General features: G+C 39.6%; 2 protein-coding genes across 2 annotated transcripts in view; both read left to right on the top strand.

Annotated features, from left to right (window-relative positions):
- MYOM1 (myomesin 1) overlaps positions 1-13,664 on the top strand; it is a gene marked incomplete at its 3' end in the record, with an annotated part of 128,597 nt that extends 114,933 nt beyond the window's left edge. Inside the window, exons 33-37 of the mRNA XM_084252679.1 lie at positions 6,153-6,316; positions 8,379-8,415; positions 8,923-8,945; positions 10,563-10,618; positions 13,371-13,664. Coding sequence (XP_084108805.1) covers positions 6,153-6,316; positions 8,379-8,415; positions 8,923-8,945; positions 10,563-10,618; positions 13,371-13,664 — 574 coding nt within the window. The remainder of the gene's footprint in view (positions 1-6,152; positions 6,317-8,378; positions 8,416-8,922; positions 8,946-10,562; positions 10,619-13,370) is intronic.
- A 50,178-nt stretch (positions 13,665-63,842) lies between these two features.
- On the top strand, positions 63,843-121,295 carry LPIN2 (lipin 2; the record flags this gene model as incomplete). The annotated part of the gene is made up of 20 exons (XM_084252037.1): positions 63,843-63,941; positions 86,600-86,800; positions 93,103-93,198; positions 95,541-95,842; positions 101,485-101,592; positions 102,254-102,377; positions 104,852-105,191; positions 107,463-107,562; positions 110,644-110,831; positions 113,055-113,148; positions 113,527-113,596; positions 114,379-114,468; positions 115,164-115,249; positions 116,188-116,332; positions 117,224-117,372; positions 118,140-118,226; positions 119,369-119,521; positions 119,881-119,995; positions 120,716-120,819; positions 121,151-121,295. The coding sequence occupies 20 exons, from the start codon at positions 63,843-63,845 to the stop codon at positions 121,293-121,295; spliced, it is 2,796 nt and encodes a 931-aa protein (XP_084108163.1).
- Positions 121,296-121,896: the final 601 nt, after the last annotated feature.

Genomic DNA, 121,896 nt, shown 5'->3' on the forward strand with positions numbered 1-121,896 from the left:
TGTGTATTCAGTGCCTGAGAAAGATTCAGGTATTAAGAAGTACTTCTCTGCCTCTATATAGGTATGTGGCATAATCGGGAAAACACTTGAAGTGGGTTTTAATTTTGATTTTACTCCTGACTTCCCTTGGATATTCAGCAAGTTTAATTTTTTCAATCTCAGGTTCCTCTCATATAAAAATAGGAGTAATAACACCTACTCTATCTCATAACACTGATGGATACAACAAGAGAAAGAAGTCTATGGTCTTTGTAAACCATCAAGTGCTTTACAAATGTAAGGAACTATCTTGTGTGTTAGCCAGAGATTAAAGAATTAAAATGGATTTATTACAGCAAAGCACAAAACTATCTGTCTTTCTAACACTCTAAGGTAAATATATTACTGAGGTTAAAGTCTTTGGATAAAGAGGAATTCCTTCACTCTACATCTTATGGCATTTTAATTTTTAGTGTCTTTTATAGAATGTAGTTTATAAGAAAATACTGAATATTTATTTGGACATTGAAGGATTTTTGGTGGAGATTTTTGTTTTTCTGTTTTTTTAAATTGATTTTGTTTATTTTTTTAACATTTTAAAAATTTATTTTTAAGTCAATTTTTAAAATTTTATATATTTCTTACATCATTTTTGCACAATATATGTATTTTCATCTTGGTTACAGTCCCCATACAGTTCCCACCACCATTGTTTTGATTCTACTCCCTTTTCACGCCCTGTAGTGTGTCCCTGGTTTATACTTGCTTGTTGATTTTGATTTTAACTTTATTATAATTAGTTTTTTTCCTGGTCCCTTATTTAGGTTTTCTCAGGTTCTGGTATGGGTGAGACCATCCGGCATTTCTCTTTATCCTTCTGGCTTATTTCACTGAGCACGATCCCTTCCAGCTCCATCCATGTTGCTGCAAATTGCATGAGTTTATCTTTTTGATGGCTGAGTAATATTCCATTGTGTATATATACCATATCATCTTGATCCAGTCATCTACTCCTGGGCATCTGGGTTGTTTCCATAGCTCACTCATTGTAAATAGTGCTGCAATAATCACAGGGATGCAGGTGCCCTTTTGAATTGATGTTTCTGTGTCCTTTGGGTAAATAACTAGGAGTGGAATTGCTGGATCATATGGAAGCTCCATCTTTAGCAGACTGAGGAATCTCCACACAGCTCTCCATAGTGGCTGGACCAGTCTGCACTCCCACCAGCAGTGCAGGAGATTTCCTTTTTCTCCACATCCTCGCCAACATTTGTTGTTGCTAGTTTTTTTAATATGTGCCATTCTCACTGGGATAAAATGGTATCTCATGGTAGTTTTGATTTGTATTTCCCTGATTACAAGTGATGTTGAACATTTTTTCATATGCCTGTTGGCCATCTGCATTTCTTCCTTGGAGAAGTTTCTTTTTAGCTCTTCTGCCCATTTTTTTTGACTGGGTTATTTACTTTGTTTTGTTGAGTCTCATCAGTTCTTGGCAGATTTTTGTCATCAATCCTTTATCATTAGTGTTGTGTGCAAAAATGTTCTCCAAATCAGTGGGATGTCTCTTTTTTTTGGTTACTGTCTCTTTTGCTGTACAGAAGCTCTTTTTTTTATAATAAATTTTATTTTTATATTCCCCATACAATTGCAAGCCCCCCATTCTGACCCCAATCCCTCCCCTTCCGCCCCCCACCCCCCAAAAATTGTCTCTGGTTCATAGTTTTTTGTCGATTTTGATTTTCACTTTCTTATAGTTATTCATTTTCCAGAAGCTCTTTAATTTGATGTAGTCTCAGCTGCTTATCTTTGCCTTCGCTGTCACTGCTTTGGGTGACATGTGTTTAAAGATGTTACTGAGATGTATGTCATGTAGTGTTTCGCCTATATTTCCTTCTATATGTTTTATGGTTTCAGGTCTTATATCTAGTTCTTTAATCCATTCTGAGTTGGTTTTTGTGCATGGTGTGAGGTAGTTGTCAAGCTTCATTCTTTTGCACGTAGCGACAGTTTTCCCAGCATCATTTATTGAGCAAACTTTCTTTGCTCCAGTGCATATTCTTTGCTCCTTTGTCAAAGATTAGTTGACCATAAATCTGTGGGTTTATTTCTGCATTTTCTATTTGGTTTCATTGGTCTGTGTGTCTGTTCTTGTTCCAATACCATGCAGTTTTGATGATTATGGCTTTGTAGTATAGTTTGAAGTCTGGGAGTGTGATACCTCCATTCCCTTCTTTTTTTTTTTTCAGGAGAGCTTTGGCTCTTTGGGGTTTTGGGTGGCTCCATGTGAATTACATCAATAATTGTTCTATTTCTTTGAAGAATGACATTGAAATTTTGATTGGAATAGCATTGAATCTATAAATTGCTTTTGGTAGGATGGCCATTTTGATATGTTAATTCTTCCAATCCATGAGCAGGGATGTCTTTCCGTTTCTTTGTGTCTTCTTCTATTTCCTTTAACAGTGTTTTGTAGTTTTCTTTGTATAGGTCCTTTACTTCTTTTGCTGGGTTTATTCCCAAGTATTTGATTTTTTTGTTTCAGTAATAAAAGGGGTGGTTTTCTTGATTTCTTCAGATTTATTGTTTGTGTATAGGAAGGCTACTGATTTTTATGTGTTGATTTTGTATTCTGCTACTTTACTAAATTGATTGATTAGTTTGTTTAGTTTTTCTGTGGAGTTTTTGGGGTTCTCTCTATATATTATCATGTCATCTGCAAATAGTGATAGTTTGACTTCTTCCTTCTCCCTATTTGGATTCCTTGTACATCGTTCTCTTGTCTTATTGCTCTGGCTAGGGCTTCCAGTATTATATTGAAAAGCAGTGGTGAGAGTGGACATCCTTGTCTTGTTCCAGATCTTAATGGAAATGCTTTCAGCTTTTCACCATTGAGAATGATATTGGCATGGGCTTGTAATATATGGCTTTTATGATGTTGGGGTATGTTCCTTGTATCTCGAGAATTTCAAGAGCCTTTATCATAAATGGGTGTTGTACTTTGTCGAAAGCTTTTTCAGCATCTATTAATATTATCATATGGTTTTTGTATTTCTTTTTGTTGATGTGTTGGATTACACTGATTGATTTTCAGATGTTGAACCATCTTTGTGTCCTGAAATAAATCCTACTTGTTTGTGGTGAATTATCTTATGGATACATTGTTGGATTCTGCAAGCTAAAATTTTATTGAGGATTTTTGCATCAGTGTTCATCAGAGAGATTGGCCTGTAGTTTTCTTTTTTTGCGTTGTCTTTGTTGGGTTTTGGTATTAGTGTAATGTTGGCTTCATAGAATGTATTTAGTATTATCTCTTCCTTCTCAATTTTTCGAAAGAGTTTGTGAAGAATAGGCACTAGTTTGTTTCTGAATGTTTGGTAGAATTCATTTGTAAATCCATCTGGTCCTGGGCTTTTTTGTTTTGGGGGAGGGTTTTGATTACCATTTCAGTTTCACATAGGTGTTCTATGTCTTCTTTATCTAGCTTTTGGTGATTGTAGAGTTGTAGAAATTTGTCCATCTCTTCTAGATTGTTGAGTTTGTTTGCATATAACTGTTCATGGTAGTTTCTGATTATTCTTTTGATCTCTGCTGTGTCTGTTGTGATTTTTCCTCTTTCATTTGTGATCCTATTTATTTGTGTTTTTCCTGATTTTTCCTTTGTGAGTCTGGCTAGGGGTTTGTCCATTTTATTTTTTATTTATTTATTTAATTTTTTAAAGATTTATTTATTTATTTATTTATACAAGCACTGGGTACAGTCAGAAGCGCGGGAGGGTGAGAGAATTCACCAGAGCCAGAGTGGGGAGCAGAGCAGGCAGAAGGACCGAAGTACACTGCTGAGGGGAGCAGCGGGCGACAGGAGAGGTCTGTGTGCCATGTGGGACCCTCCTCCAGTGGCCATGGCCGGGGAGCAGCCAGGGATCGAACAGGCGCTGCAGAGGCTGCGGGCAGCTTCGCAACCCAGTGCTCAACCCCTGCGCCACCGGGGAGGCCCCATTTTATTTATTTTTTAAAGAACCAACTTTTGGTTTCATTGATCTTTTGGATTTTTTTTTAGTTTTTATTTCATTTATTTCTGTTTTGATTTTTTATTATTTCCTTTCTTCTACTGGTTTTAGGGTTTTTTTTTTTCTTGTTCTTTTTCTAGTTCTTTGAGATGTGAGATTAGGTTGTTTCTTTGAGTTCTTTCTTGTTTCTTGATGTGAGCCTGTATTGCTATGTATTTTCCTCCTATTACTGTTTTTGCTGCATCCCATACATTTAGGAAATTGGTGTCCTCCTTGTCTTTCAACTCAAAGTATTTTTTTAATATCTTCTGTGATCTCCTCGTTAGTCCAGTGGTCTTCCAGTAGTGTGGGTTTCAATCTCCATGAGGTAGGAGGATTCCTTGCCTTCTTTTTATGTTTTATTTCTAGTTTGATGCCTTCATGGTCAGAGAAGGTAGTTGGTATGATTTCAATCTTAGTGTATCTGTTCATGTTTGTCTTGTGTCCAGTATGTGATCAATCCTGGAGAATGATCTCTGTGTGCTTGAGAAAAATGTGTACTCAGATTTTTTTGGGTGTGGTATTCTATAGATGTCTGTTAAGCCCAAGAGGTCTAGATCCTTATTTAGAGCTTTAGTGTCCTTAGTTATTTTTTGTCTTGTTGATCTATCCATTGTTGATAGTGGTGTGTCAAAGTCTCCCACTACATATGTGTTTTCTCTGATGTCTGTTTTCAGAGGTGATAAAGTTGTCTCTTTGGTGAGCTCCTTCTGGGATGTCGGAAGCTCTGACTGTGGGGACATCCCTTTCTCAGTTCCACACAGTTTTGGTGAGGTCCAGAGGTGAAGTTCCTTATTGTAAAGGTGGTGCATCTGGGACTGTGCTCCCTTGCCCCCTCGGTCTGCCCCAGCAGTGGCTGGATCCTCCTCTGGGTTCCAGCTCCCAGAGTCGCGGGGCTTGGCTTGGCTTGTGAGGGGATTTAGCTCACCTCTGACTATGGGGACAGCCTTTTATCAGTTCCACACAGTTTTGGTGAGGTCCGGAGGCAAAATTCCCTGTTTCAAAAATGGCGCATCTGGGTCCTTGCTCCCCTACACCCTTGGTCTGCCCTGGCGGTGGCTGGGTCCCCCTCTGGGCTCCAAATCCCAGAGTCATGGGGCCTAGCTTGTGAGGGGTTTTAGCTTACCTGTGACTGTGGGGACAGCCTTTTCTCACTTCCTCAGTTTGTTTATTATAACTGCAAATGTAGTGCATGTTTGTTTTGGAGATACAGTTATAATATCATTTTACAAATTAGAAAATTTATATCATATCAATTTTCCTAGCCACTGTAGGAACATTTGGGGTACTTCCTTCCAGTCTTTTCTCTATGCCAATTGTTGTAATAGTTTATGTTTATCTCTTTTCTCACATGTTTATAAACTCTTCATAAAGTTCCTTTGACTATCACTGAAAAGACATCTACTTGACCTTTTTCTTAGTTTATCTGTAACAGTAACAATTCTAGGTGGTCAGATTACAAAACAAAGGGTCTATTTCTTTTTATACTCTTGTAAAAGAATACATCCCATGGATCTGCTTGTTACCTCCATGGAATACTGAGAAACTCACATCCAGGGACAGATGTTTGTCTTGGCAGCAACTCTGCTTTTCATTTAACTGTTAGCCTTACTTCTAAGCACACATTTCCATCTGTGTGAAATAGCTTTGTAGTCACGTATGTCAATAGATGTCAGCTACAGATAAACCTCCATAACTGTTTTTGACTAGCTAATAAAATCTGATTTATAGACACAGACCAAGTGCATGAAATATGCAGTACCACAATATGTACACTGTGTTTTCACTTTAAAGATTTCCTTAATCTTACAAATAAACCCAAGCAAAACCAAATATAATTAATACCACAGTAGTATTGGTGTTGCTGTCTGCCTGTGATCCCAGACTGCCACTGGGAGTTAAATATGCAGACTGTTAGACCCTTTGACACCCTCGACCCCAGGCCTTAAAGTCCAAGGTCTGTGCTTCAGGGTTCATGATTTCTCTGAAGCAGAATAACACATGTGGATTTCATGTTATTTGAAAGTCTATAAAACTTTATGGTAAGACCCTCCATAAGAGATAAAGTAAAGGTCAGTTCTGGATGAAAGCAAAGACTAATGAAAGTTTCTTTGATTCCAACAGCGGAACTCCTATTAAATACACAGACAGAGTTAAGTGTGGGGTCACTGGGGAGCAGCTCTGGCTGCAGATCAATGAACCCACTCCAAATGACAAAGGGAAATATGTAATGGAGCTCTTTGATGGCAAAACTGGACACCAGAAAACAGTGGATCTTTCTGGACAAGGTAAATGAATATTCTGCACAATAGAACTTAACTGTGGAGTGGACTTTTTAAAAAGCCTGAAGGGGAGTAAGAGGTCATGACGTTTGGCTTTGAAAGATAATGAGAGACTTTGATAAAGTTGCTTAAACTCAGCTGTGGTGGTAAAGCAATAATTCAGTGACAAAGAGGAGACAGTAAACGGAGAGAAAGCACTGCTTTTTCAAGATGTTTACAAAGAAAGGCAGCTGGATTTACAATCACTTGAGAAAGAAGAAACATTGAAAAAGAATCACTTTATGTTGATTGAAATTTGAGCATGTTCCAATACTTCACGAAGTCAGTTGATTTGGAAGGACTGAAGATGTGAGGGAAGGGGAATCATTGATGAAACCAAAGTCCTGAAGAATGAAAGGTTTGAGATCAAGGGAAGAGGGAATTTGGTAACTTTGGGAGGAAGCAAGGATACCCTTTCTTCAGAAACTAGAGGAAAATAAATTTGAATAATCAAAGACAAATGAGAATAGAAAGAAGTTGGAAAAATTGCGCCCTATGACCCTCAGATTCCTGTTCATCTGCTGAGACAATAAGGGGTTTGGGGGAGAAGAGGATACAAGATAATAAACAATGCAGACAATGTCTTTCCATCTAAGACCAATAATGATGTAAAGTTACTAAATTCTTTAAGTTAAAGATGCATAAATTAATAAAAAGTAAAAAACATGGCACCATTTCTCCCTTTCCTAATACCATAGTCTTCCTTTATATATTATTTCCTAATGAAATAAAATAGTCTGTATGAAGTTATAAAGGAGACAGTGGCTTGATTTCCCCCCCTTCTTATATATTAAAATACAATCTAAGTATGCCATAACTCCTCATTTTTTTAATCATCACAAAGTAAATTCCTAACTTAGAAGCAGCTACCTTGAGTTGTTTTGCACTGACCCTCATACCCCTCTCCCTACTCACCCACCATGACTGCAAAGACTAGTTAAAGGATCTCTCTGCAGGGAAGGAGAGTGGCTACCCCCAAGAGACTCACACACATGCAGTGATAAACACTTTGCAGTCCATAAAACACTTTGGACACAATAAAAAAAGAGAAGTGGTAGATAAATTTAAACTTTTTTAAAAATCATTTTGGCCCACCAAAGCTTATTTAATTTCCCTCTCTCATATTCTGGGTTTTCTCACCAGTATTTTTGCTGCCACCAAATACAGATTATCTCTGTCATGCCCACCTCTAGCTCAGTGTGGCCTGGACTAAAAGAAGTGTGAAGGAACGTGAGTCTCCTTTGGTCTAACTGGTCTACCTTGAGAGACTTTAAGCTTAATTTATGCTTACTTTCCTCATTTGTAAAAGAAAGTTGGCAAACTTGTGTTATGTAAGTATTTTCTAGACTTAAAATGTGAGCCTAAGACCACCAAGTTGCTTAAAGACAAGGTGAGAAAGATTTTAAAAGCTGCCTTTTTGCTGAAGTCTTCAAAGTGGCTTAATTCTGTAGGCTCAGGGGAAAGAAATTAGAACTCTATAGCTCTTATTTCCTTGTCTATCTCTAATCTCATCTCCAGTAGGACATAGAAACATTGCTTCAGGCAAGCACTGGCACAAACTGTGACTATAGTAACTCTTGCTCTTTCATACAAATAAATGGGCCAGACAACATAACATGTAACTGTCTAGCTAAGAGGCTATGGCATGTGGTATGACTAATTAAGAGAAAAGCTTTTCTGATGCTGGATGCTTATTAGACAACCAACTTTTACTTGAAACAGAACTTTGTTCCCATTTTATCTTTGGTGGAACTAATCTTTGCCTTTCTATTAGAAGGGATAAAGGTCTCTCACTGAGTTGAAACCTTCCAAATTCACTATTTCATATTTTCTACCTAGAAAGTATTTACGTCTCTTGTTAGGTCCATCAAGTTGTAACGTGAACTCACAGGCACAGTCTCAGTCAAGTCAGCCTAGCTGTGTCTGGGCTGGTCACGTTGACCTGATATTGTGGTTTTTTAATCAGTCCCTTAATGTTGTCAATTCTGTGTAAGAAAATTCTAACTTCTCTTTTTCTTCCTTCTTGAAGCATATGATGAAGCCTTTGCTGAATTCCAGAGATTAAAGTAAGTCCCTTTTTCCTAGCAACTGCCTATGTGTGCTCCCTCACCTGTGGGTCAGAGAGGGGCTTTTATTTTTTTTTTTAATTTTTAAAGGTTTGTTTATGCATATAAGAGCTGTGGTATAGGCCAGAGGTGTGGGGGTGAGAGGATTCATCAGAATGGGGAGCAGAACAGGCAGACTGACTAAAATATACTGTGGAGGGGAGCAGAGGGCGAGACAGGAGAGGTCTGCAGCACCATGTGTGTTTCTCCCTGGCTGGCCGGGGATCGAACTCGTGCTTCAATGGCTGCCCATAGCTTCATAGGTTGCGTCTTAACCCCTTGTGGCACTAGGGAGCCCCAGAGAGGGTTTTTATCTCGGCCTTTGCAGTAAAAGCATTTTCCATTGCTTCATAGAGGAACAAAATTGTCTCTGAGGCAATGAAATGCAGTCAGTGTTAGCTACTTTAAAGAGGCACTAAAACAGAATTCTTCTTTCTTTGTGTGTCTATTTGTTTCTTTCAACTACAGACAAGCTGCCATTGCTGAGAAAAGTAAGTAAACCTTGCACTCCGGGCATACTTTCAAAATTTGATTTTGCTGTTGTGCTTAGAGTTGGAGGAGAGTAAAAGTTCTTTCTTTCCTTCTTTTTTTTTTAATATTAAGTGCTCTACATGTTTTTATTTAGTCTCTTAAGTAAGGATATATATGAAAGGAAGGTCTCAAGTCACATTATAAGAATTTCACCCAACTCTTGCCTTGAGCTCCCACTCAGACATCTTGAGAAATGTACTGACTAGATATCACACAACAGGTGATTAATCACTTGCAGCAGGCACAATGTTACCAGAAAAATTTATATACATTAAAGAAAAAATAAGAAACTTTGTGAATTTCACATTAGGTAAGTTACTGACACTGGTGTCCTGACAAGTTTTCCCACATATTCCCAAGACCTCCTGTAGAGTAGAAGATGCCAATAAGGCCTCCTTTTGTTTCAATGGACACCACCTGAGTGAACAAGCATCTGACTCTCATATCTATATACCCAGAATTATGCTTGCTACTAACTTCTGTCAAATGTTTGTGTCACATATAATGACCTAGAAGAGCTCAGAGTCTTACAGGATCCCAGGGGTCATGAGCTAATCCATCACAATAATCCAGGTTCCTTCTCAGTGTGGGAAGCTGACTTTGAAAATTGTTTAGGGTTAAAACTGTAGAGTCAATCTAAACTCAAAGGAAATGACTCAGAGGTTTCAGGATGGGATTTTCACCTTTGACATGCACTGCTTTCCTCCCACCTTCCTCCTCCCCTTTCCCTGCCATCTGCCATCAGTTTCCCCACCCCCAATCCCACCTCGGTTTGGAGACTACAGCTAGTGTAAACGGGGCAGAGACCAGCGCCAGGGGCATGGTTAGGAGCGTCTCAGAGCCCATGGGATGGGAGGGAGCATTTACTCCTTGTTCACAAGCAAAGCTAGTGTCCACAGTAGTTGTTGGCCTCTCCAGACTCTTAAAATTTCCTGTGGGCAAAAGAGTCTACCTCCCTTCTGGTTCCTGAAATCTTTCCTGAGATTGCTGATCACAGCAGCTTAGAGTTGAAAGAGAACTTAGAGCCCTTCTAGTTTTGTGTTTTTAAAATTTTATAAGGCCTGGAATACTTAATTCAAACTACCAAGACATGAGAAAGGGAAGATCTCTAGGAAAGGTCTCAAAGAAAACCCACACCTGCATGGCCCTCCAGATCTCCCTGGCACAGAGCCTCTGGTTGTGAAAATTTTCCTATTCATAGGGAAGCCCATGCAAGTGGTCAAGCTGGGCCTGGAGGCTCTTCATGGAGGTCTGCTCTACCACCCTGAGCAGAACTGCAGCAGCACCAGGGCTGAAAATAATCATGAAAATAGGGGAGCAGGTCTTGATATGACAAAGCAAGCTCAAGCTGATGTTTTAGGTAGAGATATGGGCACCTGAGTGCATGAAATATCTGTATGAAGGATTAACATGCAAAACCAATTGATTATTTTCTTATTTTGCATATTGAAGGCAGGTATAATATAACTGTAACAAGCAGAAAACTCAATTGAAAAATTAGTCCCTGAAGTGGTTGATAAATGTGATCTTTGGCTCTCATCATTTTAGTGACTGACCACAAATGTCTATGCTTACAGATCGTGCCCGGGTGTTGGGTGGGCTCCCTGACGTCGTCACCATCCAGGAGGGCAAGGTAAGCATAGAGTAAGTGCTTTTCTCCCCACTTCTGCCACTTGAAATGGGTTTCAGTGCCCCAGACTTTGCTGCTTCTTTTAAGATATACTTACCAACGTCTTCACTTTATGGCATGGTTGTTCATAATTGACATGAGAATTGCCAAGGCCATGGTTTAAAATGCTGCCTATTATTCAATCATCTTAATGTTTTGTAGGCCTAGCATGAGGATGCATGTTTGCTGATGTGGGCATATTTAAACCACTTAGTATCTTTCCAGAGTTACCCTTTAAAATCTTAAGATGTGGAAAGTGTTTAGTGAAAACTATGTCACAGATATAATTAAAGAAAGGAACAACTTAAATGGCTGTCCTATTAAATACCTCATCTTTGAAAGGAAATATGCTATTCCATGAATTTTGATAGATTCTGCTTCTGTCAAAAACTTAGTTTTTTCTTTTGTTTTTAAACTGGGGTTTCCTCACTTCATCATAGTCTCTGAAAAGTCATGAGTACGGTTTCTAACTTGGATTCACTTTCTTCATCCCTATGTTTCATTAAGATAAGTTTAATATCCCAGTCATGAGGAAGGAGCATTTGTAGTGGAACAAAATCTTTTCTTACCTCTAAAAGGGAAACAAAAACATATAATAGGTGGTTGGAACTAAGGTGATAAAACAAGATGTATGGGAATGCTCTGGCCAAAGACAAGTTTCATTTGACTCTGTTTCTCCTTTCTGGGTGGGAAATAATGACCACAGTTGACTTTAAGCTCAACTGTGTATGTTTGCTTTTGTTTTTAAATTATGTTTTCCATTTTCCTCACTTAATGAGATTCAAAATATTCAACTTAACTGTGTCATAGTAAGACTTAGGAAAGAGAATGTATGTAAAACACTTGGTTACTTATACATCAGCTATTAAGTATGGATAATAATTTTCCATGATGCTTAAAGTATTTGGTAGTTTGGTTTTGTTAACAGTTAACACAGGTAATCACAGTTACCAAAATCACACCTGCTCTCCTTGGATAAGTTTAATGGCAAGAGCTCAACACATACTTTTTTTGATGAAATGGATTTGTAGAATAATTAATCATGGAAAAAATCAGATTTCTTAAGCTACCCTCACTCATACAGAAAAGGCAAAAAATGATCATGTAACATGCTGTAGAAGAGATATTTAGAAAGATATCCTTCCCTCTGTATATTGTGAGACCTACTTTTCCCCCTCAAAATATGTAGATTTCAGTAAGAAAAATGGAAAAATGGAATTTAAAATGTGAAGTTAATTCAACATCATTGGCCATCTGTGAAATGCAAATTAAAACTCCTCCGAAATATCACAACACACCTTTAAGAATAGCTGTTCTACTATGGAGCTGTTCTGAATTCTCAAAAGGGCATTATGGTACAAGCAGTCCGTTTTTGACAGAAATGTTGTTATGTTGCACATGACTGTACATCCAGCATTACATGGGACAAACTTCTTTTTATTGAAGTAGCATTGCTTATAATATTATATTTGTTTTAGGTGTTCATCGTTGAGAATAGCATGTGTATATACTACATTAAGTTAACCCCTAAAAGTTCAAATCTATCCTCCAAATCTATGCCATTGTCCCCTCCATCCCCTGATTTACTCATCCTCCTTCTCCCTTTGAGACAAATGGTTGAGAAATGCAGTAACTTAGATGAATCTGCAAGGAAATATACTACATAAAAAAGGCAATCCTGAGAGGTTATGGATTGTGTGATGTTATTTATATGTTTTTGAAATTAAAAAAAATTAGAACTGGAAAACAGATATGCGGTAGTCAGCAGTTAGGAATGGGGGTGGGGTGGAAGGTGGGAAGTGGGGGGGGGTGGTTACAAGAAGGCATGTTGAGTGATACCTGGGTCGGGGGGCGGTAAGAAATATTCTTTTTATTTACTGAGATGGTGGATACACAAATCTAGATATAGACTAGACCAGATGAGCACAGGTGAGGCTGGGGAAGTTAAAGAATATCAAATGGACATGTCAATGTCAGTGTACTAGTTGCAATGTTAGACTATAGTTTTTTAAGATGTTAACTGGGAGAAGCTGGGAAAAGATAAGGATCTCTATTATTTCTTGCAACTGTTTATGAATCTACAAGTATCTTTAAAAATTTTTTTCAACAAAAAGATAAAGTTAGAGGCCTAAGCATTGCTCTTTTAGAATTAGGGATTTCAATCCAGCTGGGAACATAATAAAATGTTAGGAAATAGGAATACATCTTGGTAGAGCACCTTTGCAAGTGTGACAGATCGGGTGGTATTTGGGTAAAAAATAAAAGGTGGAAGATAAAATTTGAAAATTCGTCACATTATCTGAAGCAACTGTTGGGTTTCTGCTTCTGGGCTCTGCAAGCAGATGAGATGCAAAAGTGAGCAGGTGGTAATTATGACAATGAGATTTCTCTACTAAGAGTCCAAAATGCCACATTAGAGCAAGAGGCATCTGTGAGTTTATAAAAACAAGAGTAGAGATGGGACCTCAAAGCAATCTCCTTCATGTGACTTTCATGATAAATATTCTGATGCCAGAAAGCCAAGGGCCTAAAGAAACCTACTCATGTTTGATTTTGAACTGTAACCCCCATTGGCATGCAAACAGAACAATTTATGCCTGATCTAGGAGGTTTATATTTATCCTTCCTCTGATCATGCCAACCTTCCTGGAGGATTCTTGAAGTTGCGTGTTAAAGCTGACTTATGTCCTTTGTTTTCACAAAACCTGTTTTGCAGGCACTTAATCTCACTTGCAATGTGTGGGGCGACCCGACTCCAGAGATCTCCTGGATGAAGAACGAGAAGCCCCTGGTCCCAGATGACCACTGTAACGTCAGGTTTGAGGCCGGCAAAACCGCATACTTCACCATCAATGGCGTGAGTACCTCCGACTCTGGCAAATACGGGCTGGTTGTGAAGAATAAGTATGGCTCAGAGACAAGCGACTTCACTGTGAGCGTGTTCATCCCGGAGGAGGAAGCAAGGAAGGCCACTTCACAACCCCAGAAAGGCAACGCGATGCCCAAGTGAGAGGATTGTGCCGGAGTGTGTGTGAAGAGTTGTCTTGTGTGCAAATGGTTTGGGCTAAGGGTAAAGAAATCCTCATGTTTCCTACTCCCTGTTTTGTGCTCATTTAGTGGGGGGTGGAAATTGTCAAATCATTGATTCATATAAAAGAGTACCAACTAATGATATATTAATTTTTTTTCTTTATCTACAATTTATGTGTTAAGAAAACCACTGTTAGCACAGCTATTAGGAAACAATTTTAAGGAAAAGACCAGAACTGAGCTAGAGGGACATGGGATGATGGTCAGAGTGCAGATGAATGTGTTGTGGAACAGTTTGGACTTGGCAAGGCTTTTGCCAGTAAGCTCCATGGATTCCGACTATACTTCAGCAGCCTGTCAAGTCAGAGACAAGTTGTTTAGCCAACAGTATGTCTCATGTTGTTTTGAAAGTGATGTGCATTTTGTTGGTGGTCTTGTGATGTGGAACCTCTCAGTATTAATAAACAGTTCACACACCTCTCCTCTTCCCCAGCCATGTTTCTTCTGTTTGACTTCTCATTTGGGTGGCCTCTTCTGTCTCTTTCTCATCACTTCTTGTGTCACATCTTCTGATTTAAATTCCTTTGGTTTAAGTTAGTACTTTCATAACATGTCAACTAAGTCGTCCCAGGTAGATTGATGTTCAGAGGTATGAAATTGCTGGCACTGTTCAGCTGGAACCCTACTCTACAATCAACTTGATTCCACTGTTAAAATGGAATCAAAGTAAGTGAATATATGTCAGTTAAGGATAAGATGATGTGGGGTGTCTAGTGCCAGAACTGGCAACTAAGGGCTCAAACCAAGAAGAAAGTTCAGAGCACTGCCATCATTGAGACCTGTCCTTCCTTGCAGAGCTTTCACAGACAGTATTCTGCCTTTAGGAATGTTGTTTCTTCCTCACTTTTACACCCCAACCAGCACACACACACTCACATACCAATGGAGGAAAATAATAAGAGTGAAAGATTCCCCCCTCCTTTCTCCTGCTAAGGATCAGGGATGAGACAACAGATTCCCTTATACAGCTTGAAAGGGCATCTGCACATCATCTTGGCAGTTTGGGACTAGTGATTGCCTCTTTTTCTGACTGCTGCTGATTCTTTGTTCAACCAAGTGCCCCATGTTACTGCTATGACATTAAACATGAAGCAAGAGCAAGACACTATGCTCTCACTAGCAGATATGGCAAGTAGATGAACCTGCTGAGGATTGAGTGGACTCTGCAGAAGACCTTGAGCATTCTGAAGTGCTCCTTCTTCAGCAAGAGGGGTCCTCTGGATCAGTGGGCCCAGAAGAAAACTGGACACCTACAAAGAGCCAAAGAGGAGAAAGGAGTCAAAGGGGGGGGGAGGGGCAGATCTGTTCAAGGAACTGTACAAGGGATAGGTTCCTAAAACTCTGCAAAGAACCCCAAATGCACCTCTCATAAAAACTAGCAGCAGAATTCCCAGTGTTGGAAAAAAAGGAGGGAGATGTGTTCAGGCAGAATCTCAAACTAGGATTCTGCACCTACTGAAAATATTATTCAAAAATTGAGGCAACACAAAGACTTTATCTGATATACTGAAGCCAAAAGATACTGCCAAAAGATCTGTGCTGCAACAAAATGTTAAATTAGTCACAGAAAACAAATGGTATCAGATTGAAATTTACATCAACAAAGAATGGAAAGTGACAGGACTGGTAAACCCATGGGCAATCAAGAAGTACGCTTCTCTCATTTTTAATTTCATCTCTTTCCTGAGGTACCTCTGCCAGAGATTTGCTTGTCCAGCCTTGTACCCAAAGCAAGCTTCCCCAGCTAATGCTGGCTTTCACCAGTGTTCTTGGTTTTGATGTCAATCCCGTGAAATGCACTACCAAGGAATAGATGTAAGCGCTGCTACTGAGAGCACATGCCATGCCTCCAGTCTCAGGAAGTCCAGTCCTAACCAGGACTAGAACACGCAGGAGACTCCTTCAGTGTGTGTGTGATAGAGGTGGCCGAGATGAGAGAGGTATTTGGAGGTAAAATGGGCATGACGCTGCTTAGGACTGTCTGCTCTCCTGCAGGCTTGAGCAATGGGGTGATGATTGCATCCTCTGAAATGGAGAGACAGAAAGAGATTTATGTGGGGGGTGGGGAATTATGGTAAAATTATGATTTTATGAAAGATCTGCAGTAAAAGGAATTATTGCTTTCAAAAGCTATTGGCTACAAAGAGCCCTGACAGCAAGACAAGGCAATATGGGTGACTAGAAATCAACCAAGGATAATGTCTACATGATTGCTGAGATTGAATTCATGGAACAAATAAAAGAGAGAGTGTGAATTAAACTGCTGGGAACTCTGATTTTTTTTTTACAGTAAGTTTTAATAAACAAAACAAAAATCTTTCCATCTTCATAGTGCATTAATAAATTTACATTAGGGGGCTTCCCCTGGTGGCACAGCGTTTGAGCGCTGGGTTGCGAGGTTGCCCGCAACCTCTGCAGCGCCAGTTCAATCCCTGGCTGCCGGCGAGGGTCCCACAAAAAAATAAAATATAAAAAAAAATAAATTTACATTAGGGCAGATTTTACAGATTTTGCAATAAAATCAAGTTCTCCCAGGCATAGAATCAGCAATGTTCCTTACTGTTTTGGCAGTTAACTGATCACTTCCGGGTACTCTGTGGTATTTGTGGAACAAACTAACTTTATATTGTTATTATTACAGGCTGTATGTTCTGGTTACTTCTCTGTATCGATTGCTATCAACTGAAAAAATGACTCGTAGTACCATTGACCCAGTCTCAAAAGTGTTTGTTATGTTCTACTCCGTTGCCCTGCTTCCCTTATCTACAGCAAGATATTTGTATAAAATACACAGGTTTTATGGCAGATTATAAGCTTGAAACACAGTGACCACCACATCATATATTCAGACAGTTGCATGTTGACCTCTTTCTCAGAAATTTAGAGATGAAATGACATAAGAAAAGTCTTAGATGATTAAAAATGCTCCTGAAGAATCAACTCATATATGTACATTGAAATCTCAATATCTAAAATTTACATGAAAGTTTCCAAAATTACTTAGCGCACATAGTTACTAACATCTAAGTGGTTTTTCACACTATGTTTTGACATACTTTATTGTAGTTATGTTAACAAGAAGGAATAAAAGCACAATACTTGTCACAAAGCTCACACACAAACATGGGTCATAAAATTTAAAACCCAGAGACAGGACTTATGCCCTGCTATCCCCATTTCAGGGCAAAAATCTCTATACTGAAAAAGGGAGAGAACACTGTGTAAGTGTTCACTTAAAACAGTGACAATAAAATATATTCTGCTTTTAAGGAATTCCCCTCCTGGTCTTGAGTTTCTCTGGTCTCCCTCTGCCTCTCTCTAATCTAAAAAGGAGAAAGGGCATAGACTGTAGGAACGAGTCTTCCCCCTGAAGAGTCATTAGTGCTGTCAGGACATCACACAGAAGTCACCCACTCTACTGCCACAGAGTTGGTTGTAAGTCTGGAAGAAAAGATGCCTCCACTGCCCAGCGCTGGGACATGAGAAAGAGGAGTCTTTTCAGAGACCAGGAGACTATCCCAGAATCAAAGAATCTATAGATTAAATTTTGATTGCCCCAGGGTTGGTCTTAATTAACTAAACATATCCTCCCTACTGAGCAGCCAAGGAGCTACCTTGGCCTTTCCAACTAGGTCACCTCTCAATTCTCTTCTGTCTTTGCAGCTTAATATTCCCTCCTGGAGAGAGCTAACCATGTCTGGAACCCTCTTTGCTCTCAGACTTCTACCAGTACAGGTGCCCTGTGAACTTTCAAGTTCCAGTCCCCATTCACCAGAGTGTCAAACATGAAGTGCTTCTTCCTGTCATACCCACAACTAGGGCAGTTTTGCCAAGAGGAACTTTAGTTTCCTCAAAGAGAAAGCTGTGCAGAAGGAAAAGAGAACAGCTTATTGCTGGGGCAGAATCAAGAAATCTGAAATCTTGCCCTCAGAGAAAGTTTTAGCAGTGTTGAAGTAAAGGCAAGAAAATGATGGTTTTCTTCCCAAAGCTGAAAGAGAAAGAAATTACCTGTATCTTATACTATTTTTTATAAATAAAAAATCTAAACTATGGCTTATTCTACTCATTCATTCATCCAACAAATATTTACTAGGCCCTGTTTCTCACAGGCCCCTCTGCATGACAGGCTTGCCCACATGGTGGTGCTCATCTTTTTTTTTTTAAAGATTTATTTATGCATACAAGAACTGGGGTACAGGCCAGAGGTGGGGGGCATGCTGAGAGGATTCACTAGAGACAGAGTAGGGAGCAGAACAGGCAGACTGACTAAAAAACACTGCTGAGGGGAGTAGCAGTGAGACAGGAGCTATCTGCTGCACCACATGGAGGTTAGCTCCTTGGTTGGGGATCGAACTCATGACTCAATGGCTGGCGATAGCTTAACACCTCTGTGTCTTTAACCCCTGGACCACCAGGGAGGCCTCCATCAACCTTTTAACTCCCTGCTTTCTCCACAAGTCTATGCCCAGCACAAGTGGAAAATCACAGGCAGCTCTGTGACCTCTAGACACTCCCAGAAAACAAGGGACTAAACTGGGGTGAACACTGTATTTTTCCACCTCACTGGATAAACTATTCAGAGAAATGAGAGATACTCAGTGTGTTTGCCACTGGGAGGTGAGGGGAGAAAAGAGAGAAAAGAATATTTATTCACTTCTATGCATAACTTTGTGTAGACATTTTTAATCGGACCTTTTCTTAAGTTTATATTTCTCCAGGCTTTTAATATTTATTTTGTTCCTTATCTAGACTACCTTATGGTGTTAACATTTTTTAATTATTATATACTTCTGATGCTGTTAAAGAAGGTCTTTGTGTTAAAATATAAGGCACAAAAATATAAATTCTGTAAGTAAAATCATAATGAACTATTTTAGAAAAGGTAATAAAAATTTTCTATTGTATTTTAAAACATGGTCAAGCTAAAACCTTCCTCAAAAAAACATTTTGATTTCTCTAGTTTTGCTAGAATCTGAGTCAATGACATTTGAGCAACTTTATGAAGTTGAAACAAATTCATTTCTGACAGAGCAAAAATGCAGTCAATTTGTCCCATTTCCACTCTTTAATAACATGAAACTAAAATAAAGGGCAAAGTGCATGCCCACATGGCTGAAGATAAGTAGGAAGTATTCAGACCTCTGTTGATCAATCATTTAAAGCAAAATAAGTCAAGAGACAAGGGAAATTTTAAAAAACACACCTTATTTCAAATATTTATTTTAGTGATATGTTATAGGGGTAAAGTTTTATATTACTTTTTTATGTGAGCAATTGTCTGATTAATAAAATGATGCAACAAATTTTAAAATGATACAAAATATGATTTTCAAAACTACATCAAAAGGTGAGTGTATTTAAACATATTCATGGAGTAACAATTCACACTATAGCATATTTAATGAACTGACAACACAGAAAGCAGTTGAGAAAAAGTTGAGGAACTTTGTCTGGTAGGAATTAGAGCCGAGGTGTAAGAACTCCCAAGGGGTTCCATGATCATGGTCCAAAATTATCTGACTCTGCTCAGTGTTGTATCTATAGAATGAACATGATAGGAACTCAGGGATCTTGGTTTAAGGTTCCTCAACCGTGGTCACATTGTAGCACGTATGCTGAGGTACTCTCTGGTCTAAGCAGTGGCATGGGTAGGTTCATTTACCTGTAAGTGATAATTATTCAAATCTTGCATCCTTGGTGATCCTACTACTCTATACTTCTGCCCCAGTTTTTCAGTTTCAGCCATTACCCAGTCAGTTATATGAGGGATGCACTTGGCATTCAAACAGTCCATCATTGAAGGCACTAAGTCCAACTTGGCTTTATTTTTTTTAAAGATATTTATTTATGCATACAAGAGCTGGGGTACAGGCCAGAGATGCAGGGGGTACAGGCCAGAAATGCAGAGACAGAGTGAGAAACAGAACAGGCAGACTGACTGAAACACACTGCTAAGGGGAGCAGCAGGTGAGACAGGAGAGGTCTGCTATGTGGGTTGCTCCCTGGCTGGCTGGGCATAAAACTCGTGCTGCAGAGACTGCAGATTGCTTCACAGTGCTTAACCCCTTGCACCACCAGGGAGTCCCCAACTTGGCTTTAATGGAAAAGTTGATAAAGTTGGAATCAACCAGGATGAGGGTCCAGTGTGTGTGATATTGGAAAAATAAGCAGGTCGTGTATTGGGGGACTTCTCTTTTCCTGAGGGCACAGAGATCTTTCTTTTCTTCCTTTTTTTGGTTTAAATCTATTTTTTTCTTTATTATCCGCTCATTCCCTATCATCTCTGGGTGGTCTGTGAACCGAGAGCATCCCGGACACTCACAGCCTCTGAGCTCTGAGACTTAGTAGTAGAATTCACTTCATGGACTCAGACCTCCTTGCATCCCCATGTTCACTTTGCACTCTGCTTCTTCCAGAATTACCTTGCTCGAGCTTACAACATAGCCCAGTCAGACTGGAGGACACCTATGATGGGCCATGTCACCAGCGTGCCCTGACCCAAGAGGCATGGAAATGGCAGAACCAAAATATAACTGTAGGCAACAATAAGTATTTCTTGAAGACCTGCCATTCACAAAGCACTGTGCTTAGCACCAAGACTGTATTAGTCTTATCAGATTGTCATAAAACCATACCATAGACTCGGTCACTTAAGCAACAGAAATTTATCTTCTCAAAGTTCTGGAGAGTGGAAGTCCCAGGTCAAGGTTGCAGACGATTTCGTTTCTAGTAACAGCTAACCTCATTTTCCCAGAATATGTCCTATTACTTCCTCTCAGTTGGATAAAATTACATAATTAGAAAAATACCTTCCATCAAGTTGCTTCCCATTAAAATGTAAACCCGATGGGGAAGATGTCCTGTGCCAACTCAAGCAAGGAGGTCTCACACGCTCCTTTCTTTATGTATTTAGAAGCAACTCAGCCAAAGGCCCTGTACAGCCAGCCAACCCACTAGTGCACGCCACTGGGCAAAAACAGCACCGCCCCCAACTTTGTTCACCCATAGCTGAGAATTAATGTCAGATTATTACCAGAAAGAGATTTTTATGTGGAAAGGGGCAGACATACCAAATACCTCAAACAGAAGGGTTAGTCTTCACAATTTGCCTGGTCCTCACATTGTTTTCTGAAAGCTAGGGCATAAAAATTTAATAGACAGAAGGGCCTCCCTGGTGGCTTAGGAATTAAGTCTCAGTGCTATCACCCTATCACCTCTGTGACCTGAGTTCGATCCCCGGCTGGTGGGGGAGTTGACCCGCATAGGGCGCAGCAGACCTCTCCTATCTAGCCCACTGGTCCCCTCAGCAGAGTATTTCAGCCAGTCTGCCTGTTCTGCTCCCCACTCTGTACCTGGTAAATCCTCTCACCCTCCCCCACATCTCTGGCCTGTACCCCAGTTCTTCTATGCATAAATATATAAATCTTTAAAAGAAAATTTATGAACAGGAATAAAAAGCAGAAATATGGATAGAAAATCCTTAAAGTGTTCACCCTTTGATGCAGAAATTCAACAATTTATCATAAGGAAATAGAGATTATGTATGATATGTTCAAATATTATTTGTACACTTGCTATCTATTAAAATATCAAAGCATAAATAACAACTTTAATACCAAAAAATACATCAGTTAAGAAAACTATAGTAATCCACTGACGGAATGCTATAAAACAATATTGATTGGTATATTGCTGATTGGGAAAGAAAGTGCATTCCCTTTTTAAAATTTAAAATCAGGGCCTCCCTGGTGGTACAGGCAGTTGAGCGCAGTGCTGTGAAGCTGTCCGCAGCCTCTGCAGTGCGGGTTCCATCCCCACAGACTGTGGAGCAACCCACATGGCTCAGCAGACCTCTCCTGTCTCGTCTGATGCTCCCCTCAGCAGTGTATTTCAGTCAGTCTGCCTGTTCTGTTCCCCGCTCTGTCTCTGATGAATCCTCTCACCCTCCCACACATCTGGCCTGTGCCCCGGTTCTTGTATAAATAAATAAATCTTTTTTTAAAAAATTAAAAAAAAAAAACTTAAATCATAGGTAAACTAATGGAAAAACATAGAGGGATGATGACTACATTTGTTATAAATAAAACATTCATTTATTCATTTATTTCTCAAAAAATACAGACTAGGCCTTCCACAATGAATGGTCCAGGCCTTAGTGATAACCATCTAGCACAGAAGAGGGGGAATGCACCTCTATTCACCTTTTCATTCTTTACTCATTAAATGTTTAAAAGATGTTCATTTTTCTTTTCAAAGATTTATTTTATTTATTTATGCATAAAGAGATGGGAGTGTAGGCCAGAAATGTGTGTGTGTGGGGGGGGGATGTAAGAGGCGGCGGCGCGGAGGCGGCTTCCCTGGCGAGCCGGTGCCGCGGGGCTGCGAGGTGCCGCCTTCCCCGACAGCAGAGTTCCAGTTTCTCGGTTTTCTTTTTAAAAACGAAGGTGTGCAAAGTTGGGGGGGGGATGTAAGAGACAGAGTGGGGAGCAGAACAGACAGACTGACTGAAATACACTGCTGAGGGGAGCAGCAGGCAAGACAGAGAGGTCTGCCACTTTATAACTTCCATCTCCTGGCATGTAGTAGCTTCTCCATAAATATTTCATCATAAATAAAGGAAATGAATATAAGACAAGAAGCGTTCAGAACGTGCCTACCGGGTAATACGGACAGATTCCAGGAACAGGAGGTCATTCAGGCTGAGATGGGCCGGGCTTCAGAGGGAATGCTGTGCAGAGACTTCCTCTTGGTTTACTTCCCACACTAGTGTTAACCCTCTGTCCTTGCTTTCAGGACTTTATCAGTGTTATTTAACTTGTCCTCTTTGCATCTAGCACTGTGTCTTGCACAGAGTAGACTTTCAGTTCTTGCTTACAGAATCAAATGCAAACTGAGCTGTGATTGGTATTTTGTGGATGTTTGTTTATTGGGAGCATAAAGCCTGCTAAATATAGGAATTGCTGCTTCTGCTTCCTGTCGTTGTCATCCTTGGCCTCATCAATCTGCCCAGCTCATTTTGCATCTACTGGGGCAGCATGGTATATTCCCTCTTAACCTTTGTCCCATTACTTAGTGTGGGCCTTGAAATAAGTACCTGATGAACATTCCTGCACCAGAATGGCATTTCCCACCCTGCCTGCTCACAGATGGAGCCTTTGCCCTCTCTGGCTTCCTTCCCAGGATGCTCAGTATCACCTTTCTAGATCTTGGCTATAGTCCATCAGGATTGGGGCTTTACTTAAATGGTATTGAGTAAATACTTGTCCTTATTTAACACAACCTGCATAGTTCACCCACTTCAGCAAGCAGGAACTAGAACAGACTTGTTGACAACCCTCAAACCTTCTAAATATGTTATTCTGGAATTTACCAACTACTTCTCCATAACAGATACCCTTCCAAGAAGTAATCTTAAGGCCGCCATTAGACGGTGTGGGTGAGGCTGCCAGGACTATGCAGCTGTACAAAAAAATGTCAGAACAGAAGTCTGGCTTTTATGTCACAAGTGTATTTCAAAACTTTTCAGGGGCCTCCCTGGTGGCACAAAGGGTTAAGCACAGCACTTTGAAGCAACCCGCAGCCTCTGCAGCACAAGTTCAATCCCTGGCCAGCCAGGGAGCTACACACATGATGCAGCAGACCTCTCCCGTTTTGCCTGCTGCTCCCCTCTGCAGTGTATTTCAGTCAGTCTGCCTGTTCTGCTCCCCACTCTGAGGTCTCTGGTGAATCATCTCGCCCCCCACACCTCTGGCCTCTACCCCAATTCTTGTATGCATAAATAAATAAATCTTAAGAAAAAAAACTTTTGCTTTTCAGTAAATCTTTATCCCTGAGGCTAAATAGTGTCAGAACTTATTTTCTTTCCTTAATAGGAATCCTGCTGTTATGATTGAAGAAATACAGCACAGAAAATACTTTATAGAGTCAGTCACCAGGCTGACTGAAAATCTGGCCCACCACACCTGACAGGAACAGAAGGCGAACTTTGGGATCTCTTACGTCAGATTCTACCTTATCTTATTAAATATTGCAATGTAGGTGGGGCTTTTTCCACCTCCTTGAGTTGATTCAATTCAAATAAGTCTTGCTACATACAATCAAAAGTCATTTGTCTTGTGCTGAAAGTTTGAGTGGTTAAAGGCCCTTCGGTCCAAAAAACTAAGGTCTCTGTGTATGTCAAGTTTGCTCTCCCAGTGACACTGTGTTATCGCTGATCCTCGTAGGACAGCTAGCATCGTTTGAAGTGTGTGAAGTCAGTTCTTTTGCGTGGAATTTTCTTGCTTACATTGCCAACAAATTTTATTGAAACTATTTTTTTTTTTTGGTATGAAATGTGTTTTTAAGTCTTTCCTAGTTGGGAGTGGCACTTTGGTGCATAGAAAGTAAGATCTGCAGCCTGTGGAGCAGTTGCAACTCAGGTTACTTTATAGTTGGGCAAACTAAGGTTGGGGAGGTAGAGCACTTCACTCACAGTCATGTGACAGGTAAGTCTTGAAGGGCCTCTAAACCCCTCACCCCCAATTATTTTCCTTCCCTAACTGCAATGAGGTTCTGGTATTCAAATGCCCAGAGTCCTTGGATGAATTTACCACTTGTTGCAATGAAGAGAACAACATCCTTGACTAGGATGGTAGTGAAATGTCATCTACCCAGACATCTAAGGATTTCTTCTCTTGTGCTCCCCTGAAAAATTCAACTTCCCATGATTCTCTCCAAAGAGTCTAGCACTATTTCTGCACACACTATCATTTGAGGAGAATGAAATTTTGTTCTTAGAACGAGCAAAGGAACATGAGGAAGAAGGGGGAGAAAGTGATGATCTATTTCTCCAATAGTAATGGCTCCCAGTGTAATGTAACTATTCAGAGTCCCCCTGGAGGTTTGTCAAGCAGAGAATTATCTTCATTGTTCTTTCATTTTGTATTCCACACCTTCCTTCTGCGCATTCCACCTAAATCCCACTCATCCCGCTGGTTCCTCATCCTCCGGCTTTGATGCTCCCACCACAACCCATCCACCCCTCAAACCAGCCCCCTCACAATGTCCCCATCCTGAGCTCCATCCCCTCAGTGTCCTCCAAGCTCAGTGATGGGACTCCCAGTGGAAAGCACTAAAAACATATTTTACGGACCTCCCTAGTGGCTCAAGAGGTTAAGCGTCAGCACTATGAAGCAATCAGCAGCCACTGCAGCACGAGTTCGATCCCCGGCCAGGGAGGTAGACCACATGGCACAGCAGACCTCTACTGTCTCACTTGCTGCTCTCCTCAGTGTATTTCAGTCAATCTGCCTGTTCTGCTCCCCACTGTGTCTCTGGTGAATCCTCTCACCCCACCATCACCTCTGGCCTGTACCCCAGTTCTTGTATGCATAAATAAATAAATCTTTAGGGGTTCTCTGGTGACACAAGGGGTTAAGCACCGCACTATGGAGCAGTCCGCAGCCTCTGCAACACAAGTCGATCCCCGGCTGGTCAGGTAGATACCCACCTCGTGCAGCAGACCTCTCCTGACTCGCCTGTTGCTCCCCTTAGCAGTGTATTTCAGTCAGTCTGCCTGTTCTGTTCCCCACTCTGTCTCTGGTGAATCCTCTTACCCTCCCACACATCTGGACTGTACCCCAGTTCTTGTATGCATAACTAAATCTTTAAAAAATAAATAAATAAATCTTTTAAAAAACATTTTATTTTAACAAAGGCCCCAATATGATTGAAGAAATGTGAAATCTGGAATCCACTGTAGGGATCATATTTTAGGAAAGAAAGCTCTCTCAGGATTCCAGCCACGCTGCCCCTTGCAGGGCCAATTGATCACTGGTAAACAGTGGTGAGGGTCCTGCCCAGATAACCTGACATAGAGATTCCCTCAATCTGCCGGGTGGGAAGAGAGACTCTTTTCACCTCACTAGGTCTTCTGGAAAAACAAAGCACCACCTAACAGGAGCAACTGAAATGCAGTGAAACAGAGCTGAGTGACAACAAACTGAAGAGAAGTTAAGCACAAACTAGGAGTAAGACAGATCTGTAAGGACAAGTCATGGAAGGAAACTACAAGGAAACATGTGACAAAAGCACGTCATGGAAGGAAACATCACACACAGTGTCAGGTGGAGCGGGAGCAAGAAGGAAATACCGTGAGATGCTTCTAAACAATTGCTCTGTGGTGTGATAATTTACCTTGATTAATCTCAGATTCTGATTTGCATAATGCAAGGAGAGAAGCTCAGTAGTGCTTTACTTCATCTTTACCTTTGAAAAACTATATGCTTCTTTTTTTCTTATTTTATATTTGGACTTGGTGGCTTTTTAAAATTCTGCTACATTAGTTTCATTTATGAGATACTAATAACAGCAATGCTGCCATCTCCCAAGAAATAAAAAATCACCCTTATGGCTGAGAGGTGCAGGACATTGGCCAACTTAGTAATGCTCTTCGACCCTAAGACATTTTAAAGAGACTTGTTTTCTCTCGTTACTGCTTTTTCATGATGTCTTCCATTTATACTGATTCATATGGATAGTAAAAGTTTCCTATTGACAGAGATGGCATTTTCTCCCTGGTTTGTAACATATCAATGGGTCAGGGCAAAAACAGTGTAATAGAAAAACTCAACTTTGCAAAGGCATCATATAAAGGTGAACATGTATGTTGGCTCATTTCTCACATGTGCTCATTGAGTTTATTTGTCCTGGAGATTGACGTACAGGCTCTATCATTTGCCAGCCTGAGATCAATTGTCACTTTCTAGCTGTGACAATTAAGCAAGTTACTTGACATTTTGAAGCATTGATCTTTCATCTGTAGCACAGAGATAATAATAATGCCTACCTCTTAGAGTTACGTGGATGGACCTAATATACATACATAGAAAGCACTTAGTAAGACTATGCTATTATTGTTATTACCCAAAATATTTTATCTTTACTGAGAGAACTCACAGAAGTTAGAAGTAATCTTCATTGGAAGAACTAGAAGAAAAGTGATTTAATAGACAATATATAATTAAATATTATTTATTATTGTGTAAAAAATTTATTTTACAGGTTACTTGCAAATGTGAAATGCCAAACAACTAGGTTGAGATGGAGACCCTACTTGATGTAGTCAGTAGCTAGAACTCACATGCATTTAGCACCAACTTCTCATAAAGAGCAATTTTTTAGAAGCAAAATACTTGCCTTTACTTTGTATCTCTAACAGGGACCACAGCACCTAGAGGCTGAGTGGCAGCGGTGGTTTCCTGCCCCTCTGCCCCAGCATACAGAACAGACTTCCAAATGAACAGGCCACTCTGAAAGTAGCAGAAATGGGCCTTTTACAGCCACTGCACATAACACAAGTAGCCCCACTAGGGCTCCAGTAGCTGGGTTCCCCACCCGACCCCTCCCCCACCCCAAGTGCATACAGACTGTGGGCCAGCTGCGATGAAAGTAGCAGGAGATGAGGGAGTCTCTCCACCTGCCCATGCACAGTGCAAGGGGGTTAGTGCAGGCCAGGCTGCTCCAGCAGCAGCAGTACAGCTGCAGTGGTGACAGTGGGAGGAGGTGCTCTCTTGGCCTCACCCCCCAAGGGTGTGCAGTCCCACCAGGGCTGCAGGAGCAAGATTTCCCACCCAGCTCCACAGCAGCTCAGCATTGGGGCTCCAACCGTGGAAAGGACCCCAAGTCCCGTGGTCCCTGGTTCAGGCCATGGGAAAAAATAGTGTGCCCCACTGAGGCAGCTCCAGTGCTGCAGCTCTCTGAAGTTGCAGGCAGTAGAGGCCCACAGAGTGCCAGGCCAGCATGGTGGGCTCCCAACAGAGCTCACCCTGCAGCAGCTGGTATCTAAGCCCTATTGCTGCTGCAGGCTTCCCACCCCTTTATGGTTACATCTGACCCCAAGGAAGGGGTACTGAGTACAGTGTGCCTCCAGCCCCACTGAGGCCTGCTCCAGCCTTTGCTCTTCAGAGCCCACAAAGGTGAGGGCAGATAGAGTCTGTACAGGTGCTAGGCTTTTCCTTTTAACTCTGGCACCAGGATGGTAATTGGATCAATCTGGTTTGAGCTGAATGGACTAATTATGCTCAAGCTCTCCAGCTGTCAGTCATGGGCTTGTGTTAACTATTTGAATTGGAAATAAGCATAAACAGTTAAGAACAGTGAGGAGCAGGGCCTCCCCTGGTGGCGCAGCGGTTGCGCGCTGGGCTGTGAGGCTGCCTGCAGCCTCTGCAGCGCCGGTTCGTTCCCGCGCTGGCGAGGGGCCCACCAAAAAAAAAAAAAGAACAGTGAGGAGCAAAAAACAGTCCAATCAGGCCTCTACATTGGGGGACCCTGAAGAGGATATAAGCAGGGCAGGAGCCAGCCCGGTCTCACTCAGCATTGGCCTCTGAAGAGAGAAGGATTCAGCAGATGGCCCCTGTAGGGTAAAGAAAATATCAGGCTTTTCTGCCCTTCCGCCATCAGGAAAAATGATGGATCCTTGTCCTGAATGCATGCCCGATGGCGGGCACCTGGAATAGAGTGTGGGCATGGGTAGATGGGATTCACCTGGGCTGAGACTGGGCTTTTAAGGGCGGCGTCACGGGGCCGCCAGCAGCAGCAGCAGAAGCCAAACAGCAGCACCAGAAGCGGAAAGAGAAGTCGAGAAGCAGCAGAACGAACGCCAGAGAGCCCAGATAGAGTGAAGACTTGCTGGGGGCTGGGAGGCTGGCAGGCCAGCACCCCTGCCTGCCATATGCCTGGTGAACCCCAAATAAAAAACCTGCAAAACTTCTGAGGACTTTGATTCCTCCTTTACCCGGTCTACATGGGATCAGAAAACCTGCACTGTGTCCAGACCTGGCCCTTACAGCCCCCAAAAGAGAAGCATGAGGCAGATGAACTCCATGGGATTCAACAGACCCATGCAGACTCTGCAGACCTCTGCAGACTCTGCAGACCTCCACATCTCCACAGACCTTCACAGAGACCTGGTAGCTGCAACTTCCTCTGGCCCTGCCTCTGACATCGCATGCCACAGGCACTGTTGATTTCAGTCCAGCATCTCAAAGAACTGTTGACTATTGGTTCATACCAACAGCTCACAAAGAACTATAACCTGGTATCTCTGACACCACCTCCTGGTGACCAGTGCTGACTTGCACTACTGACCGGTGACTGGCACTCTGTGTCCAGCCACCTTTGAGAGCTTTCCATTGCTTCTGATCACCCTGCACCACCTTCCAGTGCTTTTGCCTCCATTGCTGTCTGATCTGGCATCCAGTGCTGTCCAAACAGGCTTTCAGACTGTTGTTGTGGGCTGTTACAGTGTCACCTCAGCAGCCACCTCTGAGTGGGGCCACCTGGCCCACTGTTTGCCAGTTGCCACCTGTTCCACTGCTTGCCAATGTGCCACCAAGTCCAGGCCCTCATTGACAGGGCAGCACCATTTTGTACAAGTAGCCTTTGTTTGGGACACTGTGGACACTACTTGGGGTGAGACAGCTGGCTACTTATGGCCTGAGAAACTTTTTTGTTTTCCCTATTTGTTAAATAAACCCCATTTTGTTGTTCTCTGAGCCTAAGTGCTCTTGCAATTGTCAGCACACAGGTGAGAACCCATCCATAATGACCTGTTCCCACCTTGGCATGGTCCTTTGGTGCTTTTTATAACTTCTGCTAAAAGCTTCAACCCTGCAGTAGACATTTGTCATTTGATCGCTGCCCAACCACCAAACCCCTATCTTATATTCAGGGAACACACAACTCTTTAAGTCTTGATGGGGAAAGCCCGAAAGAAACCAAGCCTGTTTCTCGCTACCTGTATCACGTTTAGAATCCTTCCAGGTGTACAACTTATGTTCGTTAAACTGAAAACATAAACAGGAAGAAGAAAAGTTTCACAACTCCAGGAAAGGCTATACAGTAATTCAGAGCTTGTTTCCAACAAGTTCCATGGTGACTAACTGACCATCTTTAGGAGAGTCACAGAGTTTGCTCAATTAGTCACCAGTTTTTGCATCTGCATATATCAAAGCAAATGAACCCATTGTCTTAACTGTAGTAATATAATCAATCAATTAATCATTGACAGAAAAATGAATGAAAATCAACCAGGACTATCCATATAAAATTATATTTCTATTATAAACTAAAAGATAAAATACTCTAACCCACATTTATCCCATTATAAGTGCTTTTAGTTCTATTTAGTTGAACTTCTGAAAATTTGAACATTATATATTGTAATAAACAGTAATTAAATTTATTTTGTTCATACATTATGAAAGTAAAATAGATTTTCTGTCACATGTCCAAATTCCACAATTCCAGTTTCTGGACATTTTGGAAATCTTAATTCCTCAATCTTCCCTTTTATTTAATTGGAAAATCCTTTAATAGTTACTTACTTTTAAAGACAATTAAATTGTAAATTTCCTACTCTGTGCCATATTCTGATTGTGCCTCTTTTAGAGGCTTCTATAAATTCAGCTACAATTTTTTTTCTTTAATAGTGACATTGTTTACCCTCTTGAGGAATGTGAATTAAAAATTTCCCATGAGTCCTATAATTGTTATTTCAGTCTCCTCCCAATGTTTCTCTTAAAATATGTGATCTATGTTTGAATAAGTCAACTTTACCTTTTAATACACATCTGCACATATACACCACATTCAAAATACACACATCCACGTGCACTTCTCTGCTTTATGTTTTCACCTCTACTGCATTAACCTCTGAGATTATTACAAACAGTAATTTATAGCCACTAAATACAACAGACAAATCTGTTGTGCGTGGTTCTCTACACATGTGCATGGTTCTCTACACCAAGTTAATTTATGAGACTAAATTTAAAAGAATAATCACTGTACTTTTCCCAATGAAATGAGACCAGAAAATGTTTTCTTAGAAATGCACTAAATTTGGAAGGCATAAGAGACTTTAGCCATCTTTGCAAATTAAATACTGCATGTGTGGGAGAGATAAAGATGTACTTCATTTCATGTAGTATTGTTGCTATGTTCCTGAAGTTTTGAAGATGAAAGGAATTGTTTTAAGTGAAGCTTAATTCCATTTTAAAATCTCTCTTGTATCTTTTTATAAAACAAAGGCTCCTTCTGATATGTAAATAGTAAGTCAACACGCCAATTTATCAGCATAGGTTATCTCCTAGAATTAAAACTGCTCTTAAAAGTTTGCTTATTGAATTAACAAATTTTGAGCACTGTCTTAGTTCAGGTTGCTATAACAGAGTATCATAGACTGGGTGGGTTAAACAAAACTTGATTTCACACAGATCTGAAGTTTGGGGGTCTGAGATCAGGCACCAGCACAGTTGGATTCTGCTGAGAGACCTCTTCCTGGTTTTCAGACAGTTGCTCTCTTACTGTGTCCTAGCAGGGTGGAGAGAGAGAGAGAAATCTCTCCATCCAATCCTTAATAAGCACCTAGGAAGTGCCAGGCACCATGCTATGTGTGAGGAGTCATTCCATTACACAAAACAGGCAGTAAGGTATCAACATGGGAAGGGAGGTTGGATTTACATATAAATAATCACAGTACAGTGCCTTGTGTAAGATACCAATAAATGGCTTGGGTATCAATAAAACGGAAGAAAAAATTACATTCAAGTTGTTACGGGGCAACCCCAGTATGAAATGGGTTGCCTGACTATGGATCCTCACCCGTGCACTTAAATGGACTTATAATAAGACTCAACTGCAGGCACACACAAAAAGGTTAATAAAGGGTTTTTTTTTTTACAACAGAAGGTGAATTGAAGACATGAATAACTCAGGGAGAGAGAGAGGGAGATAAATTGATGATTGCATCCTATCAGTTCCGCTGACCTAAAATCCTAAAGGTACTCTGAGAGCTGGCGAAAAGCCAAGTGAAGCCAAGAGCCAAGAGGCCATGATAGACTCCTAAGGCCCACACGTCTGGTTTTATAGCAAACCTGTCAGCTTAACTCTACCCTCAGATCCCAGTAACTCTCCCTTCAGTGATGATGGGATTTGTAGTTCCCAGCGTCTTGATGGCTTTGGTCTGGAGTGAAGATAGAGTCCACAAAACCTCTGTGGAGTTTGCTCAGGACATCCTTTCCCCCTAACAAAGTGATGAGGTTAGAAAAGACTCGGAGAGGCAGAACTTGCCTCAAAATCAGAAGAATAAGTAGAATTGAGGAAGGAGAACATTCCAGAAAAAGAGAGCAATTTGAGTAAATTTGGGAGATCATACTTCATGGGAGGAGGGGAAGTGTCTGCTTAGCAAATGGGACCAGAGGATGAATAAAAAAATGATGGGGATCAGAGAAAGTGGAGTATGTCACTAAAACAATCCCTTTGGAGTTTCATCGGTCTCTCCTGAACGAGGACCATAGCGGTGTTGTTGCTGTTGAGAATATCTCCAGGTTATTGGGTTTTTAAATTAAAACTAGCCCAGGCATTCAAAGACTTGGAGCACTAATATCTTGGAACCATTGGCTCTTAACAATTATGTCAGTTACACCCAAACAAACATCTTTCAGGTCCCATTATCTAACAGTGATGTGGAAAAGAGCGTTAGCAAGCCTTATTATTAGGCTTCAATGAGGACAACTTAGGAGGGAGTTGATAAGACTCTTTGAAGCTAGGGGACTGGCTTTTTAGGAGCTTTCTATCTCCAAAATAAGAACAACATAATACTTCCTCTCAAAGACTAAAATAGAAAAGGTAAAGCCCGGAAGGAAAAGCTTTTCAGGCCTCTTCAGTCTCCTCTACAGAGTGTTCTAAGTTTAGACTCAAGTCTGAGACAAATCCAGTGTTTCCATTATAAATTTCGAATTCCTAGTTTGAATTTCATGTGCTAACTTGTGGATATCCCAGGGTGCATCTGCTTCCAAAGTGTAGATACACAGATCCTGTATTTTCTGGAACAGTATCATAAGAAAATTCCAGAAAGTTTGAGGAGATATGAAATTTAGAAAGGAAAGTAGCTATTTGATGGTGACATCAGCTCTGGGGAAGATTTTCTCCTCAGGAGCCCTTCACCCCCAAACTGCTCTTGTTCTTATTCCTGGGGTAGTCATTTTCTGAAGCAGATTTATGATTGTTTGGGGGTAGGGATGGATCTGGGCTTCTTCTTTATCATTTTGCAACTTGCCACTCCTCTGTTTGTACTTTTCCTTTATCTCTTCCCTCCCAGGCTAAATCAGAAAATCTCTGTATGGCTTTGTATTTTTTGGTGGATTGAAATGGGAGTGGGAATGTAACAGGGTGGTCCCCAGGAAAAGGGGAAGTTCCAGGTTCCCTGCCTCACCCAAAGGAGGGTGGAGCTAAAGAGAAGAGAAGAAGCTGGAGAGGAAACTGAGGAAGGAAGGAAGCAGGATGGAGAGCAAGAAGGAGACCTGGAGGAGGCACATGGAGCCGAGAGACACGTGAAGAAATTATGCTTTCCCTTTTTTTTGGTCCTGGACTGGGTGACACAGATGTGGGTGAGAGACCCGTGGGGAGGATAACAATGGCAGCTTTTATCTTGATTTTGATTTTGCTCTTTTCTTCCCAGACTTGCCTGGCTGTTTCTGATCCTTTTCTGGGGGTCCCCACTGAAAGGTGCTTTAGACTTGTGGCAGGCTTTGGGGCCTTGCTCTGGGCCAATCCCATTTGGATGGACTTTTACCCACGAGGGGATGGGTAACTTTGGGTGCTTGATTTAGAAACTGTATTCTTTATCTTTTCTGTATTGTTTACTAATTGTATTAAAGTTCCTTCCCATTAAAGTCTATTATGTTTTGTGTTGATGAGGTAGATGACAGAACCAAGTTACAGCAGGCAGGTTTAGGGGTTCTCCCTGCCCTGTAACAGGAAGTGTTGGCTGAGGGTGAAGGCCCCTGTTCCAAGAATGAAACACCAAGTCATTACCCACAAATTGGGCCACCCTTGAGTTCAAAAGTAGTCTTTTCATTGTAATAGTTGGTACAGGGTACATGGTGATCAGCCAGCTTAAGAGGATACTTATTAATTGAAAACCAAACGGAGTTCTAAACTTGCTGAACATTTAATTTATTTAATAAATTCTGGGGATTACAACGTAATGATAAAGATTAGCCTAGTGAGAACACTGAAACTTGAATTCTTGCTATAAAATAATTTACAAGACCTTACACTTCCTCCCTGAATTTGGGAGAAATTTGTCTAATGCCAGTAAGCCATTTTAGAGAAATGTCAAGGAAATGACAAGAAAAAATATTTTGTGTCACCAAGAAAATTAATTTAGTCAGGGGAGATTTCACAATGGAGAAAACAGGCCTGCAGAACAAACACCTGAGAACTGAGGAGAAATGAAGTATGGTTTTTGGAAGAGTGGAAGGAGAGGAGACATACTCTGCAAACACAATCTTTAAGAACAGTGTGTCCAGACTTTCCATTCAAAGGTGGCTGTTCTGGAAAGAAAGACAGTAGCTGCTAAAACAAGCAATCTGGAAACACGAGAAAGTTTATCACATAGGGAACATTTTCCAGACTAGTCTCAGAATCATTGCTGTCCAGTGTAGCAGTAAATTTCTGGGCCCCTCTTAGGAAAGTTAAAATCTCTCCTTCCCTCCTTTGTTTCTGAAGTTATTATTATTGTTGTGATCATGTTGGTTATAATTTAAAATACATACTGAGAAAAGCTGCATGATACCTAGAAGCAGAGCCCTCAGAAGACATGTTCTCTAACCTGTCCAGTTGAAAATTATGCAAAGTGTGTGGGAAAACCCACCCCTTTCAAGATAAAGGTTTTCAGAGTGATTCTATATCTAGAAGGAATCAAGTGACCTCAGGAAGGTCTCCCAGAGAAGATATATCTGCCTATGAGTAGGACAATAACCCTAACTCCCTAGGCATGTAATGAGTTGCCCCAACAGATGAAGTTCCCTGCACTGGAGGGATCCAGCAGAAACAGGACAACAGGGCCTCTCTGTTGGCATAGGGGGTTGAGCGCAGCGCTGTGAGGCTGTCCGTGGCCTTTGCGGCACGAGTGATATCCAGGCTGGCTGGGGAGCAACCTACATGGCACAGCAGACCTCTCCTGTCTTGCTCGCTGCTCCCCTCAGCAGTGTATTTCGGTACATATGCCTGTTCTGCTCCCCGCTCTCTCTGGTGAATCTTCTCAGCCCCGGCGACTCTGGCCTGTACCCCACTTCTTAAAAAAAATGATAATCACGAAGAAACAGGACAACATTCCCAGGGGGCTTTCTGCTTCAGCAGCTATTGGGACACATGAGTCTCCTAGGTCCCTCGTTCTGACTCTGACAGCAGAGGACAAGTAAAGATAAATCCCACTGGATTGTGATTAGATCATTGAATCAATGATTAAAATAGTATATACTCCCAGTGGTCCTTTCGATTATTTGTTTTCAGTTTTCTTATTTTATCATTATTATTTCCTTCTATTTTATCGAACTTTATTTTGCTGCTCCTTTTCTAGCCTTTACAGGTTATTATATTTTGAAATATTTTCTCTTCTAATATAAACTTTTGGTCTATAAATTTCTCTTTAACTACTTGTTTAGTGTTTCCTCTCAAGCTTCTACATACAGTATCAAATACATGACACACAGCAAACATTCCATTCTATTCCAAAATGATTTTTTCTTTGACCCATGAGTCTCTAAGCAAATGGGTTTTCCTACTTATTTTTTAAAAAATTGATTCTTGATTTAGTTGATTTGTGGTAAAAGAATATATCAGTATGAAATAATTTTTTTTTTAATTGCTGAGATCTGACTTATGGCTCAATCAATCTATGATCAGCTTTAGTGAGGTTTCTGGTAAAGTTTTAAAATAATTGATTTTTTTCCTATAATTTTTATGTACTTTTGTTTTGGGGGGCCTTACAATTATTGGCTCTACTATACTAGGCTTTTACTTCTGCCTCTAACACTCCAGAGGTGGCCAAAAGTGAAATTCAAGTTCTCTAGAACTTGATTCAGCAAATACCTTCTAGTAAGAGCTGACTTTGGCCTCTGCTTAACTCTTTGGGTTCTGGCCTTCACTCTGTCCTGGTGTTATTTCTTAATTTCTTGCCAGTTTTCAGATGCTTTCTGGAATGTATATTTAATATTTTACCCAGTATTTTTGTTGTATTTAGTGGAACAGTTAGTCCAGACACTCAGCCAAGCATATCATGAAAGTTGGAAATTCTCATTTATTTTTCATCAAAAACTTATTGGGCACTGACTCTTTGTGGAATAAGTGTTATCACTGTGGTTTATACAACATGGGCTAGTAGCATGAGAAGAGAAATCCAATGGTGGTAGGACAATAGAGGCAACTAAGTTAAGGTGATGGAAATTGGTACATGAAGATAGAGATTTGAGAGTCAGGTAGGCCCAGGAGAAGCCATTTATTAACTGTGAGAATTGAGGCAAGTAAATCAATCTCTCTGTACTTCAGTGAATACTTTCATTGATAAATTACTTTTAATGATAGTGTTGGGGTTCGGGTGATGGGTTTGGTGCGTGGGGTTCTTGGGTGCCTCTGAGAAAGAATTCAGCAGATGTTCTCACTCATCAGCACATGGCAAGTTTATTGAGGAAAGGGGAAAGGAAGGAGGCAGGCAGTGTTAAGAACAAGAACTGCCCATTTGCCAGCACAAGGGGTGTTCTTTTATAATGTATTTGATGGAGTTATTGTAGAAATTATCACCTTGGGGTCAGATTGGGTTGGTCTTCTAAGATTGATATTCCCCCCTGGCCCCAGGATACTCTTTCCTGACCCTCACCTTAGATTCCTGGAAACTCCGTAAACTTAGTTTAAGATTCATTAATCAGCCTACCCCCATCTGGTGTTTGTCCTGTGAGACCTTCCATCCTAAATTTTTCTACTCTAAATTCCCATCAATAGCTCCAGAAAAGCTGAGCGTTTAGTAATGCCCTGGAAAAATCCTAAATAGTCTGTCTTTACAAAAGCGAAGCAGGTGCAGGGGACAACAAAGTTCTTTCTCTAAGGTTTAGCGCCTCCCAGGTTTAGCGCCTCCCACGGAAGCCTGAGCCTGCTGAAGCTAATGGATAAATCTAGAGTTGAGGAAGAGCAGAAAACTGGCTGAAGGAGCTTCCTCTCCAAGGAGTGGGAAGGTGGAGAGCAGGTGAAGCAAGGACTTCCTTTCTCTGATGTTCCAGTGGAGTAGGTGATAATTCAGTGACTTCCCACACGCTTCTGGTGTCAGGAGCCAGAAGTGGAGGGCTATCATGCAACAAATACTTAATGAGGTCCTACTTTGCTTAAGTGGAGGTGTAAATTAGGTAGACAACAGAGAGTGAAGAAATCAAATCATGAACCAGTCTCTCAGAGTGAGTAATCAAACCAGTGGTGGTTTGGAGGGAGGGAGGGATGTCTAGGATCTCCTACTTGATGAAAGGAAGGAAGGAAACTTGGCAGAAGGTAGTGAAAATAACTGAAACAGAAAAAGTCTTAAGTGAGGAAAATGGAAGAAAGGAAAGAAAGCAACAGTAACAGCATGCCTGCGGGGTTCCAGACACTAAGCTAAATAAAACGCTTTATGGGTAATCTGCAATCCTGAAAACAGTTCTATGAGAAAGGCATTATTATTTCCACTTTATTGATGTAGGAAATGAAGATGGAATTCTTTTTCTTGTTTTAATTCCATGTCTCTATTGTGGAATAAAATGCTTTGAAATGTGGAGGGGAAGTTCTAATCCTTGTTTTTTTATCTATTGAAGTAACAGTGCATTACAACATATTTTTCTGGTGTGCATCATTGTGAGTCAACATGCATCTATGCCACATTTACTCCACCTGGGTCACATGTTAGCCCAGTGTAAACAGATTGTAAAATTTTGGGGAGACCCTGTCCCTGGTCTGGCAGGTAAATGAACAAGCCATTTTCACAGGCTCCAACTTGTATTGCAAAAATCTGCTGCCTGCTAGCCTATCAACCTCCACCTCAAAATGGATAAAGATTTAAACAAAGGGTTCCTGCATACTTGGATCCTGGCAATTTAGAAGCGGAAGCCCCTTCTATCAAGAATAGTTAGGTTGTTGGTGTTGATGGCTCACTGGTTCAGGCAATATAAACTAAAATTTATGCTTATTCAGAACAGACCTCAGAGTAAAATCTGTTGGGCTGTTTCCTGGGTTCCAATCCTCACTTTGCTCATCTAATAAACTATCTAAATAAACTTTATTTTTCAGTTAGCACCAGTCACAGGCATGCCAACGGTGGTTAAAAAAAATAAAATTGAGCTAAGGCTGGATCCATCATGCAGGACTTAGCCTCAGTGCCTATTTTTCAATATCCTCAAAGGTGTATAAATTATCATACACAGGACACAGACTAGAAAATTAACTGTCATTTGGAATAACACATGCACTTCTCAAAACTTTCAAAAACAGAATAGGCTGCAAAAAAGATAAAAACCAGTGTACAACAATAATACACGGTACCGGCAATCGCTTTCTTAAAAAGTATATTCTAGAGAGGATGTATAATAGGGTTTTGGCAGGGTGGGGTTGGGGAGGGAGTCTACAACAAACAAATGTGCTATTGGTGATCAAAAGTGAATAGTGGGCCTCCCCGGTGGTGCAAGGGGTTAAGCACCGCACTATGAAGCAATCCGCAGCCTCTGCAGCACTAATTGGGTCCCCAGCAGGCGAGGGAGACACCCACATGGCACAGCAGACCTCTCCTGTCTCACCCGCTGCTCCCCTCAGCAGCATACTTCGGTCAGTCTGCCTGTTCTGTTCCCCACTGTCTGTGGTGAATCCTCTCACCCCCCCACCCCCGCTTCTCTGGCCTGTACCCCAGCTCTTGTATGCATAAATAAATCTTTAAAAAACAAAACTGAATACTAAGACATCAAGCCTTCTAGCTTCTTGCATTTGCATTTTAATAAAATTTTTTCTTTTTTGGCACTTGGGCTCCACGTGACGCGCCGCTGTGTTGCTATGGGGACGAGAAGAAACTTTTTTTAGAAAAGTAACACCGGGGGGCCGGGCAGAGCAAGGACGCAGGCCCGGCCAGGAAACAGGCGCGACGCCCCGCGCCCCGAGCGCCGCAGCCGCGGGCGGGAACCGAGGCGGCGCGGGCGCGCGAGGCCGGGAGGGGGCGGGGGAGCGCGGCGTCACGTGGCCGGGGCGGGGCCTGCGCGCCGCCCGCCCGCCGCTCGCCCGCCGCCGCGGCCGCGTCCCATTCATGAGGACCGCCCGGCTCGGCTGCGGCCCAGGCTGCTCCCCAGGCAGCGGCGGCGGCGGGCACCCGGGCCCCACGCGCGCGCCCCCGGCCGACCCCGCCCCCTCAGCCGCCCGCGAGCCCGCCAGGCCCGGCCGCTGCCTCCCGGCCTCTGCGCGCGCCAGGAGCGGAGCCGCCGCCGCAGGTAAGCGGGCGCCGCGCCGGGGTCCTCGCGCCCCCGCGCCCCCGCGCCGCTACGCGCCCCCGCGCCGCTACCCGCCCCCTCCCGAGAGCCGGCCGCCGCGCGGGGCTGCGGGGTCGCCGGGGCCGCGCGGGCTGCGCGCTGCCGGGCCGAGGCCGGGACCCTCCGGGAGGGCCGCCCTCGCTCGCCCCCCGCCCGGCGCCGCGGGGTCACGTAGACGCGGGCGCGCGGCTGGCCGGGCTCCCCGCTCGTCTGGGGGTCCCCCGGCGGCGGGTGAGGCTTCTCCCGGCGGGGAGAGTGGAAGGTGAAGGGTGAAGGGTCGCGTCCCCGCCGCTGCTGGCGCTGATGGTCCTGCAGGCGTCTCTCCCGCGCGGCGCGGGCGCGGAGACTCGGGGGGCGGCCGCGGGCGCTCGGCCGGCGGGTCGGGGCCGGCTCCTTCCCGCCCCCGGCCCTGGGGGAGGGGGCGCCCGCGGCACGTGATCCGCGGGGACGCCCGGCGGGGAAGTTGGGGTTATTTCCCTCCGGCCGTCCGTTTGCCCGGGGTCTGCCTCCGGGTTGTGGACCGGATTCCAGTGAGTAATTTCTCTCCTGTCAAACCGCCTTCCCTCTGCAGATCTTCATTTGCAGATTCTGTATATCGGACATGGTGAGATACAGTTTATACTGAGAGCTTCTGTCAATTTTTAAGCCCGGCGGGCGGATCACCATTTTCTCCACCCGCCTGGAAAAATTTAAGACTAACATTGAGAAAGTGGCGTGACATTTTGAAGAAAAATGTCATTCTTATGAAAAGCAGAAAGATCACCCTTCCTTTCAGCGAGTGCTGAAAATCTGAATATTTGGAAATGCTCTGAAGGATTGCTGAAGTCGCCAGACTAAGATCAAATGCGTATTTGGGCATTATTTTTTCAAACTTTTTTTTTGAGTTGGAAAAAAGTCTTGGTTTCAGGCGAGGCCCTGTTCAAGGTCTTTGCCTCTTGGAGATGCTCGTTCAGTGTTATTATTTATTAAAACTTGGTCTGGCTAGCTTAATGTTTTGACAATACAAAGCCCGTTTTGAAATATTTACGACTTAGTGGCCCTTTATGTTTATATGTTGATGGTTTGGTATTGATTATTCTCAGTGAAAAGTTTGGCAGGTGGTGCTAGGTGGGTGACAGCATTACAGCCTCCAACAAGGCTCAGGGGAAGGATTGGGGTAACGCCGGTTGTGGGCAGGTCTCCTAGTGCATCGTCCTCACTTTGCTTGAAAGGCATCATCCTCATCCAGACCTGGCTAGAGTATAAAACCAGGCCCGAGGCTATGTGTGAGAAGTTGGGCACTGGAAGTGACTTCAGGTAACTCTGCATTTGATTTAGTTTTTTTTTTTGTTTGTTTGTTTTTTTTAAGGTTTGTTTATACAAGCACTGGGTACAGTACGGGAGGGTGAGAGAATTCACCAGAGCCAGAGAGGGGAGCAGAACAGGCAGACTGACAAATACACTGCTGAGGAGAGCAGCGGGGTAGCAGGAGAGGTCTGCGTGCCATGTGGGACCCTCACTGGTGGCCGGGGATTGAACCAGCTCTGCAGAGACTGCAGGCAGCTTCGGAGCCCAGCGCTCAACCGCTGCGCCACCAGGGGCGGCCCTGCATTTGATTTAGTTCTATCTGAAGTATCTCCACGCCAAAATGTTGGTTAGAGATGACCATGGCATGCTAGAAATGGAAGGATACATTCTCATTTAATATTACTGGTTGTCAACCAGCAGAGAAACTTTGTCTTTAGAAGGAGCTGGAAATGAAAGCATTTGAAAACCATTGAATGCTTTATTAAGCCATTGTCAAGAAGCAAATAATAAGGTCAGCTGTCCTTTACTGCTTCATCCTTGTAGCTATAAAGGTACTCATTGCTCTGTATTGTAATTTTTGATTTACTGACTGGGCTGTCTTGCACTGGACTTGAGTCCAGACACAGAACTAACTTTTAGAAGAGCCTCTATAGGGGTCTGTGAAAGAAGGTAGGAAGCAGGAAGCAGTGTCACCTTTCCAGTGACCTGAGAGCTGTTGGCACTTCCTGAATGAGTTCACTCAACGTTCCTGAATTAACTATGGGTGAATAATCCTGATGGTGTCACACATTAGTATTAGACTGATAAAAGGTTAAATAAAGTTGATGAACATTACAGTGAACATTGTGCAATGTTTAGTTTAAATATAGCTTGAATTTCTTTGCTAACAGCTATTCCTCTGGGAAATAGCTTCTTTGTATACTTATTTCAATATAAAGAGCAGCACAGTAACACCTAACTGGAAGCTTAGTCTTGTTGGAGGTAGATTCAGCCTCCTCCCTTAAGTGCTTGGCAACCTAAGTCAGGAAGGTTTGTTTGTTCAAATCTAACTTAACTCTGCCCTTCTTTAATTGAAATCCCTTTTTTTTTTTTTTTTTACTTTTTTAAAAATTTTTTTTAGTGATTTATTTTATTTTATGCATACAAGAGCTGGGGCACAGACCAGAGGTGTGGAGGGTGAGAGGATTCACCAGAGACAGAGCAGGACAGAACAACAGGCAGATCAAACGAAATACACTGCTGAGGGGAGCAGCAGGTGAGTCAGGAGAGGTCTGCTACGCCATGTGGGTTGCTCCCCGGCTGGGGATGGAACCTGTGCTGCAGTGGCTGCTGGTTAGCTTCATAGGTTGTATATTAACCCCTTGCGCCACCAGGGAGGCCCCCCCTTATTTTTAAACTCTTGACTCTAGTAATTGTTTCTGTCTGAGAGCTGCTATGTGCATATTTACTTGCATGCCAGTGGCTAGGTAGTGATTTGGTTTTCCAAATCACTTTATTTTGAAAGCCTGTGTTCACTTTATTAAAGCCATTTTACTTCTGACTGAACACAAAGTCTTCTGGCCTGTCATTTACTTCCTTCAGCTCACAGTTTGGTAGGCAAAACCTCCATTTGGTGGACTTTTTTTTTTTTTAAAGATTTATCTATTTATGCATATAAGAACTGGGGTGTAAGCCAGGGGTGGGGGGGGTGGTGAGAGATTCACCAGAGACAGAGTGGGGAACAGAACAGGCAGACTGACAGAAATACACTGCTGAGGGGAGCAGTGGGCCAGACTGGAGAGGTCTTCTGAGTCATGTGATGCTTCATGATGATAGCTTGATTGCTGAGACTGAACTCCTTGGGCCACCAGGGAGGCCCAGGGTGGACTCTTTGTAACTTTTGTCTTAGGTGAAGTTACAGGCTGGAGTTTTAGTGTAACATACTGTTATTAACACTAAACACTTTACATGTGTTTGGTTCTGTACTCTTCAATTTTTTTTTTCAAGACACTTGAAAGGAACATTTACTCACCCCAGGGTTCAAACAGGGCAGTGAGGTTTCTGAAGGGAGTGGCAACCTGTGTGGTGGGCTGCCTCAGCCTCTGCTTTGCTCACCTGGGGTCCCTGCTCCTGATCAACAGCAGGAAACTTGGGCCTGATGATCTGCCCCTGCTGTGAAATTCTGTGACTGATGATTGTGCTCTAAGTTTTCAGTCCATCAGGAGGGAAAGAGAAGGAAAACAATTCTTTGGGGAGAAAGGCTGCATTGCGAGATAAAGCCCTTTGTGTGATTTAGGATTAGAATGTTGATAAAGTATACATTTTTTCAAGTTTTGAATGCTAACTTTCTATGATCCTTGCTATTTGTCAGTTTGTATTAAAATTGTTACTAAGAAATGGGGAAGAAAAGAACCAGAAATTATTTACTATTTAAAATTAAAATAGCATCAGCTCCTTTTCCTGCTGTCATTTTGCTCTGTTTCAAGAGGGTGATTGAAAAGCAAGGTAGTTTGATTGTTACAGTGGGATTTTCTAACTAATAAGCTAACTATATGCTAATTTACTTGAAATTCGAAGTAACATAGGGAGTCTAAAGAGACATGGATTTGAAAAATTTAGGAAATATGATCAAAGTATATTTTTGAAAAGAAGGGGTACTGGGATATGGGTTTAAGCATTATTTGGTTTTGTTGGTTATAACTAAGCTTTATTAGACAAAGAGGAGAAACTAAAGATGGGGAAATCATCCTTCAGAAACTGATGTTGGAACTTGTGATTTTTATTATAAGAAAAAATGGACATGTTACCAAGTAGCTTTAGTGACTAACTGAATTCATCCTTTTGCGTGGTTCTGATATACAATAGAAAGGATAGTTTATTCCAGAGTATTGATTTAAACATATTTTTAAATCTATAGTAAGATTTTTTTTATAAAAAGGAAATTTCTTTTTATAAAAAGAAATTATATAAACTGAAAGTTTATGGATTAATCTGGAACAGAAAAACACCTAAAAAAAGTTTTTTTATCTTCTGAGTAAACAGTGAAATTGTACACTGATGAGGATGTTTTTAATCTATTTAGTGCATTATGATGTGAAATAGCTCCTGGCAAGATAGATGTGCCCAGCTCTCCTAGATACTTGGTATAACTAATTCTAAAAGAGATGTCCAGAATGTGAAAAGCCTTTAAAAGGTATTTGGACATTACCTATTCCATATAAAGTTATCTGGCAATTTGATTATATGATTTTTGTTTTCTCTGCTATGAGTCAGCACAACCATCATCTAGGTAATGTGAATTAAAACTCTGAATTGGCACTCCTCGACTTATGGTATATTTTCCCCCAACAGTTGGATTCATAAATTTATGATTCTTTTATTTAAAGTGCAGTCCCTTTCTTCTGAATCAATGAGTCAGGGAATGTTTGAGCTTATTGAAGAACTGTAGGGAATATACTTTTGTGTGCTTTAGGATATTAGGTGAATTTTTTTCTTTTAAAAATACTCCAGAGCATCTACCCACATATTTCTTTAAAATCTCTTCAACGTACTTTGCATGAGTAATAAACAATTGCTTTTTAAGACTGTTTTTTGTTGTAGAGTTTTCTAACTGGCTCAACCAGTTCAAAATAAGTTGCCAAAATAACAGTATTTCAAAAGCGAAAATTCAGAGTTTGGGGGGTCTTTTAATATTTCCTTTATCCACTAACACTCTTAGTTTGAAAGTAGTGCTGATGGTTACTTTTTAGGAATATTAAATGTCTTCAGAAGTTTTTAATATTTCTAACCGGTTGTCACTGTTGTTGCAGATACATGATTGAACCCTTCTTTGGGGTAGGTATTGTGCCTTATGTAAATTATCTCTTTAAGAGTCACAGTCAACTGCAAGGTAGAGATAATAGCTGCATTTTCCAGGTAAAGACAATGAAGCTGAATGAGTTGCCAGAGGCATACATTATGGTGGTATTGACTTTATTCCATTGCCTGCTCCTGAGACACTGGGCAAGCTAGGGTTATTAGACAGTTTCAGGGACAGTGCAGGAGGGGACCTCTGAAGAATTTAGGGAGGCTTCAGAGATAAGGACAACCAAGGGAATGTAACCAGCTTTACTAGGAAAAACAAACATCCCAGGACCGCGGACAATATTAATGCTGTTAACGATGGTCCTGGTTTTTTTTTAGGTGATAAAGGGAGGTGGAGACTAGAGAAATGGAGAGTGATTTAATTTATGGACTCTTGGTAAAATGACGACAGTTGTTACACACGCCGGCATCACTCCTGTGACACCACAGCACTCTGAGAATTTGCTTCCATTTCATTTGATGTGCCTTAATCATTTTAAAGGTTTTATTTTTACTTTATTAGGTAGAACTGGAGAACTTCTAATATGAACATCTGTAAACTGCTAGTGGAAGGGTAGCACCTGCCCTATAGGAGCCTTGGGTTTCCCTGAATCATTTATAAATGTAAAATCTGCTGTGCCAGGTAGAGTAAAAATAGCCACGAAAACAGTGGCGGTGATTTGTCCTCACCGTGCCTATTTGGGGCCTGCTCTAGCATGAGTTGGACATTTCGAATCTAATGTCTCTTGGCTCGCCTTCCACATTACCAGCACATTGCGGGCTGAGTTGGGATCCAGAGTTTATAACATGGCCCCTAAACTCTAGCTGAATACTGAATACTGAATATCGCTTGAGAGGATTGAGAGGAAAGTAGTTCAGTTTAGTTTGGTGAAGGAGAAATGGTCTGGATTGGCCTGTTTTAGACTTGGTATGTCAGTGTCCAACATGGTAACTTCCTTCAGGATTTTAAATTTGTTCCTGATTTGAGAAATATACTGTGTAACCCTGACTTCCATGGAACGGGGTTGTGTGTATGGGTGCATTGAGTTACAACATGTTAGAGTTGGCCAGATTTTCATCCTCTTCTTTATACCAGAACCCTTGTCCTATCACATTGTGTACAGCCTGCTGAAACCCCTTATATTGGTGAGGATCTAAGTTTGAGTTTTTGAACAGATTCGTTTCTTGTACTGGTACTTCTTCACTGTATCATTTGACTCATTTGGTAACTACATTGTGGATAAGATCCTCTCCAGTGGAATTTTAATGGTGTTTTATTTACTGTAATTCAATCAGCAGATGATTGGTATTTGGCAACTTATGTACAGAAGAACCTCTTAAACAAATATGCTCACAGACCGCTAGGAATTTTCAAATTCCTGAGTATAGTTTTGGTAGTTTGTTCGGTTGGCTCATCTGTAATAAGGAGATAATACCTACTCAGGGACTGGTTTTGAGGATAAGGTGAGGTGGTTTATTAAACAAGAGGCAGAAGCCCCCTAGAGGCTCAGAAGTGGAGTGGCAGGTTTAGAGCTCTGTACTGAAGGTGCCAGTATCAAAAGGCAAAGGGCAAAAAGGTGTTGTAGTGGCAGGATCTCTGATCCAAACAGACGGGGTAAGAACAGGATCTCTATGATCCTAGCAGACGGGGTAAGGAGAAGAGAGTCCTGGAGCCCTCAATGGCTTTTCAGGCTTTTATTGGGATTTACCAGGTACACGGCAGGCAGGGGTGCTGGGAGGCTGGCAGGCCTCCCAGCCCCCAGCAAGTCTTCACTCTTTCTGGGCTCTCCTGCGTTCTCTGGTGGCCTTGTTCTCTGCTCCCCTCGTGGTTCTGCTGGCGTCCCCGTGACTCCTCCCTTAAAAGCCCAGTCTTAGCATAGGTGAATCTCATCTATATATGCCCACACCCTACTCCAGGTGCCCGCCATCAGGCATGCATTCAGGACCACAAGGCTCCATCATCAATCCTAATGGCAGGAGGGCCGAAAAGCCTGATACTTCTTATTTACCCTGCAGGTGGCTAGAACTTATCTCTGGCTATGGAACAGCTTGTTAGTGGAATTGCTTACTCCACCAGAAAGCAGAATATTATAAAATCGGGGCAGGGAGGAATGGAGAAGGGAGTATTGCATGAATGATTGGAAATGAGTCAAAGGAAATAGAGCTTCTTGTGGTTTTATTTTTAGCATGAGGCTATAATGTTTAATTGAAAGGTGTTTATGTTTCAAGTAAAAAATAATTGCTTGTATGCTACCTTAAACTGTTTTGTTTCTTAAACTTTTATCTTTACAGTATCAAAATAGAAGATACACTTTTATAAGTTAGCAGTTTTGTATATAAATCTTAGGTATGACTTACATTTATAAATTTAAGCATTGTGATTTTTGTGGTCTCTGGCCGTATGAATTCTGTTTCTCCAGATCTGTAGGTTGGGCCTTCTCTGTGTATCTAGAAGTTGAACTGCCTCCTATACCTGGTACATGAAGTTTGGGTAAATGCTTACCTTAAAAAAAAAATGCTGTTGCTGAGTAGTTCATAAAGCCTCTAAGTAATTAGCATTTTCATAAGTGAATAGATTTTCATCAACATTTCCATAGATTATAAAACGCCATGAAATTTAATTCATAAACTACTTGAAAAATATTAATATACTTTGTATTATTATGGTGACTGATTTTTTTTTTAATCCTCTCACTCTCATTCTTTTAAAATGCTGGCTAAATCTTTTACTTGTGTTCTTGACTTAGGATGGAAAACGCCTTGTATGGCAAGACATCCCCCTGCCCCCAAGTGAATTAACTTGATAACTTAGTAAGAACTTTGATATATTTAAATTTCCTGGTTTATTTGTTTTGTCTTGTTACTGAGACATACCTACAGCTCTAATGAGCCACAGATGCTGATGCTAAGAATAGGAAAAGAGTTTGTTCTAACTAAAGCAAAACAGCAAAAAATTCATGCATATGTTTACTTGGTGTTTATTCTTTCTTTTTAGTTTCATTCCTGTTATTCTTTCCTTAGGGCAGTATCACTTAATAGTTCCATTCATTTTAAAAACTTAAAAATATATAGGTTTTTTACATACAGCTTAAAAATTGATTAGTATCCTAATGTATATAATGAAAAACACAAGTCTGCTCCTCACTGCTGATTATTGCTTAGAAGCAACTTCTTTCAATTCATTTTACCTATATCTTGGGGGATTTAACTCCATGTTTGTATGTTATAGTATAGGTTGGTATTTCAATTTTAGGTAGTATCTGGATTCCCTAATATGCAACATGTGGATTCATCTCTTACATAATCCTCTTCATATACTTTTTCTTCTTTTGCTTGCAATAGAACTATAGAATTTTTAATCCATTTTTTGTCTTTCAAAAACGTGACCTCTCTCTGTATCTGCCATTTGCTCTAACCCCTTTTGTATTTCTTACTGTTATGTTGAGTGTATTAATTTGCTGGGGCTATGTAGGGTAAATAAGCAAAAAATCAGGCTTTTTATGCCCTCCCACCATTATCATCTGTGATGACACCTGTGATCTTGAAGTGTACCTGTAATGGTGGACACCTGGGCCCAGAGAGCCCAGGGCATGCGCAAATGTCAATGGTGACACCTCTGAGGAGGGGCAGGGGATATAAGGACGGCTTCACTCTGAGGCGGAACTACAAGATGGGAGGAGACGACCTGAGAAATGCTGAGAGAGAAAGCCGTTCAACATTAAAGAACTGTAAAAATCTACTGAAAGCTCCAGAATTATCTTTGGGTTTGAACTGAAGATGAACCTATCCAGCTGGGATGGTTGCAAAATGGGCTGCCACAGGAAATGGCACAGACTGGATGACTTAAACAACAGAAATTCAATGTCCTACACTACTGGAGAGCAGAGGCCTTAGCAAGGTTGGTTCCTTCTGAGAGCTGTGAAGAGAGTGTCCCATGCCTCTCTGCTAGCTTTGGTGATTACCTGGCAGTCTTTTGCATTTCTTGTCTTATAGCGCTCTGAACTCTGCCTTCATCCTCACTTGGTATCCCCCTGTGTGTGTGTGTGTCTGTGTATCCAAATATACCCTGCTCTAAGGAAGCCGGTCATACTAGATTAGGGTCCACCCTAATGACCTCACTTTAACTTGATTACCTCTGTAAGGATCCCATTTCCAAATAAGGTCACATTCTGAGGTATTGATGGGTTAGAATTTGAACATACCAGTTTTGAGGACACAGTTATAAACGTGAACTTCAAGAGAGAACAGGATAAAAGTGTGACACCTTCTGTTTAACAGAATGTCTAGTTATTGTAGTATTTTTAAAGATACTTTTAGTCACATTTCTCTTAAGTGACGATCAGAAAGCAACTTGCAGGGTGTAATTTTTAGATTACAACTGGAAATTTGTGTGACTGCTAACATTTCTGCTGGTTTCCTGAATGTTTAATAACTAGTGTCTGAGTCACCTCATTCTCTACTCTTGCTTTGTTTCTACAGTAATTTTTAGGTTGCCAAAGAGACTAAAGAAAGAACAGCAGTAGCATCTCATGAGATAGTAAATATCAGGTACAGTAAGGCCTCACTTAACATCAGCAAATTCTCAGAAACCATCACTTTAAGCAAAATGACATTGCATGAAATGACATTATTTGAGGTCTTGCCTATATATCACAACATAATTATATGAACATGATCAGCCAGATTCTGATGCTCCATCTCCCATGTTAATTATGGTTCTTCTTCAGATGTGAGCTTCCTGGAGTTTTCTTTTTGCCTTTTAAAATTACACATATTCTTGTTTGTGGTTCACCATTTCCTAAAATAAAAGGAAAGCCCTGCCCTTTCTTACTTCCTGACAGTGTCACCTTCTTTTTTCCTTATAGTAGTTATCCCAGTCTCAGGTTTTATTTCCAGTTGTCTCTTTTCCTGCCATTAGAATCTAAGCATTATGAGGCCAGGTACCTCATTAGTCAAGTTCACTGCTTAACTTCAGCTCAGAAAAGGATCATCCCTGACATATATATATATATATTTTTTTTTTAAGATTTATTTTTTATTTATTTATACAAGCACTGGGTACAGTCAGAAGCGCGGGAGGGTGAGAGAATTCACCAGAGCCAGAGCGGGGAGCAGAAGAGGCAGACTGACAAATACACTGCTGAGGGGAGCAGTGGGGTAGCAGGAGAGGTCTGCGCACCATGTGGGACCCTCTGGTGGCTGGGGAGCAGCCGGGGATCAAATCTGCGCTGCAGAGGCTGCGGGCAGCTTCACAACCCAGCGCTCAACCGCTGCGCCACCTGGGAGGCCCCCTGACATATTTAGATTGACACTGCTTTACATTTTCCAGGGTTCCAAATGTTGCTTCACTGATTTGCCATTGTTCCTGAAATTCCTTCTCTCTTGTTGAAGTAACTTAGTGCCAGATATCTCAGAGCCACCTAACATTTCTGAAAATTTTACTGGGGTCTCAGTAGGCAGTTGTGCAAAGGGTATGAAATTCAAGCTGTATTTTAGTTGGCATGGGTGGAAAACTTAAGTCCATCTTCATAGCCTCCCCTGCATCCCCAGACCCCTGTACTCATACCAGCAAGGCATACCTGCAGATGGGAGCAGGTCCTTTGCACTAGAGTTCACATTGCTGTTTTTTGGCCTCAGTTGCCATGTTCTATTTAACTGAGACAGATAGATTCGGGCCCTTCCAGAGAGAAGAGGAGTGAAGTGGTGAATTTCTGTTTCCTGTCTGAAACTAGGGAGGAATGCATTCCTGAGAGCTAATTTGGAAGGGTTTGAAAAAACTGTCATGGGAGCTGAGGAATTCCCTGGTCACGTTTATGTATCGGTTAAGTAAGCTGATGGATTGGTTCTTTGTTTTGTTTTTTTCCCTTTGTTTTAATTTGTGTGCTTCTAGTAATCAAGAATTAGCCTTCTTCCCCCTAAAGAGGTCATTAAAAATGATTGATGCAGTACATGTGTGAAGTTGGTGAAATTGTTTTTGCACCAGAAGTCACCTTTTAGTTAGAATTGTGGCACTGTCTTGATTTCATTACGGCACCCTAAAGGGTTGTAGGCACAATAGCTTGGTATTTTGATAATATCTGAAAGGTGAATGTTGTGGCTTTCACCTAACTAATATTCCTTTGAATTTCAGGTTGGTTAAGAAAAATACACTATTCCAAAAATGAAACACACATACTCACAAAGCATTGAATCTGTCACCTTACAGTCAGTTTTGCAGTTCCTAGCAGGTTTTGAGAACTTGACACCTATGGCAAGGTCTCTGTAAAAGCAAATGATGCCTTCTGTGTGTGATTGGCAGGGGGCTGAGAGAGGAGTAGGAAACGGGGTATGGTCTGGGGGTGTGTGTGTGTGTGTGATATATACATACACACATATATATGATATTTGATCAATGCATACAATAATACATACATACTGTCCTGGATTGTGAGTCATTTCTTTTCTGCATCCTCATAGTACCTATTGGGGTGAAGGTGATGCATGATGATAATGGTCATTAGCTTGATGGAAATACTGCTTTTTAATATATGCAACACAGGGGCTCCCCTGTGGGGCAGCAGTTGAGCGCTGGGCTGCGAAGCTGCCCGCAGCCTTTGCAGCGCCGGTTCGATCCCCGGCCGCCGGCGAGGGTCCCACAAAGCGCGCAGACCTCTCCTGCCGCCCGCTGCTTCCCTCAGCAGTGTACTTAGGTCCTTCTGCCTCTTCTGCTCCCCGCTCTGGCTCTGGTGAATTCTCTCGAACCCTTCCGCGCTTCTGACTGTACCCAGTGCTTGTATAAATAAACCTTAAAAAAATATATATATGCAACACATTAGTAAGTCTAAGGATGTCAGGTTCTTCTTTAGCTCTCCATTACAAATGGAAAATAGGGAAACTCAGTACTACTATGAAAAGTGCGACTGAAGAAATATGACTAAAAACATACAAGCAAATGTACGTTACCCACTTTGGTGATTTATGTATTTTAATGATGTTGGCATAAACATTTTGACACACTGCTTCCTCTTTTAAATTGTTTTTAAGAGTCTCACAATATATCCTTTTATGCTCAGTGGTGGAAGATACTTACCTTTCAAGGTAGATTAGGTTTTTGGAAAGAACCAGAAGTCATTCAGAGCAGTATCTGGTGGATCATGTATGTCCACATGAGTCGTATCTGCTTTTGTGCTGTTTAAGAGTTGTGGCCATATAGTAATGATACTGATTTTTTCTGTATACCATCTAAATTTAAAGATACTTCTTTTAGGAAAAAAAGTAATGTGCTGGACTGTGATATATCAATGGAATTGATTTATTGTAGTCTTAAGAGGTTACTAATTTAAAAACAGCATTCATGTTGAATGGTGTTAGGTAGAGTACTGATGTTACTAAACAGTTTGACACTAAAACTTGGAAGAAGGGAATACACTATGGAAGATAGCTTGCTTTCATTTTGGGGGAGACTTGTCTGATGGGGACTCAGTGTAGAGTGCAGGCGTTATCTAATAGTTTTTACTATAAGACTATTTCCTACATCACTAAGTGTCTTATGGCCCATGTTAGTCTTGGTTTGGTAGTTTGGGACTGGAATGTAAATTTGACTCATTCCATTTGTGCTGAATCTGGGTGGAGCCATGGGAAGTGGGGGAATGGTTTGGGAAGCTCAAAGAGGTGAAAAGAACTTGATTGAAATGAAAATTAGATCATTAATCATTTGCTTACTTTATGGTGACTGTCACCAAACAATGATGGAGGGGTCCTAGCCCAACAGTCATCCAAAAGGCACCTACTGTGGCATAGCTCTTGAAATCACTTAATATGGTTTGGTTTTTTTTTTTTTTTTAATGAAAAGGAAGAGAACTGATATTTATTGCGCAACTAATAGTTTCTAGGTGCTATCTTGTTGAATCCCTGCAGCAGTACCCTGGGTAGTATTGTGACCCCTGTTGCATGGAAGAATCGTGAAGCTCAGGATAATCAGGATATGTGTAGTAGAGCTATAATGTAATACTCCCTCTGTCTAAATTCAAGTCCAAACTATGTGCTTGACTGCCCTAAGCATTTGTGAGGGCCCAACTAGAACAGCCATATAAATTCAGGGTCACAGACAATCTGTCTAAACTGGTGGTTTTCCACTATAGGAAATTGTGCCCCCAGAGAACACTCAAATGACTAAAAACATTTTTTGGTTGTCACAACTTTCGGAAGGTTGCAGCTGGCATCTGGTGGTGGGAGGCCCAGATGCTGTGCCACTCTTCATCCTGGCGAAGAATGATCTGGTTCCTGTGTCTCCATGCCAAGGCTGAGAAATATTAAAACTATGAATCCAGCATTCCAAATGGTGGCCCTTATCCCTGAGCACCAGCGCAGATGTACTGTGGAAATGCAGGGGGTAGGGTCTGAGGGGCAGTTTGGCTTTTGCCTTCCTCCTGTTCTCTTTGCTAAGTTGTTTTTTAAAAATCTGCTTAGATGTGCTCCCCGCTCTGGCTCTGGTGAATTCTCTCACCCTCCCGCGCTTCTGACTGTACCCAGTGCATGTATAAACAAAACAAACAAACAAAATAAAATAAATAAAACATGCCTCTAATAAAAAAAAATATTAAAAAAAAAAGTTTCATGTTTAAAAATCTGCTTAGATGTCTGAAAGGATGAATAAGACCAACATACAGTGTCTTTGTGTTTTTGATACACAGGACTTGCTGAAAGCAGTACAGGTGCCTGGTGTATAATGGGCACGGGAAAATATTTGTTAAATGAATATATTCATAGCACCAATCCTTGGGAATGATCGGCATACATTTATGTGTCTTCTATACTATTTCATTTTAAGAGTTATTAGACTAGATAGAGGGTTGTTTTTTTTTGTTTTTTGGTTTTTTTTTTTTTTTTTACCTACTTTGGGAAGTAATTAAATTTGATTTGAAATGAGGAGTTCTTTATTTGGGGCCTACATACCAGTTGGAGAGGGGTTTCAGTAGATTCTCAAGACACTAAATTAAATACATTTTGGGGTTAAAACATATTTCTGGTGTGCACATTTTCTGTAACAGGTATATTCAGGAGCTTAGTTGGATTCCCAGAAGTGAGAGTGACATGACCTACCATTGAATGATATATTCTCTAAGGTTACTTCTAGGTCTACTCAGAAGCTTACTATAGGACTTTGACTTGTGATTAGAAGTGGGTTTGTTCATAAAATGCATAGAAGGGAATATAGGAGAAACACTACACGAGATGCATATCAAAGACATCTTTACAGACACATCACCCAAAACAGTGATAGTGAAGGCAAAGATCAACAGCTAGGACTACATCAAATTAAAGAGCTTCTGCACAGCAAAAGAGACAATAACAAAAACAAAGAGAAACCCCACCAACTGGGAGAACATTTTTGCACACAACACTAATGATAAAGGACTGATCACAAAAATCTACAAAGAGCTGATGAGAGTCAACAAAAACAAAGAAAATAATCCAGTCCAAAAATGGGCAGAAGAGCTAAAAAGAAACTTCTCCAAAGAGGAAATGCAAATGGCCAACAGGCATATGAAAAAATGTTCAACATCACTTGTAATCAGGGAAATGCAAATCAAAACTACAATGAGATACCATCTCACACCAGTGAGAATGGCACATATTAAAAAAAACTAGCAACAACAAATATTGGCGAGGTTGTGGAGAAAAAGGAACTCTCCTGCACTGCTGGTGGGAGTGCAAACTGGTCCAACCACTATGGAGAGCTGTGTGGAGATTTCTTGAACTACTAAACATAGAGCTTCCATATGATCCAGCAATTCCACTCCTAGGTATTTACCCAAATGACACAGAAACATCAATTCCAAAGGGCACCTGCACGCCTGTGTTCATAGCACAGTATTTACAATAGCTAAGCTATTGAAACAACCCAAATGCCCAAAAATAGATGAGTGAATCAAGAAGATGTGGTACATATACACAATGGAATATTACTCAGCATTCAAAAAAGATAAACACATGCAGTTTGCAGCAACATGGATGGAGCTAGAAGGGATCATGCTCAGCGAAATAAGTCAGAAAGAAAAAGAAAAATACCGGATGGTCTCACTCATAGCAAGAATTTAGAAAACCTAAATAAGAGACCAGGAAAAAGACTAATCAATACAAAGTAAAAATCAAAATCAACAAGCAGCTGTAAACCAGAGACACACTACGGGGGGGAGGGGAGGGGGGGAGGAAGGACTAGAGTCAAAATAAGGGGGGGGTGTTTGTATGGGGAATATAACCAAAATGAAAATGCATACATTGTGCAAAGATGAAAAATGATGTAAGAATTATATAAAATATTAAAAAAAAACAGAATGGGTTCTGGTCCACTGTAACTGTTTTGGTTAAAGGGAGAAACCATGCATAAGTGAAAATTACACTTTTTTTTTGTTGAACTATCATTGTTGTAGGGTCACCATGCTCATGGTGAAAACTAGGTTGTATAGAATACGTAATTACTTCCTTTTTAGCACCATTAGTTGCTCAGAAAACTGAAGGTAATGTCTTACTGTTTTATCTAGAAATTCATATTTTAGATGACATGAGTGATATAAATTGACTTGCCTCAAATAACCTACCAAATTAGTAGGAACATAGGAGTAAAAGTGGTATTTATAGTTAAGAATGAATATATTAGCAGTGACTGCAGTAGTAGAAGCCATGCATCTATGGGAGTGAATGGGTTGGGAGGGATAGCTAGCATGTTCACTGTGTATGGTGGAGTGGGGAATATAATTGACTCTGATCACTGTCTCTTAGTTAACATTTTTTAATGAAAAAAAAAAAAGAGACTTAAAGTTTAATAGTTTTACATGCAATTTGTAGCAAGATGGATGGAGCTGGAAGGGATCATGCTCAGCGAAATAAGCCAGAAAGAAAAAGAAAAATACCAGATGGTCTCACTCAAGCAGGAATCTAGAAAACTAAAATAAGGGACCAGGAAAAAGAATAACTATAAGAAAGAAAATATCAAAATCAACAAACAACTACGAACCAGAGACACTCTATGGGGGGTGGGGAAAGGAGGGATTGGGGTCAAAATAAGGGGGTGGTAATTGTATGGGGAATATAAAAATAAAATTTAAATAAAATTTTTTTTAAAAAATAGAATAAAAAAGGTGTGACTTTAAAAAAAAGTTTAATCGTTTTGCAATATAAACTCATGATTTATGCTTACTCTAAGTGGAAATCAGGAACAGTCATCTCATATGTAACACTAAAATTGCATAAACTATTAAACAATTTCCCAATTTTCTTAAGTTATATTGTGAGATGTAATTAAGCAGTAAGTGCATTTAGTTTAAACAGTTGAATTGTGATGTTGAAAACATGTTTATTTTGTAAAACTCTAGGACCTGTGTCTACAGTAAAATGTGAAACATTTTGGCATATTTCTAGTTTCATTTAATCTCTAAGGCACATAAATTTAAACTTAAAGTTAAACTTATGGGGAAATTTTGGGATGCAATACCGATACTTCAGGATTTTGGTTTTGGTGTGTTTATGAAATTCTGAGGTGTTGATTTAAATCTTTTCATTTGTTGCAATCCCTTTTAGATGTATTGCATTAGGTAAAACTTGTCAAATATCTTTAAAATGAAGAAAAAAGAATGAACAGCATTATCATTTCTAGCTTTGAATCATATTGACATTGCTTTAAGTTTCAATTTGGATTTCATTGCATTCTTTTTGTGTGGCAAAACAAAATTTGCCATTTTAACTGTTGAATGTACAGTTTAATGACATTAATTACATTTGTCATATTACACAGCCATCACAACAGAAGCCCTTACCATTAATTCCTCTCCCCTTGGTTCCTGGTAATCTTTCTCTCTCTGAGTTTATCTAGTCTAGATATTTCATATAAGTGGAATCGTACAATATTTGTCCATTTACGTCTGGCTTATTTTATTTAGCATAATGCTTTCAAGGTTCTTTTTGTTGTGGCATGTATCAGAACCTCATTCCTTTTTTTTTTTTAAAGATTATTTATTTATTTATACAAGATTGATTGATTGATACAAGCACTGAGTACAGTCAGAAGCATGGGAGAAGCCATGCATCTATGGGAGTGAACGGGTTGGGAGGGATAGCTAGCATGTTCACTGTGTATGGTGGAGTGGGGAATATAATTGACTCTGATCACTGTCTCTTAGTTAACATTTTTTAATGAAAAAAAAAAGAGATTTAAAGTTTAATAGTTTTACATGCAATTTGTAGCAAGATGGATGGAGCTGGAAGGGATCATGCTCAGCGAAATAAGCCAGAAAGAAAAAGAAAAATACCGGATGGTCTCACTCATAGCAGGAATCTAGAAAACTTAAATAAGGGACCAGGAAAAAGAATAACTATAAGAAAGAAAATATCAAAATCAACAAACAAAATTTCACCAGAGCCAGAGCAGGGAGCAGAGCAGGCAAAAGGACCGAAGTACACTGCTGAGGGGCGCAGCGGGCGGCAGGAGAGGTCTGCGCGCCATGTGGGACCCTCCACTGGTGGCCGGGGAGCAGCTGGGGATCGAACTGGCGCTGCAGAGGCTGCGGGCAGCTTCGCAACCCAGCGCTCAACCGCTGTGCCATCCGGGGAGGCCCGGAGAACCTCATTCCTTTTTAGGGCAGAATAATTATGTATGTATAATCACTCACTGCTTACTGATGTTATGGTCAGTGATGGACTGCATATACAACAGTGGTCCCAGTGGTTATATATCATCTAACCTAGGTGCTTAGTGGGCTATAGTACCTAGGTTTGTGTAATTACATCCTATGATGGTTGCACAACAGCAAAATCACCTAACAGCACATTTCTCAGGATGCACCCTGTTAAGCAGCCCATCACTACTATGTGTTTTTCATCTGTTCATCTGTTGCTGGCCCTTGGGCTTTCTCCACCTTTTTGCTATGATGAATAATTCTGTCGTGAACGTAGATGTGCAAGTACCCGCTTGGGTCTCTGTTTTCAGTTCCTTCAGATAAAGATTTAGGAGTAGAGTTGCTGAATAATACAGTAATTCTATGTTTAGCTGTTTTAGAAGCTGCCAAATTACCTTCCACAGTGGCCGCCCCATTTTACATCCTCACCAGGTTTCAGTTGGACAGAGATTTCAATTTTTCTATTTCCTCCTCAACACTTGTTATTTTGTATTTTTTTTTTAAGTACAGCCATTCTGTGAGTAGGATGTGGTGTCTCATTTTGGTTTTGATGTACATTTTCCTAATAATTAATGATCATCTTTTCATGTTTTTATTGGTTATTCCTATACCTTCTTAAGAGAGGTCCTTATTTAGGACTTTGACTTAATATTTTTTATTGGGTTCTTTATTGGTGACTTGCAGAAATTCTTTATTCTGGATATTAAAAACTCTCAGTAGATATGATTTGCAAATATTTTTTCTTATTTGTGATTCTTTTTACTTTCTTGATAATGTCCTTTGCAAAAAAAAAGTTTAACTTTGGCAAGATCCAGTTTATCTGTTTTCCTCTTTTTTTTATTCACGCCTTTGGTGTCATAAGTTTGCCAGATCCATAGTCATGAAGATTTATTCCTATACTTTCTACTAATAGTTTTATGGTTTTAGTTCTGATATTTAAGTCATTCATCAATATTTGAGTTAATTTTTGAAGGGATCCAGCTTCATTCTCTGGCACCTGAAACCCAGTTGCTCCAGCACCATGCACTGAAGAAACTGTTCTTTCCCCATTGAATGGACTTAGAACTCTTGTTAAAAATCAGTAATCATCAATGTTTGGGTTATTTCTGGACTCTCAGTTCTGGTCTGTTGATCTCTTATGTGACTGTCAGTACCTCACTGTTTGTCTACTGTAGCTTTGTAATATATTTTGAAATCAGAAGTTGTGTTCTTTGTTCTTTTTTCAAGATTATTTTAACCTTTTGCAATTGCTTATAAAATTGAGCTTTGATTTTCCATTCTTAAAAATAACTTGGAGTTTCAGTAGGGATTGCATTGAATCTGTAAATGTTTTGGATGTATTGACATCTTCATGTTAAGCCTTTACCCATGTACACAGGATGTCTTTCTGTTACTTAGATTATTTAAATTTCTTTCAGCATTGTTTTGTAACCTTTAAATACGCAAGTTTTTCCTCCTTGGTTAAATGTACTCCTGGACATTTAATTCTTTTGGATTCATCACGTACTATTTCCAGTATTAAGTATCTATGACATTAAGTAATATCTTCTAGAAGGTACTGTGGAAGGCATGCTGAGGTTTTAAACTGGGTGGATCAGAGTTTGCACCTGATTTTGGCATTTTTTAAAACTAACTGCTGACCATCGTTTTATCATATATTCTCTCTGAGTCTTTTTTCTTCTGTAAAATAGAGAAAGAAATCTGTCTTTCACATTAACTGCTGACCATCGTTATATCATATATTCTCTCTGAGTCTTTTTTCTTCTGTAAAATAGAGAAAGAAATCTGTCTTTCACATTAGTTGTGTAGATGAGAGATAATATATGCAAAGTGTTAGCTCCAGAGGGTGACTCAAGAGTTGAAACTAGGTTAAGTAATGCTAGTTTGCCAGTGTTGTGTTTTCTTATGATTTTAATGTTAATACTGGTTTACCATAAAATTTTTCATGAACATTTTGCTTAAAGTACCTTTGTTTGCTTATTCCACTTATCCAGAAGTTTTGTGGTTAAATTGTATGTTAAAAAATTGAGTGTAATTACTTTGTTGCAGAGGCTATTAATTTTCACATAAACTGTTCTGTTCCTCAGAGAGCCTTTTGTGAAATATGTTGAGGCTTGGAAGAAAAATAAATTGTAATAAAATGTCACACTCTTCTGTGTTTTGGTGACGTATCTTTAGAAGAGAGAAACCTTTCTTCTGATGTTGCTGCTTTCAGAAGACTTTTTAGTTCCCATATGTATCCCAATATCTCAAGGTTAAATGTATAAATCTGCAACCAAAAGCTGCCATTTTTCTCTTCCTATACATCTTAAATTGAAACAGGCAGATCCAGTTTCTGAAAGATGGTAATCTAGGAATTCCAATTTCATTTTAATTTTAATTTCACCTGTTAAATTTCTTAATAGCAGGTGTAAAGGTGACATTGAATTTTTTAAATGTCTTAGACGTAAATCCCTTAAATTATTCTTATAGCAGTATAGTCTAGCCAGTTTTGCTGCTCATTATTTCCTGAAGAACACAGTGAACCTACATTAAAAAAATATGAAATGCTGCACATTCTGACAGGAAGGGAAGGGTGGTGGGCATGCAGTCAGGTTGACAAGCATAGGCATTTTAAAAGCATGGGAGAGCATGCTGACCAATGGAACAAAACAGGTTGTCAAATTCATATGGGAGCCCACTTTAGGCTACAGATGAATACTTTTCATCCATCTGTCCTATTTGGAGGACTCTTTTTTTTTTTAAGTTTATTTATTTATACAAGCATTGAGTACAGTCAAGCGCGGGAGGGTGAGAGGATTCACCAGAGACAGAACGGGGAACAGAACAGGCAGACTGATGAAATATGCTGCTGAGGGGAGCAGCGGGCATGGCAGGAGAGGTCTGCTTGCCATGTGGGACCCTTGCCCAGCGGCTGGGGATCAGACCGGTGCTGCAGAGGCTGTGGGCAGCTTCGCAGCCCAGCGCTCAACCGCTGTGCCACCGGGGGAGGCCTTGCATGACTCTTCCCAGCAGCATTCAGTGATGAGTCTTTATTCAAATAATAATCGCATCTGCTTGGAATGATACTTTAAGCCTACTAGTATGATAGCGAGCATGTTGTAAATTAAACACCCAACAATATGACTCAAACCAAAAGCTCTGGAGTCAGACAAACCTTTGTTTATATCCTGGCTTCTATAAGTAGCAATTGTAAAAATATGAGTAATTTCTTACTCTATTGATGATAGTTACATATATGATGATAGTTGCATAGCTATAACCATTAATTTTGTTCTGTTTCTACAATTATCTCAAGATCTTAGTGTATTTGTAGAAATTTTATTTTTTTACAGTCTCCCCAAGAAAATACATATTCAAGAGATTTTTGCTGACCCCTGGTTTGCAGGCACTTAACTTTATAGTAGCAGTTCATACACATAGTTGGGAAAAGAGGGCAGGAAGGGAGACTGTCAACTAAGTATTTAAAATTAAATACTTGTGATTATTTTAAAGAGGCAAAGTCATAGCAACAAAATGACTATCAGTTTTTTGAGTGGCCCAGGAAATACTGAGTTGTAGATGGGCAGAACCAGCAGTAGAAGGGGAAATTCCTTGTAAGGGTCAAGGGATGTTGAGTATGGCAGACTCAGGTCTGACCTGGTATTAATCTTAAAATTTGTGATGTTCACTAATTTTTCTTTGGATGTGTTAATGTAAACAGCTCTTGCCCAGCTTTATTGACCTGACTGGAGAAAACTAACACTATTCTTCTGAAGTAACTTCACTCGGTTTCGTCTTACTTAGTCTTGTGATATATGGGTGTGCTGTTGTGTTTATAGCAAAGATTTGTTTCTGAAAACATTGAAGCACCACACTTTTAAAATTATTTGCAGCTTTCAAATTTCATAATACAGCTTACATTTCAACAGGATTTCTTGGGTATTTGAAATGGGGTATCCCTAGTACAGAAAGTTGTATGTATACAGTTGTTACCCCTGAGTATCACCATGGGGACAGGGGGATGACAAGCTGCTATTCAGAGGGTAAAATGAGAGAAGGAGGAGGCAGACATTTAAATAGATATAGTTGTGACTAATAGGAGGGGGGCACTCTCACAGCATACTTATCCATTCACTGTGAGGCAGAGGAAACCCCAGGAACCCTGTTTGGCTTTGCCCTGGGGATTTTGAGTAGGGCACAGAATTACTGTCTAGAATTAATGACACAAGCCAGACCATGATTCTTCAGATCTTTAATTGAACTGTTTACCTTTGCTCTCTTAATGATCAGACAGGTAAACTTGACTGCTATAGCCAGACAACTCTCAGTATTACCTCTCTGGTTTCAAATTAAACAAGAATCCTGTATTAGGCGGACTGTGATCCCTGTGTCAAGAGTGGCCTTGAAAATGCAGAAACACACTTGAGTTAATTCTCTTTATAGAACAATTACAGTGGGGATTATGAAGTCTCTGCAACCCAGGCTTATAAAAAGTTTTTCATCATTTCTTACTAATGAAACTGTTTTCTCACTCATTGGTAACCCAGATGAATTGTGTTGCTATTCCACAGCATGGGCACTGGGGGGAGCAGATTGCTTTCATGTTCCTTGTTAGAATCAGAACAGCTTTGTGGTGTAAAGGTATTTCTGTTTGAACTTATGGGTTTGTCCAACTTTCAAATTAGCAAATTTCAGATTAGGAAGTTTTAAAGAAATCTTTATACCTCTTAGGAAACTATTTATACCTACTTTTCATATAGTTAAATGGTCAGTAGTAGGAAATAGAAAACAGAAATAAAGAAGGAATCTATTTTAACTAGTATCATTGCTGTGGAATATGAACAGGATGCTGAGTTGAAGTCCTGAAAAATGCCACCACATAGGTGATGGGCTGGAACCTAAAATGTGGGTTTACTCTCTGGAGGGTCAGATGCCACAGGTCAGGTCACTGAAGGAAGAAACTGGAGGTGTGTAAATAGCTGTTTGGAAGATGAGCTCACCCTCTTTGGGTCCATGGTGCATGCTCCCTTGCAGTCAGAACATTCTGTGAGTCATTGACACAAACAGTGAAAACAATACCAAGACTAGCAGGAAGCCAAAGGGGCTGGCTGGGGCCTGCTTGTTGTGTAAGAGATGTTTGAGGTAAAAGTTGCCCCAGCAGAGTTCATCCCTATCAACCTCTGCCCTCCTGGATTTCTCCTGTTAGCATCCATCCTCTCCCCTTAGCATTTCTCTTGTATGAACCTGTCATCAGGCTAAAAGTAGTGAATCTAAGTGGGTGACTTTTGTCTGATTGCTTGAACACATTCTGGGCCTCAGTTTTCTCATATTTAGAATGCAAAATATTTATCTTCATTTTACTCTTCTCCGTGTCTTCATCCCTCTAGCCACCCTCCTACTTAGTTTTCCCTTTTCATTATTCCACTGTGTATTTTCTCAGTCTCCCACATTTTATTTCTTTTCTGCACCCCCCATCTTAAGTAGTTTGTTCCAATCTCCTTCCTCCTTATGCCCTACTCACTTCCCTGCTCCCCAGCTTCTCATTTCTCCCTGCATTTTTTCCATTGGCAACACCCAATTTTTAAAAAAAGATTTATTTATTTGTGCATACAAGAACTGGGGTACAGGCCAGAGGTGTGGGGTGGTGAGAGGATTCACAAAAAACAGAGTGGGGAACAGAATAGACAATTGACTGAAATACACTGCTGAGGGGAGTGTAGCAGGTAAGACAGGAGAGGTCTGCTGTGCCATATGTGAGTTAGCTCCCTGGCTGGGGATTGAACTCAGGCTGCAGTGGTGATAGCGCTGAGACAGGCCATGAGGGAGGCCCCTAATGTAAACATCTTTAAATATGAGGTTCAGCTAGTATATTGTCAGTGACTTAACTAAATACTTCAAGGAAATGATAAAGAATTCTGTCACCTTCACATCTTCTTAACACAACTTTGTCTAGATATCCTCCTTCCCCCACCCCTCTTTCTCATGCTCTCAAGATTGTTTCAGGACCCTAGAGTAGTGTTGTCCAATAGAAATAAAATGGGAGCCGCATATTTTATGCCTATAGCGCATCTCAATTGGTAGTAGCCATAGTGCAGATATCGTCTGATGTTGGTCACTATTTGTAATGAACAACACACTCCTAGATTTAGTCTTAAATAAAATAGTATGTTTTAGTTAGAAATTAACTGCTTCGCTTTGTGTTAGTATTTTAGATTTTTAGAAAAATTCACTTTTCTGTATCTTGACTTACTGAGAGCTGGAAAGGAAATACTAGGAATGTTTGGATTTTACATGTTGCATTGTGTCATATTCTTAACGGTAAGTAAAGTGTTCATTACTGTATCACATTTTTACCACATATCAATATAATTATGACAGTAAATTATTATTTGTTCATTATTTATAGTGTCAAATAGATTATCTCCCATCCAGAATTATGAAAATATATAGAATCATGCCAGTATGCCAAAATAAAGAAACTTTAGTAATTGAGTTCTATAAAGCATATATAACCTGGGCAGTTCATTGATGCTTAGAAAATATACAGCAGCTATTTCCCTTACATGATTAATTTATATAACATTGCTTTTGCATCTGTATAGTTGTTTTTTATTTTTGAAAATGAAATGTCATTGATTTAAAGAATCATTAACTCAATCCCTGTCCCTTGACATGGAAACTGAAGTGACTGTCATGTGATTGGGCAGGACTTGGTACCTATCAGTGTAAACACATGGCACAGCCTGTCCCATGCCCCTGCTTATCTCCCTTGGAGAGAAGGGGTTGAGACATTTTGAGCAAATCTTATTGGTAAAGTCCTGTATGTTTTGCCCTTTTTTTTTTTTTAAGAACCATTTCCTTTCAGTTTTAACCATAATACAGTGTCTGCAAACAGTTTGCACTTAGTTTGTTAAAACAGAACGGCTTTCTGTTTTGGTGATTTAGAAGTGTACCTTTATGTCTGAAAAAAAACATGCTTGGTAGGCTAGTTCAGTTTTTAAGATGTTTTACTTAGAAGATGATAGTGAAGATGAGAAGATTCATGAAGGCTCAGTTAAAACTGAAGATGTTTACCATGGAAAAGCACCTTCTAGTATCCTGGTGAGTTACATCCCTTTCTCTTTGTTTGCTTACTCCAGCAGATTATCCTGAGAAGGAGGGGAGGAAACCTACCAGAAGAAATTGGCTAAGGCCTTTTCTTTGGAAAATGTAATGAACTTTTAAATATCAGCTTGAACAGAGTTCTTTGACTACCTGTTCTCCCTCATTAATATTACACCATTTTTCTTCCTTTTTCTTTTTCTGTTACTTAATAAATGACAGCTTTATGCCTGGGGGAGGGTTGAAAGGGAAAATGATGTTGCTGCTTTAAACTGAAACTTTTTTAAAAAACTAGATTTCAAACTAAATGTGTTCAGTTTCACATTCTCTCTGCATCTGAGTGCAGTAGCTGAGGAATTAAGAAAAAACATTTAAAAGTTATATGGCTACCACCAAAATTTTTTGAATATTAAACTAACATTTTGAAGATGGCATTTTATTCTGATACATGATTTGAAAAGTGACTGCAGCCTTCTGTGATTACGAACAACAAAAAATTACAAGTTTGCAATGTATTGGGAAAATCCAAATTTTGTCTAGTTTCTCTCCTTAGAGAATATGAAAGCTATAAGATATATAAGCTTATGTAAGATTAGAAGTCTGCATTAGGTAAACAAAATCATTGAAGTACAATGAAATTAACTCTACTTAGGACACTTTTCCTTTAAAAGTAATCTAAAGCAGGGGCCTCCCTGGTGGCGCAGGTAGTTGAGCACAGCACTGTGAAGCTATCTGCAGCCTCTGAAGCGCAAGTTCGATCCCCAGGTAGGAAACTACCCACATGGCGCAGCAGACCTCTCCTGGCTTGCTTGCTGCTCCCCTCGGCAGTGTACTTCAGTCTATCTTCCTATTCTGTTCCCTGTTCTTTCTTTGGTGAATCCTCTCACCTCCCACACCTCTGGCCTTGCTTGCTGCTCCCCTCGGCAGTGTACTTCAGTCTATCTTCCTATTCTGTTCCCTGTTCTTTCTTTGGTGAATCCTCTCACCTCCCACACCTCTGGCCTGTACCCCAGTTCTTGTAATCATAAAATAAATCTTTAAAAAAATGTAATATAAAGCAAAATGCAGTGGAGTAAAGTTATTAGAAAACTAAGGCTATGTGCATTTATGAAAAGTATAAAATAAGACAAAAATTAGACAACTTCTGAAATCTGTGGCGCATGATCAGGTTAGTTTTAGTTTAAAGTTAAAAGAAAAATTGTCACCTTCAAAAATGTTACCATATTTTTATACGTTTTGCTTTTGCCTGTTGGCGAAAGTGTACTTGCTCAGTGTTCTTAGAGACTGATGGAAATAGACATTGCTGAATGTGATTGGAAGTCAAATGCTACTGAAAGGGAATTTAGAAATTTTCATTTTAATGGTATAGAGTGAGTGTGTGTGTGTGCACGTGTGTGCGCATGCGCGCCCGCATACCCATGCACATGTGCTATAAAAGTCAAAAGGGACAATAGTGAACACATATATTCAACATATTCACTTTATGAAATATTTAAAAATTGACTAGGGAACAGTAGCTTATTATCACACAACCCCCCCATTACTGAAAGATATTCTTATTCTTCCTTCTATAGGGAGGTCAAGGGTATTTGACTAGCTTGCATTTTAGTAACACTTCCCTTTTACGTTAATGTGTGAGTCAGCTCCCTGCCCCCCAGTGAAACTTGGATTTTCTAAATGGTTGGTGTTCAGGACACTGGATTTGATATCGACTTAATAAACTGTACTGATTATATAGGAGTCAGACTTTATAACCTGGGTGTGTGTGTCTAGGGACAGGAGAATCCTGGTTTCTAGGGTCCAGTCCCTCAGTGGCCCAGACACTCCTTACTAGTCATATGCCCTCTGAGCACACCACTTGTTGGAAGGTGAAAGGGCTCTTTCCTTATGACTTCATGTGTTTGGAATGTAAATGTGTAAATCTCAAAAAAAAAAAAAAATTTTAACTTTGGTGCTTTGTCATACATTGTGATTTTTTTTTTAATCGTTCATAATTTTTAAATAAGTAAAGATAATTCCTTTGGTAAGGCCACATATCTTCATATTCAAATACCCCAAAGTTCCAAAATAATCTGCTGGCCTTATTTTCCTCTACTTATTTAAAATTACATTCATTGCATTTTTGGAGCAGAATATCCTATGGAAGTTCAAACTCAGGAGATCAAACTTGGAACCCTGTAAGTGCTTGTAAAATTGAGTTCTGTGCTGAAACATCAATTCCAAAGAACACCTGCACCCCTATGTTTATAGCAGCACTGTTTACAATAGCTAAGCTTTGGAAACAACCCAAATGCCCAAAAATAGATGACTGGATCAAGAAGATGTGGTCCATATATACCATGGAATATTACTCAGCATTCAAAAAAGATAAACACATGCAATTTGCAGCAACATGGATGGCGCTGGAAGGGATCATGCTCAGCGAAATAAGCCAAAAAGAAAAAGAAAAATACCGGATGGTCTCACTCATAGCAGGAATCTAGAAAACTTAAATAAGGGACCAGGAAAATGAATAACTACAAGAAAGTGAAAATCAAAATCAACAAAAAACTATGAACCAGAGACACTTTTAGGGGGGCGGGGGCGGGAGGGGAGGGATTGGGGTCAGAATGGGGGGGCTGCAATTGTATGGGGAATATAACAATAAAATTTATTATAAAAAAAAAATTGAGTTCTGTGCTTTAGAGGAGGAAGGGATTCTGGAGGGCTCTTATTTAGAGATGAAAACCCTGTACACAAAGGTTGAGGACAGCCTAATGGGGCAGAAGTGAGACTTGGCCTTGGGTCTTCATGCCCTTACCAGCTGCAGGAGTCTTCAGGAAATCTTGAGGGTGGTGCGCTCCATCCTTGTTCCTCTGCACCCTTTATCAAAGGACCTGGTGATGAGCATTGCCACCCACCAGCCCCCACTCCCTCTCGCACATTTGCCTTGACTTCCTGTCGTGGCCTGAAATCCTAGAACAGCAGTAGGTGAATGAATCTGAAACCAAATACTTTCTTCCAATCCACAATGGGCAGTGTTCATAAAACTAAAAAATACTTAGTTGAATAGAATTTCATTTCTTCACAGAAGTAATGGGGAGATTTTATTAAGCAGTTTTGGGGAATAAATTCTCTTTGAATCTTTGTTTCCAGACTTAATTGCCTTGTTTAAATTTTTTTTTTCCTTTTCTTAAAGATTTATTTTATTTATGCATATAAGAACTGGATGTAGAGGTGCAGGGGGTGAAAGAATTCACCAGAGACAGTCGGGAGCAAAACACGCAGCTCTACTAAAATACACTGCTGATGCGAGCAGTGGACAAGAAAGCAGAGGTCTGCAGCACCTTGTGGGTCAGCTCCCTGATTGGGGATCAAACTCATGTCGCAGTGGCTGGTGATACTTGGTAGCGCTGAGATTTTAACCCCCTGTGCCATCAGGGAGGGTTGCCTTGTTTAATCTTGATGCCACAAATGAACTCAGGAATTTTGGGCACAGGTGGATGAGAAGCTTTGGCCAAACATAATGTCTATATTGTTTAAAGATTATTTATCATCCATTTGTATATTTATGACCCCATCTGTTCTCTCTGAGAAAAAACTTAGAGACGGTTTATAATGAAAACACATGCGCGCGCACACCTCTGCCCCACAATAACATAGAGTGAATGGTTGAACTGTTAACGAAAACAGAATTTTCTTCAGCAGATATATATTATCACACACTAGAGGCTCACAGATAGACTTTATTTGCATTTACTATAACATATGTAAATTATTAGCTACTCTGGGTAGCTAAATACTTAGATACTGGTTTCCTGATCACATATTCCCAGTAAACTAAACTGTTTCACTCAGCCGACTAGGAGAAATGTGTTGTCAATCTGCTGCAGGTGCTGGTCACTTGGTTTTGAACATCAGAAAGATAAGATGTGCTCCCATCCCTGTGTCTTTAGTTGTTCAAGAGTCAGATACAGGCCCAGAAAACAGGGTCTGGACACAACTTTGTACAAGGATCTAAATAAAAATCGCACCTCTTTTGGGAAAATGCTTCTCTATGTAATTTATGCCTCATATTCATATCTTAGGTTTTAAATATTCAAGATCATACCAGTTATACTGAAGAAAAAATTATAGACATCAGTTCTAGAGAAGAAAACTTTTGTGTGTTCCACATTATTTCTTAATTGATCTTAGGTAAAATATTTTTTTTACTGTTTAGCTTATTGTTCTAGAAAAGGATTTTTTTTGTTTCTTCTTTGAAGCCATTACATAACCTAAAATCATTGTCCATGCTCTTACTTTGCTTAATTTAAGGTTTTTAGAAAAGATGTTTTTCAAAGGATAGAAATAACAATACGGTGGCCTTAGAACATTATTTTAATGCTCATGAAAGCATGTTTAGAAGTTTGTGTGCCCTTGATGTACCATCTTAGCCTTTGCCCATGTCTGAATAGAAAATACTCATTAGAAACCTGCCTAAACTGAATCACAGGGTAAGCTGAAGTGAGAGCTTTGTAATCTAGGGAGTTACTACACTCTGAGACTTAACTGAACTCCACTTGAACTGTAAATAGGCCATCTTCAGCTAGGCAGTAACTGAGATTGTAAAACTAATTTGTCATCTTTTATTCTAAGGAAGCATGAAGTCTTTAACCATTATAGATTGATATTCAGTCATAAGATTGAAATTGTATTGGGAAAGTCATTCCTTCATGGAGAGAAGTGGGAAATATACCTTCCATTCTTTTCACTCTCCATACACCGAGGTTTTCAAGAGGAGATTGGGAATTGACCCATTTGCTTGTGGTCAGCAGAAACAGCTTGATAAACTGCCATTTGGGAGTCACTTGTACCTGTAATCTGGGGAGTGGCCTGGTGATCAGAATTCCTTGGTGATTCCCAAGTCTGACTCACCACTGGAAACACCTGCTGAACTTTAAATATAAAATACAAATTTCTTAGCCTGAATCAGAATTGAAGGGGGCAGGGAGCCCAGGATTTGTTTTATTTGTTCTTTAAAATACAGACTTCAGGTTTCTTTTTTGGCTAAAGTCCTTTTTCTGTTTCAGGGCCCAATCCAAAGTCCCACCTTGCATTTAGCTGTCATGTCACTGCTGTTTTCCAGTCAATGACAGTGCCTTAATCTTCCTTGTTTTTCATGACCTTAACACTTTTTATGAGTATTCATTGGTTATTTTATAGAGTTGTCCTCAATTTGAGTTTGTCAAATGGTGTCTCCTGCTTAGATGGAGAGCATGTATTTTTGGCAAGAATACCACAGGAGTGTGCAGTTGAGTCTTGTACAGGTCCTGATGCCTATGTGTCTTGTTTTACTGATGAAGTTTCCCTTGATCACTTTATTAAAGTGATGCTACCAGGTTTCTCTACTGTAAAGTTACTGCTTTTCCTTTGTAATGAATACTTATCTTGGGGGAAGATGTGCAAACATCTTGTTTCTCTTCAAACTTTTGCCCTCTATTTGTTAACACAATTATTTCTGTGGTGTTTTAATAGTGGAATTCAATTTCTGCTATTTTATTTGTATTAATTAGAATTGCATCTTGAGAACTGTCTCTTTTCCCAACTTATTTATATTAGTGTAGATGCATTAATAATTCTGTTGGTGCTAATTCAATACTATTATTTTGTTGCTCAGTGTTCTAACTTTAGCCATTGAGAGTTCTTTCACTTTGGCTCCTGTGTTCTTCTAACATGCCCCTATTTTGATTTTGAACATTTTCTTATCTTCTGATACTCTAAATGTACCAGCATCATCTTGTATTTCCTGCCCCTGCCCCTGGCCGGTGATCAACCACTTCTCCAAGTTTATTTTATTTATTGAAGAGCGTATTTAGAAACCAAGATCTGGGCTTTAGGTTTACTTGCTGCTTCTAGAATATCTTTGATTCTATGTTCTCTTAATAGAGAGAACTAAGATACTAATGTATGTATTCTAAGGAAAAAGCACATAAACATTTGTGCATCTGTCCATGGAGACTTCCAATTTTAGTTTAATACCAGAGGGCTCATTTTAGCCTTTCCGCTAAGACATTGTATTTTCAGAAGTTTCCCAGGGGTTTACAATTTAGTCAGACTTAATGAAGATAGCTTTTGGACATATATACCTGTTAGGTCCAGTGTGGACTCAGGCTCTTGTGGCTTTGTTTAGTACTCTTCACTGATGAGTGGTCTGTTAGTGAATTGTCATCATTTTCCATACTTGGATTAGTCATCATTTCTTCTTACACTGAAGACAAGTATGCTCTTGAAACTGAGGGAACTTTGCCTCCTAGAGAAGGTCTCCTAGTATTTGTAGTGGGGTGGAAACTGGCCTAGTATCAGAGCCTGCATTGTTATGAAAAAATTTCAGAGAAAATAAACACATTTAAAGGAAAAGGTACTTGTTTTGAATGCACAGGGATGCTATGTATTTTTTTTTAATTTTATTTTTTATAGATTTATCCTATTCATCCATGCATATGAGAACTGGGGTGTAGGCCAGAGGTGCAGAGGGTAAGAGGACTCACCAGAGACTGAATGGATAGCAGAACAGGCAGAGCCACTGAAATGCACTGCTGAGTGGAGCAGCGGGCAAGATAGGAGAGGTCTGCTGTGCCATGTGGGTTAGGTCCCTGGTTGGGGATTGAACTCGCGCTGCAGTGGCCAGCAGTAGCTTGATAGCACTGAGACTCCAAGCCATGCACCACGAGGGAGGCCCGAGGCTGTGTATTTTCTTAATAGACACACAACCCACTCAAATGACACAATGCCTCAGATTATCACTAAAACCAAACTTATTTTAAGAATTGAATTATTTTCTTTTTGATAAATGCAGTCTGCATTCTTTTTCTAAAGTTTAGCTTTCTTTCTAAGACAGGTACTTTGTCTATCTAACTTCTTGATGATAAGCTTTTTAACCTTGAGTTTTTGAGGGTACTTGTACTGTGAACTATGGGCTTGCATGTATTTGATAACGTAGTGGCCGTTGAGTTAGTCAGAGTAGCTGCAGTGACCTTTAAATCCTACTGGGGTAATTCGTCTGGCTTGTTCCTACCTGGCCTTAACCAGGTTACCATGTGATGCAGGTTGAGGACTTTGAACCCAGGGAATAAATACAATTTATTTGTAAATTTGTACATAAATACAAAAATTGTGATCCATTGATAGTTTCACCTTAATTCATTTGTGAATTTAACTGAGGATATTTTGGAGATGATGAGATGCAGGTGAATGAAGTTTAACATTTTTTTTTCTCCTAGTCCTGCAAACTACAGGAATAGTCATTTGTTTCTAAAATCATAGCTTTAATTTTTAGTATAGATAAATCACAATGTCCATTCTTGATTTTATGTCAATGAGTAAATAGAAAGAACTTCCAACACAAAATATTTCAGGGAAATTGTATCTTACAGAGTATACACTGCAGTGATGGTCATTACTGACATACTATGTATGTTTCCATAGAAACCTGCTAAGAATGGTGTGCCTTGTATGTGAACATAACCCAAATGATCAAATTTCCTATTTTATTTTAGAGTTGCTTATGGTTATTAATGATACCACCAAAATAGGTTAGCCACTTAATTCTCTCAATACTAGAAAGTTTAAGATAAGCATATATTGCTTAAAACATTTATGATCATTATGTAATCATATTTGTAAGGCTATTCAAAAAGCTTAACATTTTTCATTTGATGTTTTTCCATGGAAGTATCAACTTAGCCTTCTACAAGCATTTATGAAATAACTACTTAAACATAGTTATGAAAATCATGCAAACTTTGCATGTGTTATTCGGAGTTTAATGTGCCAAGATACAGTAACAAGAATGTGGGCCTTCAAGACTGACATGTCTGAACTTTTGTATCTGTCACTGTGTTATAGTTAAGTTGCTTATCTTCTAAGCCCAAGTTTTTTTTACTAGTATAATGTATATAGCATATACCTCACCTGATTGTGAGGATTAAATGAGATGAGGCATGTAAAATGACATTTGGAAAAGATAGAATTTAGTGTTCTCTTTTTTTCCCGTAGCTAAGAACTGGGAAGACTACTGGGTAAAACATGTGAACTGTAGTTTAAGGCTATATGTGGTTTGCTACAGATATGTGTAGTTTAAACATGGATAGAGTAAATGAAGAATAAATGTTTGAACTATCATCAGTATAAGTGAATCTGTATTTTAAGCAAATGCCACATATGAAACTCCAAACTTATAAAACAGTTAAATTACTGCCGGTGTGTAAATAATTTGAGGATTTTTTTTTTTTTAATTTCAGACTATCCAAGTGCACTAAAGACATCTTTAAAACAATAGCTGCAAAAACAACCTTGCAAAAATGCATCCAAGCAACCCCACTCTTAAGTATTTACCCAAATGAAATGAAATAGAGTCACACAAAAATCTGTACACAGGTCTTTTTAGTAGCTTTATTTGTAATCATCAAAAACTAGAAACAACCCAGAGGACTTTCCGTTGATGGATGGATAAACTTGGGTACATCCTTCCATACAAGGGTGATACTGCTTAAAATTATCAAGGAGCAAATTGTTGATATATACAACAATATTGATTAATCTTAGGTACATTATGCTAAGTGAAAGAAGTCATATTCAAAAGGCTGTATACTCTATGGTACCATTTATGTGGAATTGTGGAAAATGCAAACTATAGGGATAGAAAACAGATCAGTGGTTGGCAGAGGAAAGGGGAAAAGGATTGACTTACAAAGGGGTGCTGACAGCTTTTTAGGGTTTGATCCAGTTCTGTATTTTGATTACAGTAGCTGTTACATGATTGTGTGGGTAAAACCATATGTTACAAAAGGGTTAATTTTACCTTGTATAACATATGTCTTAATTGGGCCTCCCTGGTGGTGCAAGGGGTTAAGATGAAACCTATGGAGCTGTGTGCAGCCACTGCAGCATGAGTTCACTCCCCAGCCAAGGAGCTACCCACATGGTGCAGCAGACTGCTTCTGATTCCCCAGCTGCTCCCCTCAGCAGTGCATTTCAGTCGATCTACCTGTTCTGCTCCCCACTCTGTCTTTGGTGAATCCTCTCAACCCCCCACACGTCTGGCCTGTACCCCAGTTCTTGTATGCACAAATAAATAAATCTTTTTTTTAAAAGTATGTCTTAATTTTTTTTCTAAAGATTTATTTATTTATGCATAGAAGAACTGAGGTGCAGGACAGAGGTGTGGGAGGTAAGAGGATTCACCAGAGACAGAGTGCAGAGTAGAACAGGTGGATCTGCTGAAATACACTGTTGAGGGGAGCAGCGGACAAGATAGGAGAGGTCTGCTGCGCCATTTGGGTCACCTCTGTGGCCAGGGATTGAACTTGGGCCATAGAGGTGACAACCTGAAACTTAATCCCTAGGCCACCAGGGAGGCCCCTTAATTTTTTTTAAGAAAAATCTTTGAGTAACTCAAGGTACACCTATTTGAAATTTAAAAATTCCACTGTCATAGCAAGTTGGTTGGTGTGCACATTTAAAACTTTATATGTCAGTCAGTCTAATGACTACACAGACATTAACTGTCATAATTTAATATCTTTCATGATTAATCATAAACAGAATCTTAAACTCATTACATTTCTTAATGATTTTACTTCTGTTTCCCTCTATCCTCCAGTCAGATTAAATGTCCCCCTAACATTGTACTCTATCATCTCCTGTACATATAGATTAAAACTGGGCATATTTTAGCCATAACTAGAAAAGATAAGAGTTATCAGAAAGTTTCATTACAAGGTGTGATCCTGCAGTTTGGGAAAGGAGCAGAGAAGGGGTTAAGAGAAATACAGGATTGAGGGTCTCCCCTGGTGGCACAGCAGTTGAGTGCTGGGCTGTGAAGCTGCCCGCAGCCTCTGCAGCGCCGGTTCAATCCCCGGCCCCCGGCGAGGGTCTCACATGGCGCACAGACCTCTCTCCTGCCGCGCCTGCTTCTCTACTCAGCAGTGTGCTTCAGTCCTTCTGCCTGTTCTGTTCCCCACTCTGGCTCTGGTGGATTCTCTCACCCTCCCGTGCTTCTGACTGTACCCAGTGCTTGTACAAATAAATTAAAAAAAAAAAAGAAAGCAAGAAAGAAATACAGGATTGAGAACCATTTAATTTTATAGAGCTTCAGTAATTCAAAACAGGTTTGGTCATGGGAGAGCTATGGACGTTAAAAAAGTTGAGGCCCTTTTCCTGGTGACTTGCTAATTTAGGATCTACTTACGGAACACATTGTTGTATGTGGTGACATCTAAAAATAGATGTAAAATTGAGTAGCTTTCCTTGATCTGTACCAGATTATATGACTGAAGGAGATGAATTAGGAAAATGAAGCTATTTGTACTCGTAATTTAGCTTGGCAGTTGTGTCATATAGCATTTAATGTTGGGCATTTTCATATGATTAGATGGACTGGTAGGAAATGATACCTAGTTTACTCTTTCACTCTGTTTTTGGTAATAATTTTGGGTCATGGTATGCTCTTTGTCACACTCAGCTTTGCCTCTGCCTCAGCTGACTTACCCACATTGACTTCCTCTCACAGACCATCAGCTCTCTTTCACCACAAGTTTCTGTGGGGCTGCTCAGTGATCTTCAGAGCTACCTACAAGGATATCGTTTGTTCTCACTGGGGTATTTTTAGATTCACCCATCGGAAGTGGGTGTCATTCTTAATTGTCATTCACACAGACAACATACATGCAATTTTTTTTCTGTGAGGACTTCAGCACCCAGAGAAAGACATTGGTTTCTGATTATCTGAGCATTGCTTTTGAAACATTAGGTCAGCGTCTACTGTTAGTATTTTTTTATATGTGGTTATATATGTATATAATTTACCTCTTGAATTTCACTTTCAGGTTACAAAGCAATGTTTATATTCTTTCCTCTTTTTGCATTTCACTAGCTCTTGCATTTTATTCATTGATTAAAACATTGATCCAATAAACATTCATTAAGGACCTACTGTTACTCAGCGCTGTTCCAGCACTGTTCATTGAGGAGGTGATGAACCATGACACTTCTCTCTTTGTCAAAATTTAGTTTGGGGGGGCCTCCCTTCGTGGCGCAGCGGTTAAGTGCTGGGCTGTGAAGCTGCCCACAGCCCCTGCAGTGCCTGTTTGATCCCTGGCCGCCGGCGAGGGTCCCACATGGTGCACGGGCCTCTTTTGTTGCACCCGCTGCTCCCCTCAGCAGTGCACTTCATCAGTCTGCCTGTTCTGCTCCCCGCTCTGGCTCTGGTGAATTCTCTCACCCTCCCGCACTTCTGACTGTACCCCAGTTCTTCTATAAATAAAAAAATAAATCTTTCAAAAAAAATTTAGTTTGGAGGTGAGATAAACTAATGACTGGTGAGTGCCTGCATGCGTGGAAGGGGAAGGGCAGGGTGCTGTGGGCACCCACACCACGACCCCTTCTTGCCATTTTCTAACCATGTTGCTCATGTGTCCTCATCCAAGCTGTCCTGATCTTTCCCATTTTGTGCTGTGGATTCACAGTCTGTTGGATACATACTTTCTTATTTGTATGTGTTTTCTCATCCAGGAAGATTAAAACTTCTTTTCTTATAAAATATTAAAATGAGCAGCCAACAGGAGTGGATGGATTGAGAAGAAAATTAGTACTGGATTTTGCAAGATTGTCTTGAAAATTATTGGACCAGTCAGTGACTAGGGTGGAGAGCAGGGGATTGATGATTTTTAAAGGTGAAATAGTTAACAGTTATAGTCCTTACTTTAGTAGTGCTTGGTGAAAAGCTGAAGCAAATTGTTGAGTAAAAAGTTGGGGCCACCAGTCGGGGAAAGAGCTGTATTGCTGAAGTGGCAACATAGCTTCCCTCTTTAGAACATTACTCTAGATAGTGATTGTGGGGAATCATAGAGAACTGAGCCCAGTGAGCAGAAATCTGTGTTTCTGTCCCTCCTTAAAGAAAATACATTGTGGGCCTCCCTGGTGGTGGCAAGGGGTTAACATCAGCACTCAAGCTGCTGAATCACAAATTCGATCCCCGGCCACGGAAGTGACCCACAGCACAGCAGACCTGTCTCACCCTCTGCTCCCATCAGCATTGTATTTCAGTCAATACCCACTCTGTCTCTGGTGAATCCTCTCACCCCCCTGCACCTCTGGCCTACACACCAGCTCTTGTGTGCATAAATAAATAAATCTTTTAAAAAAGAAAATACCTTTAACATTTGAATGTGAGTTTTATCAATTTAGTAGTCTTGACAACTAAGCCTAAAACCAGCCTCATGTCCTCTTATTTGAAAAAAAAAAAAAAAAAAGCCCAATTTTTCAATTCAGAGAAAGCATCACTAGCTACATTTGGGGTATTTTCTTGCTATTTTTTCCAGAGTGTTTTTTGTGGAGAGAGTAATAGAGGACTCCAGGTGGCATTATCAAGTCAAAATCAGTTTAGCCTATCTGCACTTATGTCCTTTGTTGCAGACATCAGAAATGGGCTCTTGAACCAGCCAAGCAAACAAAGAACCTTAGGACCCTTTGTTCACAGAGATGATGAGAGAACGAGAGCTAGGGCTGCTTGGTATATCAGTGTCTTGAGCGTGTGACCTTCTGGATCACTAGTCAGGTGCTTCAGCCCTACGGTTTTAGTCACTTTGGCTCTTCATACATACTTAAATCTATGTCACCCAGTTTGGGTTAGTTGTCTTCCTTCTCTATCAGCTACCTGATGTCAAAGCCAGGGACCCATGTTATTACAGACATAGCTACTACTAGGGGTTTACTCCTGTGTTTGAGGGACTGAGATATGTTATCAGTGATCCAGGGAACCATATTGTTACCTTCTGTACATCATGTATCTGTTCAGATTCTAAAACAGGTGAGAAAGTCCCCTCCTGTTCTATATTCTGAAGGTTGATACTGAATAATGTTGGATTGTAAGTAGGGAAGGAATCCCTAGGAAACTAATCTTCCCAATCTACTTTTTATACATGGGTTTTTGATAGAACTACTGCTATCCTAAAATTCACGCCTATAAAATGATCAGGTAAGCTGCTTGTTTATTAACATGCATAAAATTCAAAATTTGGTAAGTTTGGATCACACATCGAGGTAATAGATGTGCCTTATAGGACAAGTCTCACACTTCAACTTTGTTCTCTCAAGCTTCATCAGGATGGGGAGGAGAAAGTTCATGCAATAAAGCCTGGAGTTCCCAAACCAGGATTTCCATCAGAATTGTGGACAACAGCTTTTTATGTCTAGATTAAGTCCCAGGATTCTACTTTTTTTGACCATCAAAACTTGATTCTATTGCAAACTCTCTAAGGATCACATCAAGCAGAGGAGCTGATTATGGTTGATATTCTTTAAAAAGATAGCTCTTAAACTGTAGGCACGGACTAGAATCCCAAATACTCCAAAGAGCACCTTACCCTGATTAAAACTCATCTCTCAAGAAATAAGTCTTCTGAGTCCAGATGCCAGCTCAGAAAGATTTTTAGATATCTTCTCTGAAGTACATCTTCTCTGAAGATGGATATAGGACAGGGCCTAAAACTTTACAAATGGACTTTGTAGTCCATTTTATGACCTTGATTTTAGAAGTAGCAAGAGTAGGCATGGAATTTTATCAGAGGGGGTGCTCTGGCTTTTACATGGAGTGATGCGTCTCTGTCCTGGCTCAAATTCATAATTAGTGAACCTTTTTTTAAAGATTTATTTTTATTTATGCATGCAAGAACTAACTGAGGTGCAGGCCAGAGGTGCAGGGGTTGGGGGGAAGGGTGAGAGGATTCACCAGAGACAGAGTGGAGGGCAGAACAGGTGATTTGACTGAAATACACGTCTGAGGGGGACAGTGGGCAAAACAGGAGAGGTCTGCTGTGTCATGTGGGTTAGCTCTCTGGCCAGGGATTGAACTTGTGCTGCAGTGGCTGCGGATAGCTTCATAGTGCTGAGACTTAACCCCTGTGCCACCAGAGAGGCCTGAGTTAGTAAACTTTTTAAAGAAATACTGCATTTTAAAAAACAGCACAGCATGATTTTTATGCACACAAAACTTTGTACCAATGAAATAAGTGATATTCTTGAAGATGACCATTAATAGAACATTCCCCATCAAATCTAGCCTTCATTTCCATGTCTAAATTGGTTTGTTCACTAACCAGTATCAACAGTACGGTGCCAGATGTATTTTTTGCTCTGATTCCTAACCAGCTGCTTCCTTTCCCTTAGCATTTGCTTTGAGTCAGTCATTGGGTTTTACTGATTCTCACTCCTGTTCCTCTTCTGTTTCTAAAACTGTGACTTCTTTTGTTAGAATTTGTTGTAATGACTTCTGAAATGGTCTCTGCTTTCAGTCTCCTTCTTCTCCAGTTCATCCTCCTTCTCCCAGGCTGATTGTGTCATTTTCCTGACCACAACCTTTCCTCACACCACAGCCCACAGGATGTACTTGAGACAGATGCTGAAGCCTAGCATCACCTCACCTTGGCCTCAGACTCAGCATGCTCTTTCTATGTGCTGTTTTTTTTCCCTGAGACAGTCCATGGGGATGCACCTTTTCTTGGCCTAAGGGACCCCTAACACACATTTATGACCTAGAACAAAATGTTTTCTGCTTCCTGACCCTTCCTTGACTCCACACAGCTCTTTTTTTCCTTCCCTTTCTCCAGTCTTCCTAAATGTCACCAAAATGGCATCATCCCATGGCATTTATGTAAGTTAAGGTGGTATTTATGTCTTCTCTTGTTAGATCCAAGAGGCTATGAAGGAAAGAGGGCAGCATTTTATTTATATTATAAAGACTCATTCTGCTACCTGGCATGAAGTAGGTACTTACTTTCGACTATATGAAAGTAAATTTTACCAGACACAGGCCAGCATAGTGGACATTTTAATAGCTGGATTGCAGATCCTCTATTTTTCTTAAAAGAATTAGTTTTTTTTATGTAATCATTTCTCAATTGAATCTGCAAAGATATTACACTGAAGGGCCTTTCCTAAATAAGCTTATTTCATCATGGAAAGGCTGTCTGGTAAACTTGGTGTATCCAGATGTTTGCTGGGAGACACTTCATTTTAGTTTACAGATTCTGTGCATTTCCACCAGGCACCTGCCATGTTCTCGAGATGTTTGGTTCAGTGCATTTTAGATGTGCAGTTGTCAGCTTTCTTCATGGACTTTAGATTTAGAGAGATCACATCAGATGGGGTTAGTGGACCACCTATTTTTTGGAGCTCCTGGGTATGGGGACCATCTCCCTCACTGAGTGCAAGGGCTATTCCTTGTGCTGCTCCTACTTCCTGTCATTTAGTTTGTAAAGCAAGAATTAAAAGGTAGCTAATATAAAATAAAATAAAATGACATTCTGCTGAGTGGGGGGAGGGGGGACTGAGAAGTACAAAATGAGGCATTTATTTGAATTTAAATGAAGAGTGACTTTCAGGAAGGCTGGGTTTGTGAAGATTACCATCATCAGTTATCTGGGGTACAGCTTTTTATTCACTTTAGGGGGTTTCTGTTCCTGTGTCTAAGTTGTAACCTCCTTTAAATTCTATGTGATCCCGAAAGCATCTACTGTGCACGCAGTAAATGTTTTAGAAAATGTCTCAACTAAGTCCTCACAGGATGAGGCAAGCCCTCTGAGGGACTCTTAGCCCCTATTTTCCTGGACCAGGTAGAGGCTTGTCAACAGGTGCTGCCATTTGTACCATTGCTGCCTTTCATCTCCTACTTTGAAAGTTGAGTGGTACCTTCTAAGTTGAATTCTACCCTCTTAGGGACTCTGGGAACATTAGACAGCTATAGGGACTTAAAGACAACTTGACTTGAGCCTGATGATCTCTTGTCCTCTGTAATCATTTCAAATTTATGTGACCAAATAACATTAAAATAAATAAAAATAAAAATAATTCAAGTTGCTAAAAGCAGCCCACTTGCAGCAGGAAATCCTGGGAATTTCAAGACTTCCATCATCATTGCTTAGAACTTTTGTCACTTAGAGATGATGTCAAGGACATAGACTTAAGAATCAGACTTGACTTGAATTTGAATATTGGCTTTACCACTTAGTGTGGACACCTGAATCTTTCCCCACAATCAGAAGTACTGATAATAAATTCATGGGTAGTTGCGAAGATTATATGAGATAATATATAGGTTAACACAGCACTTAATGTGTAATGGGCGTGTAACAACTGTGTAGGTGTGTTTGTGAGTAGTAGTACCACTAATTAACAATACTGGTATTGAATAATATGTGAAGTAAACTTAGGAAACAGATTTTGATGATACGTATGTAAATGGTCTCAAATGTATTCATTTTTGTATTGATAACAATTTAGAAATTGTTAAAATAGTGTAATAGCTGCCTCTATCTCAGTGGTTATTCTTTTCCCCAATAAAATTTATTTTTGATTGTGCATATCACTTTAAAATAACCTTGGACAGTTTTTATAAGAGGGGAATCTATTTTGAACCTATTTGCTGATGCATTTCATTTATAAAGTACTACCTATCACAATTGCTTACTTTCATTTTGCTGATGCCCAGGAAAAAACCTAAGCAAATCTTAAACTTTTGGCTATTGGTTGTATCTTAAAAACTCATTTATTCCAAATATTGGTATATTCACTTTAAAATTTTTGATAAAAATCTGATGGTGGGCACTGTTGAATTTCATGCACAAATGGTTATCTGGCCTTTTGAATTTCATGCATTTGGTTTCTTTTAATTATTTTCGTTACTGTCTACTGATTCTTTCCATTTTTAGTTTTGTGATCAAGAAGTTCCGCCCTGTCTCTGCAGTTTCCAGTGCATAACCCATCCCCCATGGGGGAGGTGTCTAGATCTTTACAGCACCCGGCATGTTCTGTACTCTGTCAGTCAGGCCACATCTGTGCCGTTGTGTCTAGTTTTGGATCTCCAGTTTAGAAAAGACATATAATATTGTCTAGTTTGTCATAAAAATGAAAGTAAACCCAGTCATTTCAGATATTTTAAGAAATAAAAATTCTTAGTCCAGCATAGATGGGGCTTAGTTGTGGTTATACAGTAAAACTTGTAATGTGTAGTAGTATCATTTACAAAAGGGTGGTCTTGTTAGGTGTAAACATCTGATGGACACATCAACTAGAGCTTTTCAATGTTGTTAAGAACTTCTTGTGAAAAGAGTGAATTTCTATAAACTGTAAGTATCCCAGAATTGAAAGGAAATAATAGTTTCTTTTTTTAAAAAAGTAATCGTCAGAATTTTTAAATTTCTGTAACAAAACTCATTTTAAAGTTGCCACCATCCATCAGGCAATACTATAAAGATTGATCACTTGAGTGCTGCTTGATTGATGTACATGCCATGACAGAATAAGCATGTTGTGTATATATATCATTCACAGATTATCATTTACAGATTATGAAAAGTCTGATGGACTATTTTAGGTTAGAGAATAATGCTTCTTGCAAAAGAGTGAAAGGAATTATAGATGACTGATTTTTATGTTACTTTTGCTTTTGGAGACATTCTTAGTATATAGAAATTGTAAGCCATTTCAACCCCAGATATAAGCAACAAAAAAAAGTTTTTTTTTTACTCTAAAGTAGTTGTAGTGGGCCTCCCCGGTGGCGCAGCAGTTGAGCGCTGGGTTGCGAACTGCCCGTGGCCTCTGCGGCGCCGGTTCGATCCCCGGGTGCTCCCCGGCCACCGGAGGAGGGTCCCACATGGCACGCAGACCTCTCCTGCCGCCCGCTGCTCCCCTCAGCAGTATACTTCGGTCCTTCTGCCTGCTCTGCTCCCCGCTCTGGCTCTGGTGAATTCTCTCACCCTCCCGCGCTTCTGACTGTACCCAGTGCATGTATAAAAACAGACAAACAAACAAACAAACAAATAAAAAACATGCCTCTATAAAAAAATAAATAAAGTAGTTGTAGTGTTCTTATATGAAACAAAATTTAGTGAAATATTCAGATAGCTAATCAGCACATGAAAAGATGTTCAGCATCATTAACCACTAAGAAAATGCAAATTAAAACCATAATCGCTACACACCTGTCATCCTAACTAAAGTAAAAAATTCACAATAGCAAATGAAAGTAAAGTTGCAGAAAATTTCTGTCTCTCAGACATTACTGGTGGGAATGGAAAAATGGTACAGCAACTCTGGTATCAGTGTCTTTAAAAACTTTTTTTTTTAAGAGTTATTTATGCATACAAGAGCTGGGGTACAGGCCAGATGTGTGGGAGGGTGGGGTGAGAGGAGTCACCAGAGACAGAGTGGGGAACAGAACAGGCAGATTGACTGAAGTACACTGCTGAGGGGAGAGCAGCGGGGTGAGTCAAGAGAGGTCTGCTGCGCCATGTGGGATGCTCCCTGGTTGGCTGGGAATCGAACTCGTGCTGCAGTGGCTGCAGATAGCTTCATAGGTTGCATCTTAACCCTTGCGCCACCAGGCAGGCCCTTTAAAAACTTTTAAAACACATCCCCTGCAGCCCAGCAGTCACACTCCTAGTAAAATGAAAACTTATTTCCACGCAAAAGTTTGTACATGAATGTTTATAGCAGCTTTCTTTGTAATAGAAAATAAAATTAAAATAGCTCAGGTGTTTCTCAGCAAGTAATTGGTTAAACAATTGTGTATCCACCACCTTGGCACACTGGCAGCCGGTGGCTGCCATTGGTTCCAACACAAAGGAACCAATTGTTGATACATGTAACAACCTGATGAATTGCCACTAGAAATATGGGCAGAAAAAGACAGCTGGAAAAGGTTTTATCCTGTATGATTCCATTTCTATGTCTGAGAAGGTCCTTATCTTTCTATCATACAGGAAGGAGAGCCTTGCAGGAAAGAGTACCCTTGGCTGGCTTTTTTTTTTTTTTTCTTGATTCCATTTCTCTAACTTTCCTTAAAATGACAGTAATGAGGAATAGATTAGTGATTACTAGGAATTAAGAAAGGAAGGAGGTAAGTAGGTATATATGGCTATTGAAAAAGCCAACAAGACAGATCTTTATGATAATGGAAATGTTCTGAATCGTAACCAAATCAGTAGTGATACTCTGTGATATTACACTGAGTTCTGGAAGATACTAACATTGGAGGAAACTGGGTAAAGGGCACACACATGTAAGTCAGCATTACTTCAAAATAAAAAATATTAATTGTTCGACAATAGTGTTCTGATGAAACACTTCATACATGTTTACTTTTTTACCTCACTTACTGATTCATTTGATCATTCCTTTATTTATTTAAGAAATTATCGAGCACTTGATATGTACCTTATTTGGCCTTAAGATCAAGTTCAAGTCAATTTTCCTAACACCAAAATCATCACCATTTTATAATTTAGTACATAAAGGACACCACTTAATTTTGTTAGTAGTAAGTTTTGAAACTAGTTTACATTGCTCAAAGTCAGCTCTTCTGTAGGTTCATTTTGGGGCCTTGGTAACATTAGCTTTTAAATACTCAAATTTTCCAGAGTGAAATTATTATGGCTATGCTTCAGGGTGTAAAACTGGTGGGCTCTGATTATATATTCATTTGTGTGTAAAAGCAGGAAAAAAGGCTTCAGTGAAATCTAGGCACTTCCAGCCTGTACTTGATCACCTGTGAATAGAGAGGGGAGACTTTCTCTGCAGGTTCGTAAGTGTTCTCAAGGTGTTCTTGCTCCCAAGTAAGCTTCGGACTTAGAATGGAATGTGCTCTTTGGGAACTTTCTGAACTCAAGGCAGCTCAAAAGCTAGGCTTAAAGAAAGAACTGTGCTTGTAGTGAAAAAAAGTGGAACATAGTTTTAATTCTCTGGTCAGTTGGCCCCTGAACTAGCAATGGAGATGGTCTGTCATTGGTCTGTGCTTCCTCCCATCCACAGGAGAATGACTTCTATTGAATTGTGCTTTGATGTACTACAAAGGGGTGTCAGTGTCTAATGAACGGAATGTGATGGTATTCTGTGACTGGAAATGAAATTTGACAATCTTGGGACTACAAGGAGGCTATTTTTTCCTAACTAGTAGAAGAGTTGCCGGGGGCCAAGGAGTGTTCAGAGCATATCATGACCATCCTGTGGTCAGATAACGCCAGCCCTGGCTACACAACAATGGGTATGGGGCACAGAAACGGGAGGTCTGCAGCCCCCACTAGGTGTACTCATCTCTTTTTTTGAGCCTTTTCTGGAGGATGCTTTACAGATCCTGGTGATCCAGATTTGAATCATGAATTGTAGTTGAGGAACAAGACTAAAACCTTTTTTGTGAGTTCGTTACTTATCTTGACTTAAACTTAGCTAGTCGAGGATCTTGTCCCGCTTGACCAGTAATTAGACCCGTGCAACGTCTCCATCTCCTGCTAACTCTTAGTGACTGACAGTGCCTGAATGCATTCTTCATCCATTTTGACCAGGCAGCTGTCCAGATTGGCAGTGCCTGCTGGGACCTTTACGGCATGGAGCATGGCATCTAGCCTAGTGGCCACATTCCCAGTGACAAGACCATTGGGAGAGGAGATGACTCCTTCAGCACCTTCTTCAGTGAGATGGGTGCTGGCAAGCATATGTCCAGGGCAGTGTTCATATAGTCATTGGCACCTACTGCCAGCTTTGCTACCCTGAGCAGCTCATACAGGCAAAGAAGATGCTGCACTACACCTTTGGCAAGATCATTGACTCGATCTGGCACCAAATTCAAAAGCTGGCTGACCGGTGCACAGTTCTTCAGAGGGTTTTAGTTTTCTACAGCTGTCATTGGAGAACTGGTTCTGGGTTTACCTCCCTGCTGATGGAACATCTCTCGTCAACTATGGCAAGAAGGCCAAGCTGGAGTTGTCCATTTACCCAGCCTCCCAGTTTCCACAGCTTTAGTTGTGTCATGCAACTCCTTTATCACCACTCTGGAGCACTCATAGTAGACAACGAGGTTTTCTATGACATCTGTCCTAGAAACGTTGATAATGAGCATGCAACCTAGACTAACCCTAACTGTCTTTCAGCCAGTTTGTGTCCTCCATCACTGCTTCCCTCAGATTTGATGGATCCCTGAATTTTTTTTTTTGAGATTTATTTATGCATACAAGAGCTGGTGGGGGGAGATGAGAGGATTCACCAGAGACACAGTGGGGAGCAGAACAGGTGGAGTGACTGAAATACACTGCTGAGGGGAGCAGCGGGCAAAACAGGAGAGGTCTGCACCATGTGGGTTAGTTCCCTGGCCAGGGCTCAAACTTGTGCTGCAATGACTGTGGATTGCTTCACAGTGCTGAGACTTAAACCCTTGCACCACCAGGAAGTCCCCAGCCCTGAATGTTCATATGACAGAATTCCAGACCAGTGTGATGCCCTATTCCCGCATCCGCTTCCCTCTGGGCACATATGCATCCATCATCTCTTCTGAGAAACCCTACCATGAACAGCTTTCTGTGGCAGAGATCACCAGTGCTTGCTTTGAGCCCACCAACCATATAGTGAAATGTGATCCCTCACCATGGTAAATACATGCCCAGCATACTGTGGTGATGTGGTTCCCAGAGATATCAGTGCTACCCTTGGCACCATCAAGGCCCCTACTGGTTTCAAAGTTGGCATTAATTAACAGCCTCCAACTGTGGTACTTGGAGGAGACCCGGCCAAAGTACAGCAAGCTGTGTGCATGCTGAGCAACACCACAGCCATTGTGAGGCCTGAGCTCACCTGGACCACAAGTTTGATGTATGCCGAGCATGCCATTGTTCACTGGTATGTGGGTAAGAGCATGGAGAAAGGGGAGCTTTCTGAAGCCTGTAAGCACATGGCTACCATTGAGGATTATAAGGAGGTTGGTGTGGATTCTGTTGAAGGAGAGGGTGAGGAAGAAAGAGAGGAATACCAATTGACTTTCCTTCCAGACATGCAGCATGTCATACTGTAATTTAGCTTCAACATTATGATAGGTATTAAACCTTTCTGGTTCGATTGTCTTACCTTTCAACTGTGAATCATGTCTTTTCCATGTGTACCTGTTTTCTTCCATCATGTATCAAAGGCTTTAATAAAGAAAGAAAAAAGAAAGTACCTTGAACTTTTTGGAAAATTAATAAATATACTCTAGTGTGTTGTGTAAAAGGACTAATGTCATAAATAGATTAAGCCTGGTTTATCTTACCCGTTTATTTAATCTAGCATGTATGTGAGCCATGATATTCTAATAATTTCATAGAAAATTCAGTTCTTTATCTTCTAACAGAAAGGTTGTAATTTCAAGTTGCTCCTGGAGGGAGGGTAATCTTTGGTTATTTTTTTTCTGCTTGTCTGCTGAGGCCAGAGTGGATGGAATAGTCTTGGGTTCCCAGCGGTCTTAGGATTCTTATGATGGTGGTCTTGGTGCGATATGTTGGTTTTGTGCAACTTCTGAACTTTGGGGGGAAATTCCGTAACACAGCTGGCATTGTCTGATGATGGGAAAGGAAAGGGAACTTCTGCATGCATTCAGAATTGGCAGATGACAACTTCTCACATACAAAGGAGGACACTCTAGGATTGCTCCTAGATGGAAATGTATAAAAACAGTGGTAGCCTGAGACTAATCAGTTAAAAATCAACAAGGTTAATGAAGAATGAGTGGCATATAATCTCGTGTACAAATGAGTGCTGTAATTCAAGTCATCGCTGTCTTTGTCATTGCCATTAGAGCCACAAATTTGGTGTTAACATCTTATTTTCTTCTTTTGCAGTCTCAAACCATGAATTATGTGGGACAACTGGCTGGGCAAGTGATTGTCACAGTGAAGGAACTCTACAAGGGCATTAACACAGCTACCTTGTCCGGGTGCATTGATGTCATTGTGGTGCGACAGCAGGATGGCACCTATCAGTGTTCACCTTTTCACGTTAGGTTTGGGAAGCTGGGAGTCCTGAGATCCAAAGAAAAAGTGGTGAGTGTGGCCATGTCCTGTTCTCCAGGAGGGTCAAAAGGGAGATGGTGAGAATGAGTAAATCATTATTGTGAGCTCTCTGGGCCTTTTTGTTTGTTTGTTTAACCTTTGTGATTGAAGATAGTGGCATGAGAAGTCAGTCTATGTTTTGCTTTTCAGGTTGTTTCTAAATTCAAGATAGCCCTACTGTAGTCTCTTCAGGGGATAAAAGACAATTTTGATCCTGTATGCTGCAAGTCAGAAAACTAAACAGTGAAACTAGATTCATAAATGAGGAAGTGAGGTGTATTTAGGAAAAGTTTCTTTGCATTATACAGCACTTGAAAATATTTAGGGTAATATCATCATGCCAGTTGTGATTGAAATAGTCTGATAAAACCAAAAAACACATTATTTTTGTTTATAAGAAATTAATGTGACGTTTGTATTGACAGGACTGTAAAATCTGATTTGTAATCCAAGTTTTATAATTGATACTGGGACTTGTCCCCACATCTTACTGAAATGCTAACACCCAGCAGTATGCCAGTTGGCTTTCAATTGTTTTAGGGAAGAAAAGAAAGAAGGTTTATATATATATATATATATATATATATATATATATATATATATATTTTTAATATCTTCTTCCCTTCAAGTTATGGAGCACCTGGAAGGTTGATTTGTACATACGGTGTCAGTTAAGTTAGAAAACTGAGCTAGTAATAAAACTTAGCATGTACATAGTATCTTCACTTTTCCTTTTGCCCCACAGTGTCTGCCTTAGCAATGTGGAGTATTCTCAGGGTTTCAGTGAAAGATACACACCATTATCTAGTATGTTAGAGGATCTCTGACATAAGTTGAAAACATCTATTTTCTGATGTTGTCTGCTTTACATAGCTGAGCTTATTTAAAACAGAAATTTACCTCTTTCAGTTAAACTTTTTATTTTTGAAAATGAAAGTAAAAGGTTTATGGGTTTCACAAAACTAGGTATTCTTATGTCACCCACCCCCCAGCAAAAAGTAATCACATTTCTAGGTGTTACAAAATCATTTTTTCCACTGAAGAACCAAGTTTCAAAGTGGCAGGGTTTGTGTGTTCTGGCCTCTGTTTAGTCACTCTTTGGAAACTAAAAGCAGTTACAGTTAGTGACTTTGGAAATTTTCCACTGCAAAACAGTGTTTTTTAGCCATGCTTCTCTGGAATTTTTTCTTTTTTTTCCCCCCGAAACACTAACCTATAACACTTTCAGATTGTTTCTGCTCTGCAAGAACTGGGAGCATTGAAATTTCCCATAAGTTGTGCAAGGATCTGTCTATTCATAAAATGGCTTATAAGAGTTTTTCCTTCGTGATAGGGTTTTTCATCAGTAGATTGGGTAAGTTCTGGTCTTTCAAAATGGAACCCACAGGCTGATTTATCTATATATACATCATTATATAAGCATAGCCTCCTGGCTTCCCATTAACACAACAACTTCAGTGGACATCATTCCTCCTTCTTACAGAATAACAGTGTTTAACCTCCTTGTCAGACTTGGGTTCCTTATGTCTTGGAGAGCAGTCACTATAGCTGGGGGTAGTATTGATAGGCCTGTCTTGAACAGCAGCTCCCACCTTCACTCCCTGAAGCCATACCTAAAATAGAGGATGAATAAACTCCAAGGGATACCAAGAGATGTTCTTACCCAGATAATGGCATACCAAAATAAGAATGCTATAGCCAGAATTTCTCAAAACTAAATCAGTTATAGTTCAACATCTTAGTCATATATGTTGAACAAGATTCAGCCACAGTGTAGGATATATGACTATATGGAAATAAGCGGTTCTTTCTTCACTTTACTAAAAGTGGTACATCAAAAAGAGTATTCTTCAGAAGTAATCACCTTACGAAAAATTTATTCCAATTTGGTGCCATCTCAAAATATTTTTCATATTTTTCCTTTGTTACCTAAAGAGCTAGTAGCATGTTCCTTTAAATACCTTTAATATGGGCACAATTTATTATTAGATTTTATTTTTAGAAAAAAATTAATTTTTGAGTCAAATTAAGAGACTAAGTAGTCACCTTGAGAAATAACACATCCTAAAGAAGTGTTACTGCCTTTTCCCAGCTGTGTTGAACAAATGCATAACCACCAAAGGTGAAAATTTTGATAGGTGGTATTAGTTTGTCTGTTTTTTTTTAATTAAAGCAGAATAAATATTTCATTTGTATATATTAATGTAAAGAATTTCTACAGGTGGTTTTAAGTATTTTAAGTATTTTACATATTTAACTTCTAGTTAGATAAATTATTTTAAGTCATCCTGAATAACCCAAAATAAGTATTTCTTTACTTTTTCAGTTCTTACTTTTTAAGTTAGAAAACATTCTTCCTATGATTGTGGAAGAAATGCCATTATTACAGTGCTTCATAAATCATAGACCACTCTAGATGTTTACTTCAACCAGTTTTTCCCTGAGCCAGGGAATTTATTGCATTGCTTTGTTTTGGAAAAGTTACATGTCATGTCATATCCAGGTGTTTTTTTTTTTTTTTTTTTTTTTTTTTTAGCGGTAATATTCATAGTAATATAAAACACTAAGAAAGATAGCCAAAAAATGTGTTAGGGTTGCTGTCTATCCTCTGGAAACTATTTCATACTATAGCCCTTTCTTTCAGAAAGTAAAAGAAAAAAGTTGTGTAAAATAGTCATTAAGATTTCTTAAATTACGTAGGGATTTTATTCCATAGATTTATATTTAATTCTTAGTTGTCTGTTATTTCCATTTTTAACGGCTTCATTTTGTAATTAACACATAATGAACTGCACATATTTAAAGGATACAATTTGATGTTTTAATGTGTACACATCCATGAAACCATCACCACAGTTGCATATCATATGCAACATTTAGTTTCATAGTTTCATATCTGTATTTGTAGCTTGTGTCCTATGTTTGTAGTTTCTTCTTATCTGTGACATTTCCTGTTTTTATTTATGATGTTGACATTTTTTAATATCTTAATCTTAGATTTACAAATTGCAAGTGTTGTTTTAAAAGTTTCCATATATCCTTCACCGAAATGCTTCCCATAATGTTAACATTAACATTTAGAACCAGGAAATCAACCTTGGTATAACATTGTTAATTAAAGGCCTTATTCATATTTTTATGTTTTTCCACTACTGCTTTCCTCCTGTTCAGGACCCTACATTGCTTTCATCCTGTATTCTCTAACATTTTTCAGTGTTTCCTTCCTTACGATCTTGATTTTTGAAGAGTGCAAAACAGTTATTATGTAGATTGTCTCTCAGTTTGAATTTCTGATGTTTTCTCATCTTGGTGAGAATAACCCAGATGTCATGCCCTTCTCCGTATAATATCTAAGGAGGCCCATTGTGTTGCTATGTCTCATTACTGGTGATGTTAACTTTGTTAATGGTGTCAGCTAGATTTCTCCATAAATTTACTTGTGAGAAGAAACTGAGACAATGCAAAAATCGTTTTTTCCTCTTCCACTCACAAATTTTAGTATGCATTGATAAGTTTGGTCTGCAACAGTTATTACTGTGGTGTTTGCCAAATGGGGATTTTCTTTTTCTATCCTACATATTCCATTTATTAATTGAAAATCTTTTGCATGAGAAGCTATTCTTTCTTGTTCACATATTTAGATCAATGTGGACCCATGGATATTATGCTCTTTGACTTATACTTACTAGTATTATTATTTCATTGCTCAGATTGTCCCAGGTAAGGCTATTTATTGATAGTTCCTTCAAGTTGAGTTGATTATAAGCAATGACTACTTACTTTCTGACACTGTAAGATATTCCAGAAGAATCTACTTTACCCATCTGGGTACTATAATTACTTCTTTGAGCAGCCGAATTTCCTTCTATTGGGAAATTTAAAAATTAAATGTCACTACATGTGCTCATTACTACTGAAGTATTATTGCTTCTAGGCCCTCTCAGCAGGCAAAGCTAGAAAGTGTGTGTGTGTGTGTGTGTGTGCGCGCGCCTATGTGTATGATCAATCCCCATCTACATCTAACTGGAAAAATCATGAGTTCACACTGATTCTTCCAATTCCAGTCCTTCACCACAGGGTTCTTCCTCATTTCCTTATTTGTAGCTGATTTCTATGACAATGCCATATATGCCTCTTCTTATCCACAATATTTCTCTTTTCAATCCTAGAAAACACATAAAATACTTCAAGAATTGCTAACCTACATCTCTGTGATGAAAAAAATACTACTATTTAAAGGTTATAGTTGTTGTCTTTAGATTTAGAATTCTAAAATTCCCTTTCTTTCCCATCTCCTCAAGTATTGTTATGTGTTTCATACATAAAACTTGTACAACGAGTATTTTGACAGCATATGTCAACCAGTTTTCTTTTTTTTAACAAGGTGTTACTTACCCCATCATTACATGGGCTCCTGGGAATATATATAGCCACCTTTCGTGATGTGAACTAGTACTCAATCTCTGATCAGATGGGATAATTGGTCCTCTCTGGGAAAAACCCAACATGCAAATCATGCAATTGTTCCCAGCATAAGCACCATGCAGAGCTAATTACATTTAAGATTATGGACTGTTGTATTTATAGCTATACTTTGTCTTTCATTGTGTTCATCTTTGTATCCCCTAAACAGTCTATAAAAGTTTGAGTTTCAGAAGTTTAGTATTCACTTACAAGTATAAGATACGTAACAAGTATTCACAGTCTATAGGTAGTTAAATTATTTTTAAGTTACATAGTAGTATTTAATATTATATAAAGTCCTCATTTCTCATGGTAGTACAGACCATTAAAATGACTGCACACACTGAAACTGTAAAGAAAGCTTAATAATCAGGGGGCTCCCTGTTGGCGCAGGCGGTTGAGCACAGCACTGTGAAGCTCTCCCCAGCCTCTGCAGTATGTGTTCCATCCCTGCTGGCCAGCAAGATACCCACATGGTGCGACAAACCTCTCCTGTCTTGCCCGCTGCTCCCCTCAGCAGTGTATTTCAGTCAGTCTGCCTGTTCTGTTCTCCGCTCTGTCTTGGGTGAATCCTCTCACCTTCCCACACATCTGGCCTGTACCCCGGTTCTTGTATAAATAAATAAATCTTTAAAAAAAAAAAAGAAGAAGCTTAATGATCAGTAAGAAGAATTAAGAGTCTTTCCATGACCTTCACAAATTTTTGTTAAAACTTTCAAATTTAGTTGTTAATGTGTAGGAAAATGAAAAATTTACTGCACTTTAAAACATTAGAAATACTGAAAGTAGAAGTGTCCTATTTATCTTATCAGGAACATGGCTCTTTGATGTAAAACTTATGAAGCAAGAATCTTTTTTTTGTCTTAGCAAATTGGCATGTTCCTTTCTAAGTTGGAATCAGCTTTTGACTGTTTTCATCCTCTACGCTCCAGTGTCAGTGATTAAGAATTCCTTCAAGATGAAATTTTTTTACTGCCATTTCCTCTGAGCCTTCTTCATCCTTTTCATTACAACCTTTTCTTTCTTATCCTTTTTGTGACTAAGCTGCACTGGCTGCATGTCTTAAGTCTCTGATGGCAGTTCACTATAAAGTTCACTGGCCACAATCAGCACACATTCAACTCCGTACACATTCAACTTGAACTTCACTTCCAGCACTTTTTGTTTCCTTATTGTACTTTGATCTTGACTAGTAGTTTTCTTTTTCAATTATCCATTTTTACGAAATGTCACATGGATTTATCCCTGGGAGACAAAGAAGCAACACAATCACAAGGCTTGAGATCCATGCTTGAGCTAAATCACAGATGTGCTCAGATCATGTCACCAACAGGCTTTGAAAAAGTATCATGATGGGTTATTAATCAGGATGGGCATCGAATATTTATGCAGTGATTTGTGGATGAAAAGCTGGCAGTGAAGTTTGTGCTTGCTGCATTTAACTCAGTTAGCATACCATAGTAACTAAAATTTTTGTGTACCTAAACTGTGTAAGATGAGCCCTGCCTGTGCTATAAATCCTGGAAGTGCACAAATATTTGGTAATGACATTTCCTCTATTTTATAACATTTGGGATATGAAATACCTTACAAAATTATAATTAAAAATAAATGATATAATTAAAAATAGATGATGAAAAATTTTCTTTTAACTCTTGGTTGCCCACTCCTAGCCTTCACTCTCCACCATTGGGTAGACTTTAGGGGTGGAGAGTGGGGCAGGGGCTGCCACTGGATCCTAAGTTTGGTGCAAGAATCCAGAATTCAGGATTAGTTTACCTTGAGTAAAAGACTCTTAGTGTTAAATCACTCTTTGTTTCTCCTCTTAGATTGATATAGAAATCAATGGTGATGCAGTGGATCTGCATATGAAATTGGGTGACAATGGAGAAGCTTTCTTTGTGGAAGAGACTGAAGAGGAATATGTAAGTTCTGCTGGGTCGCCTCCACTTTACACAGTGTATGCAGGACTCCAGTGCGTGTTCAAAAACAGAAATGTTCATCAGTTTTTATGATTAGTTTTACAGATGATTGGTGCTTGTTAGACAACCTTTATTTTTAGTTTAAATTAAATACTGTCATAAAGGAGCAGGAAAAGTGAGTTTCACACTTTCTCCACACGTGGGTATAGTGAGCATACAGAAGGCCTGTGCATGTTCTCTTTTTTGGTACGAGAAGGCACGTCTTTTTCTCTACCTTCAATGAGTTCTGTTATGTAGTGACTATTGAACACTTTACACTTTGACTTGAATATGTTCAGTTCCACCTAAGTAATCAAGGCATATCTCTTCAGGCTTTACTGTGTTTGTACACGTGTGACCTTTAAACTTGGAAAACATGTTTACCATTGGGTTAGAGACATTGCTTCTCTTACCTTGAACAGTCAGGTGAATTATTTTATTGTGGTCTTAAGGGATGTAAATTAATTGGCCTATGCCCTTTATATAAATGATTATTTGATGTTTGCCTTCATTTAGCAAGAGAGCATAGTTACCCCACCCCCTTCTGTATCCACTGATTTGATTGGTGGTAAACTGTTCTGGAGGTATTCACTGCGGGTTTTTAAAAAATAATACTTACAAGACATCTTTATATCTTTCATCATAAAGAATTCATCAGTAAAAATAATCATCGAGTTGTTAAGGATAAAGGGCTAGTTTTTTCTTGTTTTGAAGGCAAATTGCCAGTTTGATGTTACAAATTTCACGAAAGAAAAAAACAATATAAACGCATAATGTGGTTATCATTTTTTAATATAGATTTGGAAGCTAACAACTTAGATACCAGTATGTTAAGCAGCATTGAAACTGTAAGAAGGGATATTTACCAGATCCGCATTTTTCCTAGTGTATTGTTTTTAATATGACCTTGTTTGCATTTACTTGGTCTAAACAAAATTTTGTCTTAGATAAGCAAGAGGCAGAATGAAGCGATAAATGAGTTATCACAAGAAAAAAAAATGTTGCTGTTTCTTAAATTCAAAAGTACTGCTTGAGCTTTGTAAAAATCAACAGATGCACTGGGTTAATTGTACTGTTATCTGATTCTCATGATAATTTCTGATAATTCCATTTAAAACTATGCTTAGCAAGGTCAAGTATGTCAACTTTCCAGCCTTTTTTTCCTTTTAACATATGACCAGTTTCTTTAGTATGCTACTCTTTAAAATTTAAAAAAAGAATAAGTCTATTTATACAACAAATAATACTCTATGCTGCATAGTATGGGTAATAACTCCCCACCCTTCCACCCTGTTGCTAAGAGTTTATAGTTTAAATGGGAATAAACATTACTAAAATCCATGAGGCTTTTTTGTTTCTCACAAACTTTTTCTCATTTATATGTGCTCAACATCTTTTTCAATTCAGTAGTTCTAGATCTAATTTTGTCCTCTTAATATCTATGGAATATTTCATAGTAGGTAGTTAGCCATTCTTTCTCACAATAGACATCCATATCCATTTCCCACCTCTTACAAACAAACAATTAAGGACTCCCACTCATTTTTAGGACTAATAAAAACTTGAGTATTCTAACTTTTGAGGTTAATCTATCTACCTTAGTTACTATCTTCCATTTCCTCCGTGACACAGAAGAGTGAAGCAAATGACTTAATTTTCCTGAACACCAGACTTGATTATTTGATACTAAATTATGAGTTGAATTCCTGAAAAGGATATGTTAAGTACTATGCAGTTTTAAAATTCATTAATTTCCTTCATTTTAGGATATTGTCTGTGTTACAGTAGCCTGTCACCATCCTTGGTTGAGCAAGCCCAAGCATTAAACACTCTAAATGTTACTGACATTCCTCATTTCTCTTAACCTCTCCTGTTGCCCTTTGACAGATGGGATGTTCCTGAGCCTGCCTTATTCTTTATCTTGTTCTTAATTGTTCTGAGTTCTTGACAGACTCCTACTTTGTAATACCTCCTTAGAATGCTGTTGTTGCTTTGCGCTTCTCTTTACAGAATTTAATTGACTCTACTTTAATTGTAGCTTTTCTAGGTTCTTGGTGACTTGCATATCAGTTCCTCCAACTGAATTGTTAGGTGGACTGATAATAGCTAACACTTAGCCAGGTGCAACTGGGTAAAAAACTTGTTCAGCATAGAGTGGACAGTACCTTATTTCCCCGTGACTTTTTTAGCTGTAGATGCTGTCCTTCTACCATTGTGAAAATATATATACACCAACAGTTTGTTATTATTCAGATTCACTGTCCAGATTGTCATGTAAACTTTTCTCTCTTCATGCTCTCTCTAAGGAAAAACTTCCTGCTTACCTTGCCACCTCACCAATTCCTACAGAAGATCAGTTCTTTAAAGATATTGACACCCCTTTGGTGAAAGCAGGTGGAAATGAAAGGCCATCTCAGAGTTCAGACATCTCACACATTCTGGAAACAGAGGTAGTTTTCACCCCAAGTTCTGTGAAAAAGAAAAAACGAAGAAGAAAGAAATGCAAACAGGATAGTAAGAAGGAAGACCAGACCACTTCCCCTACTGCAGAAGATACTGTGAATGTGGACCTGAGCTCTGATGATGACAAGGGGCTGCAGTCAGCAAGGTAGGGCTCTTGGTATTGGCTCTTTGTGCGGCATCAACACGCACAGAACTTAGGCACAGCAAGAAACTGTTGTTTCTTTTATGCATATGCAGTTTGAGGCTTGGACTTCTTTCCCCTTAAATGTGAAATCAAGTGGGAGAGGTTTTTGTTTTTTTTTCCCCTTTTTGACACATCAGAATTTGCCATCTTATACCCTGGTGTGGTACTAACATATCATTTGAAGCAAATTGGCAGTGTGTCTCTTTTCATCTGATAGGTTTTCCAAAAGCCAAACAGAGTGTAAGTCACAAAAAGATCTGAATTAGTATCGCCCTGGCTAAGCAGATACAATATCAGGAGTTCCCTACACATTGATCTTGTGCTTGATAACTCACCTGTCACTGAGAAATTAGAGTTGTTTCAAGTAAGTTGAAGAGGAAAGGAGGTTTCATGTTTTTCCTATATAAATAAGAATATCTTTTCAAAATATATGCCAGTTTTCTGGTCAGTACCACCTGGGGTTGAGAATTTACATTTGGGGGTAGAGCTTGTATTTTTTTTTTTTTTGATTCAGTATTCATATTTTAGAAGATTAGCTTCTGTCTGTTCCATTTGATGGTTGCTTGCTGGTCCGCGGCAAGGTTGCCAGGTTGCCAGGTTGCCCTGGCACTGGAAAGCCTTTGTGTGTTTTAGTGGAGTGGTGATCATTGGATAAGAAGCTGCTGCCCAAAAGTGACCTTGAATCTCCAGCCCTTTTACTTGAATTGGGGTAAAGGGAGAATGACATTGTGAGAGAGATGCTAGTCTACTTATGTACTTCTACCTTGGCTGCTGAAAAAAAGAGTGCATGTCCTACTTCCTGGGAAAATTAGTGCTATTAAAGTGCTCTTTGTCTTGGGAAGAGGGAAAATTGTTTCTTCCTCTATAGTTACAGAAGCCAAAATATAAACATGGGTAAATTGTATCATGCTTTAGGATGTGTTTTATTTACTAAGTTTTGGTTTTAAGTAGTCAAGTTAGGAAAAATTGTTATTTTTAGTATTTTATTTATTATGTTCTGTTAGTGAATAGTGTAGTATAGTCCTTTTTAAAATTTAAAACTTCTGAATAAATCTAACAAATTTAATTTTGTTTTGTAAATCAAAGGACTAGTTCAAAACACAACTCATCATTAGTTTCCAAAGAATTCTAAACTAATAAAAAGTACCACAATTTCTTAAAAAGAGACTCTTCTCATTTTTTTTTCTCTTCCTACTTTCACTCTCATAAGGATTATTTCTCCTTCCCTTCCCATGGATACTATACTAGGTGACAGTTTGAGATATTCCATTGTGTGATTTCAGTGCTGTTAAGAAAATGTCAGCATTCCTTTTAAAATTTTAGCTTATAATAAAATGTGTAGGTGGGCAAGAAACATGTTCTTTTGAGGAAAACTTGAATTATATACATCTAACTCCTCTAACTTTTATTTGGATTAGCACTGGAATATTTCCCTAAGTGTCTTAATTTCTGGAATTATTTTTGCCAATTACAATTCTTCTAATATCCAAAAAAGGATCCTGAAGTAACATTTTTGCCTCAAAAGTTTCATTGACGTGTGTCTTCAACATAATAGAACAAAGTTTAGAATGCCTGAACAGCCTGCAGCTTCAACTTAGAAATTTTCAGCTTTTGCAGATTATATGCACAATCACCTGCTAAGTGTTATAGGAATTGTTACTCTGAAAGAATCTTGTAAGTGAATGTGTTATCACTGAGTACATGGCAGGAATACTAGTGTGGGCCTTTCCTTTCCAAATTGTAAGAAAGACTGCATCAGCCAAATCTGTTGGCATGCTAGTTTGGTTAACAGTTAGAAATGGTTGTCAGCTTCTCTTTCTGAGCTATATCCCTGTGTAAGCAGTAAGATCAGAACACAAAAGCCAGGGCCTGTCATAATTTTTAGGATCTTGTGGTTTGCTTTATCTTTATCATACCATGATTCACAGATGCTACCACTTGGACGGACTCTTCCTGAAATTTCCTTAAAACAAGACTCAGCCAACAGAAATTAAGGCTTAAAAAATAAGACAAAATGTAATAGTCATGAGAGGTCAGGCCCTAAACTGAAATGTGTACTCAGCTAAAAGATGGAAATTCAACCTGTGGTGGTTGCAATTGTGGACTCATAAGTTCCCTTAGTCACTTTGGCCTTCGTTTCTTAATCTATAAAATAAGAGAATTGAGCTGTGTGGTTAGTAAGGCCTCTTCCAACTCAGCACTTAGATTCTCAAATAACTTGGGGCAAAATATTTAAGGTAAAACAAATACTAAAGAGCTCATTAAAGAGTCTGAAAGAAAAAGTTAACTGCTTTTGCAGATGTGAGATCAAGAAATTATAAAGAATTGGGGAATTTGCAACTTGCATGTATTTTACCTCCCTCAGCCACTACCATTTAGGAAAGAAGTTCTGTTTCCAGAGGAGATACCTAAAATAAGTTTTCATTTTATTTGAACAAAGAGCTTTCTGTTTAAAATCTTTATTAATGTGGGCCTCCCCTGGTGGCGCAGGTGGTTGAGCACCGCGCTGTGAAGCTGCCCGCAGCGTCTGCAGCGCCGGTTTGATCCCAGCCGGCGAGGGTCCCACATGGTGCGGCAGATCTTTCCTGTCTCGCCCGCTGCTCCCCTCAGCAGTGTATTTCATCAATCTGCCTGTTCTGTTCCCCACTCTGTCTCTGTTGAATCCTCTCACCCTCCCGTGCATCTGGCCTGTACCCTGGTTCTTGTATAAATAAATAAATAAATCTTTAAAAAATAAATAAAATCTTTATTAATGAAATTCTTTTTGAAAAGAATTCAAGTGGAGGCTTCTTGAATGAGGCGAATGAAGGAATCATTGTTTAAAGCAGGTTACTGTTGCAGAGCTAGAAGAAACTGGTGAAAATTAGAGACTTTAGAATACATGGGATTTGATGTAAACTGTGCTATAGTCTTTCTCCTGAAGTTGAGCTTTTGACATGAAAAAAGCCAAGGGATATATATGTGTATACTTATTAAAAACATTTCACCCAGGCAGTAGCCTTTTGGAGAGAAGAGAATATTCACATTGGACAGTACTCTAGCACAATCTCCATTATAAATATACTGATGGAAATAGTTCAGATATACAGCAATGACAGAAATGCAGGATGAGACTGCATTATCGGAAAGGAATCTCTTGATTTTAATCCATCAAAGTGACTTGTTTACAGCTCATATGGGAGCTAGGTGCAGAGTGGTAGCCTAAGATTTCTCACAAGACAGCATCAATCTGTCTTATCTGAGGCTGTCTCTTTCATCTCTAGTCTTCCATGTTCTTCTCCAGTGATGTGGCTCTACATACAGCCTACTCCCTGCCTTCCCCTTCATTTCTGACAGTGATAGAGAAGTAGTGCTGAGTGCTATTCTAAGCTGTCTTTATGGGAAAGATACTGTATACCAAATGCAAACTCAGATCATTAATGTCACTGAAATTTATTGTGCTAAGGTTGAGGATAAACATACTTTTAACACCGATCTTTTGTCATGATAGTTAGCATCCTTATTTTTCTCTTTCATACTAGCAATTAAATCATTTAAAACTCAGGCCCTCAAATTTATCCCACATAAATATTTCAGGCTATTTAATTTCCTTTTTGTTGCCCTAACCCCACTTTAAAAAATTGATGTATAATCTACATGCAGTATATATTCATAGTATATATTCATAGATAAGTGTGCAAGTCAATGAATCTTGATAGTATTCTAAGGCGAACTTCAATTGACTTTTGAATCAGGAAGATTTTATTTTAATACCGAATTTGAAGACATGATGTTGAAGAGCATCTGTGAAGACTGACGAGCTCTGTATACAAGTATGAGCTTCAGCTGAATCTTCCCACCTCTGACATGGCATCACCACCGTTTACCCTTCTGGCATTCCCTGCCCTTCAGTGTTAATATATTCTAGTTCGAAATAGATAGGATCAGTGTTCATGTTATTTTCTTCATATTCTGATCTGTACTCCCTTATAGCCTCATATGTCATATACTTAAAATTCCTGTTTCAAAGTTACTGTCTCACTTGCTGGTCATCTATTCTCAAGTATGTATGCCATTTTGAAAAGTGCTTAACAGATTTTTAAAAGTCCGATTTTTAGTAAATGAATCAGATCTTAAGGACCCTCAACATCAGCAACCTTTGCTATCACTCTAACGGATCTAGATTAATGGGTTCTATTTTTGTCAGAATCTGCTCAGAGAAGATCATGTCATCCTGGAGTTGTAAATTCTTAATGGCCCGAGTGTGCTCGGGCACTGTCTGTGTTTTACTAAATCCAGTTTGCTTTGCTGAACCCTTCTTGGCTTACCTTTTTTATTTTTTAAACCACAGAAAAATGTTTCAAAAAGAAAATACTTGCAATTAAAAAAAAAATGGCTGCTTGATTTTCTTTTATTAAGGAGTATTTTTATCTACATATCTGCCCTTTTTTCAAAAGTGTTTTTCCCCTCTTGAATGAGTTTAATCCCTCTGGGAGAAAAACTTAGGAGTATGGAAAAACATTTCAAAATTAGTAGTAAAACAGAGCAAGTTAATTTAAGATAGGATGAAAATTAAAACTGGTTTCTATCTCTATTAAACAAGTGATACTGATATTCTTTTACATTAATGTCTGTCCTGGTAGAACATTGATTTTTTTCCTATAATAAGCTCTTAAACTTTATATAGGGTAGTACTCTATACTTGTCAGAGTTTTACTTGTAGTTTTCTTTATGCTTTTCAGAACTTTCAGCATGATATACCACATAAGTCTCACATCAACTCTGAAGTAGACAGGACAAGTGCTAAATTTCCAACTAAAGATGAAAAACTGGGGCCCATAAAGCTTCTGTGGGATGTTTTCAAGGTTATATGGCAAGTTAGTTACATTACTCTACAGATTTAAGAAAACCAAAGGGTAAATTTATTAAAATCTTATTAATATTAGTTCAGCATTCTATAGTTCCAGGTCTGTGTGTGAATTTTAAAAGCATTTAATTTTTGTATCATCTTCCTTGCATCCCCACTTCATGCAGATTCTAAGTAAGAGAAAGTTCTGAGGCCATGATTTGGCCAGACAAGGAAGAAAGCAAGTTCTGGGTTTTAAGAGTTTTCAGAGTATTATTGAGCTATAGCTCATCTCCAGCTGATGATCCTAATTTAAATTTTCTGTAATATACAGGAAAGTAGTGGAAAATACAAGAGCTTCCTCATTTTGAATCCAACAACTTAGTAGCTGTTTTACTTTATATGTATCTTATTAAACTCTGAAATTTGATTACCTAATATCTGCATTGGGATAGTCTCAGATTTGCAATGGCTGTATAAATACATGTAAAACCTTTGTTGTCTTCTAACCTTTCAATCTAAGGAATATAAAGAAGAATTTTTAATCCCATCTTTTCTGTCTTTCTAGTTAGCTTCTTTTAATAGCGATTGCAGTAGTATAGGTGGGTGGCATCAGTGAATCCCCCTTTTCTTCCCTGTTTTCCTTTTAAGAGGGGTAGTTATTAATCACTTGGCCTTCTTCATTTGTAGTCTTCAGATGTTGTAATAGTAGATTTGATTATGTTTTAAAGCTGACATAAATGTCATTGTTCTGCCTGTCTTTATTATCCTTTCACAGAGGATCTTCAAATGCCTCCTTAAAGGAAGAAGAATGTAAAGAGCCTTTGCTCTTCCATTCTGGGGATCACTATCCCTTATCTGATGGAGACTGGTCCCCTTTAGACAAGTGAGTATTTTAAATTTTTTTCAGTTTCTTAAAGAAGTAGAAATAGTTCTTCCGGTATTCAGTAGTAAGGATATTTCCCATTTCATTCATAAAGTAGAGGAACTGAATACTTCAGAAGTGAATATATGGATCTTTTTTCTCAGTGATTTCTTGTTTCTAAACTTGATAATAACATTTGTAAAATGGTAGCCGGTGTAGATTTATATAATCAAAATAGAATTAGATCCTCTATAATTTCTTAAACTCTTTTCATGTCAGCTATTTATTGTAGCTGGATAATATTGTGGGGGGGAAATGTATGGTTGCACTTGTTCTGTATTCAAATCCAGATTGATTTATTAATTATACTAATCTAACCCATCTTTCCGTGTACTACTACTCCTGTAAAACAACCTTTCTCTTTGATTACTTGTGAGAATCGAATGGAATAATGCATAGAACGTGTTCTCAGAGAACCCACCAAGTCCTCAGTAAATACTTGATGGCGTTTTTTGTTATTTCTGATTAGGTAGTAGAAGTAATTGGTGTTCCCTTCAGTATAGATTTTTTTATATGCAGGATAAAGTTGATTACTCAAACTTGTATTTCTTTTAATCTTTCAAGTGCAGCATGACTGAAGTTCCTGACTTTAACATCATACTTCTTTATCCTGTGTTTGCAGTGCCTATACCCCAACAGCATGTCCTAAGAGTGATTCAGAGCTGGAGGTAAAACCTACTGAGGGCCTGCTCAGATCTGAGTCACATATGGAATGGACATGGGGCGGGTTCCCAGAATCCACCAAGGTACTACAGTTTACTTGCTTTGTAATGTGGCCCCTTCCATTTTAGAGGGGGCAACTTTGGGTGAGCTTATGTGAAGATAAGTAATGGTGGTGCCCTCATGTGGTCATAGAAGAAAATCCAAATTTAACCTTTGTCATAAACTTTGTCCTATATATTTGCAACAGAAGGAATCCAATGTTATTTTCAGTGTTTTTGCCTAGCAAATGCTGATGGTTAACAATTTAATAAGGAAAATGTAAGAAGCACAAAGGAAACTTAAATTTCCACACTAAAAATTTTAAATAGGAAATTTGATTATGAAAGCTTTTTTTGGGGGGGGATTTATACTGAAAGAAGAAATAATTGGAAAAATAATTTTTATAAGAGAAAAATGTTTAGACCTATTTTTTTATTAAATACCCATTTTGCAAATCAGCTGACAAGGGGTAAGTATCTGAAATATACAAAGAACTCCTACAAGTCAAAAGAAAAATAAATCCAGTTAAGCAATGGGCAAAAGGCCTGAATAGACATTTTTCCGAAGAAGACATACAGATGTCCATAGGTACATGAAAAGGTGCTCATCACCACCACTAGGGAAATGCAAATCAAAATTGTAATGAGATATCACCTTATATTTATTAGAATAACTATTATCAAAAAATTGAGAAATAGCAAGGTTTGTTGAAGATGTGAAGAAAAGGGGGGACTGTTGTTTACTATTGGTTGGAATGTAAAGTGATGCAGACATTGTTGAAAACAAATACAAAGTTTCCTCAAAAAAATTAAAGGGCCTCCCCAGTGGCGCAGCGGTTGAGCGCTGGGTTGCGAAGCTGCCAGCAGCCTCTGCAGCGCCGGTTCGATCCCCGGCTGCTCCCCGGCCACCGGAGGAGGGTCCCGCATGGCGCGCAGACCCCTCCTGCCGCCCGCTGCTCCCCTCAGCAGTGTACTTCGGTCCTTCTGCCTGCTCTGCTCCCTGCTCTGGCTCTGGTGAATTCTCTCACCCTCCCGCGCTTCTGACTGTACCCAGTGCATGTATAAACAAAACAAACAAATGAATAAATAAATAAATAAAGCATGCCTCTATTAATAAAAAAAAAAAAAATTAAAAATACGACTACCATATGATCCAGCAATTCCACTTCTGGATATTTATTTGAATAAAAGCAAAAACACTATCTCAAAAAGAGATGTTACACCCATTTTCATTGCAGCATTGTTTAAATAGCTAGGACATAGAAATAACCTTAGTGTCCATTGATGGATGAATGGATAAAGAAAACTTGTATGTTTGTGTATATACCATACACAAACAATGGAATATTTTTCAGTCATAAAGGAGAATGAATTCTTTCCATTTGCAAGAGCATGGATGGACTTTGAGGGCGTTATGCTAATGAAATGAATCAGATAAAGATAAATATCACATGATCTCATTTATAAATGAAATCTTAAAAATAATCCCAAACTCATGGGTATAGAGAACAAATTTGTAATGGCCTGAGGCAGGATGGTGGGCAAAATGGGTGAAGAGGGTCAAAAGATATAAATTTCCAGTTACAAATGAATAACTCATAGGGATTTGTCATGCAGCGTGGTGACTAATAATACTGAATTTTATATTTGAAAGCAGCTAAGAGAGTGGCTCTTGAAACCTTTAATCACAAAAAAATGTAAACTTGTATCATGATAGCTAATAACTAGACTTTTTATGGTGATTTTCATAGTATTTGTAGTGACTCAGATATGTATGTTGCACATCTGAAATGGTGTTTTGTTATTTATAAACCCATCTTTTTTTAGGATTGATTTATTTATGCATACAAGAACTAGGGTATAGGCCAGAGGTGCGGGGGGTGACAAGATTCACCAGAGACAGAGTCAGGGGCAAGACTGAAGAGGTCTGCTGCACCATGTGGGTCAGCTCCCTGGCCGGGCTTTGAACTCATGCTGCAGTGGCTGACAATAGCCATTTGATAGCACTGAGACTTTAACCCCTGTGTCACCAGGGAGGCCCTACACCCCAATTTCAAAACAAAAAAAAATTTTACAAAAGAAAGTTTTGAGGCTTTGGAAACCCAAATATATATATATTTGTGGTTTTTACATAAATATATACACATTTTGCTTCTCTGTGTGATTACACTGAGACTTTACTGCCTGCCTCTATGTTATCTTAACAGAACTTTAAGACAGTCCAAACAAGGTTAAATTTTCACATGACACTCAATTTTCTCTCTTGAAATGAATATTCTCCCTTTTTGTATCTAAAAATTGTCATATTTCTTCTTCTCCAGTGTTTAACTCTTCATAGTAGAATAGTTATAAATATAGCTCATAAATATAGCCAACAAAATGCAGTTGTTAGTTTTTCCCACAGAAAATATATAATGGATGTGCTGTTATAAAGTGAATACATTTAGTTTTATCCAGCTTAAAAAATAGATAACAGACACCTTTAAAAGTTTAACTTTTAAACAATTCAACTCTTTTAGATCAGCAAAAGGGAGAGATCTGACCATCCTAGAAGAGCTACGATTACACCATCAGAAAATACCCATTTTCGGGTAATTCCCACTGAGGATCGCCTCCTAAGTGAAGTTGAGAAGGATGCTTCCATGGAAGAAACAGTCTGTACCATAGTGAAACCCAAGCCCAGAGCCCTGTGTAAGCAGATGAGCAATCCAACTCCCACCACAGAGCCTCTTCACTCTCCCCTGGGGCCTCCTCAGATTTCATCTATGTTAGATGCAGACCACCTTCCTATGTCACTGGTGGAGTCACCATTGGAATCAAAACCAGCAGCTAAAGTAGACTCACCATCAAAGAAGAAAGGTAACAGTTTAATTTGGTATCTGGTACTATAAATTTAGACAGTAAATTATGTCAGGGTATCACATAATAATGTGATGGCTATCTTTATATTTGTCCTTCCTATTCAGAACTTAGTCATGCACTGTTGCACTAAATATTCTGCTAGGCTAGAACTCTTGACTTCCCTCCTTCCTCCTAACTATTGATGCTTATTTGAATCATTTATTTTAAAAATTGGTAAACACATTCAGATCAGTTAACGAGTAAAATTAACCACTTAATTGACTAGGTGTGTCAATAAAGTGTAGTGGAATCCTAAAAAATTAAATGTTAAAACATAAAAAACTTCACTAAAGTTTTTACCTTCTGAAACACCTGGTTTGATGAGGCCAAATTAAATAGTTTTTCAGCAAAGATAATGAGATAAATGTTTACTAATCGTTTACATTCTCTTCTTGTCTTAATTCTCTGTAATGTAGAGAGAGGATGGAGTCCAACTTTTGACTCAACAGCCTATCTCATTTTTGGAATACAAGTTTAATCAGAACATTCTTATCATTTAAAAATATTGTTATCTGCTGATCCCTGGTAAGATAAACTTGAACACACTCACTCTCTGAACACTGGCCCCTGTTTTTAGGGAGGTAAAATTTTATATAAAAATACCCATTGTCATATATGGCCAAATACCTGTATCACTTTTAAAAATAATAACACTAAAGATGGGATGATCACAAACTGGCTTAATAAATATTCACTATAGAAATGTACCTTCAGGGTCACTTAGAAAAAAATTAAATGAATTTGACTGTTATGGGTATTTGTGGCCAAATGTGACAATACAACTAGTGGAGGCTTACCTTGGCACCTGCCCTTTCATAGCCCAGCTTTTCTGAAAGCAAAAGTTAATAGTCATGCATTCTACTTTTAGAGATGTTAAGGGGGCAGTCCAGTTTTTCAGAGTGGATGTTTTTAATCCAGGAATTAATGATCCTGTTCTTATCATAGTGACCCCTAGAAAATAATAACCCCTATTCTTAGCACACCATGTAAGGACTAACTAGAGATAGCAACACTGAGTGGTTTCTGCCATTCTTTTGGCCTCATTTTCCCAACTCACTATCATTTTATTGCAAAAGTGTCACAAAGTTATTTTCATTCCTCCCCTCACCCCTTCTTCCTTCCTCCCTGTCTTCTCTTTCTGTGCTCTCCCTGCCCTCCTTTCTCATGCAGTCACACACTGCTGTACCTATTTTCCCCTCTATACCCATGATAAATGACCTTTGCAAAAGCCTGGCATATTGTCTTGAATGCTTCCTCACATTCTGGATGTATCTAAATGTTTCTTTCAAGATGCCATCTCTTTCCTTAAACTTGGAAGTTAGAACTGGAACAGCACTGTACTATAGAAATGTAATGTGAGCTGCATTCGTAATTTGAAGTTTTCTTGTAATAAAGAAAAAGTTGAAATAAATAATTAAATTTAGTCATATTCTAAGTAAATTTAAAGTATAATTTTGACATGTATCATTATATCCCGTAATGAGATGTTACCTTTTTAATAGTGAGTCTTGGAAATCTCTTACATGTTTGACACATTTATATGCCTCTCATGAGACTAGTACAGTTCAGGTGCTCAGAAACCACACGTGGCTGTCAACTACTATATTGGGCAGTACAAATCTAGCTTAATTGTATTTAATTTACACATTTTTTATTTTTTTAAATGAAGATTATGTTATGGGGCATTCTTCATATTTAATCTCATAATGTACTACTAGTGATGCTAAATGTTTGTCACTTAGTAAAGTTATTCTCTTCAGGTTTATCCATTTTAAAGAATTTTTGTCCTTTGGTAGTTAGAAGGTAATGCATCCTAATATTTTGGCAGCATGTGAATATCTTGTTTGCCAACTTCTTTTCCCTAGTAATTTTAGAATAATAACCTCATTCTCCATGTTGGAGATTGCATCAGGTTTGTTCATTCTTGTTGGTTTCACCATCAGTGATTTAGGAGCTAAGATTATTCATATTATCAGATGAAAGAATGCATAATTAATCAGTATTTATTTATTGAGTGACTGTTGTAAGTTCAGTGTAACCCCAAGTTTCTCTTCCATTGTCATGGATGGTTGAGACCAAACATAGACAAAAAACATTCACTGACACCTTTAAAAAAATAAAACACAATTCAAGTCATAGTTGGTTTTACTTGCAAACCTTATATTGTGGAGTTGTAAATGAAGGATAACTAAATTCTTATCTCTGATGTGTCTTTTCTTATAAAAACAGGTGTCCATAAGAGAAGCCAGCACCAGGGACCTGATGATATTTACCTAGATGACTTAAAGGCTCTAGAACCTGAAGTTGCAGCTCTTTATTTCCCCAAAAGGTAGTACCTTCCTTGTACATTGAAGAATAAGCATAGTTCTGAGGTAGTCTAGCTGCTTCTAGAGCAGAATATTTAATCTGAGAAAAAGGAGCAAGATAATAGTGTTTTTGGCTAAATTGTGGGTGATTACTTCATAATTTGGAAAAATCAAGTTGTGGATGTGTTTGGACTATAGTGATTTGAAACTACTAATTTACCTATTTATGAAAAAATTATCAATGCAATGAGCAGTTACCCTAGTTAAACCCACAGAAGTGTATGCATATGGATATGACTTTAGTTAGTACTTTTTACAACTCAGCATGCTTGGGCAAACTCATTTGCATTTGTTTCATCTATTACATGTTTTAATTTTTTTTTTTTTTTTTTTTTTGGGAAAACATTTTCCAAAGAATGCCTTCAGATTCTGAACTCTTCCCAGGCTTTTCTGGAATTGCATCTAAGTCTGCTGAGGCACCATTTCAGCCAGACCTGTGCAGTCCACATTCCCCAGCACTGTCCCCACTGTCACTTTCCCCTTCTCTCATGATTTTTCCCTTTGAATAAATCTGAAACCTCAGAAATTATGTACTGAACTGTTTTCCAACTTAATTTCCATTCTTAGGGAAATGCCTGTATAATCCCCTTGATTGCAAAACACACCTGAAAGATATGAATTTAATATACTGAGCCATGACACACCTAATTAATCACCTTTAATTATCGAAAAACATCTCATTACATTTTTATTTAAAATAGAAAGATGAGATTGCTATGAAGATATTTAAAATTTTATAGGTATTTTTGGAAAAGTCCTTAAAACTCCTTCCTAGCCCTCTGCCCTAATTTGTCTCAAACTATTTACTTCACCTGAAGTGATTATTCAGTTTTTAAGGTAGGAAAACTAAAAAAACTGCTCCAATTTTTTTTAAAAAAGAAAGTTAAAATGTAAGCTTAAACTAGTTTAGGTTTTCTGGTCCTTAATTATTTATTCATATTGATACTCCTAAGATAGATTTCTTAGTTTCCCTTTTAAAACATTGGCGATAGTGTCAAATGCAGTGGGGACCTGTCTATACTCTGTTAGAATTTGTTTAGAATTATTGCCCATTCACCAAGTAAGCTGCTTACCTCAGGACCTCAGTACATTTCCATAAATACAGTTGACCCTTGAAATACACATAAGTTAAGGATGCTGCCCCCTTGCGTAATTGAAAATCAGTGTATAACTTTTGACTGCCCCCAAACTAAACTGCTAATAGCCAGCTTCCTTTTGACCCTAATCCTTAATACATACTTGAAAGTTATACTTATTATATACTTTTTTATTTCAATAAAATAGAGTAGAAAATATGGAGAAAAATCAAGAAGAAATGTATTTACAGTGTCATACTGATTTTGATACCTTGCATTAACTTCATCTGTTAATAAGAAAATTCCTGTATTAAGTGGTCCCATGCAGTTCAAACCCTTATTTTCCAGTGGCCAACCATACTTAGTGAAATATATAATGCTTATGAGCATTTATTTTATCATTTCCATTGTCATCTTAACTGAGAATCCATTGTTTATACTTAGAGCTGAGCTTTTGTTCACATCACCCTTGTGAATTTGGCAACATGTTGAGTCAAATGGCATCCTCCAAATATTTAGAAGTTACTTGATTAGAGTTACACTAACTGCCTTGATATAACTTGATCTATGCTTTATGATCCTTTCTCGTGAATTTGAAAATTGTTAGGAGAGTAGACCTTGTTTTCAACACAAGAAAAAAATGTATATATGGTAATGTATGCTAACTTGGGAAAAAAATGACCTCAGTGAATTACCACAATAGAATTTTATTTCTTGCTCATGTGGTAGTAATGTTCCAGTGCTAGTGTTTGGTGAGAGACCTTGTACACAGGAATTTAGGAGCACAAGCTCCTTCTATCTTGAGGTTCCGCCATTCCCTTTGGGTCTGGATAGGCAAAGGAGACAGGGTCACACTAGGGAGTTTTCAAGGGCCAGATTTGAGAAGGGTACTGCACGTTTCTTCTGTCCACATCAGTAACTTAGTACGTGGTCATATGGCCACACCTGACTGCAGTGGGGCCTAGTTATCTGACAAGGAGAAAAAGGAAATGGATGTTTATGGGCACATAACAGGGGTCGAACTTGCCCTTTAACCTTAACATATTAACGGGCTTTGCTTCTTTACTGTGGCTTTGGTTCAAATGCAAAATATAATAGTTTTGAAACTGTTGTTTGACCTGTATACTCTGCTGCCACCTACTGCTCAAATTTGAAGTGTTTTGTGTTGTTGTTTTTTTCTTTTAATTTTAAAGATCATTCATGTAACTTTCCTGGATCACGTGTTAAATATACTGACTTCTGAATAAAATAATTTGGAGATTCTGAAACAGTGTATCTATGTGACATTAAGCATCCATTCATAGCGGGTAGAGCAGTTAGCAGTCATGACTAAGAGACTTACGGTGCAATATCCTTGTTTTCTCTTAAATTTATACTCAATTATAGTTTCCCTTAAGAAATCACCTTCTAAAATCTGTGGCTTTTATGTGGTTATTCAAGATAAAGTTGTATAACCCATCTTTAGTTCTGACTCTTACTGATGTAAGAGCTGTTGACTTCCAGTTTTACCTCAGTACATCTGTTTTTCTAGGGGGAGGCTAGCCTCCTGAGAATTTTCTCTTGTTTAATTTCTTTCTTTTTGTGAGATAACAGATAAATTTAAAAAAGCCTTTTTAAAAATAATATAGTCTCCGACTATGGGTGTATATAGGATGTATATAGTACCACAGCTTTTTCTAGGAAGTTGGAATCAAAGATTTTTCATATTCTTTTATCATGAACTATAAATAGATACCTACAACTTTCAGTCAGAAAGGGGGTCTAGTGATATTTGTGACATACTATTTAGTGTTGGTTTTTTTTTTTTTTTTGTCACTTATGATTCTAAACACTGAAAAAAAGCAATGTCTGATTATGAGTCAATCTGACCCTTTTCAAAGGGATTATGTTATTTGGTCTGAGCCCTAAGAACCCTGGAATACAAGTTGTAATAAGGCCAATCCTTTTCTCCCTGTCTTCTGCCTGCAGTGATTCGGACCCTGGCTCGAGGCAGTGGCCAGAGTCTGACACGTTTTCTGGCTCCCAGTCCCCGCAGTCTGTGGGAAGTGCAGCTGCTGATAGTGGCACCGAGTGCCTCTCCGATTCTGCCATGGACTTGCCCGATGTCACCCTCTCCCTTTGTGGGGGCCTCAGTGAGAACGGAGAAATTTCTAAAGGTACACTAGGCAGTTGTGACCTCCCTTCACTTCAGGCCTTCCTGCCTTCACATCAGATCAGGCTGCCTGGTCATCACTTGTTTGATAATCTGCAAAAATCTTTAATGGTTATGTGACAAGTGATAGGTATCTCCCTTTGATCTCAGACCCTTAGTCCCTCATTTAGGGTGCCTCATTTGGGGTGACATTACATATAAATGATTTGGGTGTGGGAGTGTGCCTTGAAAGCTCTATTCCACATTAAGAGGTTAAGTTTTCAGATTGCCCTGTTTGCCAGCCCAAGTTCAACTCACACTTAGGTTAGTTTTTCATATCTGTGATGTTGAAATATTTTTGGACTGGAAAACACTGGTTCTTAGACATGAGAGTAGAGCCTGAAGTTGTAGAAAATATATTGTCCCTGAGTAAATGATTTTTCTGGCAAAGAAAGTAGAAAGGATTACTTTCTGTCTCAGACTTGGGAGTTGGTCCAGAAGAGTATAGTTGCTTGAGAGAAAGGAAGGAACTTTACCAGAATATAGCAGATGTCTCTCGTTTGGGTTGAGTACCTATGTGTGTCTGTCCCAAGATCTTTGGCATTTTCAGTTTTACCTTCCCTTGTCAACTAAACTCTTCTTAATATTTTCACATTTTAAGTGGTGGTTCTTGATTGATTTTTGTCTAAGAAAAGATTTTTGTTTCCTTTTTTTGTCTTCTCTCACCCACAGAGCAGCTAAAGGCCTACACATGGCAGACTGAGTACCCTGGGCCTCTGCACTGCTTTTCTGGATCTTTTTTTTTTTTTTTTTTAAAGATTCACAGGGTTGCTCATTCTGCCTCTTTCTTTGTCTCTCAGTCCTTTGCTTATTATTTTGCAAAAATTGGTGTTATAGGTAATAATTCTTCTAGCACCAAAAATTTAATAGATCATTCTTATAATCCTTGTAAGCCCTCACTTAAAAAATATGTGGAATATCTTGCCTGTCTTATCTATGACTCTTTTCCAAATGTAAAGTGTGTGGGCCTCCCCGGTGGTGCAGCGGGTTGAGCACAGCACTGTGAAGCCGTCCCGCAGCCTCTGCAGTGCTGATTTAATTCCCAGCCAGCCAGGGAGATTCCCACATGGCGCAGCAGACCTCTCCTGTCTCGCCCGCTGCTCCCCTCAGCAGTGTCTTTCGGTCTGTCTGCCTGTTCTGCTCCCTGCTCTGTCTCTGGTGAATCCTCTCACCCTCCACACCTCTGGCCAGAGGTACACCGAAATACACCGCTGAGGGGCACAGCAGGCAAGACAGGAGAGGTCTGCTGCACCATATGGGCCGCTCAGTGGCCAGCCGGGGACCAAACTCATGCTGCAGAGGCTGCGGATTGCTTCATAGTGCGGTGCTTAACCCCTTGCGCCACCAGGGAGGCCCCTGGATTCCTTTTATATCTTTCTCTTGCCTAAACTGTTCTAGATAAGACTTCTAATTCTATGTTGAGTAGTAGTGGTGACAGTGGACAGCCTTGTCTTGTACCAGATCTTCATGTAAAAGCTTTCCATTTTTCACCGTTGAGAATGATGTTGGCTGTAGATTTGTTGTATCTGGCTTTTATTATGTTGTATTTGTCCCATTTTTCAAGGGTTTTCATCATAAATGGATGTTGAATCTTTTTTTTTTTTTTTTGTGGGACCCTCGCCAGTGGCCGGGGATCGAAGCGGCACTGCAGAGGCTGCGGGCAGCCTCGCAGCCCAGCACTCAACCGCTGCGCCACCAGGGGAGGCCCTGGATGTTGAATCTTATCAAATGCTTTCTCAGTATTTTTTAAATAAAATCTTACAGTTTTTATGTCTCTTTGTTAATGAGGTGAATTACATTGATTTTCTGATATTGAGCCACTCTTTTTCCCAGATAAATCCCACTTTGTCATGCTATGTAATTCCTTTAATGCACTGTTGGAGTCTGTATGCTAGGACTTTATGAAGCTCTTTGCATCTGTGTTAGAGAAATTGGTCTGTAATTTTATTTTTTGTGTTGTCTTTGTTTGGTTTTGATATTAGAGTAAAAGTAACCTCATAAAATTGAGAGTATTCCTTTCTCAAATTTTTGTAAGAGTTTGAGGAGCGTTATTAAGTTTTGTTGTGTTTTTTTTTTCTTCCATAAGAGTTTACTTATAGTATCTTCAATACAGAAAGTGTTTTGATAATTTCATATAGGAATTTATATAACGTCTAACCAAATGGATCATTATTATTTTACATTGCAGAAAAATTCATGGAACATCTCATTACTTACCATGAATTTGCAGAAAACCCTGGACTTATAGACAATCCTAACCTTGTAATACGGATATATAACCGGTAAATACCCTTGCTTTTATAATTGTTAAATACTCTTGCAGACTTTTTCCCAAGTAAGCTTTTTAACTGTTACAAATTTCCTTCCTGTAAAGTATACTATTCCATCTAAGTCAGTGGACATAGCTTTAAAGTGAAAGTGAAGCCAGTTTTATTTAACTGAAGCAAATGAAATGTTATTCTATCTTTTAGATTGTAAAGCATCTCTTTTCAGAGAGGTTGGTTTGAGATAGAAATTATTCATGACAAAAAACTTACTGAAAAGGTTAAGAAATTTTACATTTTTCCCCACTTCTGTTTTCTTCTTCTTTTCCCTACCTTTCTGCCCTTGCTGTCGCTTCTGTTTGTGTAATGGTTTTGCACAATTTTTGTCTCTCACAGTTACTATAACTGGGCCCTGGCTGCTCCTATGATCCTTAGCTTGCAAGTATTCCAGAAGAGTTTGCCTAAGGTGAGATGATCCACCATTTTGTCACCTTTTCAAAATTATATATTCAACATCTAGTAGTATTTAGAAAAATACGTACATGCTTCTAAACCGGGTACCAGTCAAAGTTTTGGCTATCCTATAAAATTAATATGATTAAAGCTCCAAAGAATTTTGTGTGCCCACTCAAATGAGCTCATTCCCCAAATCTAGGAAATTAGCTGGTCTGCCACATCTTTTTCATTTTTACTATATATTTATATGATTTCTGATTTTGTATAAAAGTTGAGAGATTTCACTGATTGTTAGATATAGAATGAACAAAAAATAAAACCATTTTCCTCCTATTAGTATGAAAAGAAACAGTTTAAAAAGGTGATGTGACCACCTGACGTGTGATTGGGTGAAATTGTGGCGAAGAAGCCTGTTGTGTACAACTAAAGTTTTATTTTGGATTTGTTCACCAAGAAGACATCATTGCCCTAGTTGGTCTTGGTAACTCGTGAGAATCACCTTTTCCAAGGTTAGAGAAATGAAAGTAATTCGCCTGACAGGCCCTAAGGATCAGCACCTATGTAGCCAGACCTCCTGGCCTCATACCACATAAGTTCCACAAGGCGCGCTGCTATGGCTACCACATATCTTTCAGAAATGTTAGAAACTCTGGAGGAGTTTGGGGATGCAGAACATTGCTCACATTTCATAATAAGGCACTGCTCTGCAGGCTAATGGTAGAAAATAGTCAGATGTTTTGTGACCAATAGCTTGCTCAAATAACCCACATTTTTTTGTTTGTTTGTTTCCAGGCCACTGTTGAGTCTTGGGTTAAAGATAAAATGCCAAAGAAATCCGGTCGCTGGTGGTTTTGGCGTAAGAGAGAAAGCATGACAAAACAGGTAACGGACCTAGAAGTGAGCCTTTCATTTATTTAAAAACCCTTTTGCCTGGCATAAGATGAGTCATTTTGGGCTTTATAATGTTCTGTCACCATTCTCAAATAGTTACTGTGCATGGATACTATTCTGGATTCTTTACATTACCTCTCAGCTTTATCACAGTCCAATGATATAGATGTTTGGAATCCCATTTATAAGTAAGGAAATGGGCATAATAAAGAGGCAAAGTATTGGCTTGACCAGGGTACATAACTGGTTTGGGATGGAGCTAGGGTTTGAACTTGAGTAGGAATCCAAGACTGTGCTCTTTTCTACATTGTTGCATTATCTTCTGTGAAAGTAAGAACTTGCTACCCTCCTCCAGAGGGGAGGCATCAGTCACTTCTATTCTGCATCCCACTGTCCCTGCCACGGACCTAACAACTATGGGCCCGTAGTCTATTTTGTGAGTTGAGATGGTGCTCTTTTTAAATTTTTACTTCTGGCTTCATAATAGCTGCCCTTTTTGCATAGTAGTGTAAGATTTCTCTCTTGTTTCTGTCCTTGGCTCAAACCAGAGAATGTCTTTTTCTTGAACATATTTAAGTTATAGATTCAGGGAGCAGTTTTGCTTGTTCTCAGAGAGCAGTGCAGAATTTTTGCTTGTTGGTAGAGGGGACAAATCACACATTACCTTTATTATCTTGCTGTTTCAGCTACCAGAGGCCAAGGAAGGGGGGAAATCTGAGATGCCACCAACCAGTGACCTGCCATCAAGCACAAAGGAGCCAGCCAGTGGCAGGTGGGAGCACCCTGTCCTTCCTGCAGGCTTGTAGCACATAAGCTATCCCTATTTTGACCAATACATTTAATTTTATTTTGACAGTTTTGTTTAATAAGAAATATCTTTCCATATGGACATACATGACAGTAGCAGCTGCCACTCAGTTAGCAGGTGATAACTTCTGCTTTTCAAAAAAAAAAAAAATATCACCCACTTAGAGTAAATACACACATTAATGCTTCCTACATACCTTGGTCCCATCCTGGAATCATAACTTGGATGCCTGTGAAACGTAGGCCTTTGGGAAGGGGAGCTCAAGCCTTCAAGTGTACTGTACCCATTACTCCCTGGCTCCCCTTCAAGCTCAAAACAGATAAGAAAGAGCATCTTAAAGGATAGTGTGGGTCTCTCATATTTCCTGGCAGCAGTAACACCCATTTGGACATTTGGATTGGCTTGCTTGAGAATGGATGCTACCATACACCTCATTCTTGTTTCTGCCATCCATCCATCACCAAATTTTTTTTTCCCCATTCCTAAACTTTAATAGTCTAAAGCTGGGAGTTGATTTTCTTTTTCTTTACCTGGGAGGGGGTGTGTAATAAATCTTACTAGTTTTCTAAGTAATGTAAGCAGCTATGTTTTCTTTAATTGTACTTTTTGAAGCAACATAATCCTTTTCAACAAGAGTTAGTAGTCCTCATAGCATCATTGGTCATAGCAAAATAATGATCATTCTTCACCAGAGGTAACTGCTGGCCAATCAGGAGAGGTAGGAGGAAGGTGACATTATTATCACTTCATGATATAAATATTAAAGCATGGGAGACAGTAGAGGGAACAATTCTTCCCATCCCTAGAGTGGATTTAGGGTTTTTGTTTTCTTGATCCTGAATGAAACTCTGGTCAATATGACACCCTGCTGCCTCTTCGGTAATTGGGTTGATGTTGAATAGGCCGGCTGAGGATGACTCATCCAGTGATGAGGGGTCACAGGAGCTTGAAGAATCAATCAAAGTGGACCCTGTTGCCACAGACCCCACAAGCCACAGCACTGCAACCTCATATAAGAAGTCTCTTCGACTCTCCTCCGACCAGATTGTAAGTTGTGTGTGATCCGTGTAGGTGTGGTCAGAATCTCTTAGTAACTAGTTAATTGCAAGAGTGTCCTCTTCTGTCCCCACCCATCCCAGGCTTTACACACGCTACAAGGTGTGTGACCCTATAAATGTTCATGCATCTCCACCCTCATGATCACCTGCGGGAGGGACCTGGAGCACTGTATACTTCACCCCAGATCTTCCTCCTCTTGTCTCTAGGGATGAACCAAGACTTTTTTTAACTTGGGCCACTCCTGTCTCTTGGGAACCTCAGCAATAGAAATGATATTTTCTACACAGTAATCCCTTACCTGTCTCCTGTTCCCTGGCTTTCACTGTGAACTGTTCTTGCTATGCCCAAGGCAGTCTCCAGAATAGAGAAGAGCATTACTGCAGTCAGGATGGTTGTGAGCAAGGCCCACTCGGTGCCGTATGTTGTGTGCTATCGTGGCAGAGACCATGCTGCTTTGGGCTGGGTCCTCACACCCGCTGCTGCTTGATTATAAGTGTTCACTGTCTGTTCCTGGTTTTAGTTGATTTCCTTTTCCTTTTCTTATTAAAGTGTTATTTATGTAATTTTCCCCGTTCTTTATGTTTATACACGAGTGTGCACATGCATGTGCACAGCCACATTGTAGAGATTCAGATCCTTTTCATGTCACATTATTGGGAGATGTGACTTTCAGTTGTTGCAAGTAATTCCATCAGAGAGATGTGCCATTAATTTTCAGAATTCTGGCAGCACTCCTGCTCACCTGTGACTATGCAGGTGCCTCCCTTTTTCTTTCTCCTCCTAATAACTTGTCCTCTTAAAATGTAAAAAAAAAAATTTTTTTTTTCCTCAAAGTTCTCCCTCAGTGATTTTCTTTCATTTTTCTACTTTTTATAAAAGGCAAAACTGAAGCTCCAAGATGGTCCAAATGATGTTGTGTTTAGTATTACAACTCAGTATCAAGGGACCTGCCGTTGTGCAGGGACCATTTACCTGTGGAACTGGAACGACAAGATTATCATTTCTGATATTGATGGAACAATAACCAAGTAAGCAGGAGTCTGTGGAGGGTGGCAGGGAGTGGGGATGCACAGGTCAGTTTTCTGGGAGTGTCCTTTGCTGGGCATCCAGCTCTGGCCTTGCATACAAGAACTGGAGTGCAGGCTAGAGGTGTGGGGTTGAGAGGATTCACCAGAGACAGAGTAGGGAGCATAACAGGCAGATGTACTAAAATACTCTGCTGAGGGAAGCAGCGGGTGAGACAGGAGAGGTCTGCTGCGTAATGTGGGTCAGCTCCCTGATTGGGGATTGAACTAGTTGCAGTGGCTGGCGATAGCTTGGTAGTGCTGTGTCTTTAACCCTTGCGCCACCAGGGAGGCCCTATTGGGAGTGTTTTAAAACTCTGCACTGAAATATCCTGAATGGAGTAATTTAATGGAAGGGAGAGATGGGCGGAGCCACACAAATGTAACATCGAAAATTCCTTGAAAGGATGTAGTTCCTTGATTTCCAGATTATGGTGTTTGTTTAGGAAAAAAGGAAAGCTGTTGCGATGAGGGAGAGTGAAAGGATGACTCATTTTAAGTTTTAAGTTATCTGTGCGGATGAATGTCTGGTGGCTCTTGTGTCTGATTCCACTTTTAGAAGCTCCTCAGTGGTGTCTTTACAGGGGACTGCCTCACTGCTGCATAAGCTGTGATGAAGTGGCCTTTGTAAACTGTCCTCCCACCTCCTTCCTGTGTATTTGGCATACGGTATTTATTGACTTTTATATACTTGATTCCTGATGCCTTTTCCTTTTTCTCTACCCTCTTAGATCTGATGCTTTGGGACAGATTCTTCCACAGCTGGGTAAAGACTGGACTCATCAGGGGATAGCAAAGCTCTACCATTCCATCAATGAGTAGGTATCCCATCCCACATGTCAGCATGAAGTTCACATTAGGAACTGGAAGTTGTGTGTACATGATGCAGTTCTTCCTGATCTTCTTTGCCACTCCTTTTCCTTGTAATCTCACAGAAAAAGTAGTTGCTACCATTTATGAATATGAGTTGTGTGCCTCACAGTGCATTGTGGTTTACCTATGGCATCCCATTTTCACAATGCTGTGATTTTAGGCACTGATTATATCTGTAGTTACAGCTATGGCTAGTGGGTTTTTTATGCTGCAATTTAACAAGATAGCCAATTTTCATGTTTAGCTTATTAACTGGGGATTTTTTAGTTATATTTCTTTGGGGGTAGGAGACATGTATGTATGGGGGAAATAATTTACCCTTTGGATCCTCTCTGTTAGGATACTTTTCAAGAGGAAATAGATCCTAACACATGGATTAAATTGATTTTCAAAATTACAACTTTCTTAAGCATAGTTGAAGATGAAATATGAAAATTATGAGTGTTTCAGTTATCCAGGTTTAATTTTTCTCCTTGTCCTATAGAATGATTTGCATTCTGCAAATTGTTTTTATAAATATTTTGCCTTTGGGGCCTCCCCGGTGGCGCAGCAGTTGAGCGCTGGGTTGCAAAGCTGCCCTCAGCCTCTGCAGCGCCGGTACGATCCCCAGCTGTTCCCCGGCCACCGGAGGAGGGTCCCACATGGCGCGCAGACCTCTCCTGCCGCCCGCTGCTCCCCTCAGCAGTGGGCTTCGGTCCTTCTGCCTGCTCTGCTCCCCGCTCTGGCTCTGGTGAATTCTCTCACCCTCCTGCGCTTCTGACTGTACCCAGTGCTTGTATAAATAAATAAATAAATCTAAAATAAATAAATAAATAAAATAAAATAAAAATATTATAAATAAATAAATATTTTTCCTTTATAGGAGATAATTTACTTACTCATTTAGCATAATCCCTAGTTGAGTGTACCTCCATTTTCTCCCATGGTATTTTCCATGAAAAGATGTGAACTTAATAGTCCTAACTATTTTCAAGAATTTGATTTTCACAGTAAATGATAGGGACTTTATTTAGATCTTTTAAAAGAAAAGTGCTGTTTTCCCCTTTAATCTGAGCATATGAAATAATGAGGGCACATTCTCTTTCAGGAATGGCTACAAGTTTTTATACTGCTCTGCCCGTGCCATCGGCATGGCTGACATGACGCGTGGCTACCTGCACTGGGTCAATGACAAGGGCACAATCTTGCCCCGTGGCCCTCTAATGCTGTCTCCCAGCAGCTTGTTCTCCGCCTTCCACAGGTATGTCTTTGTGTCCTGTGGGCAGCCATGTGGCTTCTGCACGTGGCCTGAATGCACCGTGTGAGGGCAGATGTCAGACTCCTTCTAAGGTGTTTCAAACCATCAGTGTCTCCTAACTTAAACTCAGCTCACCTGGCCTATGTCAGACTTGTTCCCAAAAAGTCAGGTTGACAGGTTTTTCTCCTTTCCTTAACCCCCATCTCTCAATTTGTTTTAGTCATCAGATTAACTGGCAAAGAAGGAAAAAGGTACCAGTTATAAAGGACTAAAAATATTAGGTGCCAGCACTAAAATCTCTCTAGGCCCACATATGAGGGAAAACTCCCATTTTGAGTTTGCTGACTTTTTTTTCCCCCCAGGGAAGTGATAGAAAAGAAGCCAGAAAAGTTCAAAATTGAGTGTCTAAATGATATCAAGAATCTGTTTGCCCCATCCAAGCAGCCCTTCTATGCTGCCTTTGGAAACCGTCCAAATGTAAGTGTCTCTTTGGGGCTACATGTTCCGATGTGGGTGAAATTCAGAGGAATATACTCTTAGGGTATAGCCCTGTTGCAATTCACCAGCCAGTCTTATGGGCAAAGTGAATGTCTGTTCTGCTAAGTAGGTTTTCACTTAGCTCCAGATTTCTGTGGCAGTTGGGAAAGTCTGATGGGTAAAGATAAGTCCCAGAATTTTGTCTCTGTGGCTTCTTTTGCATTTCCTCAGACAGTTCTGATTCATATTCTAAGTGGTTCTAAACAAGGAACCCTCCCACTTCATGGAGATTGAAATCCACACTACTGGAAGACCACTGGACTAATGAGGAGATCTAAGTGGTTCTAAAAACTCATATTCTAAGCCATGTCCTTGGATCTGCCCCTAAACCACAGCGTGGTGCTCACACTTCATTAACACTTTGCAACCTGCCTCCCTTCTGCCATCAGGTCCCCGACATGTATGAGCTGCTAATCCCTAACCCCTGACAGGCAGTGGTTCCCCTTGGCTCCCAAGTTTCCGACTCCCTGAGCTCGGGATGGGCTCCACTCTTCAGGTCCTGTTTGTCTCATGCTCATTGTCCGTGGCAAGATTGCTGTGCCCAGCTCCACATGCTTCCTATGGAGTCTTCTGTTTATGCAATTCTACTGGCTAACAACAAACCAGAGAAGCATTCCCTAATTTCTTCCTATAATCATCCCGCTCATGTTTCTTCCCTAGGATGTCTATGCTTACACACAAGTTGGAGTTCCAGACTGCAGAATATTCACCGTGAACCCCAAGGGTGAATTAATACAAGAAAGGACCAAAGGAAACAAGTCATCGTAAGTGCATTCCCATTTCCCAGCCTAATGCCCTCCAGCTAGGGGTTAAGTTAGGAACCCAGATAGTAAGGGTCAGGCCCAACTCAAAGTGCCAAAATTGCACCTGCCTTTGGAGACCTTTTCTTTGCTTGGGTGTTTTCTCCTCTAGGGTAACTTTTTACGGGATCAGGGATTATTTTAGACTATAAAGAGGAAGCCCTGTCCTGGGAAGGGGATTGGTGCCTATCTTGGATTATAAATGATTAACTGGCTTCATACCCTACAGTGTTATACCCTTAAATCAATTTCAAAGTAACACTTTGTGTGTTTCTGTTCCAATCTCTTCTCTTAGGTATCATAGACTGAGCGAGCTCGTGGAACACGTGTTCCCACTTCTTGATAAGGAACAGAATTCTGCCTTTCCGTGCCCGGAGTTCAGCTCCTTCTGCTACTGGCGAGAGCCAATCCCCAAAGTGGACCTGTATGATCTGGCCTGAGGCAGCACCTCCACAGTGAGGTCCTCAAAGCCCCTTGTAGCAAAGGAAGGTAACTGGCACTTCTGCTGGACAGAGGACACTGGGCTACCCTCCAAGCCACGGGTACAGGACCTGACACGTGTTGACAGCCAGCACCAGCTTTCTGGAGCAGGAACGGGGCACCCTCCTGGACCTGGAACTGACGTTCTCCCCTTTCCTGGGCTCTACAGGCTCTGCAGCTCAGTGCCTGGGAGAAAAGTGGGAGCTCTGACCTGAAGTTGGAGGCCCTGGGCTCCTGTCACTGTTGGTCCTCGCACACTCTGTTGAGTTGTGTGCTGGGTGCTCCTTTATTGAATAATTTAAAAGGAAGAAAAAAGAAGCTAAATAAGAGTGGACCCAAAACACTGCACAAAGTAAAGTTATAATTTCCACTGGGCAGTTAAGAGTGTCTCTCTCTAAAAGCAGGGCTTTCTTCAAGGGATCAGGGTCTGCTGAACTGCTCTACACAGTTAATGATATGGGTTCAGACTGCCTGTGCTCATTTCTCTGTTGTCTCCTCCTCCTCTGCTACACTTTCCAGGACTGCTGCTTGCCTGGGCCGGCCTGACAAGGGCCCCCAGTG

This window comes from Talpa europaea (genome assembly GCF_964194135.1).
Source record: "Talpa europaea genome assembly, chromosome: 13".
Classification (NCBI taxonomy): Eukaryota; Metazoa; Chordata; class Mammalia; order Eulipotyphla; family Talpidae; genus Talpa; species Talpa europaea.